This window comes from Lactuca sativa, chromosome 2 (genome assembly GCF_002870075.4).
Source record: "Lactuca sativa cultivar Salinas chromosome 2, Lsat_Salinas_v11, whole genome shotgun sequence".
NCBI lineage: Eukaryota > Viridiplantae > Streptophyta > Magnoliopsida > Asterales > Asteraceae > Lactuca > Lactuca sativa.
In genome coordinates, this window is record NC_056624.2 from 103,974,329 (window position 1) to 104,118,507 (window position 144,179).

Here is a 144,179-nt window from a genome sequence, read left to right on the forward strand (position 1 = left end):
TTTTATAATATTTTTAATTTTGGAGCATATATTTTATTTTATAAGTTTACTGAGTAACAAATCATAAAGCATATGATTTTTCATGAACTAAAATACTTATACTCTAATGATATCATGTGTTGGTTTATAGTTCAAATTTTTTGAAGATAAAATAAATAGTTTAAGAGTATGTTATAAAATGTATGTTCGTGTTTAATTTTCTAAAAAAATAAAATAGTTCCTGGTGAAAGCCAATGATTTCTTTAGGCTTAACAAGTAATCAATTGATTACTAGTTAGACTTTATGGGGCCACTTTTCTCTTATTTTAGACCAACTCCAACGTTAACACTGTAAATCATACTATTTTTGTGTAAAAATCCCACAAAAATCATTTTTAACTCAAACAACGCACTATACATTAATACTAAAAATATTTTTTAATATTATAATTATAAAAGTAATGCTTTCTTATTATTAATTAAATGATAAAATTAAATATATTTAATATTATAATATGTATATATGTTTAGTGGTGATGAATACTTTCACACAAAATTGATGACTTACTGTAACACTACACAAAAATGTTGTCAAATATAGAGATCCGTCGAAGGAATTTAGGCTTGCAAAACACAAATTTACAGGTCTATTGGAATTGCTCTAATTATATGAATCATGAATCTTTTTTATACATAGTCTCTTATTTTAAAACCTATATTAGGTGTGTTATTTGTGTAGAATATATATTTCTTTTTTGAAGAAATAAGATTTTATCGAAGAGATTGCAATTTGAAGGACTGGAAATGAAGAAAATTACAAATTTTTGATACGTATGGTTATTTGAAACTATATCAAATGAATTAAAATGTAAATTAAACGATGGATGAAAATACTGTTTACTAGCTTATTGTCATTTATAAGGTATACTAGTTTATAACCCGTGAAATCACGGCTACAAAATTAATTAAATTTTAATAGTTAGAACACAAAATTATTAATCAATTATAATCGTTAATTTAAATAAATATGTAATATTATATCACCTTATAATTTGTATTAATTTTATTTTAATTTTTATTGCATTGTTATTAATTTATTGTAATTAAAGTGAAAATTTTAAAATTTGAAATAGATAATTAATAGGTTGACAAGTGGCATGCATTAATTAAGAGGTTTAATAGGGTGACACATGGCAAAAAAAGAATAAAATGTATATTGATTAGAAGGCCTAATATGATGACACATGTCAAAAGAATATTAAAACTATTCTTTTATTAGAATAGAGATTTGACGAGTCACACAACTAGCTGATAAACTAATTTTGTTCTTTGATCTTTTTTAAATTGACTTGTTTTAAAGACAGAAAGTAATATATAAGCTAGCTTTTAAAAAACTATTTAAACTATTTTTTTCGAAGCTTTTTAAAAGTATTTCGAATATGTCTTTAATTAATTATAGAAACATATTATTTTAAATGTCATTTTATATAATTTTATATCTTCCAACTACCTTATCAATTAATTTTTACCAAATACCATTTTTTGTGAGATAGCTAAGAAGCTATTAACTAGCATTTCAACTATTAGTCAGTTTTTCAAATACCAGATAAATTTTTAGTTAGTCTGCCAAACATATAAAAAATATTTTGTAAACATTTTAAAAAAATTCCACTGGATTTCATTTTAAGGGAATTTGATGAGATTAAATTCCACTATCAACCAACACGTTATCAAAATGAATCTTACATTCCAATTTGTTCGGATTCCTCCGGAATTCACAATCTAAACACACCATACTGACATACTCCTTTGGATTTGATGAGAATTTAAGTCTTTGACGTTGGAATCGGAATTTTTAAGAATTTCACATACACTTCGGCTGAATATGATCCGGCTGCCGAAGCCTATTTATAGGCATATTTCAATCTCATAATTTAGCTCGCGTTATAGTAATGTATAGAATTAAATTCCCATCATTTCCTAGGTGTTAAAAAACACTACAATACACATTTAACCCTAAAGTTTCACAATAAACGTCTTTTACGAATTACATTAATAAATTCAAATAATTTATGTTCCAAATCCTTGAAATTCCGATTCCTTCCAAAATTTTTGCAAACTAAACTCCATCTCTAATGAACAAAAAGAAACTTTATAAAGCCATTCACCTCTTCTAATCCGTTGGAACCAGGTTATGCTTTGTGGCCACACATCGACCACAAACGATCTTAGCGATGAACACCACACATGAATACCAACACATGCTTGTATGCATTTCATGATGTCTTCATCAATAATCCTTCACCTAATTGGTATTTAACACAATATTAATTGATTGATTGATGGGCCTAATTAAGAGGCAAATTGAAAAAAGAAAATTTCCACTATAGTAGCTGAGAATATTGAATGGAAATGGGCCAAATACGTTTTACTTAGTGGTTATTCTCAATAACCATTGGCCATTTAGGTGAACCTCTCCTAAAACGACATTGACATGACTATGCCAAATCAGCAAATCTATAGAAATGAAAGCCAAAGATATGAGAAGTTCCCTTGAAGTGTATACACATGCTAAGATAAATTTGGAAGAAAAACGACAATTTCTTGTGGTTGGCGAACTGTCGTCTTCATTACCGGGACTGAAATAATTCAATATGCATTTAATAGTTGTGTTCTAGACATTATAGGAGGTGACAGGATATGGCCAAATATGTATATGCTTGCCCACTTTCCATAATTTAATATCACAATTAACACGCCCTTTATATATATATATATACTTTACAGTTGAAAAACATGGTGTTGTATAGCTCTAATGCAAACACATGTTATCTGTCCTTTGTATCAGCGTTATGCATAGTAAGACAGACTGTTGAAATGCCCATTGATTTGAGAAATTGTTCAATTCAATTAAGCTACGTAAACTTTATTAAACTGGACCATACCCATCTAGAATCATTGAGATTTGACAAGCTTTTTATGATTATTTTGGATTATAAAGATGTGTAGGATATATATATATATATATATATATATATATATATATATATATATATATATATATATATATATATATATATATATATATATATATATATATATATATATATATATATATATATATATATATGCACGTGTTTTTCACAGACAAGAGATCAAGATCGAGTCGTTGCCTCACTCTTTTTTGTAGGATAAAAAAAAAGTTTCTTCCATAGGCATAGGTTGGAGTCACAACATAACAAATAAGGCTTTATGGAAAAGAAATATGAAAAACCATATTAGAAAGTTCTTCAAACTACTAAATGGATAAAGTTAAAAGCGGCATGACTAGTTATAGTAAAGATGATGACAAACACGTCTGGCCATAGAACTTCTTTGTTTCGGCATTATTTGGATGTTTGGAATCTTGATTTTTGTTTCCCATCGATTTACAAAATCCTATCGACATTCTTATGTTTTGTTCTCTAGTGAGGAATTTAACTCTTTTACGTATGGTTTTGATTTTTATATTTTCAAAAATATGCATGCCTATGATGATTTTTTATAAAATACCAAATATATATACATAAAGACTAAGTTTGTTATATTTTTCACTCAAGTTGTATATTTTTATTTTTTATTTGAAGACTATGTGACCGCAATATTTATTATAAAATACCACGGTCATGCTTTTAGACCACTCAAAATCAAAATATTAATTTTCAACTCCAATTGGATAATTTTTAATATTTAATAGAGGGCTCGGGACAATGCGATGGAACATGTTTGAGACAGTGGAGTAGTCGGTAAAAGCTGTAGAACTCAGCTTCAACTCATACAAATAAATATTTTAGACTATATATTTCATACTTTCTCCTTGTGTTTTTTTTTTTTTGGTAAGTTATACATTTGATCCAGTTGTTTTATTTTCTGGCATACGTGGTCCCTAAAACATAGTTTTATTTCACTTTTGGTCCATAAAATCATATAACTTTACATACAAACTCTTAAGTCTAAGAAGAATGGTAATTTTGTGTTTGTGATTCTAACAAGTGAGTTCTTATTAACAAAGTATTCTTGCTAAAATCGTTAAAAATCATTTGTTTAACTGGTTACTCTAATAAGTTGGTTTTGATTGTTAGCATAATAAATCTATTAGGTCTTACATACAAAGTGTTAAATACTTAAATCTAAGAAGAATGGTAATTTTGGCCTTGTGATTCTAACAAGTGAGTTCTGATTAACAAAGTATTCTTGCAAAATTTGTTAAAAATCATTTGTTTAACTAGTCACTCTAATAAGTTAGTTTTGATTGTTAGCTTAAGAATGGTAATTATGTTAACAAGTGAGTTCTGATTAACAAAGTATTCTTGCAAAATTTGTTAAAAATCATTTGTTTAACTAGTCACTCTAATAAGTTAGTTTTGATTGTTAGCTTAAGAATGGTAATTATGTTTGAACCTTTTATCCATTTAATTAGGTTTAAACTAATTAACTGTCCTATTTATATTGTATTTTCATTTCATTGTAATTGTAGTTTTATATTTCAATAACGAAACCCTAGTAATATTTTAACGATTTTGGGTATGTCTTTCAGGTTTGTTTTCGTATTTGGTTTGGTTTCATTTGTTTAGATTTCTCTAGGCTTTTGTGAAAGGTCCCAGAATTTTAGACAAAAAAAGAAGATTTTTGTTTTTATAATAACTAAGCCATCATCCGAAACATTTTCATAAAAACCATAAATAAATCATAGTATGTCAAAATCATCCAATTACATCAGAGTCAAATAAAATGCGGAACAATCACGGTGTGTGTGATGTGATCACCCCGAACTCTTTCATTTCAATTCGAAAGTACGTGGAACATAAACTAAAAACCGTAAGCACAAAACTTAGTGAATTCCCCAAAATACCACATACCATACATAGACAACACATAATAGGTTTGAGTTGAGTTAAGGCCACTAAATAGGGTCAAAGACCCTAAATTAGGGTTTGCACCTAACTGGAGTACGCCATGCGTACTCCCTAAGGCATCCACGATCCTTTTGTTCTGTCTAGTATGCCCAACGTACTCCTATGTACGCCCTGCGTACTAGGCTTAACCGTAATACCACCAAACATCTGAAGGCCATAACTTCTGTGTTCTAAGTTCGTTTTTGACGATCCTTATATCCCCGGAAAGGTAACAAGAAGCTCTACACTTCTATCAACTCTCCCTTCCATTAAACTTTACGAATAAAAACCCAAATTCATAAAAGGCCTGAGATGTCACTCTACCGATATACCCTTGGGCTCCTAAAACACAAACCAGACTCTTAGGTCATCCAATCTACATTTCTACACTTAAAGGGGTCTAATTCTCTCTTCCCAAAGGTCGTAAGCCTTATGATAACTGAACGCCGGGTCCCGACCCCAAATTAAGAAACGATTCGAAACAGGGTGCTACAACTCTCCACCACTTAAATTAGATTTCATCCTCGAAATCACTCCTCACCACCCTCCTGGAAACCAAACAGTCCAAACAAAACATCCAAATGAAGACCAAATCATTGATCCTTTACCTGACGAACCCAAAACTTACTGTTATAATTCCAAAGCCTCACAACTTGCCTGACCTCCACACAGATAGAACCATTCTGAAATACAATCACGAGGACCTCCTTCTGCAATCTGAACTAAGAAACATCCTCTTGATCCTCAACCATCCAACTAATTTCCTAGACAGGCAGATTCCTTAACCATAACTCGCAGATGAAAGAGTGTTATATATATATATATATATATATATATATATATATATATATATATATATATAATGACTCTCAATGTGACTCTCGACTATTTGCCAACCTGGTGCAAAACCCATATCCCGAGATCAAAGAATTTATACTTACACCCCCCCCCCCCCCCGAAATATTCTGATTACAGTGCAACCTTCCAGTAAATTGACATATATGATCCGCCAATCCCCCATTGAGACTGACAGCCTCACACATAATCCCACCACCAACCTCCTACTGAGGATCAAACTGATAAGGTTACCCTAGCCTATGCATCATACTTATGCAATCACTGGCCATAGAGTCATCCCGCTCTAACCATAAACCAATACTCGATCCAACCAATTTCCACAGGGTCTCACTGACACTATCATAACCATACGGGCCTCGCCCACGGGTCCGACACAAACACGGATCTCACCTAATCGAGTGCTACACATGCCTAACCTCACCTCGGAGCCCTATGGTCATCCTCCCATAACAAGGAGAAATCCTCCGACAATACTGCCCACCTCTCCCCAAGCATGTGTTGGTCCCCTTTCAGCCTAACGACCAATCCTACCATGGCTTAACTTAATTTGGTGAATGCTACGATTAGATTGCAGACTTACAACACTTCCCTGATAGACCATCATCCTTGTATATGCTATGGCCACCGTGTAGTCTTACAACACTTCCATACTACGATGGATCCAACCGATGGTTTTACCTTTCATCTACCATACAAATCATAATCATCAAGAGTCAAACCCACGTCTGAATTTTCCCAAATCAGGTGTTTGGGTCATGCTTCGAACCCCCAAATCCTTAATCAGACAAGAACAGGTAAAGAAACTTTTACACAACCCTCAACCTAAATCCATTCACGTGTTTGTCATACATTACAATGAATGCGCCAACTAGATGTTGGGGATTTCCTGAACTCCCAACCTTACATAACCTCTCACCAGACTGCTACATAAGTTGTCTTTCCTCCCAACTTGGATGGGGTACTTTTCATGGTTCGCACCTAATCCAATCCTTGTAAATCTGAACAATTCTTCCCTAGTTAGATACGAATGCGATCTTCCAATCCACAAAATCTGATGGATTTCCAACCCATCTCACATCCTTACAATTCAAACCTTTGACAACATGAGCTTATAATGACCGGTGTTCCACTACTAGCCGATCTCGATCGCACAAAAAATTAAAATGTAGTTGAACACTCCTCAAATCACAAAAAATTAAAAATCTAGTTGATCACTGCTCAATGTTACGGATGGTAGAAGTTGGCAACTGGATCTTATAAACACCTAATTTTCCTTAACCAGCCAAACCTAACGTTTATACATTCCAAGACTGAATGATCATTCCCAATACTTCACGAATTTCAAGATCTAAAGTCACTTTTGACTAAATCCACCACAAGTCATTGGCGACTGACCGGTAGATGAGGAACAATATCTCAACATCGCATAAGTACGTTATCTGTTTAACCACTTAGTTATGCTTAGAGAAATTCTCATGAAATTTGCAACTGACCTCGCTTCTAATGTGTGAACTTTAAAACTATCGATCTTACACCCATGACCAAACCAAATCTTAAATACCCAGAGACAATGAACACAACTAAACATCCTACATTCAAACCCGACATGCCTACCTTGCGAATTCCTTGAAATCTCGCTTATAACACTAAGAATCTTACCGTGGTTGGTCTCCCATGCAGAATGCTCACACCTATTCTAAACATGTCCCACAGTATGCAAAATGGAATATGAAAATTCTTTTAATGATTACTTAGTCAATCATAAAGGATCCCTGAACCTTAGATGGGGTAATTGGAAGCTTCCAAATGTCACAACTTCAAACCTAGCAAGAGTGATCCATACTCCTCTGAAATATGTAGTGCCTAGGACTGAACCCCATCCTGAAGAAATTGTAGAAATTCCATTATGGTTCTAACAATTCTATCGTACAAAAGATTTCTAGTCCAATGATACAACACTAGACAGGAACATACTTATGCTAGGTATAAATATCATTACAGAACTAAGGATTAACATACATACCAATGATTTCCTGAAACTCAATCTTGACCTCTTGTGGGATGATGGGTGTTGGGGCCAGCACCCCCACTGCTACCTATGCTAAACAACTGGACTTGAAATGACCCTGCTGGTGGCAATGAAAACATATCTGATCCTTCTTGCAATCTTAGTGCACATGCCTTCTTTCTCCACATTTGAAACACTTGAACTTGTGACAAGCAAACATGTGAGTTCCCCCATACTTTCCATATTTCTCATAGTTCCCCTGACTTCCTATACCCAGGTCAGCTACATCAAACCCTCCACCCTCTTGTGATTGTTCTGAATCGTATGTTCACCTTCTCTTTCTTGGTTGTTCCTCCATATCAAGACTACCTTCTTTAGTAGCCTCAAAAAGTTGTCTTGTAACATGCAAGATTGTGGTTCTCTCCTCTAATTCCACAATCAAACTATCAGTGATTTGACCAATGATACCGAGCAAATCCTCCAGCAAAATCTATGAAATCTCTGTGGCAATCCAGTCACGAAACGTGGCGTCATCCGTACCCATCTTAGAAGACTTTTCTCCCCATCCATACATTGACATCCTCTACAATAAGACCAAATTTTTATCTCATAACCAAAATGTTATCATCAATCCATCACACTTTAGTCACTTCTTAAAATTTATGCACATCATCCCTCTACCGAATTCTTAGATTTCTCATGATTCTCCTTGAGTCGAGTATGGATGCTGTGCTTTTAGTAGTACGGGCCCAATACTACCTTCCACACATATCCATACTTTCCTCAAGAATTATCTCGAATCCACCAAGTCACCTTCTCAATCTGATACGCCAAATATTTTCTACACAGTGCAACCAACTCAATACAGCACATCCTAGGCTCCCCTTGGTTCCCGACCTCACCTTGTCATCAGCTGCTGAAAAGCTCCCAATAATGTCAGTTAGCTACTTTATGAATAAAATCACATGTTACAAAGCTTAGATAATCCTTCGAGTAAAAGACTCATCCCTACAACGATTAGACTTAGACAAGAGTTGTGCAATAGGGTCAAATAGATCACTCTAAGATTATTTAACCTTTGAAACATGTGACTTAACATATTCACTTAAAATTTAACTCACATCACTAAGAGTTCCACAAATAGGGATGTCAACGGGACCAAACGTGAGCGGAAATAGCTGCCTCGCCCTCGCTCCCGAAATCAGTTGTTGCCCCCACCTCCGGTCCCGCCCCGGATCCCCCGTTTACATAGCCCCTGGTCTCGCCCCCAATCACCTCCATCACCCCCAGTCCCTCCTCCGTTCCCTCGGTTCCCCCGATTTATAGGCTTAAAATTTGAATTTTTTTTTTGCTAAAAACTGCTTTGTTTTAGGCTAAAAAACTAATTTTAATAACTTTAAAAGCTAAAAACCTAATCTTTTATAAACTAAAAAAATTAAAAATCCAACATTACAAAACGACAATTCCAACAATCTTATAGATATAAAATATGACAAATCCAACATTACAAATATAAAATAATTACATGTCCAAAACTATATGATCAATTCGCTACATCTTCAACATCCATTAACTGGAAACGGGAAAGTGAAACCTACACTAAAACTAAAATTAGAAAATCTATTATGTATATGTATTTTATATTAAATATATATTTTACATAAATATACAACAGGGGCCCACGGGGGTTTTTGACATCCCTATCCACAAAGCACAAAGCAAGCAGCATTCGAGCAATAACACTCCAAACCACTAGCCAAACTGTCACACCCCAAAACCACGAACGACGGAAACGTTCAGGGGTGGAGGACGTCATGTACAGTATCACAACGGTGTAATATAATAAACAAGCAACAACATCATCCATTGCATTATAAGTAAAGTTTTAATACATGTATTTTCTTTCATTGTAATAAGACACCAAAAATATACAATCAAAATAAAAGACGAGACTTGTCTGCTCCGTCTTCTCAAAACCTGGCCACCGTACCTGTCTACTGATGACCTGAGAATACAAGTTATTTTGAAAGAGAGTATCAGCTTTAAAGTTGGTGAATTCATAAGTAATTAAGTGTCATTGTCTTGGTTATGAAATTCTGTTATGAAGGTCATGTAAACCTTTAAATGAAAATGTTGATGTAAGTATTAAAACCCTAGAAAATCACTTATTTTCTATCAGTTCGAGATGTAGTCTTCTACCAATACCCGAATGTTTTGTTATGACAATGTAGTCTTCTACCAAGACCCGAATGTTTTGTTATGACAATGTAGTCTTCTACCAAGACCCGAATGTTTTGTAAGTAAATGATAGTTTTTCCTTTAATTGTTTAGTACTAAAGTACTTAGTCTAACTCAACGTTCATGTGAAAGTATCACAAAATAAAGTAAACAGGAAAATGTACTACTGTAAGTGTTGTCACTGGGTACCAGGACTAACACAACATCGCATTAAGCGAAAAACATAACCTAATGAACATCCGAAGATTGTCCAGAAAAAGTATTAATGTAAGTGTCATCGCTGGGTACTAGGAGTAACACAACATCGCAATAAGCGAAAGGTATAACCTTATGAACAATCGAAGATTGTCCACTTGTCCTTTGTAGCAGCACCAGGTGGGTGGAGGGGTTAGCCCCGGTTATCGATCTACCTAGTATATGTAGTAACCTTAGACCTCCGTAGATGGTCATCGACCACTGGTGCTAATCAGTGGGGTTCGGAATGGTAAATCCCGCTGATATATCCCATTGAACCTTGATAGGAAAGATAATTTACACAGAAAGTACTAATAAATCATCCTCGTAGTTCTAAGTACAAGTATCCAGGTAAGTGAATATAGGATAACGCACCTATGTAAAAGTGTTCCTGTATGGTATTCATGTATGTGTGTTCATGTAACAGGTAAGTATATGTAAACATATTCATGTATCAGGTAAGCATTTGTGTATGTACTCATGTATCAGGTAATGTACTAGTTATAGACTCATGAATGAACTGACTCTTGTGTGATTCCTTGTAATAGGAATAATGTTTGATATCTTCAAATTATCCTAATGATAATTTGCTGAATGGTAATTAGTTGTTCAAGTAGGTTTATACACTCTTACTACTCAAGGGTGTGAGAAACTAAATGAAAGATTTAAACTATAACCACAATACATATATAAGAATATAAGTGTATATACATAGTTTAGTTCAAGAATGTAAAATGGTTTTGTAAGACATCTTATGGGTTTTGAACAATAATTAACAATGACTTGATGTCATTTTAATTAAACATTTCAAAAGTAAAACATTTGATAACAAATTATTTTTAAGATTTTAAAACCATTTCATGCATCACATTTTGTAGTATGTGAAATCTATTAAATGACAAACACAGTTATAAAATACATATCAATGATTTAATAACATGTTTGTTTCTACTTGTATTCCCCCCATTTAAGCATTTAAAATCATTTAAAACATTGATTAGGGGTATGAACTCACCTGTAGTTGGTGGTTCGGATGAACTGGACGGTGTGGGATTGTTAGGTGTCAAGTGAGGACTTGTACACACACTACGATCCTAAAGAACATATAATCACACATATATGCACTCAATTAGTCTCAAATTACTAATTGATAATGTTAAGACATCCTAGACATAATAAACACTTTATATAAGTGTTTTAAGCCCTAAGGATTGCATCTAAGCTATTGTGGGACAAGGCACTTGTGTTTAGGGTTCCAAAGGACCCCATATATGAGTTTACTCCGCATATACCATCACACATGGAGTTTATGGTTGTAAACTCTTGAGTTTACGGCCGTAAACTCCCAACCATGGGTGTATTGTGTCTTTTGAAGTTCCAAATGATTCCTAGAATTATTCCAACTTGGTGGTTAAATTCTTGGAAGGGTTTAAGGCATAGAAACACCCTATTTAGGAGTTTACGGCCCTAAGGCCATTTCCCTTAGAGTTTGCGGCCGTAAACTCTTAAGTATGGGTGTTTTTGATGCTTTCAAGTCTCTTGCACATGTGGTATAGGTTCTAGGCTTTTATTCCAAGCATATGAAGACCCTTGACACACTTTGGTGTCCTTAAATCATGTTTACGGCCCATGAACCATGTCATGGCCGTAAACTCATCTTTAAATGTGTTATTGATGTGATTAAGGCCTTAGATTAAATGGGAACAAGTCTAGTTAAAAGTCTAAGGCTTTAGGTGCCTTAAAAGCACTATTTTGAGCTTAAATTTGGAGTTCACGGCCTAAGATACTCTTGGGCCGTAAACTCCCAAACTTGGGTTATTCTTGCTTGATTTCATGTCCCTAATACACATATAAATGAGTCTAAGGCAGTAGCATAACACAAGGGTCAGTCTCGGCTTTGTTTCGGGAGTTTACCGCCCAAGAACACCTTGGGGAGTAAACTCCTAAATCTAGTTATTTAGCCTTCTAAATCATGTTATAAACACATATTAAGCTTTCTAACACTACTAGAAAGAGGTACTCACGATTTGGGATAAAAACCCGAAGATCCGTGAGAGAGAAAATGGCTTTTTTCTCTAGTTGGAAATGCGAATAATGAATGAATTTGGTTCAGAATTCTATTTATAGTCCTGAGATATTTTTTGGCAGAAAATATTTTTATTCCTTAAATGATCTCTAATATAATAGAGTGTTGGAATAACAGTGTTGCACAAAACCCTAGTGCACCCACTCTCCTAATATTTCCTGAAGTGTAAACCCTGAATTACTTAAACTTACACGAAAAAGTCTGAAAATTAACTGTGACTGATATAACTCCTATTGAAGTGATGTAGTTTGTACAGAATGGAAATTTCGGGTTGCCACACAAATAGAGGAAATTTCAAGCTCACTTACTACAAATTAAGATTTTGAATATAAGACATCATTCAACTCCTCTTAGGCTTGAAGGCATCACATATCAGGCCAATCCATACAATCATCTGAAATCCATACTAGCATACAACTCAAAAGCTCAAAACAATCAAACATATAATGACATCTCTCCTAGCATAAAATCTGGAGCAGATCCTTAACCCTAATATAGGATGCAATTCTTATAACATATGAAATAACAAATATGTATCGGTATTATGGGAATCACTTACTTGAGCTCGTCTGATTGTACACACCACACCTCATTCTGCTTTAGAAAATTCTTTGAAGAAACATTTATTTTATGAAAATCCACCAAACCCTCAGTTTGAGTTCATACACACCGTAGAGTATGCCCAAATCCCTAAAACCAATGCTTTGATACCAACTTGAAATGTCCCAAAATTTAAGACCAAGAAAAAAAGATTTTTGTTTTTATAATAACTAAGCCATCATCCGAAACATTTTCGTAAAAAACATAAATAAATTAGAGTATGCCAAAATCATCCAGTTACATCAAAGTTAAATAAAATACATAAATATCATGGTGTGTGCAATGCGATCACCCCAAGCTCTTTTTTTCAATCTGAAAGTACTTGAAACATAAACTTGAAACCGTAAGCACAAAGCTTAGTGAGTTCCCCAAACTACCACATACCATACATAATAAACACATAATGGGCCCGCCCAACATCGAGCCCCGCTCAGAATAGATCTGTCAGTCATCAGGCCCCGTCTAGGATCAGGCCCCTCCCGGTATACATACAAACACATAAACACATGCAAGAATAAGAAAAAATAGGATACAATATAATCACCAAGCCCCGCTTGGTAAACATATCAGAAAAAAGATACATAGAGAGTCACACAGACAACTAGCATCCTAATCATAATAAACCATGCGCCGACATTGGTGCCTTTGACCTGCCAAACACAGTGAGGAAACTCACCTCAAGCTGCTGAATCTCTCGGATAAAAACTTGGTCTTCTGATCCAAAAAAATCCCCACACTAACACCATCAAATAATATCCAATTAATAATTGGTCCACATGCCATAACTAAAATCCTGGTCTGATATCCAACCCTTAGGGTAAAAGTCAATTTTACCTCTCCCCTCTTGGCCCAAAATCTGAGGCCTAATCCAAAAGCCCAATAAGGCCCAACTTCCTAATTGGGCCTAAAAACCATCATGGGTCTAATATAAGAAGCCTCAAAGCCTTATAAGGCACCAATATCAAAATACTATTGGCCCAACAAGACCCAAACCCTAAAAGTCCAAAATATGGAACAATATTCGAAAGTCAACAAAAGTCAGCGGAAGTCAAAAGACTGAGTACGCCTTGCGTACTTAATCTACACCCAACGTACGCCAATTTGAACCAGTATGTGTTGTGTACAAGCTAGGTACGCCTAGTGTACTCCTCAATTAAGGCCATTAAATAGGGCCCAAGACCCTAAATTAGGGTTTTCACCTAACTGGAGTATGCCCTGCGTACTCTTGGTACGCCCAACGTACTCCCTAAGTCACCCACGATCCTTATTCCTAGTACGCCTAGCATACTCCTATGTACGCCATGTGTACTAGGATTAACCTTAATACCACCAAACATCTGAAGACCATAACTTCTTCGTTCAAAATCCGTTTTCGACGATCCTTATATCCTCGGAAAGGTAACGAGAAGATCTACACTTCTATTAACTGTCCCTTGCCTTAAAACTTTATGAACTAAAACCCAAATTCATAAAAGGAACAAGATGTCACTTTACCGATATACCCTTGGGCTCCTAAAACACAAACCGAATTCTCGGTTCATCCAATCTACATTTCTACACTTAAAGGGTCTAATTCTCTCTTCCCAAAGGCCCTAAGCCTTATGATAACCGATCTTTGGGTCCCGATCCTGAATTATAAAACGATTCAAAATAGGGATTTACATTTTGATTATTGCTAGTACTTGTTTGATTTTGTTTTTTCGTTGCTCTTTTTTTCCATGATTTTCGATTTTTTTTCGCGTCGCAATTTGGGTGCCACTGTCGCGAAAATAACCTTTTCTTCGATATCTTGCCATGATTCTATATTCGCATCACGATTTTTGTTAGTATAAATTTTGATAAAACATATGTTTGTTATTGTCAATATTTCTCCGAAAGATGACTATCTTCAGTCCATAAGTATCCAACTTGATGGCAAGAACTATGCCTACTAAAGTTATGTTGTCACACCCCACAACCACGAATGGCGGAAACGTTCAGGGGTGGAGGACGTCATGTACAGTATCACAACAGTGTAATATAATAAACAAGCAACAACATCATCCATTGCATTATAAGTAAAGTTTTAATACATGTGTTTTCTTTCATTGTAATAAGACACCAAAAATATACAATCAAAATAAAAGACGAGACTTGTCTGCTCCGTCTTCTCAAAACCTGGCCACCGTACCTGTCTACTGATGACCTGAGAATACAAGTTATTTTGAAAGAGAGTATCAGCTTTAAAGCTGGTGAATTCATAAGTAATTAAGTGTCATTGTCTTGCTTATGAAATTCTATTATGAAGGCCATGTAAACCTTTAAATGAAAATGTTGATGTAAGTATGAAAACCCTAGAAAATCCCTTATTTTCTATCAGTTCGAGATGTAGTCTTCTACCAAGACCCGAATGTTTTGTTATGACAATGTAGTCTTCTACCAAGACCCGAATGTTTTGTTATGACAATGTAGTCTTCTACCAAGACCCGAATGTTTTGTAAGTAAATGATAGTTTTTCCTTTAATTGTTTAGTACTAAAGTACTTAGTCTAACTCATTGTTCATGTGAAAGTATCAAAAAATAAAGTAAACAGGAAAATGTACTACTGTAAGTGTTGTCACTGGGTACCAGGACTAACACAACATCGCATTAAGCGAAAAACATAACCTAATGAACATCCGAAGATTGTCCAGAAAAAGTATTAATGTAAGTGTCATCGCTGGGTACTAGGAGTAACACAACATCGCAATAAGCGAAAGGTATAACCTTATGAACAATCGAAGATTGTCCACTTGTCCTTTGTAGCAGCACCAGGTGGGTGGAGGGGTTAGCCCCGGTTATCGATCTACCTAGTATATGTAGTAACCTTAGACCTCCGTAGATGGTCATCGACCACTGGTGCTAATCAGTGGGGTTCGGAATGGTAAATCCCGCTGATATATCCCATTGAACCTTGATAGGAAAGATAATTTACACAGAAAGTACTAATAAATCATCCTCGTAGTTCTAAGTACAAGTATCCAGGTAAGTGAATATAGGATAACGCACCTATGTAAAAGTGTTCCTGTATGGTATTCATGTATGTGTGTTCATGTAACAGGTAAGTATATGTAAACATATTCATGTATCAGGTAAGCATTTGTGTATGTACTCATGTATCAGGTAATGTACTAGTTATAGACTCATGAATGAACTGACTCTTGTGTGATTCCTTGTAATAGGAATAATGTTTGATATCTTCAAATTATCCTAATGATAATTTGCTGAATGGTAATTAGTTGTTCAAGTAGGTTTATACACTCTTACTACTCAAGGGTGTGAGAAACTAAATGAAAGATTTAAACTATAACCACAATACATATATAAGAATATAAGTGTATATACATAGTTTAGTTCAAGAATGTAAAATGGTTTTGTAAGACATCTTATGGGTTTTGAACAATAATTAACAATGACTTGATGTCATTTTAATTAAACATTTCAAAAGTAAAACATTTGATAACAAATTATTTTTAAGATTTTAAAACCATTTCATGCATCACATTTTGTAGTATGTGAAATCTATTAAATGACAAACACAGTTATAAAATACATATCAATGATTTAATAACATGTTTGTTTCTACTTGTATTCCCCCCATTTAAGCATTTAAAATCATTTAAAACATTGATTAGGGGTATGAACTCAACTATAGTTGGTGGTTCGGATAAACTGGACGGTGTAGGATTGTTAGGTGTCAAGTGAGGACTTGTACACACACTGCGATCCTAAAGAACATATAATCACACATATATGCACTCAATTAGTCTCAAATTACTAATTGATAATGTTAAGACATCCTAGACATAATAAACACTTTATATAAGTGTTTTAAGCCCTAAGGATTGCATCTAAGCTATTGTCGGACAAGGCACTTGTGTTTAGGGTTCCAAAGGACCCCATATATGAGTTTACTCCCCATATACCATCACACATGGAGTTTACGGTTGTAAAATCTTGAGTTGACGGCCGTAAACTCCCAACCATGGTTGTATTGTGTGTTTTGAAGTTCCAAATGATTCCTAGAATTATTCCAACTTGGTGGTTAAATTCTTGGAAGGGTTTAAGGCATAGAAACACTCCATTTAGGAGTTTACGGCCCTAAGGCCATTTCCATTAGAGTTTGCGGCCATAAACTCTTAAGTATGGGTGTTTTTGATGCTTTCAAGTCTTTTGCACATGTGGTATAGGTTCTAGGCTTTTATTCCAAGCATATGAAGACCCTTGACACACTTTGGTGTCCTTAAATCATGTTTACGGCCCATGAACCATGTCATGGCCGTAAACTCATCTTTAAATGTGTTATTGATGTGATTAAGGCCTTATATTAAATGGGAACAAGTCTAGTTAAAAGTCTAAGGCTTTAGGTGCCTTAAAAGCACCATTTTGAGCTTGAATTTGGAGTTCACGGACTAAGATACTCTTGGGCCGTAAACTCCCAAACTTGGGTGATTCTTGCTTGATTTCATGTCCCTAATACACATATAAATGAGTCTAATTCAGTAGCATAACACAAGGGTCGGTCTCGGCTTTGTTTCGGGAGTTTACCGCCGAAGAACACCTTGGGGAGTAAACTCCTAAATCTAGTGATTTATCCTTCTAAATCATGTTATAAACACATATTAAGCTTTCTAACACTACTAGAAAGAGGTATTCATGATTTGGGATAAAAACCCGAAGATCCGTGAGAGAGAAAATGGCTTTTCTCTAGTTGGAAAGGCGAATAATGAATGAATTTGGTTCAGAATTCTATTTATAGTCCTGAGATATTTTTGGCAGAAAATATTTTTATTCCTGAAATGATCTTTAATATAATAGAGTGTTGGAATAACAGTGTTGCACAAAACCCTAGTGCACCCACTCTCCTGATATTTCCTGAAGTGTAAACCCTGAATTACTCAAACTTACACGAAAAAGTCTGAAAATTAACTGTGACTACTATAACTTCTATTGAAGTGATATAGTTTGTACAGAATGGAAATTTCGGGTTGTCACATCATCCCCCCGTTAGAAAGAATTTCTTCCCGAAATTAGAATTTAAGCAATTAGGAAGTTACAAATAACTAAGCGAAAAGGTGAGGGTATTTCAGTTTCATCTGATCCTCACGTTCCCAAGTGAATTCCGGTCCATGCTTTGCGTTCTAGCGCACCTTCACTATCGGGATACGGCTCTGCTTTATTTGCTTGACCTCTCGGTCCATGATCTCTACTGGTTCCTCCACGAAGTTGAGGCTCTCGTTGATCTCGATCTCGTCGAGTGGAATAACAAGAGTCTCGTCGGACATACACTTTTTCAAGTTCGAGACGTGGAAGGTAGGATGTACGTTACTGAGTTCGTGCGGTAGATTGAGTTTGTAAGCTATAGGGCCGATTCTCGCGAGAATCTCGAAAGGCCCTATGTATCTTGGGTTGAGCTTCCCACGCTTCCTAAAGCGTATCAAGCCCTTCCAAGGTGAGACCTTCAGTAGGACTCGGTCGCCCACCTGGAACTCCAATGGTTTCCTACGCTGGTCAGCATAGCTTTTCTGTCGGTCTCTAGAGGCTTTCTATCGTTCATGAATTTGAACGATCTTCTCTGTCGTTTCCCGAATGATCTCCGGACCCGTGAGAGTGCTTTCAGGAACTCGTCCCTTAGCTAACTGGGTATCACCCACTTCAGCGCAGCACAGAGGGGATCTGCACTTTCGGCCATAGAGAGCCTCGAATGGAGCTGCCTTTATGCTCGTATGATAACTGTTGTTGTAGGAAAATTCAACAAGGGGTAAATGGGTATCCCATGCTTTCCCAAAGTCAATCACGCAAGCACGCAACATGTCTTCCAAGGTTTGGATAGTTCTCTCACATTGTCCGTCGGTCTGTGGATGGTAGGTTGTACTCATGTCCAGCCTAATTCCTAGGGAACTTTGTAATGACTGCTAGAACCTCGAAATGAATCTACTATCTCGGTCCGAGATGATAGATAAAGGAACACCGTGCAGCCTTACAATCTCCCTAATGTAAGTTCTGGTAAGTTTCTCCATCTTGTCTGTTTCTTTGATCGGTAGGAAGTGTGCAGACTTGGTCAGTCTATCGACGATGACCCATATGGAATCAAGTCCACCCGTCGTCTTGGGCAACTTGGTTATGAAGTCCATAGTGATCCGCTCCCACTTCCATTCTGGTATTTTCGGTTGTTGTAGAAGACCGGAGGGTTTCTGGTATTCGACCTTGACCTTTGCGCAAGTAAGGCATATACTCACGAAGGTAGCAATGTCTGCTTTCATGTTAGGCCACCAGTATAACTTTTTAAGATCCAGATACATCTTATCTGAACCCGGGTGGACGGAATAACGAGTGTTGTGAGCTTCCGTCATGACCAAGTCTTTGAAGCCACCGTGTTTCAGTGTCCAGATCCGATCCATGAGGTACAAGGCTCCGCCACCCTTGACTTCCAAGTTCTTGTCCATCCTTCTAAGGGATTCACCAGCCACGTTTTCAGGTTTCAAAGCGTCAAGCTGAGCCTCCTTTATTTGCGTGGACAAGTGTGAATGGATGGTTAGAGTCAAAGACTTGACCCTACGACCAGCATATTCTTTCCGACTTAGGGCGTCGGCTACTACATTGGCTTTACCTGGATGATAACGAATATCGCACTCGTAATCACTGAGTAGCTCGACCCACCGTCGTTGTCTCATGTTGAGCTCCTTCTGGTCGAAAATGTGTTGCAGACTCTTATGGTCTGTAATGATCGTGCTTTTTGTACCGTACAGGTAATGTCGCCAAATCTTCAGAGCAAACACAACTGCTCCTCGTTCCAGATTGTGGGTGGTGTAGTTAACCTCATGTGTCTTTAGCTGTCTTGAGGCATAGGCTATGACTTTACCTCGCTGCATCAGAACACATCCGAGCCCTTGGTTTGATGCGTCGCAATAGACCACGAAGTCTTCTATCCCTTTGGGGAGGGATAGTATTGGTGCGGTGCACAAGGCTCGTTTGAGCGTTTGGAACGCTCTTTCTTGTTTCTCTTCCCAGTCAAAGGTCACGCCCTTCTGGGTAAGTGTTGTAAGAGGTTTTGCTATGTGGGAGAAGTTCTGAATGAACCTGCGATAGTAGCCAGCTAGACCTAGAAATTGACGAATTTCAGTAGGTGTCTTTGGTGCTGGCCAGTTCTCGATGGCCTTAATTTTGGAAGGGTCCACGTGTATACCTTCTTCGCTAACAACATGGCCCAAAAATTCAACTCGCCGAATCCAAAATTCGCACTTGGAGAACTTTGCATAGAGCTTCTCCGATCGCAATGTTTCTAAGATTTTACGGAGATGTTGGCTATGTTCCTCTTTACTTCGAGAGTAGATGAGTATGTCATCAATGAAGACGATGACGAACTGATCCAAGTAAGGACGACACACCCTATTCATCAGATCCATGAATATTGTGGGCGCGTTAGTTAATCCGAACGGCATCACTACAAACTCGTAGTGCCCATAACGAGTTCGGAAGGCTGTCTTGGGAGCATCCTCCTCTAACACTCGTAGTTGGTGATATCCGGATCGTAGATCTATCTTCGAGAAGTAGTTGGCTCCTTGAAGTTGATCAAATAAATCGTCAATGCTGGGCAAGGGATAACGATTTTTAATGGTAAGTTTGTTGAGTTCTCTATAGTCGATGCACATGCGAAACGATCCATTCTTCTTCTTGACGAACAAGACTGGTGCTCCCCATGGTGAGAAGCTTGGTCGAATGAATCCCTTCTTGAGAAGTTCGTTAAGTTGACTGGAAAGTTCCTGCATTTCAGCCAGTGTCAGACGATAAGGAGATTTGGCTACGGGGGTAGCCCCTGGCACTAAGTCGATTCCGAACTCGACTTGGCGTTGCGGTGGTAAACCGAGAAGTTCTTCTGGGAATATATCAGGGAAGTCGCGCACTTCTGGGATGTTCTAAATGTTTTTCGTTTCTTGACTTGTATCAAAGACGTGTGCGAGGAATGCATGGTACTCCTTTCGCAAACACTTATGGGCTTGAATGCACGAAATGATGCGAAGGCTCGTACTAGGTTTGTCGCCATAGATAACTAAAGTTTCATTGTTAGGAAGGTTAAGACGGACTGCTTTTTCAAAGCACATGATGTTGGCGCGAAGAAGACTCAACCAATCCATACCGATGATAACGTCGAAACATTTAATAGGGACTGGCATGAGATCTATCTTGAAAGTATGGCCATCTAAAGTTAAGGTACAACCTACGTATATGCAGTTTGTACTCTCTGTTTTCCCATTAGCCATTTCTACCGTGAATGAACTATCTAATGCACATGGTTTTTGTTTAAGCAGGTGTGCAAATTTGTGACTTACAAAACTTCTCTCTGCTCCACTGTCGAAAAGATGCAAGCATATGAGTTATCGAGGAGAAACATACCAGTAACTATCGTAGGATCCGCTACCGCTTCCTCATGGCCTAGGGCCATAACTCTTCCTACCCCTCCAGCCATTCCTGCTTTAGGGCAGTTCCTCTTGTAGTGGCCCACTTCGCCACAACCGTAGCAAGCTTGGCCCATACCGGCGTTAGGAACCTGGGCGACCTGAGTTGTTGGAGCCTGGCAGAAACGGGCTGTGTGCCCCTTCCTGTTGCAGTTGGTGCATTGCATCTCCCTGCAAGGCCCACGGTGGTGGAAGTTGCATTTGTTGCACTTCGGGAGAGACCCAACATAAGTTTTTGCTGGTAAGGGGTTCGCAGGGACAACGGGAGTCACTGTGGCAGCATTGGTTGCCACAAGCTGTTGTCTCTTGGAGGATCCTTGCGAAGCCCTCCTTTTCCTCTTAGACCACCCTTTCTTGTTGTTGTCGGGTTTGGACTTTTGGGGTACGGGTGTAGGGATTGTTGCGTTCTGAGGTTTCCGGTGATCGATGAGAGACTGTGCTAGTTCCTTGGCACTATCAAAGGTAATAGGCCTGGAAGCTATCACGCTTGACTGGATCTGGGGCGATAGTCCCCAGATATATCTCTCTATCTTTTTGCTCTGGAGAGCAACCATGTCAGGGCATAAGTTCGCCAGATCACAGAACCTATTTGTGTAGGTCGTGATGTCAGATCCAACCATTTGAAGACCCCAAAATTCATGCTCGAGTTTCTGTACTTCACCTTGAGCACAATATTCTTTCATTAGCATGTCTTTCAACTTTTCCCAGCTGATGGAATACGCCACCACCAAGGTCAGATAGTTAACATGGCTGTTCCACCATGTTAATGCTCTGTTAGAGAAGGTACAAGCTGCAAACTTGACCTTGTTGCCCTCCTAGCAAGCACAGATTTCAAAGACGGACTCCATCTTTTCAATCCATTGTCTCAACACCATAACACCCCCAGTCCCATTGAAGTTGCGGGGTTTGGCGTTCGTGAAGTCCTTGTAGGTGCATCCCCGAGGATGTCCATCGCTTTCGCCGTGGTTCGAGGGAGGTGCACCTGTTCCTGATCCAATAGGGGCATGAGCGTTGATTGCTGACACAACAGCTGCAACTACTGCTATGAAAGCTTCCTGGAACATGTTGGCATCAAAAGGATTTGGTGGTTGAAGAGGTTCAGGTGGTGGTGGAGGTGGTGGTATCGGTGCATCGTTGCTTGGGTTATGTCTTGTACTTCTGCGTGGCGACATCTTTAACTATACGATTAAAAGATGACGACATGGATAAGAATAAATGAACAATAAATGTGTTTCATGGACTAACTCCCCATAGCCCAACAACAGAATGAATAGAATGACTAATGAAGAAGATAGCATTTGGATAATAATTTCCATAAGATTAGATATCTGTCAATAATACTGGAATTACAGATGTAACAAGTTCGGGAATAATGGCCTAGAAGTAGGCCTTACATCAACCAAGATGGAAAATTTTGACAAAATTAAGATTAGATCAATACCTAACAGATCTAAGATTTATAAAAACATGAAATTAAACCAAAGTTTTACATAAACTAGGTTATATCCAAAAGATGAGTCGAAGAGATTCTATCGGCGACGAGAACTGCTAGCATGAGTTCTTGATCCCGACAGTAGACGTTCCATGTCCCTCATATGCCTGTCAGCTCTCACTTGCTGAGCTCGAAGTTCCCTAACCTCAGCTTGAGTTTCAGCAAGTTCCCTCTGCAGATTTGCATTGCGGACCAGAGTCCTTTCATGAGCAGATTCTAGTTGGCGAATGTGGACAGTGTTAACGCCAGAGTTGGCTTCAATCTCCACGACCCGGTCAATAGTTGCCTGACCTAGTATCGTGTTTTTGGAAATTCTATGAACCATGATGGGTAGGACCCTGTCAGCAGAACCTCCTTCGGTGAGGTTGTAGAAACTTCGATCTCCATTGTAGGGAATGGGCTGACCTTGTTCCTGGCTCCATCTAGCCAAATTAGTGGCCCACAGAGGCGTGGGTCCTTGAAACACAGGGCGGGGGTTCAGGTTTGGGTTTTGAGCAGCTAGGGGTAGGTTGTTGACTTCAGGCTCTGAGTCAGAACTATCGGAAAAACCCTCAGCATGGTGATCATCCAAAGGGATTGGGTGATCATCTTATGGTTCTGCCTCTAGCCAACCAGCATTGCCTTGGTTTGGGAAGTACGGATCGCCATGGTGAAATCCAGCCATTTTAATCTACGCGAGAAAAGGGATATAAGAAATAGCTAAATAGACGAACTGACTAAGACAATTACAGTAAGACCAAATACCCCTATGGTATTTCTATATGGTTGTGTTGGTAAGTTTTTAGACTTGTTGCCATATCACAACCATTCTTGGGTATATGCTAATCACTCCTCGGACCAACATAGTTGATCAGGCTATGCCATTCCCAAGACTAACTATATATCCCCAGGCTTACTTGTGATATTCAACAATCATAATACTTTGTTCTTGTTATTGTGACACTGATTTTAGTATGAATGCAGGCACGTATACTTTGTTAAATATTTTATTATTTAAAAGTATAACTCTTAAACAGAGTGTTTTAATCCCGATGTATTTAAAGTTAGTATATCTTTTATGGGTTGATTACTTTATTCACTATAAACATTGCTCTGATACCAATCTGTCACACCCCAAAACCACGAACGGCGGAAACGTTCAGGGGTGGAGGACGTCATGTACAGTATCACAACAGTGTAATCTGATAAACAAGCAACAACATCATCCATTGCATTATAAGTAAAGTTTTAATACATGTGTTTTCTTTCATTGTAATAAGACACCAAAAATATACAATCAAAATAAAAGACGAGACTTGTCTGCTCCGTCTTCTCAAAACCTGGCCACCGTACCTGTCTACTGATGACCTGAGAATATAAGTTATTTTGAAAGAGAGTATCAGCTTTAAAGCTGGTGAATTCATAAGTAATTAAGGGTCATTGTCTTGCTTATGAAAATCTGTTATGAAGGCCATGTAAACCTTTAAATGAAAATGTTGATGTAAGTATGAAAACCCTAGAAAATCCCTTATTTTCTATCAGTTCGAGATGTAGTCTTCTACCAAGACCCAAATGTTTTGTTATGACAATGTAGTCTTCTACCAAGACCCGAATGTTTTGTAAGTAAATGATAGTTTTTCCTTTAATTGTTTAGTACTAAAGTACTTAGTCTAACTCATCGTTCATGTGAAAGTATCACAAAATAAAGTAAACAGGAAAATATACAATTGTAAGTGTTGTCACTGGGTACTAGGACTAACACAACATCGCATTAAGCGAAAAACGTAACCTAATGAACATCCGAAGATTGTCCAGAAAAAGTATTAATGTAAGTGTCATCGCTGGGTACTAGGAGTAACACAACATCGCAATAAGCGAAAGGTATAACCTTATGAACAATCGAAGATTGTCCACTTGTCCTTTGTAGCAGCAGCAGGTGGGTGGAGGGGTTAGCCCCCGGTTATCGATCTACCTAGTATATGTAGTAACCTTAGACCTCCGTAGATGGTCATCGACCACTGGTGCTAATCAGTGGGGTTCGGAATGGTAAGTCCCGCCGAGATATCCCATTGAACCGGGATAGGAAAGATAATTTACACAGAAAGTACTAATAAATCATCCTCGTAGTTCTAAGTACAAGTATCCAGGTAAGTGAATACAGGATAACGCACCTATGTAAAAGTGTTCCTGTATGGTATTCATGTATGTGTGTTCATGTAACAGGTAAGTATATGTAAACATATTCATGTATCAGGTAAGAATCTGTGTATGTACTCATGTATCAGGTAATGTACTAGTTATAGACTCATGAATGAACTGACTCTTGTGTGATTCCTTGTAATAGGAATAATGTTTGATATCTTCAAATTATCCCTATGATAATTTGCTGAATGGTAATTAGTTGTTCAAGTAGGTTTATACACTCTTACTACTCAAGGGTGTGAGAAACTAAATGAAAGATGTAAACTATAACATCAATACATATATAAGAATATAAGTGTATATGCATAGTTTAGTTCAAGAATGTAAAATGGTTTTGTAAGACATCTTATGGGTTTTGAACAATAATTAACAATGACTTGATGTCATTTTAATTAAACATTTCAAAAGTAAAACATTTGATAACAAATTATTTTTAAGATTTTAAAACCATTTCATGCATCACATTTTGTAGTATGTGAAATCTGTTAAATGACAAACACAGTTATAAAATACCTATCAATGATTTAATAACATGTTTGTTTCTACTTGTATTCCCCCCTCCCCCCATTTAAGCATTTAAAATCATTTAAAACATTGATTAGGGGTATGAACTCACCTGTAGTTGGTGGTTCGGATGAACTGGACGGTGTAGGATTGTTAGGTGTCAAGTGAGGACTTGTACACACACTATGATCCTAAAGAACTGTAATCACACATATATGCACTCAATTAGTCTCAAATTACTAATTGATAATGTTAAGACATCCTAGACATAATAAACACTTTATATAAGTGTTTTAAGCCCTAAGGATTGCATCTAAGCTATTGTGGGACAAGGCACTTGTGTTTAGGGTTCCAAAGGACCCCATATATGAGTTTACTCCCCATATACCATCACACATGGAGTTTACGGTTGTAAACTCTTGAGTTTACGGCCGTAAACTCCCAACCATGGGTGTATTGTGTGTTTTGAAGTTCCAAATGATTCCTAGAATTATTCCAACTTGGTGGTTAAATTCTTGGAAGGGTTTAAGGCATAGAAACACTCCATTTAGGAGTTTACGGCCCTAAGGCCATTTCCCTTAGAGTTTGCGGCCATAAACTCTTAAGTATGGGTGTTTTTGATGCTTTCAAGTCTCTTGCACATGTGGTATAGGTTCTAGGCTTTTATTCCAAGCATATGAAGACCCTTGACACACTTTGGTGTCCTTAAATCATGTTTACGGCCCATGAACCATGTCATGGCCGTAAACTCATCTTTAAATGTGTTATTGATGTGATTAAGGCCTTATATTAAATGGGAACAAGTCTAGTTAAAAGTCTAAGGCTTTAGGTGCCTTAAAAGCACCATTTTGAGCTTGAATTTGGAGTTCACGGACTAAGATACTCTTGGGCCGTAAACTCCCAAACTTGGGTGATTCTTGCTTGATTTCATGTCCCTAATACACATATAAATGAGTCTAATTCAGTAGCATAACACAAGGGTCGGTCTCGGCTTTGTTTCGGGAGTTTACCGCCCAAGAACACCTTGGGGAGTAAACTCCTAAATCTAGTGATTTAGCCTTCTAAATCATGTTATAAACACATATTAAGCTTTCTAACACTACTAGAAAGAGGTACTCACGATTTGGGATAAAAACCCGAAGTTCCGTGAGAGAGAAGATGGCTTTTCTCTAGTTGGAAATGCGAATAATGAATGAATTTGGTTCAGAATTCTATTTATAGTCCTGAGATATTTTTGGCAGAAAATATTTTTATTCCTGAAATGATCTCTAATATAATAGAGTGTTGTAATAACATTGTTGCACAAAACCCTAGTGCACCCACTCTCCTGATATTTCCTGAAGTGTAAACCCTGAATTACTCAAAATTACACGAAAAAGTCTGAAAATTAATTGTGATTGCTATAACTTCTATTGAAGTGATATAGTTTTTACAGAATGGAAATTTCGGGTTGTCACATATGTTGTGAAGAATTTCTTCTAGTGAAAGAACGTGTAGGAATTATGGCAGGTACATAAAACAAAGCAACAGATGAGAAGGCTGCAAATTATGCAACCTTATTGGCATCATAGGAGACTAATAACTCGAAGATTATCACTTGGATTAACAATTCTATAATTCAGCCTATTGGCACATAGTTGGGAAAGTATGATACTACAAAGGAAGTTTGGGATCACTTGGATAGACTGTACACACATTTTAACTTTTCAAAACAGTATCAAATTAGATTTTTATATTTGAGCCCTCCAACTGAACAGTTTGAGTACTCAAGATATTTATGATTCTATGTAAGATTTATGGGATCGGTTGGTTTTTACTGAACCGGATGACCTGAACACCTTCCAACTTTACATTACAAAAAAGGTTAAGCCTCGTTTGGTACAGTTTTTAATGGCTTTATGTTCTGATTTCGAAGGTCTACATAGATCTATCTTGCATCGTACATGTAACACCCAACTTTTTAACACAAGGTACAACTAAAATTTTGACTTGTTATTTATAAAAATAATGGGTGTACGGTTGCATTAAAAATCTAACACAATTAGTTATCAGCAAGATCAGTTCAAAGAAATTAAATCCTAGTCGGGTATCACCATCTCTCTTCTTCAATCCTTACTTCTTTAATAAATTTACGTGCAAAACATACATCACAAAAAGGATAAACTACAAAAAGCTTAGTGAGTATGCCTTATTACAAGACACATAATAATCATAACTCATAAATATACCAATCATTAAGGGTATAATTTTTTAAAATGCATTTATCAATTAAAGTTTTACAACTCAACCATTTTCTCTACTAATAATAGTAATGGTCTTACAACTACTGAAGCTGCCATTAGACTCTCACAAGATACTCATTCTCATTCCTTACTTTCTTTATACTTTTCCCATTTTCTCTTTCTACTCTTTCTTTCTCTCTCTCTCTCTCTCTCTCTCTCTGTCTCTGTATAAACATTCTCTTTCCTTTTTATTCTCTTATTCTCTCTGCTCATTTCTATACTCGTTGTTCTTCTTTCTCTCTACTCTTTCCATCTCAATTTATATACTCATACTCTATCCTTCTCTATCTATATGCTCATTCTCTATATCTCTTTATCTCTATACTCATACTTTATGCTCTTTCTCTATATACACTTACTCTCTTTTTATGGATCAATGCTCGTACTCTATCTCTCGCTATATCTCTATCTCTACCTATTCTCATATCCCTATCTTTATCTCTACCTCTATTTCTCTCCATATCTATATCTGTATCTATATGTATTTTTATATCTATCTCTATCTCTCTTTATATCTTTATCTCTATCTCTATATTCATAATTTCTTTTTCTCTCTTTTTACTCACGGTCGTTCTATCTCTATACTCATATTCTCTCTTTATACTCACACTCACTCTATCTTTATACTTATATTCTCTCTCTATACTGACGCTCGCTCTATCTCTATACTCATACTCTCTGTCTGTCAGTCAGTCTGTCTGTCTGTCTGTCTTTCTGTCTCTCTCTCTCTCTCTCTCTCTCTATATATATATATATATATATATATATATATATATGTGTGTGTGTGTGTGTATGTATGTATGTATGTATACTCGCACTCTTTCTATCTCTTTAAATCTCAATCATGCTAGGTCATCAACTCATATAACAATACTCTATTTTGTATCTCGGTAACACTCGCACCTTAATTTTTATAGTAATATATATATATATATATATATATATATATATATATATATATATATATATATATAGGTAGGTAGATTCAAATGTTTTTCACAACTATTGTGTGCTAGAATGCACCAATAGGAATTTAGTATTAATTATATGTATATTAAATGTTATCCATACTTATAACTCATTTTATGGATACTAATTAAATTCGTCATTAATGTCAACAATAATATTCTTTCAGAATAAATTCATATCTAGAAGAATGAGAGTGTATTGAAGCAGAATGAGAGTGTATTCATACAACTTTATTGTATTTTAAGTGATTGTGTCACACCCCAAAACCGGAACGGCGGAAACATTCTGGGGTGGATGACGTCATGTCGAGTATCACAACACATGCATTATAGTAATCAAAGTACAACAAAACATTGCATTAATAGTAATAATTTTACATGGTTTACATTTCAATGTATCAAGTAATACAAACAAATATAATAAGTACAACAAGATACTAAGCCATCTTCATCAACAGCTCCGGGAGTGTACCTGTCTAATTGCTGACCTGAGAATACAAGTTATTTGAAAAGCGAGTATCAGCATTTTTACAAATGCTGGTGAGTTCATAAGCATTTACTGACATTTCATTCAGATAACTTTATAAAGTAGTAGTTTAAGTGTTTACTGTGTATTAGAGTTCTTTCCAGAAAATCCTATATTTTCTGTAATAAAAGCAGCCTTCTACCAAGACTGGTCAGTGTTATGTGGTAAAAAGTAGTTTTCCCTTAATTGCTATCATTATCAAAATACTGAATTTGATTATTAAAGAAAGCAAGAGACCTTAGGGAAATACATATGCCTCAGCAGTGAGGACTGCTGACTAAGGCAAAGGAATCATAGACTCCAGGAAAGTATCGAACAAACGACACGCCTGGTTCAATCTAACAAATGGAGACACAGACCCCAGAAGGCACCAAATGAAAGGTACAACTGGTAAGGTCTAAAACAGTGAATACAGACCCCAGACAGTATCAAATGAAAGATGCGTCTTGTAAGGTCAAAACAGTGAATACAGACCCTAGACAGTATCAAATGAAAGATACGTCTTGTAAGGTCAAAACAGAGAATACAGACCCCAGACAGTATCAAATGAAAGATATGTCTTGTAAGGTCAAAACAGTGAATACAGACCCCAGACAGTATCAAATGAATGATACGCCTTGTAAGGTCAAAACAGTGACTCTGAAAATGAGATACCAGCATACAGTGTAAATTGCCAGCGAAATACCGTTACCTTAAGGCCAATGAATTATAAGGTAACCCGGGATACTCATAACCATACTGACTAGAGTACCAGACGCCCTACAAGCGTCTAAAATATGACATTTGTCACCCGTTGGCTTGGTAGGCGGGGACTGTAGCTAGCAGTCTGGGTGCGGGGTTGTCAATCCCGTATAGATCTATACACACAATGTCTGCTCTCCCTACAGGAGATTCTGGTTACCAACTAGACGACGGAGAAGGTCGTGTCCTGAAGATGCATCCCAAATAGTGGGCAGAGACTTCCAAATAGTAGGTAGTGTGTAAGTGCTGAACTAGAGGTAGAGACTTCCAAATAGTGGGTAGTGTGAGAGTGCTGAACTAGAGGTAGAGACTCTTAACTGAATTGACTAGAGCATTCCTGTATGTACATACTCATATACATAATATATAACTAATGAATCAAACGACCTTCGGACGGCCATCCGATCCCACCAGACCACATCTCAACGAAGAAAAGGAAATAGGGCGGACGAGCCTTCCTAAGTCTTTCAAATCATTATTTATATGTACCTATACAAGCATAGAGATACATCTATCTACGACTGAGTGTGTATCAAGTAGAAGTGATTCTTGTGAAGTAGGAGTGTCTAATGAGTGAAGTAAGAGCGGTCACATGGGAAGTAAGAGTGTCGAACAAGTATAAGCGTATCACGAAGTAGAGACAACAATAAGTAAAGTAAGAGCGTCTATCAGGTATAAGTGACTACAAGTATAAGTGAAATAGAGACAATAACAGGTATAAGCGTTTCAAGAAGTGAAAGCGTTACCAAGTGGGAGTATAAAATAAGTATAAGCGAAGCAGCAGTAACTAACAAGTAAAAGTATACGTTGTGAAAGAGAACTTTGATTAAAATCTTGTAAAACCTTTATAAAGTAGTTTAAAGTGAGTTTTAAATAAAGCAGTATAAATAAGAGTCTTGAAACAAACGAAAAACCTTTTTGAAAACCATTATAATGTCCTACTCGGTAAAACAGTATACAGTGTGGTAAAATCTTGTGCATGCGAGTTATCAATCACATGTGATTGATATGATAACTGGCATGTTTAACTTGTATTCCCCCCCTATAAAACATGTGAAAACATTTAAAAGGTTCATTCAGGGGTATGAACTCACCTGGTGTAAGTAGGTCCGACGAAGGTGCCGTTTGGGCGTTCGGTGTCACGTAAGGACTCGAACACACACAATGACCTATTTAATATATGATAACATATCTTCACATACAATTAGTATATTTAATACTAATTAAACAAGTATACGCGCTCAAAGGAGCGGAAAACACTTTGGTTAAGTGTTTGGGGTGTCCCGGGTAGTGTCTAAAGGTGTGTATGGCTTAGGAATGGAGTTTACTATCCGAGAGTAAACTCCCAAAGCTATGTTTGCGGCCCAGGGACTACTCACCATGAGTTTATGGCCGTAAACTCATGGTGAGGGGTTCTAGTGTGTTTTAAGGCTTCTAACTTGTTCATGGAATTATTCTAGGTCCAAAACTATATAGTATGAGTGAGTTTAAGGTCTTTAAGGGCATTAAAATGGAGTTTACGGCCCATGGACAACTCCTAAGGGAGTTTACGGCCGTAAACTCTTATTCTTTGAGTTCATTGAAGTTTCAAGCCCCTAATACCTTGCTAGTAATTTATAATGATAGTCTAAGGCCATTTGGGGGGTAAAAACTAACATTTTGGCTTGGTTTGGGGAGTTTACGGCCTTGACACATGTCTGGGCCGTAAACTCCTTTTAATCCTCCAAATCCTTATGTTTAAATGATCTAAACCCAAGAGGATAAGCCCCTAATTTATGTATGAAGTCCAAGGGTGGTTTGGGAGTGTTTTTGGGGCTTTTTGCAAGGTTTAGAGGTGTTTACGGCCTTGGCATATGCCTGGGCCGTAAACTCCATTTTACACCCTAAATCCTTGTGATTTAATGTTTAAACACTCCTAGGCTAATCCCTTCATTTATTTCCAAGCCTTTAGAGACATTTTGGGGTCATTTTGGCCTCATTTAAGGTGTTTACGGCCTAAGGAGGAGCTTAGGCCGTAAACTCCATTCTAACAGCTTCTAAGTCCGATTTTTGGGCTATAAATACAAATCATAATGTTTAGAATAAGCTAGGGTAAGCGGACTTACGATTTGGAAGCGTTTGGTTGCGGATTCGGGGCGAAAACGAGTCTAGAGAGAGAGTATAGAGAGAGAGAGGGTAAAAAGTCTCCAAATGGAGTTTACTCCCCTTTATATATGGGTGGGAGTTGGAGCTCAGTGGAATTCTACCCAATATTGCCGTTAAACGGGGCTTTTGGTCGCGCCCGATTTAGTGGTCGTAATAATAAAAACTAACTTTTCCAATTAAATGGAAATATGTATTATGTGTTTTTATTTCCTTTTATCACGACTTAACGGCATATTAAATGTAAACAAATGGAATGTTTATTAAATTGACAAACTCTAATTAACGGAACTTTTATAAACTGGAATATTCCGTTAACAGTAACGGGGAAATGTAACGGAACAACTTGGGTTGTCACAGATTGAGTCTTGAAACAAAGTACGAACTCATATATAAAAGCCTAGATGCAAATTCATTCTGAAAAAATGTTATTGTTAGCATTAACGACATATTTAATTAGTTTCCATAAAAAGAGAATTATAATTATGGATATCATATAATATACATATAATTATTGAAATCATTTAATATCTATAATTATTTAATTAAATAATTATTTAATTTACTAAATTTCTATTGGTGTATTCTAGCACACAATAAATATAAAAAACAAAATAACCTAGCCCTATATATATATATATATATATATATATATATATATATATATTCCACTCAAAGTCACTTATCAATGCATCATTTAATACTGTATTTTATATCTCAACTGTACTCACTAAAAGTATAATGCTTTGCTATACATCTTATTTACTTTGTCTATTTACTCAAATAGAAATAAAGTACTACATTTCTTATTTCTCCACTTAATGTCTCGTATGACATTAGATAGTTATAATTATAAATTAAAACATTTACTCAACTCATATGATAATAATAAATAAAAATTCAGATATTATACTCTACTATGAACATACCCAATAATTATCACATATCTATGATAACAATTATTTAAATAAAGATAAGGTTACTCACTTTGTTAGTTACTGAAGACTAACTATTATTCTGGCCTCCGCTTTAACACTGCTTTCAAATAATCACTTGTCTAACCCTATTTAAACAGTATATCAAGTTCATTAGAACTTGTCTAATCTCATCACTATATCCATTATAATGACCAATTATCTGATAACTAACTAGAATCGGTAACCATTTGTCACCAAGCTAGTCATGTTTTCAAATACAATCACCTAACGGCTTAACCCCGCAAGCCGTTAACTCAATCGACAAATCTTGGAAAAATAGAGTATTTAACCTAAAATGACCATATTAACATTTAAGAAATCACAGGGTTCGTAATAGCATCATATCATGAAATACCGTAACACACACTCGAGTTTATCAACCCTTTATGAAATATCATAATAACGTACTTATGTAATAACAGGATAAAAGATACCTCATATAATCCCGTAACAAACCCTTGCATCCCTCGTACTCTCGTATATTGCTCTGATTATAAGCCTACAGGAACACCTCTCGATCTATTCCCCCGACCACATGTTCCAAAATTTCTAAAATGTCGGAAATGGCTCATATTTATATGATTGACGCGTCGCACCATGGTGATGAGGAGAATTCGGTCTTTGCCACGTGCTTATTGCCTAAGTACATGTCGTTCTATAATCGTTACATGTCCTCGTGACTTACTACCTTTCCATGTCGTGGTGAGGACTACACTATGCGACAAAGAGTCTCCATTGACCGTTTGAATTTGACTTTCGTTAAAATAGCAAAATACTTTCATCGCAATTTCGAACGAACATAACTTCCTCATATGAACCCCTTTTTGATAAACTTTATATCCACATAATCATCTCAGAGTGAACTATAACTTTCTTTTACTAACTATTATTCATTATCATTCGTTAACAACTATTATAAAAATAGGAGTCATAGTACACCTTTACCAACTGTTGATTCAGTTGTTCACGAGTTAATTGCTAAAGAAACTCGTACAAAGTCACATGTGTAACAAATCTAATTCTGCTACTACTCTAGGTGTCTTTGATGTTCCTCAACGACCTTAGAACTCTAATCAAAATTGTCATAGAGTTGTATCTGATGAGCGTGACTTCTACAAAAAGAAAAACTTTTGGAAATATTTGGGCTCCTTGCTATTGAGCAAGGTAAATCAGTTGCAACAACAAATTAGACCATCTGCACAGTTTCAACCTCCACAACAAAATTGACCTTCTGGACAGTTTTCACCACACCATCTTTTATACCTTTTTGTCTAACATAGTTCATTATTGTCATTTCACCTTCAGTAGAGCCTGAAACTATTGTTATATCGCCATCAACTTTGGATCCTCGGGTTGCTGAAAAGTTCAGACAGTTCCTTGCCTCCAATCCTACTACCATGGTAGCATCCACATCTCACTTACATTTATCAACATCTAATACTTCATGTATTCCTTCATCATTATGGATATCAAATTCTAGTGCATCTCAACATATGTCACCACATTTTTCATCTTTTATTTCGTTATCTTCTGGTTCGCCTGTTTTTGTTATGCCTACTACTGTTACACCTATGTCAGTAGAAGATGTTGGGTTTTTTTATTCCTTATATATCTTTGACTGATGTCTATTATATTTCCACGCTTTCATGCCTCAGTCAATCAGATGTGTAAGTATGGCTAGTGGGTCTTCTTCTTTGATTCACTATGTTGTGTATAAGATCAACAATCTCAAATGGTGATTGGGATTGGCCGTAGACTTGGGGGGCTTTATGTTTTAGAGCAACTACTAGTGCTTAATGTTGTAGCTTCTAGTGTTGATTTTTCATCTTTTTGTTTAAATAAATCGTCCTCAGAATTTTATCTTTAGCATTCTTGTCTAGGTCATGTGTTTGCATCTCATTTATAGTTTTTATCTTTTACTAGTATGTTAGGTCTTTTTAACAGTCATGATATTTTTTATTGGTGTGTTTGTAAACTACGAAAATTTTATGCTCTTCTATTTAATCAAAGTGTCACCAATTTTTTTGCTCCTTTTGATCTTGTACATTTTGATGTGTGGGGTCCCTCATCGATTTCCTTTAAAGGAGGATCCTTTTACTATGTTTCCTTTATAAATGATTACATTCGTTATATGTGGGTTTATCTTATGAAGCGTATATCTAATTTTCTTCACAATATATAGCCAATTTAGAGTTCATGTTAAGACTCAATACTCTGCTTTCATAAAATGCATCCATTGTGATTGAGAGTGTAATATACTTTAAATGGTTTTACTCAATTACTTGAATATGATGGTACTATGCACGAATTATCACGTATAGATACCCTTAGCAATGTTGTATTATATAAAGAAAACATTGTCACGTTGTTGAAATTGCACCATTCTTGCTTTATCCACTTAGGTGCTTAGTATCTTTAGGGGAGAATCTGTTCTTACTGCTACATATGTCCTTAATTTCATTCCCACTGCACACAATTATGGGATGTCTCCCTATGAAAAAATGTATGGAAAACTTCTTGATTATTCTTTATATCATGTATTTATGTGTACATGTTTCTTACAACCTCACGTTGAGCGAACCAAGTGGTCTCCAAAATCTACTCTATGTTTGTTCATGGGATATGGTATTGGTAAAAAAGGATATTGATATTACGACCTGACAAGTCAAAATTTGTATATTTCTCGACATGTCACATTTTTGGAACACGTTCCTTTCCATAACATTACTATTCAGTCACACAACGTGACTTAGTCAGAAGTTCAGGCTATTGATCCAGTTAGCTTTAACAATGATGATGTTTCTTCTAATGCTTCTGCTACTTCAGATATCCTTCCAAATTCTTATCACACACCCGCTATTGTTTAGGATACCCTACTTGCTTAGGATCCCCATCATACTCAAGATCCCCCACCATCAAGACGTACTCGTACTCAAAAGTCCACCAAGCTTCTAGAATTTATATACTTCTTTTACTCGACAACCTTTTCCTCCTTTATTGGGAATATACCTCGTCTCTATAAACCAACATCCTACAAAGAGGCCGTCTCTAACCCTCTTTGGCAAAACGCTATGGTTAAGGAACATACATTTGTTTATCAAATTCATACATTGGATTTGGTTCTGCTCCCACTTGCAAAACACATAACTAGTTGTAGTTGAGTATATAAGATCAAAACGAGGTATGATGCGTGTATTGAATGTCATAAAGGAAAAATTGTTGCAAAAGGACACTTGCAAGAATATGGTATGGATTATGAAGATACTTTTGATCTAGATGAAAAAAATGACAACTCTTTGCACTCTAATTGTTGTTTCTTCTATTCGATAGTGGAAGATCTATTAGATGAATGTCAAGAATGCAGTTTTGAATGGTGATCTTCATCAAGAGTTATACATGTCTGCTCCACAAGGTATTACTCACCGTCCAGGTGAAGTTTGTCGGCTTCGGAAAGCATTGTATGGTTTAAAACAAGCCCTCGTGCTTGGTTTGAGAAATTTTCTACAATAATTACTTCCCTTGGTTTTCAATCTCGTTGTCATGATGTTGCTTTGTTTCATAGATGTACAATTTCATGTCAGATCCTTCTTTCCTTCTATGTTGATGATATGATTATTACTAGCGATGATCATGATGGTATAGAGTCCTTGAATTGTGATTTGGCTAACCATTTTGATATGAAAGACTTGAGATTACTATGTTATTTCTTGGTGATTGGAGTTGCACAATCTCCAAAAGGTTATCTTTTATCTCAGATGAAGTATATCTCGGATTTGTTTAAACACACACGACTTTCGGATAGCAAAACAATTAATACCTGTCTAAAGTGTAATGCAAGTATTCTCTAACTAACGATTTTCCTTTCTCATATCCGAGTCTTTATCATACCATTGTTGGGATTTTTGTCTATCTTACCATCATTAGACCAAATATTGTTCATGCAGTTCATGTGGTTAGCTACTTTTTCACTACTCCTTCCATGGTTCATTGGGGAGTTATTCTTCGTATTTTGAGATATCTTCTGGTACTCAGTTTCGCAGTGTGGTGTTTTTTTCCAATTCATATCTTGAGTTGCATGCCTATAGTGATGGTGAATGGGATAACAATGTTTATGATTATAAGTCTACTACTTGGTATTATATGTTTCTTGGAGATTCATTGATTTCATGGAATTGTAAGAAACAAGATGCTGTGTCTCGATCTTCTACAAAAACTGAGTATCTAGCTATAGTGTTGCTACTTGCGGGATTGTGTGGCTGCGATGGTTTCTTGCAGACATGGGTATCCATATTTCTTAGCCAACCCTGAGAGTGAGGTAATGATTGTTAAAAATTATGTGTTTCATGAGCGTACAAAACATATTGAGAAAGATTTTCATTTCACTCATCACCACTTTCAGCTTGGGACTATTTTTCTTCCTTATGTTCCATCCATATTACAGATTGTTGATATATTTACAAAAGCCTTGACTGTTCATCGGTTTCTTTTTTTGTTTGACAAAATATCAATGCTTATTGTTGTCGTATTATGAGTTTGAGGGAGATGTTGTTAGCCTAATAAATCTATTAGGCATTTTTTTGGTTTGGCCCCTTTAGTTTTTTTTAGCTAGGTTTAACCTAATTAAACTTTCCTATTTATATAGTATTTTCATTTCATTGTAATTTGACTACTTATTTCAATAAATAAACCCTAATAATATTTTGTTTATAGTTTACATTGATTTTGATTATTTACAATCAATTTATAATCATTTGTTTAATTAGTCAAAATTTAATATATTTTATAGAATCTTGTTTAAATTGAAACTTCTTGAATTCGAATAACAATGAAGAATATGTGAAGGTAGAAAGTAGAAACACATGAAGTAGATGGTTAAAGATAAGCCTGAAAATGCTTTGTTAAATTCGTGGTTGTCAAAATCGCGATCCTGATACGATCGTACGATCCTACGATCCTAGGTATGAAAAACAATCCGGATCGTAAAAGGATCGTATTTGGGGTAGGATCGTAAGATCGTAGATAGGATCGTAGGATCGAGATCCGATCCGATCCTACCTTCCTTTGATTTTTTTATTTTTATTTATTTATTTTGCAAATGAAATTTTTTTACCATTTTATGTCTTTTACCTTTTACCAATTTATCATTTATCATTTGTATTGTGACTTATGACTAATATTTTGAAGTTTTTATAACTTTTGAACAAAAAATTGATTGTTTGAAATATTTTTCATGATTAAAAATTATAAATTAAAATTCTATTTTATTTTGTGGGATCTTACAATCCCGATCTTACAAACCCAAAAACGATCCTATATAGGATCCCGATCTTGATAACCTTGGTTAAATTAGAAGTTTTAGGAACCAAAAGTGCAAGAAGACATTGTTTTAGGGTCACCCTGCAAAATATCATACATATGTACCGAATCAAAACTTTTCAAATAATACATGGAGAAAATTTTAAATTTGGACAATATTTATTTTATACCAAAGACAGCGGCTACTTTTGGGTATTAATAAAAATAGTTTTACGTACTACCGGTTAAACAATTGGCTTTTAGTTTTGAAATAGAGACACTTTCCATATTTCAACGCCTCGAATTTGTATATAAATTAACATATGCGATACCCATCATACCACACGATATACAGTTATAGTCTTATAGACCCTCAATTCCATCTGAAATCAACATAACATAGAGAAAGAGAGATGTATGATGACAGTGAGAGAAAGTGTCACCCTCTGTTACAAGGTGAGAGAGATGAATACTACAAAAACGGAAGCTTTTCTTCATCAGAAATGGCGACTCTGAGCAGCATATGTGACGTCATCGTGCAACCACTCCCGTTGAATTCTCTTGATGATCATGGCAACAAAGTGGAAGAAAGCATCCGTTCATTCGCGACTGCTTCTGGTTCTCTATACCCGATACCTAATAAGGTAACATCAACCTAACTCTTCAACATATCATCAAATTCGATTCCCTTTGTTTTTTTTTAATCAAATTGAAATTGATCAAAGTGATGGAATTGGAAACAGGTAGTTCATCTTTTGAAGACGAAGGCGTTTCTTGAAGCAATGATGGTGGTGAAATTGGTGTTAACACTTCTTTCCACAAGACTGGGTACCCTTTTACTTTCTGGAACTCTTTGTCTTTCTCATAAATGGCCATACGTACACAACTTCTCAGAAATTCCGCTAGACAAGAGGGAGAAGATTGTTCAGAAATGGTTTGAGCATAGGTTTCTAACGCCTATCAGACTCGGATTTGTGTTCATCAAGACACTCTGCCTTTTGGTGTTCTTCACTCAGGTGATCTCTTCTTCCTTTTTTCTGTTTTGTTAATTGTTTTCTTGTTAATCCCAGATTTTAAAAGTAGATAATTCTTATCGTAATCTTGCAAAAGATACATAGTACACACTTTTAATGCAAAACAATATGAGATAAGTATGACCCACATATTTGATGGGTCAAAATCAATAATTTGGAGTATGAAAAGACTGTCTAAGTTGTTTTTAATTAGATTAAGTTTTTTGCTATAAAATACGTACACAACTAGTACCTTGAACAATTATGATTTTATTTCAATACACGGCAAGAGAATTGTTAAAATTCCATACGATACTCCAAGGACCACTTTCGTTGTCATCTTCATCAATACCCTAAGCATTCGTAGAGGCCTTGTCAACATGTAAACGAAAATATAAAACATCATTTGATCAAGATTTATAAAAAATGGTTATTCTTCAAACAAGAGTTGGCCTACACCAGCTACAGGTAAGAATAAACTGGGTACATAAATAATATCTATACTTAAAACACACCGTTCAAGTCTAATTATTGATATGTAACAAAAATTTAGTAAAGATTTAACATTTTCAAATAGTTTCTTCACTTCGAAAAGGAATTAACATATGATTTTTCATCTAACATGATATATTCCTGAAATTTCTTAACAGGTTGGTAAGAAAGCAGATAATCCTGCATGGGAAGCCATCGGCTACCACGTAGACATTAACGAAGAACACCCAAAAAAGGAGCAAAACAAGCGCCCTTTGCAGAAAGGAATGGTGGAGATCATGAAAGAAACCGATCAAACCCTCGTGCATTCTCTCCTTCAAAAAGGCCTGGATGTGACCGAAGAACTTAAAGAGAACATTTGCAAAATAAAATGCGATGTTGTAATTATTGGCTCTGGTTGTGGTGGTGGCGTTGCAGCTGCCATACTTGCAAAATCCGGGAAGAAAGTTGTGATTCTTGAAAAAGGAAACTACTTTACTCAAAAAGATTATTCAAAACTGGAAGGACCTTCTTTGGATCAACTCTATGAATCAGGAGGAATACTTCCTACACTCGATGGGAAAGTAATGATCCAAGCTGGATCAACAGTTGGAGGTGGTTCAGCCGTGAATTGGTCAGCTTGCATTAAGACACCACAATCCTTGCGAAAAGAATGGGCTGAAGAACACAACATTAAGTTATACGAGAGCCATGAGTACACTTCTGCAATGAACAAAGTGTGTGAAAGAATCGGTGTTACTGAAAAATGCACAAAAGAAGGGTTCCAGAATCAAGTTCTTCGTAAAGGGTGTCAGAATCTTGGCCTAAAAGTCGATTCTGTCCCACAAAACGCATCAGAGAATCATCACTGTGGGACTTGTTGTTATGGCTGTAGATCAGGAGACAAAAAGGGAACCGACTCGACTTGGTTGGTTGACGCAGTCGATCATGGAGCTGTGATCATAACCGGATGTAAAGCCAAGAAATTTATGCTAACAAGAAACCAAAACGGGAAGAAAAGAAGAAAGAAATGTTTAGGAGTAATTGCTCAAGTTTTAAACGATAAAATCTTGAAAAGATTACACATCGAGGCAAAGGTGACAATTTCTGCATGTGGGTCTCTTTTAACGCCGCCTCTAATGATATCAAGTGGTCTGAAAAACCCTAATATTGGCAAGAATCTTCATCTCCATCCTGTTGCAATGGCATGGGGATACTTTCCCGAAGGTGAAACCGATCTTACTGGAAAAAGCTACGAAGGGGGGATACTGACATCTGTTCATAAACCAGGGTCCGAAGAGACATACATCTTGGAAGTCCCAGCTTTAGGGCCTGGATGTTTCGCTGGTTTAACTCCATGGGTTTCAGGGCAAGACTTAAAGGAAAGGATGCTGAAATACTCTCGAACTGCTCATGTGTTTTCATTGGTGAAAGACCGTGGATCCGGTGAAGTGACGTCAGCAGGAAGAATAAGTTATAAATTTAGCAAATTCGACAATGAAAACATCAAGAAAGGGTTGAGACAAGCGTTAAGGGTGTTGATTGCAGCTGGGGCTGTTGAAGTGGGTACCCAAAGAAGCGATGGACAGAGATTGAAATGCAAAGGGACAAGTGAAGAGGAGATCGAGGAGTTCTTGGAGACAGTAGATGCTGTACCTGGTCCGATGTCAATGGTGAAAGATTGGAATATTTATTGTTCGGCTCATCAAATGGGGAGTTGCAGAATGGGGAAAAGTGCGAAGGAAGGTGCAGTGGATGAGAATGGAGAGAGCTGGGAAGCGGAGGGACTTTATGTTTGTGATGCGAGTATTCTACCGAGTGCTGTTGGTGTGAATCCCATGATCACAATCCAATCAACTGCTTATTGTCTTGCGGAAAGAATTGCAGATATCTTTAGATAAATGGATGTATGAAGTTGATTAATGGAAGAAGTGATGAAAAAAAATGGTTATTTACCACATTGTATAATGGTCATTAGCATTTTAGCTAATGTATTCATACAATGTTTAGTATTACCTAGGGTGAAATGACCATTATACAGTTTGGTGTATATGAAGTAATTGGTTCATGATCATAAAAACATGCTAGAAAATTACCCAAGGTCTTGATATAAAGTATAAACCTATCTTGATGACATGTCCAGTTTTCCCTAATGTGAGCTCCACATGCCATTCATTAATGGTGGAAGTGAACAAGCGCTAACGTCATGGACTAGTGATGCAGCAAATGAAAACTACAAGGACCAGCCATGTCAGAAGTTAAATAGTAGGACCAAATGTGTGAATTTGAGCAAACCACAAGGATCTGAAATTTACTCTTAATTTTATAAAGCAGTTTTAGTATTTTAAAAGAAAATTTTTTTTGAAATATAAATCTCGGTTGAAAGGTTTAAATTTAATTAAAAAAGACAAAACTGCACAAATGGTCCATGTGGTTAACACAAAATTGACACTTTAGTCCAAAAAAGTTTGGACTAGCACCAGAAGTCCAAACTTTTCATTTTGTTGCGATTTTAGTCCATTTTGCTTTGAACTTTTTTATAATGACGATTTGGCCCTTGTTTTTTTATTAATTTAAATATTTTTATGATTGAAAAAAAATAAAAAAATAAATTAAAAAGATCTCTCTCTCTCATCGTCTTCTTCATTCTATCTTTTTCCTCTAACTCAAACCACAAACACTATTCATATACAGATACACACTGAAATTTAAAAAAAAAACACATTATTGTGGATCGATACATATAAATCAAACTCATACTCTCTAAAATTAAAAAAAAAAAAAATAACCAACAATCGATCTGAAGTTTAAAAATTTAGAACCACAAACTTTGTTAACCCCTTTCTTCTCTTATATCATTTGCGTGTTTGCTTTCCCTCCTTCCATCTCGTGAATCGCAGTTAAACCTTTTCCTATCTAAGATCGATCATATCTCTCAAGGATCCTCGTATTTCCTTTAATTAAGGTGCATATGTGTAAATTATAGCTAGAATGTGTTGGTGGTTCCAATTCACGTCAAAAATCAGAAATCAAACAAGCACTCGTTCATGATGAAATCAAAGACATATCCATACCTAATTAAATCAATGGAGGAAATCGCCTAGCCTTGTTCTCCACCACGACACCACCAGAAAACCGCAAATGGGAGCACTCGATTAAATTCCCCCCGGGAATCTATGACCATCGGAGTTCACCGAATCTAGGGTTTGTTCGTCACCAGAGCTAGGATTTTCTAGAGTTCGTTTAGGCGGCGGCGGCTTGGCTATCTCCGACTAGGACATCCATCGGGGTTCATATCATCATAATGGAGACGCCGATGAAGTTGGTGGCCCGATCTCTGTTTGTGAAGGGGACCAATATCGGAGGAGAGGGATAGTCGATTTTGCAAGATCTGACCATCTCCGTAGATCCAATAGGCGATTTCTTCTAGAAGCAGTATGTGCAAATGATGGCTGAATGCAAAGGTTTCTTGAATAAATGGTGGCCAAAGGAGGAAGCAAATTGTGGGAGGAGGCGACTATTTGTTAGAGGCAAAGGGATGTTTTTTGAAACTGTACGGAAAGAGAGAGAGAGAGAGAGAGAGAGAGAGAGGAATTTTATTTTTGTATTATTTTTAATTGTTTTTAATAAATGTAATAAAAGAAAAATAAAAAAATAAAATAATAAGGGGCAAATTCGTCATTATAAAAAGTTTCAAAATTTTTGGACCAAACTTGCAAGAAAATGAAAAGTTTGGACCTCTGGTGCTAGTCCAAACCTTTTTGGACCAAAGTAGCAATTTTGAGCTAACCACAGGGACCATTTGTGCAGTTTAGTCATTAAAAAACTACGATCCTAGCTAAATTTAATCATTTAGCTAAAAAATGGTTACTAGTCAACGTTAATGAAGGTTTTGTCGCTATCGTGAACTTGTTTCCAACGATCGACAAGTCAATACAGAACAACGTAAGATTCTTGTTACAATATTTAAACAAAATCCTATCCTTAAATTCTAGGTTCATATGATGAACAAGATTTGAAGATCAGTTTCTTTTCTTTTTCCTAACGATCTTTTAGGATGAGTTATGAGATTTGATTCATCTTCTAATTTATAGATGGCGTTTGTACTTTTGATATAACAAATATAAAGGAGAACAAGTTGGTTAACATGGAGGTTCCTAATCATTAATGAGACTAGAACGTAAAACCACATAGTTCAATATTTTAATAAAACTGATAGAAACTAAAAAAATCAAAATACTAATTGTGGGTTTGGATCAGGTCAAAATGTAGCAAAACAATTCCTACAATTGTACTCAACGATGTCTTATATTTTGATATATTTTCACATTTATAGCAAAATTATTGAAATCGTCCCTATAGTTTGATTAAAATTGCATGTTTGGTCCCTAACTTTTATTTTGCACTCGGATCATCCGTATGGTTTGACTTTATTTCATTTTTAGTCCCTCTTGTTTGGTCAAAATTGCACATTTGGTCCCTAACTTTATGTATGCAAGGGACGAAAAACTCAACAAAATAAAACCATAGGGACGATCCGAGTGCAAAAGAAAAGTTAGGGACCAAACGTGCAATTTTGACCAAACCATAGGGACGATTTTAGTAATTTACTCTATCATTATTAATACTTTATAATACTGAGAGTTTGAAACAATAAAAAAACTTATCGTGGAATCACGAAACAATCAAAAAAGTGAAAATTTTCACTCTTAAATATTAACAAACATTCAATAGCTTTGATGATCATGAAATAAGTATTAACAAACAATAATTAAAAAAATAGCAATGATCGAATGCAATTTAACCTATGGTCTACATTGAACTAAATTACTATCATATCAATACGGTGACTTTAATGCTCATAAAATTGAAAATATAACTTCCACATATTTTTAGTGCTCACAAAGTTAACAAAGTAAAATAACTTATCGGCGGTTGCAACAACCAATAGACAAAATTAGATCGACAACTGTGAAGGGTTGAAACGTCATGTACTGTGAAACGGCCTTGATGAATTATTATTCAGGTCTCTTATTATTATTATTATTATTTTGTTTAACTTGTATTGGACTATGAATAATATTAGATTATATATTAAAAACATTGAGATATTGAAACATAGCATCTGTGCTTTAAAAATCTAATTTATACATCTTTTTGTCAAAAATATTAATTTGTTCATTTAAATTTTTTTAGATAGGTCACGAACTTTAATGTTATATAACTTATTATAAATAAAATACAAAAAAGGTGGGTCAAGTGACCCACCATGGTATCAGATAGTTTCATTACCTTTTATATATATATATATATATATATATATATATATATATATATATATATATATATATATATATATATATATATAAAAGTGTCGTTAGAAAAACCTATGAACTCGTGATCACGTGACCACATGACCTTTAGGTTGATCAGAAGTACATTCCTATAAGGATTTTTTTTATTAAATTTACACCTAATAACTACCTATGGTGACTATTCACGAATATTGTCGTCGCTACAAGTAGGGTATGCGGACGACATGTCGTCGCAGTAGCTTCTACAAACTTTGACCAAATTTGTTTGACCTGAATAATTATGCCAATGATATGTCGTCGCCACTGATTTGCTGGTAACGATGAATTTTTTTGTGGTCTTCAAAAAACCTATGCCAACAACAAATCGTCGATATTAATTACCACAAATGTAATTTCCATATATTTTTATTCTATGGTGTAGAAAATAAAAACAATCTAGATTTTGGACAGCTATTACCACGACTTGTCATCGACTTCCCACATGACAACCCGTGTGAAATATCAATCCCGACGACTTGTTATAGGTACAAGTTTTATATATATATATATATATATATATATATATATATATATATATATATATATATATATATATATATATATATATATATTAAGATTGTGAAAAATTTTAACACTAAAATGGAGGTAATTTGTCTCTTTTGGTCCCTGTAGTTTCATTTGTTATTGGCCTCTTTCTTTTAGGGGTATATTTTGCTATTTTTTATAATCTTGATGGAGACGTGTTGTTTCTGCTTAGGTTCACCGCTTCTCGACCCAATCAGATTATGATTAGTGCCTCTTCACGTGTTCTTATCTGGGGTTAATTTGTACACCGATCAACCGCCTCAGATGCTTCTCCATTCCTATCCCCTCTTCTCATGTTTCTCATTCGACTTTCGCTTTCTTCGATCACAATTGTAGTACACGATGCCAAGGAGCTTCTTCTCCACTTTCTGGCTTACCTGTTACGATCGAGACACCTCCATCAAGTTTTACCATTAATTGAAAAAGATTCAATCATTTCCAATCATTCAGCAACCGACGACGACTTCATAATTTTCAGATTTTTGGCTTCAATTTTGAAGGTATGTGAAGTTCTACAGCCACGATTTTCATCTTTTTGAGATCGATTTTTGTCTGCAACTCCTCCACCATGTCGCCACCGTCGACGATGCAACATCGGAAGCTTCTCTCAACAAAAACATTGCTACCAAAAAAACCTAAAAGTCAGGAACGAGGATGTCTGCCACCAATCGAGCCATCTTCAGAACAACCGGTAACCACAATATCCATTAAATCCTAAATCGCTTCTCTTCCTACTTTGCTTCACTAAGGCCACTCTTCCATTTAAATATTAGTGGTTTATATAGGAGTTTAAAAAGTCAAACAATGAAGAAGCTGCAGTTCTATCTGCATCTCGACCTGCCTCTACAGTTGTTCATGCAGCTAATGCTACTGAAGTTTCCAGGTTTGTAATTTCTCATATCTAATTTTTTCAACTTTGCTGACTTATTTTGGGGGTGTCTGAAGTAATCTGTTAAAGCTTTTTGAGCCACGACCTCCTCTGGAGTATAGACCACCTCCTGAGAAGAGAAAATGTCCACGATACACAGGTATGTCATACATGTTATACTATTTAAATTCTAATTCATACATTGTAGGTTGAAAAATCTAATTGATTTGCTTCTATTTTCATTTGAAAAGGCATGGCCCAATTTGTTAGCCACTTTGCTGAACCCACTGATCCTGAATATGCTCCACCAGTAGTAAAGGGTGAAACACCTGTAAGATTCTTCATTTAGCAAACTGTACACATGTAAATCATCCATTGTATGTTACTTATCTTTTGTTTCATCCTTGATGTATGTGTGTGAATCAGGGCCAAAGGAGGGTTAGGATTCACTGGTTACGTACAAATTTTGAGTTTATAACCTTAACACTGTCATTGTGGTTGACATTTGTTCATTTCAATGACAGGTGATGTTTCTTATGGTTAATTGCAGGGAATGTTTGCTAACGTGGTTAAATAATAGATATTTTGCTGTATAATTTATTGTGAGTATTGTCGGTATAATTTATTCACATTTGAATGAAAAATGAGTATTTGATTTGTTGTGTGAAAAGATGTTATATATATGTGTGTATATATATATATATATATATATATATATATATATATATATATATATATATATATATATATATATATATTAGTTATGAAATGGTTAAATAAAAGATATTTTATTGTATTTTTATTGTATATAAAACAGGGATCTTTCATACAATTTCTGTAATGGATCCATTCCTGAAAGCCTTGGAGGTTTAACATCAGTTCGAATATTGTAAGATTCTTTTCTCTAACAATAAATACAAATATATAATTATATAAAACATATGAATTATTGTTTTAACAAATTTGGTTTAATTAGGAATCTGAATGGGAACTCCCTATCACGAAGAGTCCCAGCTGCAGTGGGAGGGAGGCTTTTACGCAGATCAAGTTTCAAGTAGATTTTTATTTTTTTAATCATAAATAACTTAAATAAAAAAGAAAGATACATAATTATTTATTTACTAATTGTGGGTAATATTAATATATTGTGCAGTTTTACTGATAATAAAGGTCTTTGTGGATTACAACATTTTCTCTCCCCTTTTGTCAGACAATAGAAGGATCGGGAAGAAGTGAATAAAATTGTCTGTAATTCAAAAGCGACAACGACATGGTAAGGGGGTGAAAATTCTTGAGTTGATGTTTTGATTGTAGAATCAGGAATGGAAGTTATCTTAACAAAGTTAACAGTTCTTATCCTCCTGCTGCTAAGTAAGTGCAATCCAAATACAGAAACTCCATTTGAATGAAATCACTAAAATACCCCTATTGATAACTTTTTTTACAGGGCACAAGTGGTGGGTTGGCCTCCAGTTACATCTTTTTACAAGAACATTTTGGCTACAAATTCAAATAACAATGATGAGGTGGATGGGAAGCCTGGACCCGGTGCTTTAGAGTCAACCTACAGACAAAATCATTAATTCTGTGGAATGAAGGGACGATGGGAATGGAGCTTCAAGCAGTGGAAGTAAGCATAAAAAATCTTATTTTTTCACATTCATTAATCTCGATTCTTGATTTTGTGATGTTTTTTAAAGACACCCGTATTGAGTAATTTGCCAAAAAAAAAAAGGATAAAAGATAAAGGTTGTCATTTAAAAAAGATTGGTTTTGTTTAATTTGTTAATAATTTTCAACTTTTGAAAGCTCGATTTCTAATCCTAATTTTCTTATTTTGTTTTTTCTTTTTTTTTTGTTACATTGACCAACAAAAACAAGTGCATACATATTGTTTTGTAAATACCTATAATTCGATTCAGTTTTCATCTTCGTGAGAATCATATTCAATGACATTTTTCATACTAAATGGTGAAAAGAAGCTAAACTGTGAAGACTGATGTATGTATTTTTTTGTTTTTTTTTTTTTTATTTCTTATTACTAGATAAAAGAATAATAGCAAGTTTAACAAATGACACACTTGCTGAAATGAGAACTTAAATAAAAAAAACAAATGTAATCAAAAGCAAATAAAAAAATCCAAAAATAATTACAAGATTACCCCTTGGTTATTTCCATTTTCAATCCGGCCCTTTTTCCACATAAGCTGGCTCCTGCATCTTTGGCAAATCAATTTCTTTTCATTGATGGTGAGAATGCGTAAGTTACAGGTTGTTAATATCATTTTTGTTCATCATTGGTTTTCAAATGTTCGTATGATCTCATAAAAAGTTATTTAGTAATTGATTCCATAATTTATTGTCTTCAATTCTTTTTTCAGTTTCTTTTAATTATTTGATGCGTGTATGAAGGTTCTTAGGTTGATGTTAATGGACTGTAATAGAAATTACTTATTATTTCTTACATAGATTCAACCATTGTAGTATTGTTTTTTATAAAAAAAAAATTAGGTATTAAGACCCTGATGTTTTTTGGAAGGTGTTATATGTTGGATCAACATAACAGAACAAGCCATGAATTCAATCAAAATTGTTAATTTGAGAGTTTGTTCCAGTTACATTATTCGTATTGTTATTATTAGTGATACCAGTATAAGATGGTTGTTTATGGAATTCCAGGAGTTCCCTGGACAAAGGAAGAACATATGGCGTTTCTACTGGGGTAAAAGGAGCTTATGCAAGTTGATTGGTAAATTGGTCAAAAGATGATTTTTTTTCGCATCAATAGAATGTTCTTTCTACATTTGTTGTAGATTATATTGTACTTTCATTTAAAACTACTCGAATACAAAACTGTGTTTTCATTGTTTTTGAAAATCTATTCAAATATAGCATTGTGCTTCTTTTACTATCATGACTTACATTGCATTTCTGCTCATCGATAGATGGCGGTTTATACATTATAGCAATGTATTTTACTATGGATATCAATGCAAGCAACATATTTCATTTGACAAAACGAACACCTTCTGTCGCGTGCAACGCACGGGAGACCACTCTAGTTATTATTATTATTATTATTATTATTATTATTATTATTATTATTTTAATTTCTCCAGAAAAACAAACGAACACTATAAGGGATTGAGCTAAGAAAGCTAACTAAATCGGGTTCGAATGAGAGTCTGGCATCCTTAGGGATCTGGCACTACCTTCCAGGTTTGGTTGGCACACAAGATATTCCTTGAACGATAGGAATCTGGGAGAAGTCAATTCCTTTTTTCAATGCTTTGGGGATCGATCACCACAAGAAGGAGCTACACATGAAGAATGGCAAGACAGAGAAAGAAGGGGTTCTGCACGAATGCCCTGTTGAGGAAGAGAAGGGATTTGAGAAGAAGGCCTTCTTGTTAGCTTTCAATTTGCCTACTTACTTCTCAGCTTTTCTGCACATCGTTTATTTAAACCTTATATTTACGACAAGTCATCAGGATAGGGTTTTACCATCCAAGTCATACACGACCTCCATTGTAGCAGCGCAACTTTTCATTTTCTCTCTTGATTCTGTCCGATGATTTCGCTCTTTCAGTCATTCATATCACCGATGATATCGGGTAACACCTCCTCGTTTCCTATTCAATTTTCGATATTTCCTTTTTTTTTTTTTTTTTTTTTTTTCTTTTCTGATTTGACTAATTCCGATGACCACGATTCACATTTTCCACCACCAGCAACCACAAACTCCATCAGTGACCACCTCTTCCCCTATTTTCGTCGTTTTTCCGTCGTTGCAAGTACGAAAGTTCCACTGTTTGGGCGTTTTTTTCTGAGATGTTGCTTTTTTTGTTTTCCGGTGACAACAACCACCACTAGTGAGCTCTTCTTCCCTTCCATCCGTGTTACATGTAAGAAAGTTTCACTATTTAGGCATTTTTTTCCTGAAATGCCGAGTGATATGTTTTCCGGTGACAATAGCCACCAAGAGACCACAACCTTTATCGATGACCATGATCTTCATTTCCGTCATTGCAGGTAAATAATTTTCAACTTTTTTTTTTCTTTTTTTTTTTGATAATTTGAAGAATATTAAGTCATTAAGTGATTAATCATACATCAATCATATCATCATCATCATCATACTTATAAAGCTAGCATTTTTTCTTGAATCTCATGTATTTGAAACCCCCTTTTTTAACTTCCTTTCACCACATTCATTTGAAACTCCCATGACTTTTCAATTTCTTTATAATAATATTATAAATAAGTTAAATAATGTTCTATAAACAAGAAATGGTGTTTTATTACAATGTATTCATCCCTCATCGATGGTAAGAGTAAACAAGAGAATGTTTCCTCTTCTATAAATAGGAAAGGTTGTGAAATGTTTCAAAGGGACCAAACCGTAAGAACTTCCTCATGCCCACCTTTGCAGTATTTTGAAGGTATTATTTGGTGAGATTGTCTATATTGGCAAGTATCCAGTTAACTTTTAGAATTCCAAAAATGGTTTTAAGCCGAATTTTTTCAAGTTTAAACCGTGTTTTAGTTAGAAAAAAAATTATGTAGTTTGGTATATTGAGTTGAACCGGAGCTGGATCTATTTGGACCGATAAATGAATCATTTTCCTTTCACATCAAATATTTGAAACTCGCATGATTTTCCAAATTTTTTCTAATAATATTATAAATAAGTTACATAATTTTATATAAATATAAAAAAACATCTACCTAATCCTAAAATTAAAACTGTTTGAAAAATCACTTTGATTCAAAAGCACGAAATATATACAAACCGGGTTTCACTAGAAAAAAAAATATGCAGTTTGGTATATTTAGTTGAATCGGTCCGAGTGTAATTTATTTGGACCATAAAAGAAGCATTTTCCTTTCACTACATACATTTGAAACTCCCATGATTTTTCAAATTGATTCCTATGATATTTTTAAAAAGTTACATAGTGTTATATAAATATAAAAAAAACATCTACATAAACATAAAATTATAATTGTTTGAAAATTCAATTTGATCAAAAGCACGAAATATATACACAAATTATATTTTATTAATGAATTCTTTTTATAACGAACTTTTGAATCTTGAAAATACATATAAACAAACTTTCTATATTAAGTGCCTAGCTGAATTTATGATTTTAGAATTGAACAAAAAGTCATTCAATAAAAACTTACTTTTTTGGAGAGCAACTTATGAGATTATAGAAAAATGAAACTATTGAACAATAAAGAAAGGGTAAACAAGAGAAATGATGTTTTATTAACTAAGTTGAATAATGTTTTATTAACAAGAAAACATGTTTTATTACAATGTCTTCATCCCACATTGATGGTGAGAGTAAACAAGAGAACGTTTCCTCTTCTATAAATAGGAAAGGTTGTGAAATGTTTAAAGGGACCAAATCATGAGAACTTCCTTATGCCTACCTTTTTAGGATGTTGAGGGTATTCTTTGGTGAAATTGTCTTTATTGGAAACTGTCCATTTAAGTTTTAGAATCCCGAAAATGGTTTTGAACAAGATTTTTTTAGGTTCAAACAGAGTTTTAGTTAAAAAAACCGTTATGTAGTTTTGTATATTGAGTTGAATCAGTCTAAGTTTGATCAATTTGGACCGATAAAGGAAACATTTTCCTTTCAACACATACATTTGAAACTTCCATGATTTTTCAAATTGTTTCTAATAATATTATAAATAAGTTACCTAAACATAAAATTATAATTCTTTGACAAATAAATTTGATTCAAAAACACAAAATATATACAAACCAGGTTTCAATAGAAAAAACGTTATTTAGTTTGGTATATTAAGTTGAATCGGTCCGAGTTTGATCAATTCGGACCAATAAATGAAGCATTTCCCTTTCACCACATACATTTGAAACTCCCATGATTATTCAAATTGTTTATAATAATATTATAAATAAGTTAAATAATGTTCTATAAACAAGAAAGGGTGTTTTATTACAATGTTTTCATCCCTCATCGATGGTAAGAGTAAACAAGAGAATGTTTCCTCTTCTATAAATAGGAAAGGTTGTGAAATGTTTCAAAGGGACCAAACCGTAAGAACTTCCTCATGCCCACCTTTGTAGTATTTTGAAGGTATTATTTGGTGAGATTGTCTATATTGGCAAGTATCCAGTTAACTTTTAGAATTCCAAAAATGGTTTTGAGCCGAATTTTTTCAGGTTTAAACCGTGTTTTAGTTAGAAAAAAAATTATGTAGTTGAGTATATTGAGTTGAACCGGAGCTGGATCTATTTGGACCGATAAATGAATCATTTTCCTTTCACATCAAACATTTGAAACTCGCATGATTTTCCAAATTTTTTCTAATAATATTATAAATAAGTTACATAATTTTATATAAATATAAAAAAACATCTACCTAATCCTAAAATTAGAACTGTTTGAAAAATCACTTTGATTCAAAAGCACGAAATATATACAAACCAGGTTTCACTAGAAAAAAAAAATATGCAGTTTGGTATATTTAGTTGAATCGGTCCGAGTGTAATTTATTTGGATCATAAAAGAAGCATTTTCCTTTCACTACATACATTTGAAACTCCCATGATTTTTCAAATTGATTCCTATGATATTTTTAAAAAGTTACATAGTGTTATATAAATATAAAAAAAACATCTACATAAACATAAAATTATAATTGTTTGAAAATTCAATTTGATCAAAAGCACGAAATATATACACAAATTATATTTTATAAATGAATTGTTTTTATAACGAACTTTTGAATCTTGAAAATACATATAAACAAACTTTCTATATTAAGTACCTAGCTGAATTTATGATTTTAGAATTGAACAAAAAGTTATTCAATAAAAACTTACTTTTTTGGATAGCAACTTACGAGTTATAGAAAAATGGAACTATTGAACAATAAAGAAAGGGTAAACAAGAGAAATGATGTTTTATTAACTAAGTTGAATAATGTTTTATTAACAAGAAAGCGTGTTTTATTATAATGTCTTCATCCCACATCGATGGTGAGAGTAAACAAGAGAACGTTTCATCTTCTATAAATAGGAAAGGTTGTGAAATGTTTTAAAGGGACCAAACTATGAGAACTTCCTTATGCTTACATTTCTAGGATGTTGAGGGTATTCTTTGGTGAGATTGTCTTTATGCAACTGTCCATTTAAGTTTTAGAATCCTGAAAATGGTTTTAAACAAGATTTTTTTTTAGGTTTAAACAGAGTTTCAGTTGAAAAACTGTTATGTAGTTTGGTATATTGAGTTGAATCGGTCTAAGTTTGATCAATTTGGACCGATAAAGGAAGCAGTTTTCTTTCAGCACATACATTTGAAACTCCCATGATTTTTCAAATTGTTTCTAATAATATTATAAATAAGTTACCTAAACATAAAATTATAATTGTTTGAAAAATAAATTTGATTCAAAAACACAAAATATATACAAACCGGGTTTTAATAGAAAAAACGTTATTTAGTTTGGTATATTAAGTTGAATCGGTTCGAGTTTGATCAATTTCGACCAATAAATGAAACATTTTCCTTTCACCACATACATTTGAAACTCCCATGATTATTCAAATTCTTTATAATAATATTATAAGTTACATAATGTTTTATAAATATAAAAAAATCTACCTAAACATAAAATTATAATTGTTTGAAAAATCACTTTGATTCAAAAGCACGAAATATATACTCGATTATATTTTATAAATGAATTCATTTTATAATGACATTTTGAATTATTAAAATATATATAAACAAACTTTCTATATTAAGTACCTAATTGATTTTATGATTTTAGGATTTAACAAAAAGTTATTCAATAAAAACTTAATTTTTTATAGCAACTTACGAGATTACTGAAAAATGGAACTATTGAACAATAATTTTTTGGATAACGTTTTATTTTTAGTATTTAATATTTTATTTAACAAAATGAAATTCTTGGCAAATAAAGAAATGAGCTCAATTAAAATGTTTTCATCCCACATTTATCGTGAGAGTAAACAAGAGAATGTATTCTCCTCTATAAATAGGAAATGTTGTGAAATATTTTAAAGGGACTAAGCCATGAGATCTTCCTTGCATCTAACTTTGTAGGACGTTGAGTGTATTCTTTGGTGAGATTGTTTTTGTCGACAAGTGACCAATTAAATTTCAGAATTTCGAAAATGATTTTTGACCGTATCTTTTAGATTTGGATCGAGTTTAATAAGGATCCGAGTGTCTTCTGGCTGAGTTAGGCAAACTCGTTTCCATTAGAGGCCGATTTTAAGTAACATGTCGAGTATTTGGTTGTGTTAGCCAAGTTTTACAACCCTGTATGCAATACAATTTAAAGTTTTAAACTTATAAAAAACGTCACTATTATCATATGTTCTACATAATTATGGTAATATTTATGATACAAAACATTTTTTTACTATTTAAGATAAAAAGTTATCTCTATCATCATATGTTGTACATAATGATAAAATTTAAGATAGATAAAAAGATGTCTCTATTATCATATTTTCTACATAATGATAATATTTAATATAAACGTTTTAATTAAATATGAAATTATTATTTAATAGATAACAATAACGATTTATTTATTTTTAAAAATTAATTTTTTCTATTTTAATCATATAACTTTGTATATGCAAAACAACTTCAAGTTCCAACTTTTTCTCTTATAATATAGTTCAACATAATGCCAATACTAAAAATTATTTTTTATATTTTTTATGAAATTATTATTTAATTGTTAATAACAATGATTTAGTTATTTTTAATATAAAATACTTTTTTAATATCCCACGTAACGCGCGGACATTCGCCTAGTTAAGTTATAATGTTTTCAATTGTGTATGTATGTTAGTGTAGTTATCATATGTATACGAAGATAAATATGGAAGTAAGTAGTTATCATTTGTTTGTGTTAATTGTATACTTATGTTAGTCATTAAGCGATAAATTTTTAAATTGATATATGTTTTTAGTGATTAAGTGATAAAGTGCTTAAACTGTTTGTATTTATATGTATTATATGCATGATTTTTTTTTCCTGGTTTTAGAATTGGTTTTATAAAGTGTATAATATGTATGATTTTGGTATTAAGATGTTTAGAATGTATAATATGTATAATTTTGTTATTTTTTAGGTTTACTAGTTTAAGTACATATAATATGTTTGTTAGTTGGATGTACAAAATCTATATGTATGATTATCTTAGTTGTTTAGGTTTTTTAGTTTGGATGTATAAAATATGTAATTGTCTTAGCTATTAACAGTACGATGCTATAATAGAAAAAATAAACAAAATAATATTCAAACAACAATGCTATAGTTGAAAATTAACAAAAATAAGACGATATACATACTTTAAATATGAAAAAGATGTGAAAATAATATGATTTAATAAAAAAAAAGTAATACAAGTACATTTCTATTAACATAACTACAAAGGTTATTAATAGCAACATAATTTTATTAGTTTGTTTATTAAAACATTCTATTTTTTTCTTCTTTATATTTATAATGGAAAACAAACTAATAAAAGTACGTTGCTATTAAAAGTATGATGCTATAATAGAAAAAAAATACTATTTGATGTATATTGTTATAATTGAAAAAAACCAAAAATAACATGCTATAATTACTATAGATAAGAAAAAGAAGTGACATATGAGATAAGGTATATATTTAATTATATATTTGGGAGCTAAGGGGAAATGTTGCCGAATTTTTATCAAACAAGCAATCATGCAATAGACATTGACATATGAGATAAGGTATTAAAAATGGGTTTAAAAGTCTATCCTTGTGAATACTTTATACATTCCGTCCGATTTTTACTTCTCAGGTATATATTTATTTATATATGGTGAATATTGTATCAATTCCATCTGATTTTTACTCCTTGTAGAGTGAACTTTAAACTCTAACTTGTGCACCTATAGCCAATATACAATCTAAGTTTCAATAACTATGTATACAATGTTAAATTTAATAATGAAACAATAATGACAATCGATAAGAGTTGGATTGGTGAGAACGAAACGTCTCCAAAATTCTTGGAAGCTCTGAAAAACTTTATAGAGATTGCTGGGAAACATGTCGACTCTGAAGGAAATGTGTGTTGCCCGTGCATATAGTGTGTAGATATGTATTGATAGTTGTTGAGTACGATTTATGCCCACATATACAATTGTGGGTTTCTACAATCGTATACTATATGACATCATCATGGTGAAAAACATCCTGATTCGGATTTAGGCTACAATTTGACTCCAAGAATAAACACCCCAACAACTAATGAGATGTTTGATGTAATTGATGATGCTATGGTGAAAAAATTACAAATAAAGAAAATACTGATGAGGAGGGATGAGGCATAGACCCAAAATTTGATGCTTTGTTTGAGGAGCTCAATACCGAGTTATACCTTGATTGTGAGATATCTTCCTTAAACTTTATAGAAAAGTTGTTGCATATTAAAGTGATCAATAAATGGATAGATAGTTTGTTTTTCCAGCTTGTAGAGTTACTAAGAGTTGTTTTCTCGAAAATCAAGATTCTAACCTTACACTATGAAGCTATGCAGTAGTTAAGAAAGATAGGATTAGGATATCAATCAATCTATGCTTGAAAATATAATTGTGCTTTGTTTGGGAAGGATAATGATTCCATGCAGAATTGCCCGATTTGTAATGAGAGTAGATGGATGGACACAACCGCAAAGGGGAAGAGAGTACCAAAAAAAGTGTCGCAGTACTTTCCTTTGACTCAAAGGCTTCAATGAACGTATAGTTCCAAATTTACAGCTAAAGATACCTAGTTGGCATAATATTGGACAGTCAATGGATGGTATGATGCATCATCCGGTTAATTGGAAGTCATGTCAATAATTTTATAAGAGATATCCAAAGTTAGGTAAAGAACCTAGAAATGCTCGTCTAGGTTTAGTTGTTGATGGATTGAATCTGTTCGGAAACTTTAATATAATTTATAGTATTTGGCCAGTTGTAGGCCGAAGGAGTCCAAACGAGAGATACATCAATTAACACGCTATTCAATATGCATGCGATGTTGTTATGAATTATCAATGAATTCCCACATGTGTCAGTTTGTCTGGATGGAGTGGTCCAGGTTATTTAGCATGCCCTACTTGTAACGAAGCCACATCTTCCATTTATGTGACCAACAAGATGTCTTGTGTTGGTCACATACGATTCTTGAATATGAACTGTAGCTAGAGGGAGAGTCTACTGTTTGGTGGTCAACTTGAGACAACACCGCATCCTAGACGATTCAGTAATGCACTATTTTAAAGCAAGTAGCTTGTCTCTTTAATTGTATTCCAGGGAAACATCCTAATCACGAGGGTGAACAAAGAAAGAACGAAGATGAAATAAAAAAGAGAGAGTTGACTTGGATGAAACAAAGTATCTTCTTTGAACTTAAGTATTGGCCTCTCCTCGACTTAAAACACAATTTAGATGTTATGCATGTTTTGAAAAATGTGAATTAGACTATGTTGAATACTACACTGATGAACGATAAAAGCAAACACAGAGAAAAGCAAGGATTGACTTGAAAAATATGGACATTGGACTAGATCAATGGCCAAAAGAGATAGTCAAGAAGAAGAAGAATGACAACAACAACAACAAAAACAACAAACAAGAAGGAAGAAAACAAGAAGGAAGAAATACCCTCACATGCTTCTTACTGATTAAAACCAATTAATCGATAATGTTTCTATTAATCATTAAAGGAGTGAGACTACCTGATGGTTTTGGATCAAATTTAAGAAGGTTAATGATACTGAATCAAATTTGGTTGGGTTGAAGTGTCACGATCATCAGTGAATTTAAATCAGAATCGTTATGTCGAAAAATGGCTAATATACTGAGAAAAACTTGAAAATTATGTCAGAAATAAAGCCAGGCCATAAGGTTCAATAGTAGAGGGTTATGTTGTAGATGGAGATTTGACATTTTGCTCTATGTATCTTGAGGGTATGCAAACCAAATTCAAACTTGTTGATAGAAACGATGATCCTGGTGTTCCAAAAAGGCAATTTTCTATGTTCTCATCACAATGTCGAACAACGTCAGATAAGAAAATTGCCGAACTTTGTAAAGAGGCCAAAAAAATATTACATTGTTTTGTACTAAACAACTATGATAATGATGAGATAAGATGTTACAAATAGTAAGTTTCTGATCTATTAACTACAGTTTCGATAGTCCTATAATACATTTTAACTCATTTAATTGTTTTGCCCCACATCTAGTGAATTTAAATGAGAATCACTTGAAAGTGATTTCAAAATGGAATTTCCTTCATGGTTCCAAAGGAAAGGAAGATATGTTATATACTTATAAAGTAAGACTAATGTAAAAGTAATTCATTACTTAAACATACAATCCTATATTTCCTTACAAATTTACCATCTCCAAAAAGATATGCATTCAGACTGTAATGACCAATTAAAAGAGTTGACATATGCTCCGTTGAATGCATATTCTTACACTGTGTGCATAGTAAATGGTGTTCGATTTGTCGCGAGTAGCTGTGATCTCTAACACACTACTCAAAATAGTGGTGTTGTTACATTTGGAGAAGACTGTACATTCTATGGTCAATTAGAGGAGATCATAGAGTTGCATTATTTATAAGGTAACTCAATTGTAGTCTTTCATGGTAAATGGATTAATGTGTCATTACGTCACAACATTTAAAGAGTATAAATGACATGGTTGTTATCGATACCAGTCGTGAATGGTATATCGGTAAAACATCATATGATAATCAACAATACATCTTAGCCACACAAGCTAAGCAATTGTTTTATCTATAAGATCCTACTCAAAACAATAACTGGAGTGTTATTGAAGAGATTCATCATCGAAAACTTTGGGATCATCCATGTATTAGTGTTGTTAATGAGATAGATGTCGCGAATGATACTTGATTAACTGATTTTACCTTGGTTATCGACTTAGGCACCTTGTTTATGAAGACGATTTTAGGTGAATTTGGGGAATCAAGTGTGGTTGCTAGGAGGAATGTTGCTCCTTCTATAAATGATGACAATTTCATAAACGATAACAATGCAGGTGGTGATACGTACTCTTCAGATGAAGAAATAAATAACATAAACTTTGACATCAATGATGATGTTGTACATGTATATTGTTCTAGTGATGATTCTGATTGATAGTATGTTATAGTTATTATATATCCTTATTGATGGACAATAGTGCCCATGGCGATAAAAAGCCCGATAATATTACTATAAATGGTAGTGTCCTTTTAGGTTACACGTAAGAACAAAATTAAGCAGAACTGAAAAGATATTTATTTAAGGGACTTCTTTTGTTAAATAATTAATAGTAAATAAAAGAATATGGAATATTACAAAGTGATTTGAATACCATAGATAATGATTATTATATTTGGTGATTATCTATAGAGTTTCAACTTACCTCCGCATAAATAGAAGGCTCCAAAACCGGTTTTGATATTTGAGAAAAATGCCTTTCTACTACCAAAGTTCGGAATCCTTGAGAAAACCCTAGAAAAACCGAAGTCTTGATATCACGTTGTGACACCTCATATGCCACGACGTGGTGATGATCAGATTCATCGTTTTGAATCGGTTTTGTGTTGGTTCTCGGTGGTACTTTCAAATATGCTTGTTTTTTACTTCTTGGGTGCGATTAGAAGAGGGGAACTCTATGTTGGGTTCTCTAGTCCTTTCAATTGGCTCGTGAATAAAAGAAACTTATGAAGAAAGAAAATGTAGGTTTTTGATCTATTGAGTTCTAATAAGTTGCATAAATTAGTTGAGTTTAGATCCATAGGTTTCGAGTTTTAGATCAAATTGTTTGTTGTTTCTGTTGTTATTTTGTTTGATCTAGTAAGGCTCGAAGTCCATCACTGATTGCTTATAATATTTGTTTAATTTTCAAATGTTGCTTATTTATAAGTAGCTTTATTATATATTTTGAATGTTTATACTATTTGTTAAACAAATCGCAGAAGACGCGATGGGACATGGAGGAGACGGTGGGGATAAACCTCCACACAAGGGCGCACACGGTTTACCATCGGGTTACCAATCTTGTAGGTTACATGAAATTCTTAAGTATTGGGAATATTTTTGAAGTTTTAAATTTCTAAATTTCCGATTTTATGTTTGAATGTAGCAAAAGAGAAAAATGTGTACGTACATGGCAAATGAATAAACTTAAATTTGTACAATTAGTATGAACAGAATAGTAGGAATCCTTTGGTCGTGGGCCTTGATACATCTGGGTGGACGTATCGATTCGTGGGGGACAACAAACAATTGTTTTTTTAGATTGATCTAAAACCTAGTGGGATAAGAGGTAGGTTGCATTATCATTCTTGGCGTCGTGTTCCTACTGAGTACAAATATAGTTTATATCATGAGCTAGAAGTAAGTATACAATATATTTTATATATATATATATTGAATTTTACACTTATTAAATATTTCTTTTACTAATCAAATATGTTTTTTTGCAAAGCTATTTTAATCTTCATATGTATCGAGGTACAAATTTGTGGGAACCCGTTCAAGCGGGGATCCAAGTCGATATGCAAAGAGCATATCGAAATTGCAATCATGAAGTGAAAAAACATTTTGACGTCGGTGGATACGCGGATGTGGAAAGGGTCAAGAAGACATCCACCGACTGATTAGTCCCCCGATGCATAGAATAAGATGATTGATTTGTTGATATTTACCTTGAAATAATATACACACATTAGACAAAAATAAAGTTACTAGCGCGAACTTCCGCACACAAGTGCTCATGGATCTAGATCATATGCTCAACGACGCCATTTAGAGGTAATGAAAATATTAGTATTATTATTCTTATATATATATATATATATATATATATATATATATATATATATATATATATATATATATATATATATATATATATATATTGTTTTTGACTTATTATAGGAAAAAACTAGGACTGAAGCCGAAACATATTGAGAGTTGGACAAATGCTTCAGGTTGGCGTATGGAAAGGGTCAAGAAGACATCCACCGACTGATTAGTCCCCCGATGCATGGAATAAGATGATTGATTTGTTGATATTTACCTTGAAATAATATACACACATTAGACAAAAATAAAGTTACTAGCGCGAACTTCCGCACACAAGTGCTCATGGATCTAGATCATATGCTCAACGACGCCATTTAGAGGTAATGAAAATATTAGTATTATTATTCTTATTAACACTTATATATATATATATATATATATATATATATATATATATATATATATATATATATATATATATATATATATATATATATATATATATATATATATATATTGTTTTTGACTTATTATAGGAAAAAACTAGGACTGAAGCCGAAACATATTGAGAGTTGGACAAATGCTTCAGGTTGGCGTACAAGTCGAGCACAAGAAGATTGGGTACGTGATAAACGAAATCAATACATTTTTTAAATATGTTATTACTATTATTAATTATAATTTTTTTTGGGTAATTATTATTATTATTATTATTATTATTATTATTATTATTATTATTATTATGTTTAAATTTAGTTGTTTGTTTAATTGCAGTGGCGACGCTAGAACGTAAAAGTACGTGGTTCACTATTTAAATGCAACCGATAGAAAAGTAAAAAAAAAATCAAACAATACGAGTTGCAGGTTTTGATCGGCCCGAATCTTATAAGCCAAAAAAGATTTAAAATTTTTACAATTGTATCCGACGAGGTGTTATATCTTAATATATTTTTACAATTGTATCATTACTAATGGCAGAGGGGCGAGTCGACTGCCGGCGATGGCACCGTCACACCTGAGAGTGATGTCGATTCGCAACTGAGATGGCGTATGGGCTGTTGAGTGGTGACTGATGTTGATCGCTCGATAATTCTCAGACTTGGAGAGGAAATGTTGTTTTGCTTTCATACGATTATTGTTTTTTTTTTTCTTTTTTTAACTTAAGTTGTATTAGGCTATTTATATTGGATTGGGATGTTAAAATATAAAATATGGGCTAGAAAAATACATGTATTTTAATTGTCTAAAATATTAAGGTAGTTCATTTAAAATTATTTAAGGTGGGTCAATACTTTTTATTGTATATACATTGTTATAAAATTAAAAAATAGATGGGTCAAGTGACCCACCAAAGTTCAACATAACCTCGCCACTATTTAATTGTAGTGTGCTTATTACTTTCCTTATTTTAGTAGAAAATTCAAGACGAATATGAGAAAATGCAAAGTGAGGTCGGGGAAGGCGGTGAAGTAGATAAGGAACAATGTCTTCCATGTGCCCTTGGGACGACACGAGTGCATGCTCACGGAGTGAGTAGGAGACCAACCACCAACTTCCGTCTAATTCCAAATGAACGGAATTCCACTTCTACATCTCTCCTCAATCTCAATCCCAATTTGATGCACAACAAATGTAAGAATACTTGCAACAATAGCATCTATTGTATTGTCTATCTTAATTTGCTTAAAGCCTTACTTGCATCATTGGCGGCATGAATTCCTAACTTCAAACCACCACCATTTCCAAGATTTCTATTCAATTCAAACACATAAGGAAGCACCTTACAGGGAAATACCTCTCAAGATGATGCGAATGCAAAAGGTAATTTGAGTGAAAAAGGTGATTTTAATGGAAAAGGCGATGTTAATGAAAAGGTCGATGGATGTGAGAAGGGTGAGTGCGAAAGTGGAATCGAACGCAAAAAGGGTTCACGTTGCGACTGGGTGTGACGGGATGCGATCGATCGCAATCCATCGCAACCTAGAGTTTTTGGATGCGAACAAGGATGCGAACCATTTCGGAGTGCGATTAACAACGATGCGTTGTGACTGTTGCAAATTGTCAGAACGCCTTGGAACTCCTGGTGACCAGTTGTGATCCTCAGTCAATGCGAACAACGTCGGAGTGAGGTTAGATGCAAACGTTGGAAAAGTGGTTGTGATTCTCAGAATTCTAAGGGCTTTTTGGGAGGAACTTGCATGGCTATTGATGTCGGCTAGAGCGAGAAGATTCTAGAGACGTGTTACTTACTTTTAGCCTTTATTTAATAGTTTCTTTTTTATTTATTACTTTCCTTTTATCTATTAGTTTCCTTTTATTTTGTAATCGTTGCTACACTATAAATAACCCTTTTTGTTGAACATTTGAGAATAGTTGAATGAATTGAATTTTGAAAAACTTTGTTTTGTTGAGTTACGCACTCGCCCCTTTGTCAATTCTAGGACGCGTATTCTAGGTTGATTCAAATTTAAATCAGTAGGTGTTGATTTGTTTTCATCGATACTCAATCTATAGGTCAAGGTTGTTTATCGCATCTATGTTTTTTTGTTTCTTGTCGAGCAAGTTACCATTGTTCTTGTTTTCTTATCGTTAATCTTATTTTCTGTTGCGTTCATAAAACCCAAAAAGAAACCTCCCCGTATTCGCATCACAAGAAAATGTCGAGCCCGAGAGGATGGGGGAAGAAGAAGAATATGATAATGATGGTTGATATTTTGTATTATTTTTTTGTGTTATTTTGAACTATGTTAGCTATTTATTGTATCTAATTTGACTTGTAATATTAAACTTGAATTTGATGTTTTGAATTTGAGCAATGGTAACTAGCTATTGTATCTCATTTGATATATACTGCAAAATGTTTGGATTTGTTAAAAATGCACGATTGGTAAATTTACACAATCTATAAAACTAAAAAAAAAAACATCAGGTGGCTATCCCGACGACTTGTCGTCTTTATAGCTATTCGATTGACAATCGGACCCATGGCGATGGCATGCCGTTGCTATATGTGGTCTCTATATCGTCAACATGTTGTTGCTATAGGTGGTACCTATCCCGACGACATGTCCTCGCCACATGTAATTAATAAAACTTTTTTTTTTTAGAAATCATTCCCACATAATTGGTGACATGTCGTCGGTACAGGGGAACCTATCCCAATGACACCTATGTCGACGACTTTTTTGATCTATCCCGACAGGTTGGTGCCAACGACTCTATGCCAAAGACTCTATGCCGGCGACTTTTTGGTAGGTATACTCCATCTCAACGACTTGTCATCGGTACACGTTCAGAAAATGTCATGGCCACATGGTGTTAATGTTGTAGTGTTACTCCCATTTTACCCTGGCACCCCGATGGGATAACTGATTTTCGTGTATGGCTGAGGGCCTAACGACCCAAAGCGCGTTCAAAACACTTATCTTTTCGAAATTGTCATTCACATTTTAATTTGTTCACCCTGTTTTAGCTCAGGTTCCAAGGAATACATTAACAATTTCCACCTTGAGTTTATTTATCTTAACCATCAAGGATTTCCAAAAGTCATCCCTATGTTACTTTGCCCCGAAGGAACTTACCACCGGCCAACATCTACCATGTTCAAGTCAATAGTGAGTGTTTGCTGTTACAATATTTATACAAAAACCCATCTACAAATTTGAGGGTTATAACCAACATTTGAAGATCAGTTTCTTTTCTTTTTCTTTCTATCTCTTAAGACGAGTTTTGATTTTTTATTCATTTTTTAATTACTATATGCCATTTAAAGTTCTGCTTTGTTGAATGTCAAGAAGATGATAAATAGACAAAAAGTGTCTTACAAAAACTTAAAAACCTATAAGCCCTTCATAATCAGGTTGATCAGTAGTACATCCCCAAAATGGCAATGTTTGTGTTGGTTTCCACCAATCACAGTTCGGTAATTTCATGCTCGTGTTTCACCAACCATGCACTTCACCAACAATGGAAGATCTTTTTATTCAGTAGCGAAGTAACATACACAAGCTACTACATCAACTTCACAAACCATTTAGTTGACAGTATACTCTATAATACAGTTGACAGTATACTCTATAATACACTTCCATTATTAATTAACTTCAAATCTTACATACATCTTTTCATCCGAAAGTGTCTGCAATTCTTTCAGCAAGGCAATAAGCAGTCGACTGAATTGTGATCATGGGATTGACACCAACAGCACTCGGTAGAATACTCCCATCACAAACATAAAGTCCCTCCGCTTCCCAGCTCTCCCCATTCTCATCCACTGCACCTTCCTTCTCACTTTTCCCCATTCTGCAACTCCCCATTTGATGAGCCGAACAATAAATATTCCAATCTTTCACCATTGACATCGGACCCCCAACAGCATCTACTGTCTCCAAGAACTCCTCTATCTCCTTTTCACTTGTCCCTTTGCATTTCAATCTCTGTCCATCGCTTCTTTGAGTACCCACTTCAACAGCTCCTGCTGCAATCAACACCCTTAACGCCTGTCTCAACCCTTTCTTGATGCTTGCATTGTCAAATTTGCTAAATTTATAACCTATCCTTCCTGCTGATGTCACTTTTCCAGATCCTCGGTCTCTCACCAATGAAAATACATGAGCTGTTCGTGAGAATTTCAGCATTCTTTCTTTTAAGTCTTTCCCAGAAATCCATGGACATAAAGCAGCAAAAGATCCAGGCCCTAGTGCTGGGACTTCCAAGATGTACGTCTCATCTGACCCTGGATTATGAACAGATGTCAATATTCCCCCCTCCTGGTTTTTTCCTGTAAGATCCGAGTCATCGCTTTCTGGAAAGTATCCCCATGCCATTGCAACGGGATGCATATGAAGATTCCGGCCAATGTTAGGGTTTTTGAGACCGCTGGATATCATTAAAGGTGGTGTTAAAAGAGACCCACATGCAGAAACTGTGACTTTTGCTTCGATGTGTAATCTTTTAGAGATTTCTTGGTTTAAAACTTGAGCAATTACTCCTACACACTTCTTTCTTCTTTTCTTTCCTTTGTTACTTGTTAAGATAAATTTCTTTGCATTACATCCGGTTATGATCACAGCCCCATGATCAACTGCATCAACCAACCATGTGGAATCGGTTCCCTTTTTATCCCCTGATCTGCAACCATAACAACAAGAACCACAATAATGATTCTTTGATGTGTTTTGTGGGACATCTTCAACTTTTAGACCAAGATTCTGACACCCTTTACGAAGAACTTGATTCTGGAACCCTTCTCTTGTGCATTTTTTAGTAACACCGATTCTTTCACACACTTTGTTCATTGCAGACATATACTCGTGGCTTTCGTATAACTTCATGTTTTCTTCTTCAGCCCATTCTTGAAGCACGGGTTGTGGTGTTCTAATGCAAGCTGACCAGTTGACTGCTGAGCCACCACCTACTGTGGCTCCTGCTTGAATCATTATTTTACCATCAAGGGTAGGAAGTATTCCTCCTGATTCATAGAGTTGATCCAGAGAAGGTCCTTCGAGTTTTGAATAATCTTTTTGAGTAAAGTAGTTTCCTTTTTCAAGAACCACAACTTTCTTGCCGGATTTTGCGAGAATGGCAGCTGCAACACCACCACCACAACCAGAGCCGACTATTACAACATCGCATTTGATTTTGCAAATGTTTTCTTTGAATTCTTCGGTTACATCCAGGCCTTTTTGAAGAAGAGAATGTACAAGAGTTTGATCGTTTTCTTTCATGATTTCCACCATTCCTTTCTGTAAAGGGCGCTCGTTGTGGTCCTCTTTGGGATGTTCTTCGGTGATGTCTATGTGGTAGCCGATGGCTTTCCATGCAGGATTATCTGCTTTCTCACCCACCTATTGGGAACATTCCAAAATTTCCATCAGTTGAAAATTTGTATATTAACTCTTGCTTAGAGTGAAGAGACTTCTTAAATATGTTTAGTCCTAAATAAGTTTTATTTTGTTATCCAGTGATTTCAATATTAGATGGATTAAAATCTTGATTCAGTGGCACAGGATTGGTTCCGGTATTCTGGTATGGTATACTTGTAGAAATAGTGAAGGGTTTAAGAATCACCATGCCGTAGAGTTGGGAGTATCTATTCCGGTATATATGCATGGATTGGGTTTATTGTGGGCATTGGGTTGTTATTCCAGCCAGAGAACACGTTAGAGATAAGAAAAATAAAGAATAATGGAAAAATCACTTTGAACAACACTATATTAGTCTCCATAATCTTGAAAGATTACTTGGCTTAATTGTTTCGTGTAAGTCGAAAAAAAAAGAGAAATAAAAAATTTATCTATGGTCCTTATATAATACTAATAACAACAATAATAATAATAATAATAATAATAATAATAATAATAATAATAATAATAATAATAATAATAATAATAATTAACTTGATGGGCAAGGAAAGAACGCAAAAGATAAATATGACACTAATTTCAAAGATTTCTTTAGAATCAAAGTGATTAATTAAATTACCTTATTTTCGAAGTTTATGTAGTGTTGCCTAAGATGCATCTTACTATTAAGATCTTTCTTCATGCAAAATGATTCGAGTTTTGACCAAACTACAACCACGTGATTCTTTTATCTTGTACTTATTTGAGAATGTTATTATGGGGGTGTAATAAGATTCACGCCATGGGTCTTGCATCTTCACGTGCTAAGGTAAAAATCGGGTGCAACAATTAATCGAAAAGTGAAAGGTCGTATTTTACAGTAGCCATGGAATAATCTATTGTTTTTCATGGATTAATAAAAAAACAATTAAAGTGGATGATATTTGGTTTTAATATAATCAATAAAGAGATTGGAATAAGACCATAAAAAAATGATTAATATGTATGAAAAGTTCTTTAAGAAAAGATTGATAAATGCGAAGACATTAATTAAGGCTAAAGTAATTGATTATGTAGGCTATTTTTTGATCTAGACTTTGGGCTTGGTTTTTGGTTTATAATAATCTTAGAGAGAAGTGGACTAAGAGGCTGATTTTCCTAATTGAAATGATCGTTTCATTCACGATTGAATAATATCTTTCTGTAGGCTTATATATATGATTATTCTTGGAAAAAAATAATAAAACATTGGATGGGCCGAGAATTTTTCTATGATTAAAGTGATGTCTGGTGACGTAAGGTTGGGAAACTAATCGACTAAAATAAAAAATTTATCAAAATTTAATAAGGAACTAGAACGTATGCTAGTTTTCTTTATCTGGTATAGATGGGGAAGAACATTAAGAGAGTTTACAAGGATTTTCTCACCATAATTCTTCAAAGGAATATATTAATGGATATTAAGGGATGGAAAAAGCCCATATGTGTGTCTAGCTAGCTTCGCCGATGATGTGAGACATGAAAAATTCCCGGCCCATGCACTATAATTTTTTCAAGGATTAAAGTGTTATCTATCTGAAAAATTCCCGACCCATACAATACATTGCTCTCTAAGTAACTTATAGAAGCATTGTTGGAATCAGATAGATAACACGTTGCTTAGAGAGCCAGGTGTCGCAACTAGGGTCTCTCCTATAATCCTATTTTTAGAATGTGTGACACATGACGAGCTATCTTTAGGGCTGTCGACTTTATAATCCACATTTTTTGGAAACCTCTTAGGGTCACTACAACTATAAATACATCTCCATTGAGTCGTATTCCACACCTAAAAATCAAGAATCTCCTTTGGTTTCTATGATTTCTCTGACCCTCTGCATTCTTCAAGTTTCCGAGTATTTTTGTTGCGTTAATGATGACCATGGTATGTTGGGAAGAGTTTTTGTTAGGGAGAGTGAAAGTTTGCTTCTTCTCCAAAGTCCTCTTGGTCATCAATACAACCCGTACTTAATAGAACCTATCTTATTCTTTGAACAATCGAAATTTCATATTTCTATTGGATCATCCCTATCTCCGGACCGTGTGGGTAGATGTTGTATGGTAGGACCGGTAGTAATACAATGTGTGGGACAGAGTAAGGGCCATTCTCTGCCTTTAGGAATCGTCGATTCTACCATTGAGCAACTTAAAAACATTTAAGGACACGATTTCAGTGTCAATATTTAACGATCTTCATGTTGTGTTTTATGTCGTTTATTTTAATTCTATGACAATCTTTTTCTACCTTTCTTATATTCATACATGATCACAACGGAACAATTTGATTTCTATAATAAACTTATAAGTAGTTAATAATTATTGGATTTATTATTTTTGATAACTTCACATATAATTGGATATATGTCCTCTTCCCTATTTACTTTCTTTATGTTTATTTATTTTCCAAGTTTTAGAATATTTACTTTGCATTTATCGACATTAAAACCTTTAACGACATGAGTATTTTTTTTTACAACTTTTAGCAGTCAAGGTTTAACAATCTTTAGGTTGGTTTTATGTTTTTTTTGTCTTGTTTTTTTATGGGGAGATTTATTTAGAGTAACCAAAATCGTTTCTCCTAACCGCACAATAAAAAAGTGTGTGGAGTTATTAAAACGTCATATAGTTTAAAGCAAGCTCTTAAGAGTGGCATGCAGGATTTGACACCGATGTAACTACTTTTGGTTTCTTAGCAATCGTGTTGAGAAGTGTATATATTCCAAATACAGAACCATATACATAATTATTATTTATCTATATGTTAATCACTGAAACTCACCTAGAAGAAGTAATTGAGATGGACAAATACCTATCCTTGAACTATAAGATAAAAGATCTAGGAGAAATATATACAATTCTTGGTATCAACGTGAAAGTGATATGTAGTGAGACTTCTCTGAGTGGATTTCATTATATAAAGAAAATTACAATGAAATTTCAAAAATTAAATACTAAGAAAGTCAGCGTTCCTTTTGATTCAAGTGTCTGAAACTTGCTCTTTTTAGTTTCTCAACTAGAATATGCTAGTGCAATTGACCACATGATATATTTCATGCATTGTAGTTAACTGAAACTAAATTCACTACAAGCAAACATAGACAATATATTGTCAATCCAAGAATAGATCACTGGAAGGCAATAATATGCATACTAGGGTAGCCGAAAAGGACACACACTCTTGAGTTGATATACATGACATCTAGAAGAATACTAGAATGGTATTATGATTCTAGTTGGATAGATCACACTAATAATTGGAAATCCTTGAGTGGTTGGAATGATACTCTAGATGGACGAGCTTTTTAGCGGGCATGTAAGAAAAAATGTATAGCTCACTCAACGATAGAGACCAAGCTTATTGCCTTAGTAGAAACATGAAATTAAAAACAATAGATTAGACATCTACTTTTGGATATCCAACTCTAGGGTATTCTAAGGCATCTATTTCCACATATAGCGAAAGCCACGTTGTCTAAAGTATGCAATGTTATGCATAAAAAAAGTCAAGATATGTTGGTCTTTGAGACAATTATGTGACACCTAACTGAATACGGTGTTATCTAAAGTTGTTTATGTCATGAAAAGTAGCCAATTGGAAGATCTACTTACCAAACCTTTCTCAAAGTATTTAGTTAGAACCACCATGAGATTCATTGGTCTAAAATAATAATATAATCATTAGTAATAGAAACGCAACTTGAAATTTGTATGTCAAATTCTCATGTTTAATGGTTAATAATGAAGTTGGTAACAATAGAATGTACTATCAGTAATGATTTATCTATGCGAGGTATGATAGTATGTCATTGTTGAGAACAAGATTGAGTTGAAATTCTTAATAAATTTTAGTGACATATAACAAATAGGATGTTATAAAAATATGCTTGTATGATTTAGAGATGGTGTCACCACACTCGGTGCGAATGCAAAGATGAGAGGTGATGTTTGTGGATGAAACAGAATCTATCTCTTTTTATATGTCTACATTAAACAAGGGTTAAATCTTCATGACATCTATGTAACCTTATTTATATGAGTGAATGGAAACTTTCCAACTTGATGAGGATGCGGTGGAGGGGGGGGGGGGTTGAAAGTTATGAAGGAACTAACAAGTGTGCTACTTTCTTTTTCTCCCATATAAGCAGGGAAGACATTAAGAATGTTTATAAGAATTTTCTCATCTTAAGTATTTACATCATCTAGTAACGGGATGGGCGAAGCGAATAGTGCTGAGGAGGCAAGACGCAAGGTATGCAAACTATGGTGATTTGGACGCACTTTGCACTTTGACCGCGACATCAATCAGTTTGACTAACAAGCTTTTAATTTCAGCAGGGTTTGGGTCAGATCAAGTTGGACCAACCCAGTCAGCGTGTTAATCGCATATTTATTTTATAGATAGACTCATAGATGCTTCGAGATTCATCCAGAAAACGTATTTCTAGGAGAGAAACGGGTCACACCTAGGGTTTTTTCCCTAGCAAACAATTTGTGATACATGACCAACCATGAGAGGAGGTTGTCAGCATTACACTTTGCCTTTTTTGGCATCCTCTTCGGGTTTATGGGATTATAAATATAGCTCTCCTACAGTTGTAGTCCATACCCCAAAAATCAATCATCTACTTTGCTCTCACTTCTCTCTCAATGCCACTATAGTCTTTAAGGTTCATAGTATTTGTTATATGTTTATTGGTTCTTCTATAGATGTTGGAGAGAACCATCATTTTCATTAAATCCTAGGATTTTATGCTAAAACTTATAGCCATTGAAGAACATAAAAACCTTGAAGGACATCAGTCATCTCGTGTCGTGTTCATCAGTCAGGATTCAACTATCTTCAACTTGATTTATGTTTTATGTCTTGTATGGTAATTCGTCCGACAACAATCGGATAATCTACTTTTACCATTTCTTTTATTCATATATCATCACGAAAGATCAACATGGTTTTCTAGACGAAATTTGGTAATTAAGTAGTTATAATTGGATTTATTATTTGCAAAGAATTCACATACAATTCTCAATATTATTTCTTGGCTTGTTTGAATTTATTATTTCTAATAATTTGATATCAGTACACAATACTAATCGTTGAGTTGTTAGTTTGTCAGGTGTTAAATACAACAAAATCATCAACGGAAGAAAACTGAAAAGAAAAAACTTTTTATGGTAGATTGCATGGAACGTTTAACACGTTCTCATACCACTTTGACCCTCATTTGGGTTACATGCAAGAGTTACCATACCTGCTATAGGATGACTACTTTGATATTTAATTATCAAGAAAGCATAAGCAACTGCACGACATTATTGAATCTACTTGGTGGTCTATTTACCCTAAGGGAGGAGGGAGTCATTCCCTCCCAACCCACTGAACCCACTCATATCCGTTTTTGTCTCTCTTTTTTCTTCATCTTTTTCAACCCACAATACACATAAATCTTGTATTTCTCAACCCACTCAATAAAAAAATACAAAACAACTAAGGTACAAGTCTTAAAACACATGGTACAAGAGAAAATAAGAGAGTGATAGTAGAAAGAAAGGATGACATGGGTTAGTGAAACCAATTAAACAACACGCTGAAAAAAGAGTGGTACCGACGGTAACTCTATTGTTAATTAAGATTTTACCTTGATTGTTTTGTATTTTTTTTAATTGAATGGGTTGAAAAAGATAGGGTTTCCGTGTGTTGTGGGTTAAGAAAGATGAATAAAAATGAAAGAGAAAAACTGATGTGGTTGTGGTTGAGTGGGTTCGGAGGAATGACACCCTCCTCCCTAATAGGCCCATGCATCGGTTATAAAACGAGATTGGGTGAAGATTCTGAAGGAGTCGATAAACTTGTCTTTGATTTGAGCAGTGTTTGCATTTACTTCCCTTATATGCAACTTTTCTTATTTTCTGTTACATGTTCTTTCTTTTATTATTAACTCTGTAAATATATATCATTTAATATGTATTAGATGATATTAAGGAGTCCTTACTAGTTGGGAAACTATTCTTATTCTTAGTAGTTTTAGTATTGTGTTCTGATTATTATAAAAAGACATTTAAATGTTAACTTTAATCATTCAACTAAATCATCTTTCTCACCTTTCTCTTTTGAGATTTATCAGTGATTTAACCTTCTCAATAGTGCCATTTCATAGAATTTTTTCCTTCCACTCTATATTGTGTTGTTCGATTGTATTTGTTCAATGTTGATCTTTTTATACATTACCATTCGGCTGTATGCCAAATTTACCTCTAATGTAATGCTTGAAGGTGGGACAGTGTAGGCCAACTCGTGGTTATTAGAAAATTAATCCTTCTGCCGAAATCTAGGTCTAATGGTGAAGGATATTTGCGTTTACTTGTTGAAAAGGTCTCTTTGATTGCTTAGATCATTTAACATGATTATGACAGTGGTAGTTGGAGTATTCAATAGAAAGTTGGCATGTTTCATGTGTACTATAAAAATAACTTAGACAATGTCTTCATCGTCAAATTATTGGTTTTGGCCAATCAAATATGTGGGTCATACTTGTCTCATGCACATTGTTTTACACTTTTACTTAAAATTTATACTAGGCATCTATTTTCTAAGATTATGATCAGAACTTTCTGTTTTTTTTTTTTAAGTCGGGAATAATAGGCAAACAAAGACAAAAATGGAAGAAGAGATCACCTGAGAAAAGAATACCAGAAGGCAGAGAGTCTTGAGGAACACAAACCCGAGTCTGATAGGAGTTAGAAATCTATTATTAAACCACTTCTGCAGAACCTTCTCCCTCTTATGTAAGGGAATTTCTGAAAATTTCTTTACGTATGGCCATTTATGAGATAAACAAAGAGATCCAGAAAGTAAAAAGGTACCCAGTCTGGTGGAAAGAAGTGCTACGACCAATCTCACCACCATTACTGCTTCAAGAAACCCCCTCTTCATCAAATGATGAGCTACCTGTTTCCAATTCCATCACTTTGGTAATTAACAACTAACAATACTAGAATTCGAATCGAAAATATTGAACATTTAGATTGATGTTACCTTCGTTGGTACTGAGTATTGAGAGCCAGAAGCAGTTGAGAATGAACGGATTGATTCTTCTACCTTGTTGCCATTATCATCAAGAGAATTCAAAGGGAGTGGTTGCAGGATGACGTCACATAAGCTGCTCAGAGTCTCCATTTCTGATGAAGAAAAGCTTTTTGTTTGGTACTCTTCGGTTCTCCCACCTCGTAACAGAGGGTGACACTCACCCTCACTCTCGTCACACATCTCTCTGTGTTTGTAAATTATACTATGTTGATTTCAAGTGGAATTGAGGTTGTATATGTTTTGGTATCATATACTATGGTAATATTTATATATTAAAGGTTTTGTTAGGTTCCTCGACGTTGAAATATGGAAAGATGGGCCAGGGTCTCTTGCTGTGTGTATAGTGAAGCGAAAAGCACAATTGTTTAACCGGTAGTAACTTTAATACTAACTTTGTTAATACCATGTAGTCACATGCAAACTTTAAGAATGGTAGATTCCAACAAAAAAAATGTAAAACACTTAGCTCTAGTTGTAACCAAATGATATTAATTACCAAATCAATATTGAAGTCGCTGACTAGAATTATAGTAGTTAAAGAAATGATTTAAGTTAATTCCCGAAGGAATACTTGGTTGATGAAAGCACACCAATTAGAATCAGATGGTTAAAATGTCAACTTTTTTATAAAAGAAATTAAATCAAAACCGAGTTCTAAAAAAGTATTTTGATTCGTTTATTTTGTATAAAAAAATAAGTTGATAAGTTATTCGGCAAACTTTTATTTTGTATGTAATAATAAAACAATCTTATAGAAAACTTATTAAATACGTTAGTAACTAAGCAAGAAGTGACTTATAAAAAATCATTATTTAAATTAATAAGTGCTTATGAAATTGTTTTATCCAAACACTAAAATCGTTATTATTGGTATGAAACCTAAATAAATCAATAAGCACTTCAAATAAGCAATCTCAAACACCCAATTATTTTTTCTACCCATTTCACCTACTAGGGGTGAGCATGGTGCGGCTCGGTGCGGTTTTTTGCCAAAACCAAACCGAAAACCGCAACTTCGTTTTTTTGAAATTTAGAAACCACACCGTTCGGTTTTTTATTGCGGTTTTTTTTTTTTTTTTTTTTTTTTTTTTTTTTTTTTTTTTGCGGTATTTTGTTAGCTTTTATTTTCGGTTTTCATTTTAATCAAACTCAAGTAACTCAGCGAGTTAATTTGGTTCAGATGAGGAGTGCTAATCATTAATCGGAGATTAACCGATACCACCACCTCTTGGTTTGAAATCAAATTACATAACCACTCATCCAACATATTTCTAATGCTTCAATATAATACAAATTTAATATAATATTTATTTCACAAGTACATAAAATAATATCAATTAATGTATTCATAAAAGTGATATTATATCACTAATACTCTTCATATTTGAATGTTAAAAAAAATGTCATAAACATTATTTGCTATTGTAAATACTACTAAATGTATGCTTAAAATATACATTCATCCTTCGATAGATAAGATAGATATTTACATTTATAGAAATTTTAATTGTCATAAGTTCTTGGTTTTTATAAATATCAACACTTAATGTGTGTGTGTGTGTGTGTGTGTGTATATATATATATATATATATATATATATATATATATATATATATATATATATATATATATATATATATATATATATATATATATATATATACGGTGCAGTTCGGTTTTTTGCGGTTTTTGGGAGACTAGAAACCGCACCGCACCGAGTATTTTTGGTTTTTGCAAAACTAAAAACCGCACCATCGGTTTTCAGTTCGGTTTCGGTTTTTCGGTTTTGGTTTATGCGGTTTTTTTTTTTGTTTTTTTTGGTTTACGGTTCGGTTTTTGCTCACCCCTACCACCTACCACTCTACGATGATGACAAATAGAATAAAAATTTATTAACTTTATTAAATTTGACAAGTGTCACAATCCAAAGTGTAGAAAGAACTTAAGAGAAAAAAAATAGGATGATATTCGATTTCTCTTTTCATAATAGATTTAATCAAGGGCAGAGTCACCCTAGGACCAGGGTAGGCCTAGGCCCACCCTCACATTTTCAATTTTTTTTGCTTTTCGAAATAAATATAATACTTATTGATATATGTTATTTTTTCTCTGTGACTTGGTATTCTCTGATTTTTCATTAATTAGTGGTTATGTTATATATATATATATATATATATATATATATATATATATATATATATATATATATATATATATGAGTATGATCAATTGAGAACACCAAAAAGGTTTAGAACGCAAGAACACATCTGATCCATATAAATATTCAAATCAAAGGTTATTATCAAACGAGTAATTTATGTTAATTCTAAAACTATTTGTAGTAAAGTGTAACTTTTAAAATGGCATACGGGTATAACAGTAAATGAAATTTAGGTCAATCCTATAATTTCTCATTGCCACTCTTATTTCCAATTACGTATCCCTCTTCATCTCTCTCTCTCTCTCTCTCTCTCTCTCTCTCTCTCTCTCCCTAGGGTTGAATCAGTTCACCGCCTCCATCATTTGCACCTTCGATTTTCGTATATATTAGGAGTCTTAAATCTTAATTCAAAAGAAAAATAACAGTTCACCTGTTCACCAAGCAAACATAATACGATCGTGTACAAACAGATCGCCGAGATAACCAAGTCAACCATGTCTTCTTCGTTTGATGATTCAGTCGCCGATCCAGTTCACCTTTCCGATTATGGTTTCGTAGTTGAAGACTCTCCGGTTTTGGTTACCGAGGAGGAGCAGGTATTTAATTATCCGTCCCCGACGCCGATTTTAGTTTATGGTGGAGGATTATCGCCCGATCAGCCCGAAATTTCATCGTTTAACGAAAATGGAACGCCCTTCGAAGGTGAGTATATGGCATTAGATGGATCGATTCTGCCCCCACTGTCGGAGATGCAGCCTGAGGAGGGTTTTGCACTCAAAGAATGGAGGAGGTTAGGGCTTTATCATTTTTATTAATTATTTATGTTTTTCTTTAATTACACAAGCTTATGGATTAATTTCATCGGTTAATTTTCTCATTCTATTGTCATTTTATGCTTTGATCGGTTATACGCTTTTGAGTTTTAGGCAGGAGAATCAATTAGCTTTTGTAGTATTATTCAGAGAATCAGTTGACATTTAACTCTGATTATATCTGTTACCTATTCTGACTATAATTGATATCAAGTTCATTGAATGATTAGTCTCGATCTGACTCATTGACAACCCTAATCTAACGGTAATCTGATATGTTGTATGAATTTTGAATCGGAACCCTAACATGTTTCTCATGACAGAGAAAATGCATTGCGTTTAGAAGAGAAGGAGAAGATAGAGAAAGAGTTGCTAAACCAAATCATTGATGAAGCAGATGATTAGAACTATGTTTTTAGATAAAAAATCAGTTGTAATCTTATATGAGTTCAATGTTAAATGTCTCATTTGTAGTTAAAATCAATGAATAGAAGTATATTATAAATGCATGATTTCATACCTTAATGATTTATGTTTTGAACAGGTGTAATTTAGAGCTTGATGTTTCTAATAAGGATAATCGTAAACAATGGAAATTGATAGCATGATATAGGGCATCCCTCTTCGTTTCTATATGTATGATAGCAACAAGAAAATATAAAGAAAAAAAACAATGTTGTAGTAATTCATCTATGATTCACATTATATTCTTATATGAATATAACTACTGAAAATATAGAAATTTAGACGTTTTTTGTATTCTTGTAAATGTATTCATGTATGATTAGAGTTGTATTCATTTATGATTGTTATAAAACGCATATTTATTTGCAACGAAATGGTGAATTCTTAAATATTTTTTGATATCAATTCATAAACAAAAAAAAAAGACAAATCGATGACATTTTTAGTTATGAATATGACACTATTTGATAAAATTAAATTACAAAATTAGTTAACTGTTATATATTTTTAATCGATTGTATACTCAATAAATTCGTTTGATATTTATTCCTTTATGGACAATAATCACGTAAAACAATATAAAATCATTTTAAATTGATAACTTTTTTCTCTTTCATTAATGATGTAAAGAAAATGAAAAAAAAATTATTTTCTTGGTAACAGTCAATTAGAATCCCAAAAATTTAGGAAAATATCATTTAATTAAAAGACAAGTTTACCTATATGCCCTTATCTATTGATTGGTTCAGAACTGTTCTCGCGTTCTCAACCTTTTATGTGTTCTCATTTGATCCTTTCCCTCTCTCTCTCTCTCTCTCTCTATATATATATATATATATATATATATATATATATATATATATATATATATATATATATATATATATATATATATATATATATACCCATTAAATCCAAGGGAGAAGCCAAAAATTCTTTTTAGGGTGGTCCTCATAAATTTTAATATATAAGCCAAAAATTCTTTTTAGGGTGGTCCTCATAAATTTTAATATATATATATATTAAAATTTATGAGGACCACCCTAAATTTTTTTTTGGCTTCTCCCTTGGATTTAATGGGTTGGTTGTTAAGCTCGATGAGCCACAGGGACAGAAATTGTTACAAAACTATGTGTTAGGGATCAAAATTGCAACAAAACTACACATTAGGTAGCATCCATGCAGCAAAACTAAAGCTTTTACCCATTCCACCCAGACATGTTCCGTCAAAGCCTTATGATAAACAGTAAAATATATACAATTTGAGTAAAAAAGAGTTTACGTCATTTTTGTCATTTAATTTTTGGTTTTTTACTTATTTAGTCACTTAACTCTTTTTAAGTTTTAAAATGTTTGGTTTAGTTACTTAACTTTTGGATTTGTGCTCATTTAGTCACCTAACTTGTAAAATTGTGTTCATTTAGTCATTAAATTTTAACATAAAGCTATAAATAAGCATAATTTTACAGTTATGTGACTAAATAAACATAATTTTAAAAGTTTGGTAACTAAATGAGCATAAAGTCAAAAGTTCGCTGACCTTTAAAAACTTAAAATGAGTTACGTGGCCAAATGAACACAAACTCAAAAGTTAAGTGACTAAAAATGATATAAACTCAAGAAAAACTTAATAAGTAGTCTTTAAGCATATAGTTGCCATTTGCATTGTATAGGAAGTTCATGAAAAAAACATAAATTAACATCAAAATGATACCTAAAGTAATTAAATTTTTTACTAAGTAAAGAACAAAGCAAAAGAATGTTGATAAGATTTTGTAAATTGATGGGATCACCAAGAATCAAGATCCTAAATGCCAAAATTAGGGCGAACGGAAGTCCTTTGCCCATATGTACTGCTTGTCAACTTTACTATAATTGACTTGGCTGGTTTCTCAAATATACTAGCGTTTCAACCACATGGATGTTGTAAGTTTGTTTAATTTAAAGCCAGAATGCTGAAAAAAAAAGGACAGATAACATTTGCTTTGTATTCGAGCTAAAGTACAACATATACATGTGATGGTAAATTCATTAAAGGTATTCAGAAAGTGGGCAAGTATATATATACACTAATTTATAATCCGTGATAACCACGGTTATAAAATTAATTAAATTTTCGTATTAAAAAATCAAAATTATTAATCAATTATTTTAAATAAATTATTACTTAAGAGATATTTTTTTAGTTATATAAAATTATAATCGTTGATTTAAATAATACGTGGAGTTATATCATTTTATAATTTATATTAATTTAATTTTATTTTTTAATCTAATGTTATTAATTTAATATAATTAAAGGAAGAAGTTTTAAAATTTGAAATTTAAAATAAAGAATCAATTATTAATTTAATAAAATTAGAGTGGGAAATTTAAATTTTGAAATTTAAAATTAATAATTAATAGGTTGATAAATAGCATGATAAATGATATATAACATTAATCAGGGGTTCTAATTGTATCACACTTGTCAATATGAGATTAAACCTATTCTTTTATTAAAATAGGGATATTCAACCATATCCCATCACCTCCTAATGTCTACAAGACATGTATTAAATGCATTTTAATTGCAGGTCCAGTGATAATAAAGATGACATTTCACCAACCAAAACAATTACCGTTTTCCTTCTAGTTTCTCAACCATCTTGCCATCGGTAAATGCTCATATTTGTGGCTTTCATTTAGCATATAGAACTTAAGCATGTCAAAATTGTCCCCAGTAGAGCTATGGACAATGGCCCCTAAGTAAATATGGTCCCATGCCAATTCATATTTCAATTACTCAGAAATTGCTTCTTTTCTTCTTTCGTTTTAACTAACAAACTTAGCATGTCCTATAATTTCTCAAATCGTCGGCATTTCATGGGTGTCTATTGGCATGCATGCAGCATTTGATATTGTTGTAACTTTGCTATATTAAAAGCGAGCATGGTAATAGAAAAGAACTTGCATGTGCTTGCATTAAAACGAAAGGACACCATGCTATATACTGTTAATTAAATATATGCAAGTATTGTATGTTGCGAACTTGCGATATATATAGTAAAATATTGGTGTTCACAAAGTGGCCAAGTGTATACATACTTGTCGTATCCCAATATTCCACCACCTCGTAAATTAAAATGAATTCATTTTCATTTCATGTCAAGTCTTGATCACATTTCACCAACTACAGGCATCAAGTATTTTCTTTTTAATTTCTCAGTATTGGCATTGGCTTTGGAGAATGACCCTTAAGCGAACATGACCCATTCATATTTTCAATTATTACTAAGAAATTGCCACATTTCTACTTTCGTAAGGTAATAATGGCAGGACTAGGCTTATTGATGAAGGTATCGGATGCAAGTGTAAAGTCTTCATTTGTGTGGTAATGAACTGTTGATAGCTACAATCGTGGTTGATACATGGCCACAAAACATCACCTTGCATCAAGCCATATGAAACAAACCAGAAACACCAGTACCCCATCATTTAAATTATGCATCTCTTAAGTACCAAAAAGTTTCTGTTTGTTCATTGCACAGGGAATTAAGAAATGTAGGATTTGGTAGGAAGTTAATTGTTTCTTTACCAGCTCAGAGCGAGCCACTGCACCATGGAAAGAGGGAATTTCCTTGTGAATAAGCAGACTACCCATTAATCTACTAGCAGCAAACGTAAAGATGATTGGTTTGATGAGTATTTTGTAGTTTTGGGAATTGGAATATATTTTTGCCTTTTGATGTAAAAATTAATGAAAAAAATGGTGTTGAATTGGACATAAAATACTATTTATTGTGTAGGTCCCTTAAAACACACACACTAAAAGCTCACCTAATGTAGATAGTGTATTACGCGCTTGAACCACTTTCATTGATCTCACAATTTACATTAATTAAGAAATAAATAAACAAATTAGCTACTAAATAGGACATTAACAAAAGAATAGGTAAGCATCGAAAACCACGTTCAGCTCCTACTTTTCTGGTCAAGCAAGACTTTTATGTTGATCTGAATCTACCCATGACCCGTGATCCACGACCCGCTCACCCACCGCCCGTTGACCCGTTAAACAAACTGATTAAAGCGACAATCACCCTTTAATCGGTTGTTCACACCATTCACTCACAACAACACTCAATTACAATCAAAATAGCCCGCACTACGAACCATCTTGACCTTTCCCGGACACCTCCACCTTGGTCACATTTGTTCTATGTTTCTTTATGCCATCTAGAAATCGTCATGTTTTGTCCAATTCTTGTTCTTTCTTGAGGACAAGAAAGGTCTAAGCGAGAGGATATTTGTTAGGTGCATTTTGTGCACCTTTTGCACACCTTCTAGTCCCTTTGTGCATCCATTAGCGTAGTTGTCTTTCATTTTTCTTGCATTTCATCAAAGTCATGTTAATCTCTAGAACAACCTTATCTGCATGCTTGTATGGTCTTTTCAGGTAAACCAGAGGTTGAAACGCGCTTCGGTAGGTGTCGGGAAGCATGGGTGAAGATTTCGGGAAGATTGGATGCAAAACGGAAAAGTTGAAAAATCAAGATTGGACCTGGAAGTAGGAGCGACGGGTGTGTTGGATTTGCACTGAAAAATGCACATGGGTCGTGTTTGACCAAGAAGAAGCTGTTGACCATGCTGAACACGACCCGTGTCAGTTTAGCCTATTTTGACACGGGCCGTGTTGACCATGCTGAACACGGCCCGTGTCAGTTTAGCCTATTTCGACAGGTTCCGTGTTCGGCCTAAAAACTGCCTTTTGACAGTTTTTCCTATCTTTCATATTACGGGATTAGGGTCATTTTTACACACACATCATATCAGAGTACTACTGGTGAGGGGATTTCGAAGGCTTTTGCAAGGATTTGATCATTTATCATTTGGAAACATTATTTCTCTTATTTGTAAGTTCTAATTGCACATTATTTTCATCTTTAAACTTGTGATCTTGTTCTAGTCATGTGTTGCTAGAACCCTAGTTTCGCCAACTTCATGTTTTGACTTCTTGGTTGTGATTTCAATCATATGACCTGATGTTTGTTTTTAATTTCTATCTAGTGAATTTGATTATGCTTTAATCAAATGTTTGATTCTAATTGTGATTCTTATTGACCTTTTGAATTAAGGTCAGGTCATTTAAATTATCTAATTGCAAAATGCGTAATTGTTTTGTGAATTGGACTAAGTAACAAGCACTCAATTGATTTCCATTTAATGAATTTAGTGTAAATCTTATTCACACACTCTTACACTCCCAAGCTTGTGAGGAGTATTGGGTGTTGTTGGGAACATTCACATAAAGTTTAATCCAGTCTTTGGATCGAATTCTAAGAGCATGTTTAGATTAGGTTAGTAAGGTTAGGTAATCAAAGATCTTGTTTTGGTTAATTAATGTGGTGAATGAGAAGTGTTAGAGCTTGTTAACACTTTCAAGTACCAACTTAGATAAAATAGAACAAATATCCTGTCATCTTTGAATCGCATTGCTAAGTTGTCATACATAGAGTTGGAGTCCTTACAAATTCTGAAATTAATTTACTCCTTTGGTCGATTACTTGTGTCTTAAATTTGTTTGTTTAATCATTGCATTCAAAATCCCCCCTCTTTACTGTTAGTGATCAAAGTGTTGGGTTTAGAGCATTCTAACACTCCTATGGTGTACATGCAACCCTATAAACCTTGGATCTATGTTTTCTCTATTATTCATTTTGATCATTTAATTAATTCTAAATTAAGTCTTCATCAATACTAATTAAATAATATGATTCCATATTAATATATTAGAACTTATAAGATATTAATATTAATCATAAATATACTATTCTCAAAGATTATCCATATAAATTGTGTTGGTTAAGTGGAACCCAAATGGACCATGCCGGGTCGAGTCAAGTACATACCAAATATAGTTATGGACTTAGACATTAATCCAACAGTCTTCCACTTGGATAAGTCTAAAACTATTATTGAGTATGACTTCAAAAACCAACTGGCAATCATAGCTCTTAAAGTCGCTGTCGAACTCTGATCTTTGTCAATGACTGTCCATTAGATAATGGATCATATATTCCTCCATTCTAGATATCATATGGATTATAATCATTCTCTCTGTCCATTTGTTGTTTCCCGATTTCCGATTCATGACGACTGACTGATTGAACAAACCAAATCAGTATTGGCTTGGCCAAGCACTCACATGTATCATCATTAAATCATCGAGGGGCCCACAGATACCACTTTTATCCCGATGGTAAACAGAATGGATAAATTCGAATCATATGGATTGTTCTACTACTTGTTGAATCATACACAAATGCATGTTTTATAACATCGAGTTACTGAATGCGGTTTCGTGCAATCAATTTACAACCAACTCATAGTAACAAATCATATCTCTAGGTTTGAAGAATATAAGATATTATCATCTCATGATCACTCGTGATAAAACCCATGAAGAGATTTAAATGAACGCGGGTTGAATCCAATACTCAGAACTTATGAGCACTCATGAGTGTTGTAGCACAACTTTGTCCACCAACTTGGACCTCTACAAGCCAACCCATGACAGTCTTGATTCATATCTACTTCCAACATATGACTGACTGTGGATGGTTTGAATAACTTAGTCATTTTAAAAGAATAACCTAGTTATTATGGAAGTCAAAACATGCAAAATGAAGCACAAGAATAAATGAATCTAATATGGCATCAAAACCTATGAATATAAATAAAACACTTTCTATTTATCACCATACTGATTACTCATTATTCATTGTTTCGGTTTTATCAACTTTTGTTCTTGAATTAAAAACACTAGGTATCCCATGCTCCAAGCATGTACACTATGTTTTCTAAACAATAGCTTTTCCATACACCAAGTATGAATTCTATGTTTTTCTATGATCTTTTTCTTTGTGAAATAGATCAATTAAACATAATTTCAATGATTCTCTTTTCACACTCCACTACAAGAAAAAGAGCCTTTTACGACGCGCAAACCACGATACTCATTGATTTATGTTACACAAAAGAGAGTGACAGTAACAATGTGTCATCTGTTCAAAAAATTTAAGGATTTAGGTCACGCATTATTGTGTGCCGTTAAATTAGTGTCTCATGTAAAAAAAATAAAAAACACGGAGGGCACTTTATGTAAAATATGCGTCCTCTATGAATGTCGTTTTATATTTTTTAAGAAACGCGCGTCTCTCTTCTGAGAGGGAAAATGAAATCCCCAAAAATATTAAACGCCACTTTCTTCTCCTACGTTTGTTCCAATGATCTGTTCTCTAATATCTCCATTCCTTCGTCTCCACCCCTCACCCACCTCCACTACCTCCAACCCACACCAACTCTTCAGGCCTGCACGACGACGACGTATCGGCCTTATCGACTAACACTTCATCCATCATCACCATTTGCAGCTCTCTCACACTGTCCTCACTGTTAAACCTTACAAAATCCTTATATAACTTTCCGATAACAATCAAATTCCGGCGCTCTGTGACTATCGCCGCGAGCAAAAACCTTATTTCGAGTCCCTGTGTGTATATTTTGGTATAGAACTCGAAAGAGGAAGTACGAGTGGCTCTGGACCAAAAACCTAATTTTGGAAGCAAAAACCTAATTTCGAGTCAATGGCCTCTCGATCTCTGGCTCATTATCGCGGTTAGTTTCGTTCCTAAGTATTACCTAATAGATTTAATTGCCGCTTAAAATTTTATTGTCTTGAACGATTACAACTTTTCTTGAGATATATCGTGTTTATTTCGATTTTGTGTAATATACTGAATCCCAATCTCGATGATTCAAGAGTATTTGATATTTCGAGTAAGGGCTATGCGATTATGGACCTTGTGGAAAACCTGCTCTCTCTTTTTTTGTGATTTAGGTCAAACTTTTGTTAAATTTAGGTTTATTTATTTATTTAGGGGAGCCGGTGAGTACATTTCATCTGATAAATCACATGTCCACCAGATCTCTATGGTTCAGTGGGCTATGAGGCTTCCCACTAGACATTGCTTTGAAATCACAAACTCAGATTCCCAAAATTATGACCAAAATGACGGAATACCAGAAAATGGAGCAATTGTTTGTGTGGGTGATGATGAATTTCAATCTGATCCATCTTCTTCCCCAGATCATGATTCGATTCTTTTACCAAAAGAATTAGAGGGTCTTCATGAAAAATACTCAGCCACTTGTAGATTGTTTTAGTATTGAGAGATTCTATCAGCAACATCAAACTTCAAACCCGGTTTGTGTTCTATTTGTTATCTTGAAATAATATTTATGTGGATTATCATTGCTGATTTACTTTTCTTGAACCTTTTCAGAGAACATGATAGGAAAAGGAGGGAATAGTAAGGTATCCCACCAGACCAACAGAGATTAATTTTTGCTGGAAAGCAATTAGAAGATGGCAGAACTCTTGCTGATTACAACATCCAGAAGGAATCCACGCTTCATTTGGTTCTTAGACTCAGGGGAGGAACTATGATCAAGGTCAAGACTCTGACTGGAAAAGAAATTGAAATTGATATTGAACCAACTGATTCCATTGATCGGATCAAGGAAAGAGTTGAAGAGAAGGAAGGAATTCCTCCAGTTCAACAGAGGTTTGCCACTTTCTTTCATTATCTTCGAATTGTATTGAAGGCAATATGTGTATACATAACTTGTTTTGCTGAAGTAACGAATTAATCATAAAGACATGATATGATGATTTACACCCTTTAACAAGAATCATTTGCTTATTTTTTATACTTTTATACAAATGGCTGATTTAAAATAAGTTGTAACAGATTGGTTGCTGTTTTTATCTTTGTAGTAAATATAAAAAAATCAATAAAAGTAGATTGCTATTTCTTATGATTAGCACTTAATAATATGACATGAAATCTTTTGTAGGCTGATCTATGCTGGGAAACAGCTTGCAGATGATAAGACTGCAAAAGACTACAATATTGAGGGGGGTTCTGTTCTTCATCTTGTTCTTGCACTAAGAGGTGGTGGTAAGTGATAAGTGGTAAGTGGTAAGTGGTAACAATCAAGAAAGACTACATGTTTACCAAAGTTTAGTAATGAAACTATGTATATGGCTGCATACCTTAGTCTCATTTGGCTTTTTTATATTTTTATTTTATGAGCATTTATTTGCACTTGATGTCATTTGAAAACAAATTGAGCTTTTATCCTATATCTTTGCTATATTTTGTTAAATTGTGAAGTTTATTGGTGAGTATATAACTAATGTTGCAAATAATTTTTAATCACATAACTTTTAATATTTTCTAATAATATTTTTTTTGTGATAATAGGATGATTGCTCATGCTACAGAGTTACTGACACCTGGCAATATTCAAGTAGAAATTCTTTTAAAAGAAGAAAGACATAATGTTCAATTACTTTTGTACTGTAAACAGAATATTGAGATATGTCGTTTATATAATCTTGATAGTGTAAGTCCAAATGATATGAAGGTAATTTTATTAAATCAATGTTTTCTATAAATGTTTTATTGAATAATTGATTATAACAGAATGAGATATTACATATTAATTAACAGATTGCTATAATGCATCACTGGAAGCATGGTAGAAAAGGTTCCAGAATCTTCTGGCTACAACAAGCTCATGATGAAGTTCGCCTTAATAGAAATGCTCAGAAGTTGTTTGACTTTGTTGGAAAGTTAATCTCTGATGAATATATCTTTTACAAGGGTAACAATTAAGTGTCATAATATATATTTTCTCATTAAGCTCTCAATGGGATTCTAACGGTTTTTATATCAATTGTTTGTAGGAGGAAAAAACATGTTAGATTTAAATTTTGGTCCCAGCTCTTGGAGACTCTTCCTCTTCCAAATGTGAGCAAACAATTATCATTCAGTCTTTTACATATAAATGATAATTATAATTTATAAATTAAAAACTTGATTATTTAATGTTTTTTTTTTGTTTTTTAGATCAAATGGATATGCCCTACTTCACCTTCTCAACCATTAACCTTATTCGGCGGCTTTCCCACAACTGCATGTATGATTTAAATTTTGACAACACTATTTTTTTTTATTATCATAATGTGAAATTGTATCCCTAAGGGTAAATATGTAAAATGTAATTATGTATGATGGATTTTAGGGTTTGATGTAAGTGACCTATCTGAAGATGCACATCAAGATGTAGAATCAATGGATGCTTCTGCAGCACATGTATTGAGTCTCTTATCTACTAAGCCTCCTAATAGTAAGTTTCAAAATTAATTTACTTTTATCTACTTTGGATAAATTCAAGAAATGTTTGACTTCTTTTTGTAGTCAAACTTGGTGTAGGAGGGTTTAGTATGGGAGCAGCAACTGCTCTATATTCTGCAACATGTTTTTCACATGGAAAATTTGGAAATGGAAACTCATACTCTACTCATTTGGATGCAATTGTTGGCCTTAGTGGTTGGCTTCCATGTGCAAAGTTTGACTCTCTTCACCATTTTACCTTTTTACCCCTCTTACTTAAACCACATTGCTATTTTTAATAACAATTTATCTTTAAAAAATATCTCTAGGGATCTGAGTAACAAGGTGGAAGGGGAGGAAGCTGCAAATCGTGCTTCATCCTTGCCTATTTTACTTTGTCATGGCAAAGGTAAATATTTTAAAAACTTGATTATTTAGTGTTTCTGTGCGTCTCCCCTGTCATTTAAGGGACTCACTGCTTCATGAAATAGAACTCGACATTCTTAAGGTTTTAGAAAATAAAGAGATCGAGAAAATGATTCTCTTAGATATTTTCTGCAGATGTGCTTTTTTGTCAAATTTCCTGTATGGTTCGTATGTTACAAGGTATTTTTATTCTCTAATCTTGGTGATTTTTATTTAAAATATAAAAGGAAATTTTACCAAATCATTTTGTTGCATTAGGTTGAAAGAAGAAAAATTTCTTTCTTCTCCAAAGTTGGTCAGTACATGTTAGAAATGCTGATTCATGCTGTTTCAGTGATTGAAAAACGTTCCAGTGATATTTTTATTTAAAATATAAAAGGAAATTTTACCAAATCATTTACTTTATATTCTTTATTATTGCTTGCAGTGAATGTGTTGGAATTGGAATTGGCTAGCATATTTGGCGGATTGTTGGCGATTAGTCATAATGTAAGTAATAAGTTGCATATTAGTGTATATGTATGTATTTTGCTTTGATGTTGTTTGTTTACAATTACAACTTTGGGACCTGAGAAACGAAGGCAGATGATCTTCTTCTTCAGAAGAGGATCGATACCAACAACTTTTGGGGCGAAGAGAGGATTTCCCGCTTCACATGTTGGTTTCTCTGTTATCGTACCTGGTGTTTGGGTTCCTTCCACCGGTTGTATCTGGGTTTTCATTCCGTGAGAGCAACGACAAAATCAGGGCTACCTCCTAAACATGTTGAAAATCAGGGCTACCTCCTAAACATGTTGAGAGGTATTAATGACCCCCTCAATTTATAATCAAATCAAGTTTCTTTTGAATCATAGTGTGACTTGAGTTGTGTTTTAATTTATGTTTATCATTTAGGTTTGTATTTGCGGTTCAAGTTTTGGTGATTCTCACTAATGTTTCAGGAATTTGCCAAACATTGATGGTATAGAACCATTTAATCATGAATTTTCTCTTGTGTAGTAAGATTTATATGAACATTAAAGTTACATGTTTTGTGCCAAATTTTGAAGTTGAATAGCATTCCTGAAAGATATTGTTATAAAGAAGAGGGAAAAATGCTTCAATCAAGTAAATGTATTCCTGAACAGTTAATATTTGTCATTAAACTGTAGGTAGACTCGTTTGCTTACCTACCTCCTAACTCAAAGCATCACTTTGAGAGTTATGAATCTTCTACACTTGTTGTATTTGAAAAAAGGTATGTTATTCCTTCTCTTTATTTCATCCTGCATCTGTGTGTGTTATCAATTAACCACAAGGGCTAAAAAGTAATTTAACTTTTGTGTAGGTATGCTTACCTAGAAGATCATATTCCCGAGCCAATTGTTGGCTCCACCAATTAGCAGCCACTTCTTGATACTCCTGGAGACGTATGTACTTTTTTAACAATCAACCTAGTAGAATAAGAGTCCACTTTTTTACTATTAATTTTTTTACTGTTTCCATATTAGGTATTCCATATTAATTTTTTTAACAATCAACCTAGAATAAGACATCACTGCCCTTTTGAGTCTCAAGAAAATGCAAAACCCTGCAGTGACACTGTTACCTTTTGGTTTACCAATCCAATCTACATGTCACATTCCTTAGTAACTGATTCACTAGGATCCATCAAAGGCTCTATCTTTCTGCTGAAGAGAACCGTCCCCTTTGATTACTGATAAATTGATGGTCATTCATATTTTCTTTATCTATCCCCTCAAAATGAAATGTATCTCAATTATTGCAGTTTCAAACTGAGAAGAAGCATTCAGATTGTCTGGATGTCTTAAGCGAGACACATAACAGAGCCTCAGATCAAAAGATCCAGATTGGTGCTGATCCGGGTGATGGTTACACAAAGCACATTTTTAGAGGCTAGATGCAAGTAGTCTCTCTCTTTCTCTATCTCCTTTTTTTTTTTAAATAAATTTGGTTCTCATTGTTGGCTTCCGAATAGCTTTTTATTAATCCTTGTAGCTAATTAAACATTAAATTAATTATGCAGGTTTTGAAGTTTTTGATGGAAAAGAATAGTGTTAATGCTCTTCATAGAAAAGTATGTTGGTATTTTAGGAAATTTGGCTAATAATTTAGTTAATTATATAAAAAATATTGAAATCTTACATTTGTCTACTATTGGAATGATTATTTGTAGTATTACATTTGTCTACTATTCGAATGATTATTTGTATAACATTAACTTTTGTGTAATGCATTGTATTATTTGTATATGGTATTTTATTTTCCATTATGTGACATAAAATGCAAATTTAATATGAAAATAAGTAAATCCATAAATAATTTTTTTTAAATTTAAAATTACGATACGCAAAAATGTGTGTCATCTTCATTTATGACATGGCCTTTCTTGACAGGGGCTTTCTTGATACGCATTGCGTGTCATTAACACGCACGTCGTAAGGTTACGACACGCAAATGCGTGTCGTCTTCCTTTATGACAGGGCCTTCCTTGATACGCATTGCGTGTCGTAACCGCGCGTCGTAAATGCGCGTCGTAAATGCGCGTCGTCTATAGACGACGCGCAAAAGCGCGTCGTCTCTCTTTATGACAGGGCCTTCCTTGACACGCATTTGCGCGTCGTCTGAGCGTTTTACGACGCGCAATGAGCGTCGTAAAAGGCCTTTTTTCTTGTAGTGCTCCCAATTCCTTGTCTAAATGTAAGAATTCCAAATTCCTATCATTTATCGAAATCTGTTTAGATTTTAAACTTATATGCACTGTTCCTCTTGTAATGATTATGTACAAAGCCACAAAGGCTTGGCAACAATCATTACAGAGTATCCCAATGGAGAGCAATTCCATGGAAACGATGCCTCAGATTCAAAGCGCATTGCTTTGAACATGCTTCTTGCATTAAGTTTCTTCAACCTTACACAGATTGCTTCCACCTATGAAGACAACTCTATATTCCCATTTTGACTATCACTTCTAAACAAGAGATGCCTCTTTTCAGAATATGTCAATATGGTCCTTCCAAAATTAACAGTATACTTCCAACTGTCCTTGAGCAACCAATCTTTGGTAAACCTTAGATTGTCCTTGACAATTGCTTAATCACATTAGTCATATCCAATTCTAGACATTTTCCTCCTTAATGCCCCAAGGCATTTGGAAAATTCAGAAAGGATAAATATATTAGCACATGTAATCGATCTTTTACCCAAAGTAAATGGGACACGATTCATGATGTTTCACATAAAGACATGGTTCTAGACCAGTCTTTTGGCATAATAATTTTTTTTTGCCATATTCTCAAAATTTGAATATGAAAAGGGATGCCATAATCATAATCGAATTTTGAGAACGCAATATATAGAATTTTCTTAAGTTGAACCGATCCAACATGAAATTCATATATATATATATATATATATATATATATATATATATATATTCTTGACTAAAGGTGATTAAAACCTCAATATAAGCTCTTTAGAATTATTATAAACTCAATCTAAGCTTTTTAGAATTGAAATGAAGTATAGTTTCCTCTCCCTTAATTGTAGCAAAACAACTTTTTCAACCCCTGCAACCTCATGAATTAAAACTTTTGTTTTCTATAATTAACATTGCTAACTTGCAATACTTACCATAATTATCATGCTCCCACTAACATGATGATTATTAACATAACACTTATGCTCCCACTAGCTTTGACATGTACCTAGAAATCAACTGGACTCCTAGAAATCAATACTTTATTGAATTTCTTACCAAAGTTCAGATTTATGATACTAGATTGCCTTGATAAGACTTTATCAAAATCATAAACCTCTCTTAGATAGCTCACAGGCGTGTCTAAACAATTATGAAGAGGGATGTCATAATCATAATGTTTAGACCTTTTGTCATTCCCACAATTGCTATCTACTCAAAATCTACTTAGTGAAAGAGTTTCCTTACCATCATTTTCATGAATCGAAGAGAAATCTTATGACACTTAGATTTTATGGTGTAAGTGTTCCTATCCATGTGAATTTGTCAAAACCATAATCACAAGACTAGGTTAGTGAAAAATCCTAAATCATATGGATTGAACTTGTGCAATCTTAACTTCTTGCCACCTGGCAGCCCAAGGGCATGCCATTGCTTCCAAGTAGCTATGCAAACAATTAAGAACATGTAGAACTCAAATGTATAGCCAACTTAACTGGAATTGGCACATAAATGTCAACACGATAGGTTATAAACCTTTAGTTGTGTGCTAGTGATGAAACACAGGTTTTTATTCTTGATTACTTCTTGAAACCCTTTCAGGATCTTTTAGACTCCCACTGTCTCCTTGACCTATAAGACTTTCTTGCCAAATATTCAAGAGATAGTGTGGATTCTAATCAAGACAGACACTTAACACAATTAGCCTTAGTTGGTCTTTGTTTTATCCAAAACATCACAACTTACCAATTTCAAATGTACAAGAGTAGAAAACTTTTACTCTTACATTTGACAAGTATTTTAAACCTTCTTTAAGACATTTTACTCAAGTTACAATCTTAGAGTATAACTCTATGAATTTTTTTTGGAACGAAGTATGAATCATCTTCTTGATTTAATCACATCAACAATTCATAACTCCTCTTCTTAACTATCATAATGCACTTAGAGGATGAATTGTGATAAGGTCTCAAAATCGTTAAGATGATCTTAAAACATGATACTAAAGTACTCTCCCATCTTTTCAGATTTGAGAAACTTTTATCCTTCTGCCTAATTTGATTCTTCTTATGCGTTTTCTCAAACATTGAAAAATTTCCAATGTTTCAGAATTATATTTAAGCTTGTAAGTATAATCATATTTACTAAACCTTAGTAAATCATGACGAATAGTCTTATCCATCTTTCGTGGTGGACTTTGACAAGTGCACAAGAAAGTGTACTTGATCCCATAGTCCTTCTCTTGAGTCACATATACATGTGAACACGGAACTAGTCTTAATTTTCCGAAGTTGAAAATTCTCATACATCACACTCAACACCTTGTATGATTCCAAGTTTCGGTCCAATTGAAACTTGGGTGATGAGAGTATTTCCTTACTTGGTAAATTTAAACACTACCACAAATGAAAGAATCAAGTTCATTTTTCCAATATTGCTAGAAACATACAGTCATCAAGTTTTCATAAATGCCATTGTAAGGACATATAAAATAAAGTAAAACAAATTTTTATTTATTTTAAAGTGCGGAAAAAAACTTTTTCCTTACAATGTAACTTGAAATAAAAACTATGCTATTACATGTTTCCCAACAATCTATCATAACTCCTAAGAAATAGCTCAAGAATCCGATCTTCAATCAAGCAATAGAAATCCATCTTCACAGTTAGATTCAACATACTCTTTCTTTATGTTTCTTCACTTTTCTTTGATTCTTAAAACATCAACATGTGACCCAGTCACATCATGTATCAAGAATCTCAGAATACAAACTTAACAGAGTTAGATAGTGGTCTTTACCTGAAGTAGAGTCAAACTTACTGACTTTAACATCCTTAGGTAAAAATTTGGCAGCTTCGCAATCAGTGCCCCTTCCTTTGGCAATTTAACATATGGACCCTTTAGGTAATGGTACATGGGACAATATTAGACTTAGTCTTTCTCTTTACCATTTGGTCAACCGAGTTAACTATGGCCAATCCCTTTCAATTGGGAAGAGAAAGCTTTTAGTGGGTATCCAATGTCACCATTGTCAATGTCCATAAAGTTTTGGGAAGTCGATCTTCTAATCAAATTAGCTTTACTAGCATTACAAATCATTGCTGATTCAGCAGAACCAAGCAAATAGATAAGATCATTAAGGGTCTTGTCATAGTCTGTTTCATAGGAGTCCCAAAGGAAGTCACTATGTGACTTAGAAAGTGATCGAACCACTAACTTTCTCAAGACTTTGACACCCAACTCTCCCGGCTTGTCAATATGTGACTTCATCTCCAAGATGCGACCATACATAGACCTTGCTTGCCAATAGGGCTTGAGTGACCTTCAACTTGTGGGTTAGGGAGAATAATTCGAGGAGGTGGAGGAAGTGAAGTTCCAAGAGATTTGGGAAGATCATAGATGTCTGAACTAGACATCTTTCGAGAGATATTCAAGATAGTTGATTTAAAGTCCTTAATAGAACACCCAATATGAAATATTAAGGCTGGGACCCAACAAACTATTTTATAACTTGGAAGAGGGATGCCTTAATCTAAGGGCTAAACTTGGAATTAAAGTATTCATAAGAGAAAACTTTTCAAATTCCAAAACTTGAGGGCAAGTTTTGTAACTTTCAAAACTTTTCTATTCCATAACTTATGTGTTTAAAGTAGTTTTAATTAAAAAACTCTTCAAGTTCCATAACTCGAGGACAAGTTATGGAAGACTTTAAACTAATTAATAAAGTGACTCTTCATAATTCATAACTTATGGAAGATTTATGAGTTTAACTAACGTTACACATATTTTATTTAATGAAGAGACTCTTGAACCTCCATAACTTGAGGACAAGTTCTGGAGTCATAAAACCATTTAATGAGAACAAGACTCTTCATTTTTGTAACCTATGACAATTTTTTTATGAGTTTTAAGAAGCTTAAATATAACTTTTCATATAACTTGAGGACAAGTTACACAAACACATTTTAGAATCAACTTTTATATTAAAATGGATTGAAAACAACTATTCAATTAAATTTTCTATTAATCTAAGCAACTCATATAAACAAAGATAATTCACATCAAACTTTTCCATGTAATTAGCAATACCCTTAAACTAATACAAAACATGAATCTATTGACAATTATCTTTGAAACTGGATTAGCATGAACATTACGACATCAAAAATAACTTTATAAGTTCAAAAACAACTTAGGGTAATGTTCCCAGTCCATTTCTAGCCAAAACAGTCGAATATATGTTGTGTGGGGGTCTAACTCGTCGAGTGCATGAACCAACTCGGCGAGTTGGATCATTTTGAACATTTTTTAGGCATTGACTCATCGAGTCCCCAGATGGACTCGCCGAGTCCGTTGTCCAGACAGCAAAAAACTTCGATTTTTCAGCAGTTTTTGCAAGTGAACAAAAAAACAAGCCTAGGCTCTGATACCATTATTGGGTTTAGAGAATTCTAACACTCCTACGGTGTACATGCAACCCTATAAACCTTGGATCTATGTTTTCTCTATTATACATGCAAATATTAACTATTCCAAGGTTTCATCCTAACTAGCATATTATGAAGCACCTATACTACAAAGTTCTAGTTAGATGACATACCTTTTCATGTAGCTTGATGTCTTCAAGCTTTAAGAGCTTAGCCCCAATAGTGTGAAAGCCTCAAGTGGAATCACAAATCACCAAAACACCTTGGAAAACCTTTAGAGAATATGGATACTTTGGTTCTCTCTAGTGAAATCGGCTAGCCCTCTTAGTGTACCCACACTAGTGACTATTTCACCAACCAAGGACATCTTTATCTGTGGAGATTAGGGTTAAACCTAAGACCTTTCATTTCATATGATATATGGGTTAAACACTCCATGGACTAACCATGAAAGCTTAGCCCAACCTAAATGAACTTGGCCCATTCCATATATATATATATATATATATATATATATATATATATATATATATATATATATATATATATATATATATATAAGAGTCCATATTTAATTAGTTCATTTTGATCACTTAATTAATTCTAAATTAAGTCTTGATCAATACTAATTAAATAATATGATTCCATATTAATATATTAGAACTTATAAGATATTAATATTAATCATAAATATACTATTCTCAAAAGATTATCCATATAAATTGTGTTGGTGAAGTGCAACCCAAATGGACCATGCCGGGTCGGGTCAAGTATATACCAAATATAGTTATGGACTTAGACATTAATCCAACACAAAGTACCTTGTGCAAAGAGGTATAGACTAATTGTCTCGTGTCTCTATGGATCGACCCTGCTTGCCTTGTACTATGTCTTAGTGCAACATAGTAGTGTTCTTTTGGAGTATATCTTACCCCTTCATTTGTTGGGTTTGACACCCTTAACAAATTGGTGTCGTTGTCAGGGGCACGGTGTTACTAATTGTTTATGCCAAGATTTTTGTGACTAGGTCCATCTCTATAAAAAAAAGAAAAAAAAAGCAAAAAGTGTCACTCATAAGTGAATACTCCTTACATTGAAGACCAACTTTCTGAGCTATCTTAGTTAGTTATGATGATTGGAAATGACCAGAGTGCACAACCCACACCTATTCCTTGTGATTTTTGCGCTCAAAATGGACATCATACCGATATGTGTCCATATTTACAAGGAGAATGCGAAGAAGTGCAAGAAACGGGAAGCTACTACTGGCAAAACAAATGGAGTTATGATCAATGGTGGGACAACAACCAAGTTTGGGGAAAAAACCAATACCAAGCTTGTGGATATGACTAATACCAACCAACTCCACAGTTCCAACAACCATATACTCCACTTCCTTAACAAACTGAAATGTTGAGCACGTCCTTGGAAGAAATTGTGAAAAGCATTGCCACTACTACCCAAATCTTTCAGGAAACAACCAAAGCTAGCCTCAAAAGCTTAGAGCAACAAATTACACAACTTACTTAATATGTGAGTATATTGGAAACTCAAGGCAAACTATCCTCGCAGACTGAAGTGGACCCAAGGCATTCTGTTTCTGCCATCACCTTGAACGATGGGAAAAACTTTGATGGCCCAAGACTGTAATTAGAAGATGGGGAAGAGGAGGATGAAGTAGAAATGGAGAAGGTTGTCGAGGAAGAATTAGAAATTAAGAATGTTGACATGGAAGTTGTAGAGGAGGTGTTGGAGGTTGACAAAAAAGAGGCTGGGCCACCCACCACCATTGAGAAACTCTTTTCACCGGTAGACCAACCACAAGAGCCGAAAACAATAATTTTGTTGGACCCTTCAAATGATATGTACCCCAAGAAGGAAGACACCCAACTGGTCATCAAATCGACCACCTTATTAAAGAAGGAAGATTTGACCACCTTATTGGAAAAGTACAAGAAAGGGGTCGTCTGGACGATTGTTGTCATTAGGGGTATAAGTCTAACATAGTTCCCACGCAAAAAGAAAATCAAGTACAAGATAAGTGTTCCATTGAAGGAGGTGGCAAAAAGTTTACTAAGTCGGAGAGCCCCACATATATAGATTGATGCATACTCAGGGGTCATGTCGACCCAACGACTTTTAAAAAAGGGCGGCTAACTGGGAGGCAACCTGGGGGTATTTTTGTCCTTTCTCTTAAAACTTTTTAGTCTTTGGTAAATATCAAAATTTTAATGTCCCAAATGGTTTTAAACCTGATTTTGCCTAGAAAATGACTCTCAGGCTCCAAAAATATTACACGGATAGCTTGCGAAAGATGAAGAAAAGGTTCTCACCACAACTTCTAGGCTCCAACAACGATTTGGTAAATTCTTTTCATATCTTTAGTCGTTCATATTTTGCTTAAAAATCCAATTGGTGTGCATTTGTGACTATTTTGGACCCATTCCCAACCTGGCTACTATCCTCCTCCTGATCAGTAGGTTGTTCCGCTCTCTCCAAGCATCCGGGACGATGCTTATCATTAAGCTTGGGGAGGGGTAGAGTTATACATTAGGTTCATCCATGCATTTTCATGTTCATATTCTTGCATTAAAAAAAAGATTTTGACCTTCTTATTTTCATATTTTTCTTGCATCCTCCATTTTAAAAATCTATAAAACCCAAAAATATTTTTCTCTCTGTTCTAGTTTTAAAGTTTTTACATCCCATTTTCATGCATTGTAAAATAAATAAATAAATAAACAAATAAATTAAAAATTAAAAATAAATTTTATACGAGATGGAGACAGTCTTTACATTTGATAGCTCCGCGAAGTAGGAAAGCAAAAAATCAAAATGAAAAAATCTGAAGTGACCGGATAGTTACCGGAAGCGTAGAATCAGCTGTCATAACTAGGGGACCCAAACACCGTAATTCGAGACCCCCATCCTTAGATAATAAAAAAATTGCATACGAAACATTTTGTAGGCGGTAATAACCGCGTTAGGATGATTTGCTTTTGAATGTTTAAAAAGAATCTTTATCGATAACTCTGGCCCTACATAACACAAACCTTTTTGTTGACACGCGTTACCGCCACGGTAAAAGAGAACTTAAGTATCAGATCCACACAGTCAAGAAAGAATAACGGGTAAAACTGTCATATCCAGCACTCAATCGAAAAAAAATTTAGAAATTCAAAAGTTTATTGAAGAACTTAACCTCAAAACAAAGATATAAATCCAAGTTCAATCAAATCAAAAGCCATCTCAAAGTTCAATCTAGCAAATGAAGAACTGTGTGATATGATACTTGTGGCTCCCAAAAAAGTGAAAGCATAGGAGTTGGGCCCCTTCGGGTGGGCTCACTACTGCAGTGAAAGTTGATTTGTCATGACACGTTCTTAAGGATGCGTCGATTCTTATTCTTTATCATCTAGTCTTAAGGACATGAGATCCTGGACTGTGTTATTTTCGCCCATAAAGCTTATTAAGGTATAAAGTTTAAATAAAACTATGGTGGGATTATTGGGTTACACCATTTTGTGGTCTTCCTCACTTTGGGAGTCTGTGATACATGAAAGGTAGCATGATGGTCGCCTAGGTATTAGTGGAGCCCCATCGATGTAAAGTCTGATCGTATATATATAAAATAAATAAATTTATTTGTTTTTTTGAATTTTTCTTCAGTTCATTTTTCTAAAGCTTCTTTTGTACATATATTTCTTTTTGATGGTTTTCATTGCATGCATCCGTTCTTAGATTTTAGGATCTTTTTGTCCCCATTTGTTCTATGTTTCTTTTTGCCATCTAGAAATCGTCCTGTTTTGTCCGATTCTTGTTTTTTCTTGAGGACAAGAAAGGTCTAAATTTGAGGAGATATGTTAGGTTCATTTTGTGCACCTTTTTGCACACCTTGTATTCCCTTTTGTACATCCATTAGCGTAGTTGTTTTTCATTTTTCTTGAATTTCATCAAAGTCATGTTAGTCTGTAGAATAACCTTATTTGCATGCTTTTATGGTCTTTTAAGGTGCACCGGAAGTTGAAACGCGCTTCGGGAGGTGCCGGGAAGCATGGGTGAATATTTCGAGATGATTGGATGCAAAAAGGAAAAGTTGGAAAAATCAAGATTGGACCTGGAAGCAGGAGTGAACACGGGGCGTGTTGGATTTGCACTAAAAAATGAACACGGGTCATGTTTGACCAAGAAGAAGCTGTTGACCATTCTGAACACGACCTGTGCCAGTTTAGCCTATTTTGACACGGGCCGCCACTACAAGAAAAATGTGATTTTTCTACTGAAGGAATCCGTTGCGAAAAGTTGAAATTCCGTTGCAAAAGATGATTTGCTATTGAATTTGCAATGGCCCATTTCTGTCCCTAAAAAATGCCTTAGCGAGGGTTTGCAACGGAAACGATACTTCCGTCACAAATGTGACAACGGAATGAAATACGTGGTAGATGGTATTACGTCGTGTATTCCGTAGTAGATTCCGTCACACAATCCGTGGTAGTTATTCCATCACAAATTTCGTGGTGGTGATTCCCTAGCAACTTCAGTGGTGGTGAATCCCTAGTAAATTTCGTGGTGGTCATTCCCTAGTAAATTCCGTGGTGGTGATTCCCTAGCAAATTTCATGGTGGTGAATCCCTAGTAAATTCTATGGTGGTCATTCCCTAGTAAATTTTGTGGTGGTCATTCCGTAGCAAATTCCGTGGTGGTGATTCCGTAGCAAATTCTGTCGTGTTGAATCCCCAGCAAATTCCGTTCGATGACTTACTAGCAAATTTCATGGTCATGAATCCCTAGAAATTTCCGTGGTATATTATATACCAGATTCCATATGGACCGATGGATAATTGATTTATAAATTATATCCAAATTATTTTGTAGTAATATATGAAAAACAAAAGTAACAAAAAAATCAAAACCATTATATCATAAAATAATACAATAATTGTTTATTACATGGAAAAAGGAAAGTTGCTAATCTAAAGTAAGTACTCACAATAAACATATATCAAGCTACTATTGTTGTTGTTTTGTGAAGACATTAATAAGATCCAATGTCGTTTGAAGTTGTTTTTCAAGATGTCCGACCCATGCGTTGTTTTCTTTTGTTCGGCGTTCATCATTTCTTTAAGCTCTTTGTTTTTTTTCTTTAGCAACTAGCTCCCTCATTTCTTCTATTCCATCATTTTTTTCTGGAATGTAAGATGCATCCGTTTTACCGATCCTATTGGGAACCGCCTTTGCAAAAGAGCCTAATCCATAAAGTCTTCATTTTTTTACATGACTGCTAACAGCAACATAAAATAGCTTGTCCTACTAAAATTCAACACCTTCAGCTTCCAACTCTTCCAGTTTTTCTGTATACGCCGCCTACAAAAAGAAAATATAAGTTAAAAGATATCAAATTTATGAATGATATTATGGACTAGCTACAATATAAAAGTTTAACACTGAAATGAATATTACATGAATTTGTCTAATTTTTTCATTTGTGAAAGCGACTTGATCATGATTCTTCGTGTGTGTATACAGGAACAATTCACTATGGGGTGGATCACGCCCTAATTTCCTCTTCTGCATAAATACCATATAAATGTCAAATATACAGATAAAAATATATAAACATTGATACGATGTACCGTTTAAAAAATTACTAAATCAGAAGCTATCTTCAAATGACTTGCGGATCCAGTGTTATGTGTAGGTTTTGCTATTCCATCAGCCACACCGTTATGCCTATTTTTCTTGTTCTACTCAAATTTTAGCTTGTATTCTTCTGTATTCCATTTTAATTGCCAGGAGTTCTAGACTTCCTGTGGAATATGAGCTGGTTTAAAGCCATGTTTGTTTGTTTTTGGGCTCCATATGTTGAAGAGATATTGACCACAACTTTCTGCCGCTTTCCTTGTCCAAGCTTGCCTCACTAGCGAGTGTATTGTTTCATCCCAACAACATTTTTTCTACACATTAACAATATAAACATAAGTTTAAGTGTAAATTTTTACCAAAAAACAATTGATCACATATAGTTAATTACCTGAAACTCCACCCAATATAATTCGTGCATTTCTTTGCTTACTTTTCCCCAAGCGTACCCTTCTGTTGGTGATTTGTTGTCATTAATATTATTTAAGTGTAATGGGATTACTTTGTTCACCAAAGGTGATCTTGATAAATATTAAACAAGTAAGGAAGGTGTGGAGTACACACTTGTTTAAGTTTGATCAAGTTTTCAAAGTACATTGTCATTTAGGGGCGAAGCCCCTAAACGAACGGGGGTCCGGGTGTAGCGCCCCTGGGAGCGGGGTCCAAGGGGCAGAGCCCCTGGCTGGGGTCGAGCTGACCATTGTTTGACCCTTATCCAAACTTCCGTTTTGTGTCAGTTTTTATAGTTTATGACAGTTAGAAACTGTCATATGACAGTTTTCAGACAAGGATCATAAATTCGGTTTTGGTCTCATTTTTCTGGTACAGACGAAACTATCATCAAAGCATTCTAAATTCTTGCCTCTCTGAGTCTTATCCGATTAAAGAATATTGGGAGTACCACCCAAATGCTTTAATCGGAAAGTGTTTTACACAATTCTCAGAATTCCAAGCCTTACTATACCCCAATTTCTAACAAAGATTAAAGCAATTCTGTGATCATGACAAGTGGTGATTCTGTGAAGGAAATGACTAGTAAGTTTGAAAAACTGAACAAGTTTGAAGGGCAAGATTTTTGTAGATGGCAGAAGAAGATGAAGTTTCTCCTTACCACTCTGAAAGTGGTGTATGTTATGAGTACACCCATGCCAGTCTTACCAGAATCTGTTGAAGATGAACCTTTGGAGGCAACAAGAAGAAGATCAAAGTGGGAAAATGATGATTACATATGTCGTGGTCATATTCTCAATGGTATGTCTGACTCTCTTTTTGATATCTATCAAAATTTCGAATCTGCAAAAGAACTATGGGATTCTCTTGAATCCAAGTATATGGCTGAAGATGCTTCTAGCAAGAAGTTTCTTGTCAGTAACTTTATGGGTTACAAGATGATTGACTCCAGGCCTGTTATGGAACAATACCATGAAATGTTAAGGATCTTGGGACAGTTTGCTCAACACAATCTGAAAATGGATGAAGCCATTGATGTGGCTGTGATCATTGACAAACTGCCCCCTTCTTGGAAGGATTTTAAACACAATCTGAAACATAACAAAGAGGAATTGACTTTGACTCAACTTGGAAGCCATTTACGGATTGAAGAGTCCTTAAGGACTCAAGAACTTGATAGCAATCCCAAAGGCAAGAACCAAGTTGGTTCCTCTTCTGTGAACATGGTGGATGGAGAAGGATCAAAGAATCAAAAGAAGTCTAATGGAAAAAGGAAGTTTAAAGGAAAGGATGACAAGTCTTCCAACAAGAAGGCTAAAGTGGTGTGTTGGAATTGTAACAAACCGGGTCACTTCAAGAAAGATTGCTGTTTGCGTAAAGTAAACAAGGATGGTGCAGGACCAAGTGGATCCAAGGATCCAGAAAAGTAACAAGGTCAGAATTCTGTTTTCATGCAGAATTTTAATTATATTCAGAATTATATTTCTGTGATTTCTGAAGCATTTTATGTGCATGATGATAATGTTGCATGGTGGGTTGATTCGGGAGCAACAAGTCATGTTTGCAAAGATCTATATTGGTTCAAGGACTTTCAACCAATTGATGATGGATCTGTTGTGAAAATGGGAAATGTTGCAACTGAACCAATCAAGGGCATAGGATCTGTTTTACTTACTTTTACTTCTGGGAAATATTTATGTTTGAACAATGTTTTATATGTTCCAGGGATTCGTAAGAATCCTGTGTCTAAAATTGTATTAAATAATTGTGGTTACAAACAAGTGTTAGAAAGTGACAAGTATATCTTGTCAAGACATGGTTCTTTTATGGGATTTGGCTATATATGTAATGGAATGATTAGGCTTAATATTAATTATCCTTCTATTGATAATTCTATTTGCATGGTTTCTAGTAGTAATAGCAGTAATTTTCATAAATCTGAATTGTGGCATGCTAGACTAGGACACATTCATTACAAGAGATTAAAAGACATGTCTAAAATGAGTTTAATTCCTGCTTTTGATATGCAAAATAATGAAAAATGTAAAACATGCGTACTAACTAAAATCACTAGAAAACCTTTCAAAGATGTTGTTAGGGAAAGCAAGGTGTTGGATCTTATACATAGTGATTTATGTGATTTCCATGCAACACCTTCCCTTGGAAACAAGAAGTATGTTGTTACTTTTATTGATGATGCATCTAGATATTGTTATATCTATTTGCTACATTCTAAGGATGAATCACTTGATAAATTCAAAATTTATAATCAACAAGTTGAGCTTTCATAAAAATGAATTAATAAAAGTATTGCGTACTGATAGAGGTGGTGAGTATTATGATCCACTTTATTTTGAATCAACTGGAATAATACATCAAACCACAGCTCCATATACACCACAACAAAATGGTGTAGCTGAAAGGAAGAATAGGACTTTGAAAGAAATGGTTAATTCCATGTTGTCGTATTCTGGTTTAAGTGAAGGGTTTTGGGGTGAGGCAATGCTAATTGCATGTTACATCTTGAATAGAACTCCAAATAAAAGGAGTAAGCATACTCTTTATGAACTTTGGTGTAAAAAGGTACCAAATTTGAGTTATCTCAAGGTTTGGGGTTGTAGAGCAGTTGTAAGGCTCACTGAACCCAAAAGGAAAACATTGGGTGAGAGAGGTATAGATTGTATCTTTATTGGATATGCTGAGCATTCCAAAGCATATAGATTCTATGTTTTAGAATCTAATGACTCTGTGTCTATAAACACAGTGACAGAGTCAAGAGATGCTATTTTTGATGAAGAAAGATTTACATCTATACCTAGACCAAGGGACATGATTCATCAATCTTCCAGCAAGAGTGCTACTCAAGCTGAAGATGTTTCTGGTGGTGCAAGTTCTGTACCCGAACCTAGGAAAAGCACCAGAACTAGAAAAGGTAAGTCTTTTGGATATGATTTTCAACTATATTTAGTTGAAGGAACAAGGAATGAGACTATTTCTCAACATCAATATTGTTTTAATATTGAAGAGGATCCAAAAACTTTCAGTTAAGCTATGGCTTCTAGGGATGTACATTTCTGGAAAGAGGCAATTCATGATGAGATTGATTCTATCATGCATAACAATACTTGGGTATTGACTGATTTACCTCCTGGTTGCAAGGCATTAGGATGTAAATGGATCCTCAAAAGAAAAATGAAGGTGGATGGCACAATAGATAAGTATAAAGCCAGATTGGTTATCCAAGGCTTTAGACAAAAGGAAGGCATTGATTTCTTTGATACTTATGCTCCTGTTGCTAGAATTTCTACTATTAGATTATTATTAGCTCTTGCAGCTATACATAATCTTGTGATTCACCAAATGGATGTGAAAACTTCATTCTTGAATAGTGACTTGGATGAGGAAATATACATGAAACAACCTGAAGGGTTTGTGATGCCTGGAAATGAACATAAAGTGTGCAACTTGAAGAAATTATTATATGGTTTGAAACAAGCACCAAAACAATGGCATCAAAAGTTTGATGATGTTGTCTTGTCTAATGGTTTTGCATTAAACCAAGCTGAAAAGTGTGTATATAGCAAATTTGATACTTCTGGTAAAGGAGTCATGATTTGCTTATATGTAGATGATATGTTGATTTTTGGTATTGATTTAGAAGAAGTTGATAAAACCAGAAATTCTTATCATCTAGTTTTGATATGAAAGTCATGGGGGAGGCTGAAGTAATTCTTGGTATAAGAATTAGAAAAGGAAACAATGGGATTTCAATTTCTCAATCTCATTATATTGAGAAGATATTGAAAAAGTTTAACTTTGAGAATTGTTCTCCTGTTAACACTCCTATAGATCCTAGTCTTAAGCTTCTACCTAATAAAGGATCTCCAGTGTCTCAACTAGAATACTCAAGGGCTATTGGTTGTCTAATGTATGCCATGATTAGTACTAGGCCTGATATAGCATATGCTGTGGGAAGGCTTAGCAGATATACTAGTAATCCTAGTTCACATCATTGGCAAGTCGTGAGTAGAGTATTCAAGTACTTAAAAGGGACCATGAATTATGGTTTAACTTATAGTGGATATCCTTCTGTTTTAGAAGGTTATTCAGATGCCAGGTGGATTAACAACTTAGAGGATCACTCCTCTACTAGTGGTTGGGTGTTTCTTCTTGGAGGAGGTGTCATTTCTTGGGCATCTAAGAAACAAACTTGTATTACTAACTCAACCATGGAGTCTGAATTTGTTGCTTTGTCTGCTGCTGGTAAAGAAGCTGAGTGGCTAAGGAATTTGATTTATGAAATTCCATTATGGCCTAAACCGATATCTACCATTTCAATCAGATGTGATAGTGCTGCAACATTGGCTAAGGCTTATAGTCAAGTATACAATGGAAAGTCTAGACATTTAGGTGTTAGACATAGCATGATTCGTGAGCTCATCATGACTGGTGTGATATCTGTGGAGTTTGTAAGAACTCAGTTGAATTTAGCCGATCATCTAACCAAAGGGTTAGCAAGAGATCTTGTGCACAAGGCGGCTGTAGGGATGGGTTTAAAGTCCATTTAAAATCTTTTATATTGAGATACCCAATTCCCATCTAATGTGATCTTAGATGTTGAATTCAATGTGGAAAGCTTGATATTTGAAGATTGGAACACATTATTATCATCATCCCAAGGTATGTGTTCAGTACTGCAAGTAAAGGAGGTTGAATTTATATTCTTAATAGTTCTTTTGAAAAATTGCATTTGCAGGTGCAAGAATAAAAGGACTACCTATATAAGCATTAAGTTTAGCTGCTTCAAGAAGTTAGGACTTGGCTTTGATATGCTTATTGAAGGATGGGACACAAGCTAGTAAAATATAGTGTCAAGTTAGAACTTATGAGAATGTAAACTGTTATGTGTATTATCTTCATGTATTCACTATGGATAGAAAGGGTTCAATCCTTAGCGACACCCTGATATTCGAATATTTGGATTGTGTAATATACTAAGGTGAAATTCAATCGTCACGATATTTCATTTATGCATCAGTTTGTTGGTGTTATGTTTCATTTTAAATTAATCAAGATTGCACTTAAATGGGGGAGGTTTGTTGGTGATTTGTTGTCATTAATATTATTTAAGTGTAATGGGATTACTTTGTTGACCAAAGGTGTTCTTGATAAATATTAAACAAGTAAGGAAGGTGTGGAGTACACTCTTTATTTAAAGGACTGACTAATAAAGCGTGCATAAGGGCCTGGTGGCATTAGCCTACAAGTAATCATGTGATATGTTAAGTTATGAATTGATATGTACGTGTAAACCAAAATTTTATACATAGAAAAATTTGTAATTAAGATTTTATTGGTAACTTATGTTTTTTTTTCCAAACATGAACAGTTAAACGTCCATTTGGTCCACAATCTTCAGAGGAATTGTTTTCACCTTCTACACTTTCCACTACAGATCCATTCATGGTTGGTTGTGTTGATGATGGGGTAGATTTTGGGATAGGTGTTGTTGATGGGGTATATTCTAGGGTAGGTGTTGGGATGGATGTATATGTTGAGGATGTGGTAGTTCCTTTACTTAATGAGGGTGTGGTAGTTACTATAGTTATGGAGGATGGTAGTGTAGATGCAGGTTTTGAGGTTGTGGTAATAGATATAGGTGTTGATGATGTGGTAGTGGGTGTCGGTGTTGAGGATGGTTTAGATGATGTAGGTGCTGAAGTTTTGGTTATTGATGTAAGTGTTGAGGATTGTATTGTTCCAGTTTCTGAAGTTTTAGATGTATTTTCTAAGGACGGTGTGGATGTTGTAAGTGATGCCAAGGAAGTGGTAGGAATGGTTGATGTTAATGATTTTGGTACTTGGGTTTTGTTGGTAGATGTTATAGGTGCTTTGGATGTGGTTGTTGGTATTGGGAAGTCAATTTCTTCATCTTGTAATTGTCTGTTTATGAATTTTGCAGCTGAAATCATGTTGCGTGTCATAACCTATGGTGAAATGAATTTAGTTGGCTTCACACCGGATGCTCCTTTAGCTTTCGAGTTTGACATATTTCTTGCTTAAAAATTAACAAAAAACTGTAGTCAATACCAACGTATTAAAGATGATAAACCACTGATGAGAAGAGACAAACAAACAATAAAAATAAGTTATATATGAAGGCATTACTACGCATGCAAACTATTGAATACAATCAAAACCAATTTACTTGTAATTTAAGATGATAATTTACAAGAAGATGATCAGAGAACAAGAAACGATCATCACAATAACAGTAAATTAAATAAAAATAAATTTTAGATGAGTGACAACCTATATCGCCAAAGTCAGTGTACAAACGTATAATGAACAAAGATTTCGATCAATTAGCCGCCCGAGATGATGATTATAGAAAATGTAAACCCTATTTCTAATCAGTTAACTTTCCCTAATATGCAGTGTAATCATGTGTGGGTTGGAGGGAAAGTAATTGCTAAATATTTTGAAGCTCCGCTAATGAAAATTTTGAACTGTGCTAATTACCGCTAAATATTTAGTAATTCAAAATTATTAAAGTAGTTCAAGATTGATAGATAGGGTATATACATCTAGCTTACGTCAAGAAAGAATATAGACTAATGATGTGTTCATAGTATAATTTTAATTTAAATTTATAAACGAGGATTAAACATTAATAAACTGTACATCTTTATGCTTTTATGTTTAAACCAAAATTTATATATAAAAGACGTATGGGTCATGTCAATATATATGGTAGTTGCTTATGGTGTGATGGTATCACCTATGGATGACATATGGGGTCATTGGTTAACATGGTAGTCGCTTATGGTGTCCATGGTATCACCCATGGATGACATATGCGTCATTGGTCAACATGGTAGTTGCTTATGGTGTCCATGGTATCACCCATGGATGGAATATGGGTCATTGGTCAACATGGTAGTTGCTTATGGTGTCCATGGATGACATATGGGTCATTGGTCAACATGGTAGTTGCTTCTGGTGTGATGGTATCACCCATGGATGACATACGGGTCATTATTCAACATGGTAGTTGCTTATGGTGTCCATGGTATCACCCATGGATGACATATGGGTCATTGGTCAACATGGTAGTTTCTTATGGTGTCTATAGATGACATACAGGTCATTGGTCAACATAGTAGTTGCTTATGGTGTCCATGGTAGCACCCATGGATGACATATGGGTCATTGGTCAACATGGTAGTTGCTTATGGTGTCCATGGATGACATATGGTTAATTAGTCAACATGATAGTTGCTTATGGTGTCCATGGATGACATATGGATCATTGGTCAACATGTTAGCTGCTTATGGTGTCCATGGATGACATATGGTTCATTGGTCAACATATATCATTTATGCCGGTTGTGTATTAAAATAGAAATTGATTTTTCTTTTATCTATGACTTTTGACAAAACTAACCTTACTAATTAAATATGAGTCATTGTATGTATTAGGACAATACGATCATTTTATAATGGAACATCTTCTAGGCACTATAATGTTTTCCGACGAAACACGTTGTTTCAGTTCTTCATTCTTATTTCAGTTACTTGCAAACAACCCCAATTTCAAAATTTTGACAATCAAAAACCCGAAAGTCATTTTCGCAGAATCGTTATCTTAGTGAAGGTTTATTATTATGGAAGCCAGTACTTCTTTGAAGATTCAATCAATAAATCAAAGGAAATCGCTAACAGACATGCCATTGGAAGTGGCGGAGAAAATAATTGTCGACTTGAGAAAAATTTCAGATGTCGAGGCTTTCAGGATGAAGAGTATATAATTCTTGTCTTCAATCATTCTATTTCACAAGTGTATTTGAGTTGTCTTTACATTTTGGAGTGAATGTTGTGTTTCTTTTGCAGTTGCAGATTCTTTAACGAGGCAGGAAAAACTGATGAAGTATATAAACATATGGAGGTAGATGGATTACGATTTCGTGGTTGTTTTGACCTGAAACATACAATTGTCAACAAATGCATAGAGATGAGAAACCCAAACATTCTGTTCAGGAATGGATTGGTACGTTGTTATATATATGTTATGTTTTATCCTATGGTGCACATACAATCCTAAATACCTTGGATCTATGTCTTCTCTATTACATATATGCAAATATGAAGTTTCCAAAATATTACCCTATACTAGCATACAAATATCATATACTTGGGTAATAAAATAGATAGAATACATACCTTTTTTATGTAACTTGTCTTCATGAAGCTTCAGTGCCTAGTGCCCCAAGTGCGACACCTCAAATGGTTCTCACAACACCATGAACACTTGGAATAACCTTGAGAATAAGGATACTTTGGTTTTCTCACTAGTGCCCCAAGTGTGGAGATTAGGGTTTGAAAAGGTCCGGATCTGGATCTTTTACTAGTAATCAAACAATCATAAATCGAGAATAACAATAAGATGAATAAGAATTGAGCTTGCACATGTTTATATCAAATAACTGTATGGTACAACTCAAACACTAGCCGTAAACTGACTGGCATCCAACCATACAAATGACCAACTCCTAGCCCTTATATACTCATCTAGACAGCAAACGGAGTTTGCAGCCGTAAACGTGTTTACGGTCGTGAACACGTTCACTACGAACTCAATCATGGCCCACAGGCCTAAAACCCATAGCGTCCAATCTCTACCTCATCAATCATGACTGGATAACCGGAGAACCACAAGCATCATTCACTACGAACCATGGTACTCATCCGATGACATCTCTTCTCAATATGCTCTGGTGTATGGTACCCGAACCATAGCATCTGTCATCCATCTCCTCCGATGTATGGTACTCGAACCATAACATCACTCCTCCATCCGCTCCGACGTATGGTACTCGGACCATAACATCACTCCTCAATCCGCTCCGATGCATGGTACTTGATCCATAACATAACTCCTTAATCCGCTCCGATGTATGGTACTCGAACCATAACATCACTCCTCAATCCGCTCCGATGTATGGTACTCGAACCATAACATAACTCCTCAATCCGTTCCGATGTATGGTACTCGAACCATAACATCACTCCTCAATCCGCTTCGATGTATTGTACTCGAACCATAACATAAATCCTCAATCCGCTCCTTAGAACCTTCGGAATACTCCCTGTATCAGGTATGGGTCCTCTGCTTTCAGTAGTACGTGCCCATACTACCTGCCACATCTACCCATACTTTCCACACAGACTATCCCGAAGCTCCTAAGTAACTGTTTGACCTTCTCGTTCACCAATCCCATCGCGCGTGCTCGCTCCCCAGCGAAATTCTCTACTCTGCCAGCGTACAGTTATCTGGCTAAGGTTACTCCCTAGGCTCTTCCTAGATTCCCACACTTCTCTGCCATCAGCTGCTGAAGAGCTCCTAATGATACCAGCCATCTACCTCCTAAATATCATCATATTCACTTAGTAGCTGACTCCTATCATTGAGAGCTCCAGAAAGCACGAAGCAAGCAGCATTCGGGCATTGAAGCGTCCCCTTCAGCACAAAAAACCTCCTTAGGTTCTTATCCACTCGCTTTCCTCATACGTGATGGATATCACTGAACTCTAACAACTCCACCCCACGTGGGCATCTGGCTACCCTCTCGGCAAGCTCCTCATATGCTCATATAGATACCTCTTCCATATTACTCCCCTACTCGAATCCCCTAAAAAAATTTGCTGCTGGACACTCTCACTCAGCACATACTCGAAAGCACATCACATATAACAACAACCCTAGGCTAAGGCATCACAAATCAGGCCACTCTAGTCCTAAAATATGATTTGCCTAGCCTGTCTCTAGCATGCATAATATCTCATAAAATGTATCACAAATATCTCATAACACAAAATAAGGGTGTTTTGGGAAATCACCGTTCGGGCTCTGGCTGATTGTACACACTGCTCTTTTTGCTTTCTCTTTGGAACTCTTATTCGTTTATAAAAACACATTTCTTTTTGAAAGAAATTGTCTTAAATCCTCAGTTTGAGTCCAGATTTACCCGAAGGTGCATCCGAATCCCTCAAACCAAGGCTCTGATACCAACTTGTAACACCATAAATTTCAAAACAATTTTTCATTTAAAAATAATCATTTAATTCTTAAAACCACTTTTCTTAAAATCTCATTCATAATCGAATTACAAAACATAACTCCATTTTCACTTGCATAATAAACCAGGATCCTCAAAACATGACTCTTTCTCTGGTGTGTACAATCGAGCCGGTGGCGTCCCGTGATCCTAAGAGAAACCTGAAACACATAGCACAAAACACTGTAAGCACGAAGCTTAGTGAGTTCCCCAAAATACCACACATAACACATATTAGCCACTCGAGGCTATAACTATGTGGGTCCGGGGACCATACTCTGTGAACCTTCCGGTTCTAACTCTGCAAACATGCACATCATAAATCACATAGAAATAATGCAGTACAACACATAACATACATAGCATACAAATACTCTGTCACATAACTCTGGTTACCTATTCAAGGTAAAGTATAGTGAAAAGACTCACCCGGTAATTAGAAAGCAATTATCTGCACATGCGAACCTCAGACTCGCCACCGCCTATCACATAAGGCAAATATCTCTAATTAATACTCGAAGTCCCAACTCTAATTAACCGGCGATTACTCTTTCCCTCTCTAGTCAGGTAATGGGTAAAAGACCATTTTACCCCTCCCTGACCTCTATTACCTCTGTTGACCAAAACTCCCAAAGTCAACATAAGACAACACAAGTCAACGGTCAACACCGACCAGACTCGGCGAGTCCATGCGGGTTCTCTAAATCCATTTTAAACCTCTTAGACACGACGAGTTCCCTCTCCACTCTTCGAGTTACTCGGCAACGAATCGTGGGGCAACCCCGACTCGACTCGTCGAGTCTACCTATGGACTCGGCGAGTTGCTCCCATGACAACCCTCATCTGACCTTCTACGGTCAGATCTACTTCACCAAACCATAGATCTAACTCCCTCATAGCCAATAACCACGAAAAGGTCGAACCCTGGGCACTTATGCAAGGATCTACAAGCTCATTTGGGTGAAACCCTTCATTACATAACAACCCTAGCTCAAAACTCCAAATAGAATGCATAAAGCAGGATGGAAGGGACTCTTTGGACCTCTTTGGGTCCAGATCTATGGCTTCACACTCAATGGGACACTATACTCCACAAATCAAGCCATAAAAGAAGCTACAAAACCCTAAAACACCAATCTTACCCAAAACAGAAAAGGGAGAACGAATTGATACCTCTATGGTGAAGATGCAAGCTCAGAAGCTCTGAATCGACACCCCCCCTTGACCTCCCTTTGCTGGAAATGACTACTCCATTGCACAACCACCTCAAGAATGCTCCAAAATGGCTCTTCTTCACTCTCTCAGCTCTCTGGTTCGATAAGAGTCTCTCAAAGGTATAGGTGGCCGCCACTGAAGGCCATAAGGGCCTTTAAATAGGTCCCAAACCCGGACAATTAGGGTTTTCCTTGATAGCGCCGACTTGGCGAGTCCAAATACCCGAATCGTCGAGTCCCTTCATTAAACTGGTCCCCAAAACGCGATCCTACTCGACGATAGCGTGAGCCAGACAGCGTTCTCGTAGTCGGTACATCATTAACATAAAGTCTCTGTGGGCCACCAGTGGATCATCCAATACGATGGCAAGGTTATGCATTTCAGCAACTTTAAGATACACCATTTATCTGCATTAAACGAGTCAAGTAAGAAAACAAAGAATTTAAAAATAAAAGTCTCAAAGTTTTCTTAATTTTTCAAATTAATATTTACTAAATAAAAACACTAATAATAAATCAGCAAGAGTTTACGGTCAAACAAGGTCAAAGACAGTTTACGGTCAAACTTGGTCAACCGACCGTAAACTGGGTTTACGGCCATAAAGCCAAACCCAGTTTACGGTCGTATGGTCACAAGAGGAGTTTACGGTCCATGAATTTACGGTCCAAGAATATACCGAAACCTTAAACTCTGATAAACTGTAAACTCAAATTAATCCTTCGATTTGTAGTCGATTCGAACAACAAAATACAATTTCAGGGTCGGATTTGACTTACCTTCAACGTGTACTAACTGATTTCAAGAAAAATAACATGTGATTTTCAAGGATTTGAGAGAGGGGGGAGGGCAGTTTACGGCTCTGAAGAGAGGAGGCGGTAAAAGAGTTTACAGGAGTCAACTCTTCCTTATATACCACTTGACTTTTCGACTTCCCTTACACAATTAGATTATCAATCCAATTCCCAAATAGAATTTCAACAATAAAACTTTTTGAGGATTATTTAAAGTAAATGTAAAAAATAAAAATTATCCTAATTTCAAAAATTTAAGAAAAATTTGACACTTAAGAATAATAAAAAAAATAAAGAAAAATAAAGATAACCTCAAAAATAAAATAAAAGAAATTTTAAACAAAATAATACGCGTAAGTAAACTTTTGACTTCATCTTGTGATACTGGGATCAAAGTTGTTAGACAATCTTTATCCACTTGTCGGTACCTTTCATATTCACATCTTTGTCTGGTCGATCGTCGGTATTGTGATCCACTTAAAAACGAAAAATTGTGACAATTTTAGGACATACTGATAATTGTAAAACAAAGTGATCCTAAGATCCTAGATATAATATCTGATCCTAATTCCTTAGATACTATACCTTAGGGACCATTCATCTGACGATGACCAGGGATATTGTTGTCCACCTCAATTGAGCAGCGAGATCTATAGACAATCTTTGAGTGTTCAATTTTAATTGTACTAGAACATGTTTCTCGCTTCCTGATATGCCCCAGCCATCATGAACTTCCAGAGCACTCCTTACACCGGGTGAGCAGACAATCATTCAGAGAGAGAACAGATTCAGATTGCTATTACTTATTGTTTCAGAGGGGTTGAGAAGTAGAAGGTTGCATATGCTGTGTACCAGGTCAGATTTGAAGTCGCGGAAAGGAGACAGCATATGGCTAACAGATAAGAGGAATTTCATATATATAACATGCAGAGAATTAGAGTCGCATATGTTGTGTACCAGGTTGGATTGGAAGTCACACAAAGGAGACAACATATGACTAACAAAAAGAAAGAAAGAAAACGATTTTCTACAGACCTAATTTATCGGAATTTACCAGTCACCCCATCCAACTGGAATTAAGGATAGAATCCGCACATCGAGGAAAAGTTAAACCATGGTTCCAAGTACGGGTTCATTTAATGTGACGAGTGGATTCCCATATATATCTCCCTGCTCAACATATCCAAGCGTCGTATTGTCAGGATAAACGTATCTAACTCGGTCAAGATTTGTCAAGTCTATAAATTTCCTAAGTTCAACTCTGCCTAGTCATGTCCATTTAGAATCTTTTGTGCCTACCGACGTATCAAACCAGAGCATAGACCCTTCAACTTTGGGTACGTTACGCAGACTTAGATTGCCTGTTATCACTAGATAATATCACTTCCCATAACATCTCCCTCAAGCACATTTCATAACGAACATGTTTTTTGATTTTCTGATTTTCTAATGTTTTTGGATTTTTTTAAAAATTTTCTAATTTTTTGTTTTGTCTTTATTTCTCCCCCTAAATTTGTTCATAAGAGAGAAACGAAAGTAAATGCGCAAATTCAAACTATCCTAAAAAAATTAGTCTTTAAAGCAAATCAGCTTAAGAAAAACTCAGGAGTATAGAGAAGAAAACTCAAACCGTAAGTCACCGATTGAATTTGCATCCAAAAGGTCTGAGAATAGCACACGTAATCTCAAAACAGATCCGAAAATTCTTCATGTCATTAAGCACTAACCCCGTTTGTGATCTCTTCCTTTCTTCCTTTCTTCCTTTCTTCCTTTCTTCCTTTCCCGCAAAAGGACACATTCTCCCAAACAATGTTATGAGTGTTGTACAGTTGAGAGATGCCTCCTATCATGTGCCTGGAACAGCCACTAGCAACAAACCGAAGTCTGATGATATGCCTCCATAGCTGCTCCGACACAGAGTAGGATTAGTTGGTCTTTGGAACCTAGTCCATTTCGAAACTGGGTCGACCTTTGTCATCCTTGCGCGGTACTCTCTCCCATGACATATCCTGTTTATCACACACAGAAGATGAAGAAATATTAGAGTCATTAGTTGATTTGGGAGAGTGAGCCTTTGGAACCCATTTGTAGTTGGGTTTAACCCATTTCTTTTTCGATCTGATGGGTGGCTCAGTACTTGCATTTGATCTTGATGTCGGTCGTTGAGATGACTTTGATTTTGGCTTCACGGGAGCATCTCTTGGATTTGGCTTCTTGGCCGACATTCCCTTCTTGCCCTTGGGATTTTGATTCTTATCCTTTGAGGTTTGATTCTTGGCCTTGGGAGTTGAATTCTTGGCCTTGGGAGTTGCATTCTTGGCTTGCTTGGCATTCCAGTCGTCAATGTCTGATCGTGATCTCGAGGGGTATCTTTTGGAGTATCTCTCTCTAGGCGCGTTCTGCCAGCCTTGTGCGTAGTAAGGAACGTATGCGCAATTTGGACAATTTCGGGCAATGTGACTAGGTGTTCCATAGTGAAAAAAAGTCTTTTTCTTCACTGGGAAATTGTTCTTCCTGCCCCTGGTGGCGTATCCTTGACTTGTCTCTTGTTGTTCCCACATGCACACTTTCAACAAGAACTCTATTGCAATGGAATTGGTGTCCTATATTTCTCAACGACAGGTTGATCAGAAGCAGTTGAGTTCGAAGCAACAGATTCAAAGTTCAAGGAGATGTTGGTTTGTTCAATGGTGTTCTCCTTGTTCTCATCCTCTGCTAGTTTACCTGCACATAAAGTAGAAGCATTAGTATTTTCAACTTGAATGCCTCCTGACACAAATCCAGCTGGTTTGCCATATCGAAGATGTCCCTCCCTGTCAATTTCTTCCTGTGTCATAGGGATGGATGTGTAGTTATGATTGAAAGGTAGAGGAGCACTATCATACCCTAGACCCTAGTTTTGATTATCTTTGAATTTTAATTGGGTTTCAAATAAGGACTCGACTGTTTGACTTGACGCAGTATAATTTTTGAAACTAACATCTGCTTTTCCACACTTAATTTTCAAGGCATCAAGTTCTTTAGTTATAGCAGGAGGTTGTCTCTTAATATAGTTATAGTTCTCACAATTGTTGCTATACTCTTCCTGAAGTTTCCTAAATTCTTTGGTTTTTGCTTCTAATTCAGCCTTTAGGGGTTTCTGTCCTTTCCTGAGTTGATATCCTTCATATCTCAGGTCCTCAACTTCCCTTTTTAATAAATCAATTTGTTCCCGAAGAAATTTAATTGTATCTTCACTAGATAGCGTACATGAAACTTCACATGATTGAGAACATGAAACTTCATTGACCGGGAGGTTTGTGGAACTCATTGTTTTTCCACACTTCAAAGCATCAATTTCTTCAATTATATCAGCTAGACTAAGACGATTGAGATCTTTTGTCTTCTTGATGATAGACAGGTTCATATCCCACGATTTCGGAAGTGAATTCAATAGCTTTTTGTTTATCTCAGATTTGGAAAAGAAGATCCCAGCTATATTCATCTCAGTAGTGAGTGTGGTAAATCGCTGCAACTGAGCTCCCAGGGTTTCTCCAGGGATATAATCGAACATGTTGAAATTTTGTCTTAACGTCTCCTGACGACTCTCTTTCATGTTTTCAATTTCCTCGTCAACTTCAAAAACTATTAAAAACACAACTAGAAGTCAAAGTTAAATTTAAAAATGCCCTTTGACTATAAACCTCAAAAGTCAACCTTAAAAGTCAAATTTAAAAAATCAAACTCAAAAGTCAAACTTAAAAGTCAAACTTAAAAGTCAAACTTAAAAGTCAAACCGAAAATCTAAATTGGAAATTTTAAAAGTCAAAGGTCAAACTTTACAAGTCAAAATCAAAATTTTAAGTAAAAAGTCAAAAATAAAAATTTAAAATTTAAAAACTAAAATTTTGGTTGAAAATGGAGCTTAAAAATAAAAGAAATTGATTTTTTGGGCAAAAAGTGTAAAATTTGCGAAACTGGTGCGACATGGAGAGGTTAAGTTTAATATTTCGGAAGGAAATCACAAGGGATCTGATGGTGGAGTTGGCAATACGCGCTGACTGATGAATCAAAGGTCGTGGGTTCGATCCCTGCCTCCCTCTATCTTCGCGTCCCTTTTTTATTTGAAGCTGCTGCGAAGCTGACTTCCCTAGCCGCGATCCGAGCTGAGCCAAAATCTGAGCCGAGGCCGCAAACTCCGTCGACACGTTTCCGGCTGTAAACTCCAGCGACCCGTTTCCGGCCGTAAAATCCGGCGACCTATTTTTGGCCGTAAACTCCGGCGACCCGTTTCCGCCGGAGTTTATGGCCGTAAAATCCGGACCGTAAACTCGTTTCTATCCGTAAACTCTGGACCGTAAACCCTTCACAGACCGTAAACTCTTCAGAAATCGCTGTTCTTGACGAAAAACAACGTTTTTTCACCCTTTTTGCTCCAAAACTCGATCAAAAACTCGTTTTTACGAAAAACACGAAGAACAAACCCCCCTAATTTTTCGAGATCTACCCAAAAACGCAAGAATCTTTCCAAAATAAGATCAAATTGAATCCAGATCTGACAAAGATGAGTGATACAAACCAAGCTCTGACACCAATTGTAGGTTCGGATCTGGATATTTTACTAGTAATCAAACAATCACAAATCGAGAATAACAATAAGATGAATAAGAATTGAGCTTGCACACGTTTATATAAAATAACCGTCTGGTACAACTCAAACACTAGCCATACACTGACTGGCATCCAACCATACCAATGACCAACTCCTAGCCCTTATATACTCGTCTAGACAGCAAATGAAGTTTGCGGCCGTAAACGTGTTTACGGTCGTGAACATGATAAAACAGTAAATGACTCTAAATAACTCAAAAGTACTGTTACAGACTCATAACCAAACAAATCACATAGAACGCCTAGCCCAAACCATTTATCAGACCCTTCAGGGTTAAACCCTATTACCCATGACCTTTCATTTCATATGATCCATGGGTTAAACACTCCATGGACTATCCATGAAAGCTTAGCCCAACCTAAATGAACTTGGCCCATCACACACACACACACCCACACACACACACACACATATATATATATATATATATATATATATATATATATATATATATATATATATATATATATATCTAAGAGTCCATATTTAATTAGTCAATTTTTGATCAGTTAATTAATTATAAATTAATTCTTGATCAATACTAATTAAATAATATGATTGTATATTAATATATTAATACTTACAATATATTAATATAAATCACTAGTATCCTTTTTCCTCATCTTGTCAATCCAAATGTCCCGATGCCATGCAACCCAAATGAACCATGCCGGGTCGGGTCAAGTCTTACTAATTATAGTTATGGACTTAGACATTAATCCAACAGTATCCCACTTGGATAAGTCTTAAACTATTATTGCGTATGACTTCAAACCCCGACTAGCAATCGTAGCTCTCAAAAGCTTCTGTCAAAATCTGACCTTTTCGATGATCTCTAACCTTTGTCAACGACTTGTCCATTAGATAAGGGATCATATATTCCTCCATTTTATATATCATATGGACTGAGACATGTAATATAATCATTCTCTCTGTCCATTTGTTGTTTCCCGATTTCTGATTTATGATGACTAACTGATTGAACAAATGAAATCAGTCCTGGCTTGGCCAAGCACTCACATGTGTCACCACGAAATCATCGAGGGGCCCACATATATCGCTTTTATCCCGAAGGTAAAAGGAATGGATAAACTTCGACTCATATGGCTTGTTCTACTACTTGTTGAATCATACACAAAGGCACGTTTTATAATATTGAGTTACCAAAGCGGTTTCGTGCAATCAATGTACAACCAACTCATAGTAATAAGTAATAACTCGTATCTCTAGGTTTGAAGAATATGATATTATCGTCTCATGATCACTCGTGATAAAATCCATGAAGTGATTCTAATGAGTGTGGGTTGAATCCAATACTCAGAAGTTATGAGCACTCATGAGTGTTGTAGCACAACTTTATCCACCAACTTGGAACTCTACAAGCCAACCCATGACAATCTTGATTCATATCTACTTCCAACATATGACCGATTGTGGATGGTTTGAGTAACTTAGTCATTCCAGAAGAATAACCTGGTTATTATGGAAGTCAAAACATGCAAAGTGAAACACAAGAATAAATGAATCAAATATGGTATCATACCCTTTGAATATAAATAGACCACTTTTATTTATCACCATACTGATTACTCATTATTCATTGTTTCGGTTTTATCAACTTTATACTTGAATTAAAAACACTAGTTGTCCCATGCTCCAAGCATGTACACTATGTTTTTCTAGACAATAGCTTTGCCATACACCAACTATGCACTCTATGTTTGTCTATGATCCTTACTTTGTGAGATAAACCAATTGACCAAACTTTCAATGATTCTAATTTGAAAATCCTAAATTGAAATCGTGTTAGGCTTTAAACTTAAATGCACTACCCTCTTGCAATGAATGTGTACAAAGTCACAAAGACTTGTCAACAACCATTACAGGGTATTCCAATGAAGACCTACTTCATTGACACAAAGCCTTATGTTCAAAGTATGCCTTGCTTTGAACATGATTCTTGCACTATGTTTTTTCTAATCTTACACAGATTGCTTCTATCTATGGAGACAACTCTATATTCCCATTTTGACTACCACTTCTGAACAAGAGTTGCCTCTTTTCAGACTATGTCAATATGGCCCTTCCAAAATTCACACTATTGTTAGTCCCAAAAACTATAGATCCAAATCAGTAATCAGTGAAGTAATAACAATCAAAATAAAGTGTAGAAGAAGTAGAAGAGAAATAACATCAAGCATGCACACATCTATAGCTCATAAATGTCAAGTACACCTTGAAAGTACACACAGATATATCAATGTTCATTTGTCACTCACTTCTGACACACTGACACAAACTAAAACTATTTATACCACCTGTGGCAGCACACAAGAGTGCAGCCGCACACGCATGTACGGCCGCACGCATAGTGTGCGGCCGCACACACAGTAACGGCAGCACACACCCACAACCAAGACATAATTACTACAACACTCCCTAACATCCTACCAAGACCTATAAAAAATAATGGCTAGCCCAAACCATAAAATCATAGACCATCAATCTCCCCCCTTGGTTTGTGGCTAGCATGAACTCAGGTCATCATTCTTCAGGAGCTTTGGACAGCTTCATGTCAGCTTTTCCCATTGATCCCATCCATAGCTTTCCATTTGTGATAGAGGCGACCATTCTAGTGAATTCCTTCGCAGCAACCTCCATGACATCTTTTCTGCAAATAATTTGGTGACAAGCTAGGGTTCGAATGTCTCTCTCACTAAATCTCAAAAGATCCTTTCCGCAGACGAGTCTTAGAACAGTGTCCCTATTTTTGAACTTGATAGTTGCAGTTGCTGTTTCGTCAAAGCCCAAAATTCCATATCATCAAGATATCCCTCCTGAAAATGTTGTGGAATGGAAATCTCTTTGACTTGATTGGTAGCAAGCCACAACATGATCTTCATTGGTCGGTTAGTCTCAGGATCAAGAATATCTTTATCCTTTACAATCATGGCTTTTGCCGTCTTCATTGATGGGAAGTTATCCTTAACCTGTCCGATCAGGAACTGATGGAAATTCGTAGTGCTTTGATTATTAGAGGGATTATGGAATGGGGCTCTTGAGAGTTCATAGAGATCGACCTTTGTCCAGGAGTGAAAATCATGGATGTTTTTGTAGTGTTCTGAGTGACCAGAATTCCTCTTATCCACCCATAGCTTAGACTCAGGATCATAACCCCACATTCTAATCCTAGAGCGATCTCCATACTCATCACCAAATTTTCTTTTTTTAAGATCCGTCACTGTCAATTCAGGATCCTTTGACTTCTGATCTTCGTTTGAATCCTTCTTGAAGAGTAACCCTTCACTTTTGTTAGCAGTAACAGTCCTCTTTCCCTATTTGATTGTGATGCGGGCTCTGCTGCCTTCAGGTTCCTTTTCAAATTTGTCGACAATTGTAGTTGTCCTAGGAGGAGGTGGATCAACTGGAAGGTTGCCTAAATTAGATTGTGTGGGGGCCATAGGAGGATCCTCAATTCCGTGCGGCTGCTGAAATAACGCTTTAACTTTATCCCCGAAAGCATCATATATAACGTTCTTCAAATTGAAGTGGAAGCCAATCACAGAGCCAAGATTCGTCTGCAGATCCTTAATCTGTTTTGACTTCTCTTCATCCTTTTATCTAAGCACTTCTATGTGAGAAGTGAGTTGATCCATTTGAATGTTCTCTTCAATCCGTTCTTGCCTGAGAACACCAATCTCTTCTTGAAGTTTTGACACAACAGACTTGTCATCACCTGAATACTCTTCTCTGAAGATATACCTTTGCCACGAGAGGAAGAGGTTGGACTGTGTTGAGCAAGGTGCTTGGCCAATCTGATAGAGGCCTCATCAAGCGATGGTCTTGTTGGGGAATATGCCGGAATACTAGATGGTCTGCCTGTCTCATGCACGGTACTTGGACTTTCATGGGATTGGAGGGGTGGTGTTGCAACAGCTGTGGTGATAACAGTGGCTAAAACAGGTGGTGACTGGTTTTGAGGGAATACTCCCTGCCTCAAATTCTGATCCATTCCTTGTACAGGAGGCAGAGAGGTCTGTGCCTGTGTCGAGATAAATGTAGGAGTAGCAGAGTCTAGGGGAGGAATCCTTCAATCTGTACCCTGTTGACTTGAATTTTCTTCCATTTGGGTAGACGAAGGAGGCATAGGATTGAGAGTCTTCTTTGCAATCCTAGTCTTGGTTGCAGTTTATGCAACTTCATCGACCTTTTCGAAAAACCTGTTAGAGAGGTCCAGATCTGTGTCAAGTTCATTTTCCTGTTCAAAATCAAAGTTGTGGGGAATGGCAACTTTGTCAAGGCCTAAGAAGTCCATATCGTTTAGAAATTCGTCATTTCCTTCATGTTTTTCTCTATCTCCATCAGAATCACTCTCATCTTCCACAATCTGTATCATATCATGTTCTGATGCAACTCTGGCCACATTAGATTTTAAACCTCCTTCAATTTCAAGTTCAGAAGTAGAGATGACCACATCGTCAGTCTTTGTAGGACAAGAAGATTCATTGGGTTCTGATTGATCATTCTCCTCAGCAAAGATACCAAATCTGATTAAAGGAAATTTTCCTTCAAATTTGAGCTTCCCTGATGTCTTTTGCTTCATTAAACCAAAAGCACTTGGGCCAACTGACTTGATATCCAGAGTCTCTCCTTTCCTTTCAATCTCAGGATGCATGACGTTAAGGATCAGTTGGATAAACCTTGATTACATTAGAAACTTGTCCCTTTTGTTTCTTTCGACATTCAAAATCATCTCATGCAAGATAAATTTTGGAAAGTTAAAGTTTACTCCAGAGGCCAAAGCAGTGATGGCACCAGTATTTGCCAGAGATATCTCGTTAGCACCAGATCTGCTTCCTGAAATACACCTCACAAAAACATGAGCCAGATATTTCCAACAAGGTGACAACTGCTTCTTGTGGGTTGGCAGAAAGTTTCCTTCATAGCCCATTTGTCCAAGAATTTCCTTAATCTGATTATCACTAATCTCTCTTAGATATTCATGCTTATCATCGATTTGAAGGGCTTTTCGAATGATGTCTTCCGTGACTATAACTTTCTTTCCTTGTATATATGCCTGAAGATATTCCTCATCGTTATTGTTCTTCTTTACAGAAGCTCTCCCCCAAAATTCTTTAATCAGACATTGATAAATTGCTGGACTGAATGTGAGAGCAGAGACCAAGCAACATCTTCTCAGACCATCAACAATAAATTTGAGATCGAGATGGGCCATAGGAGATCTTCTAGTAAGATGGCCAAGTTGTACACTTTTGTGAACTCAGAGTCTCCCAGGCTTTTCTAAAAATAAAATCAAATAAAAATACATTAGAAAATTAAGAAGTTTCCCATATAAAAATTAAATCAACATTAGATAGACAACCATGTACCTAGATTCAGCCACACACACATGGTGTGCGGCCGCACACGGTGTATTGTTGCATACTAATTTCAAATAGCACACGAGTCCAACTGCACACGGATGGTGCGGTCGTACACAGGTCAACTCCACACGTGGCAACCACACACAGAGCAACCGCACACGGTCAGCCACACACAGCCCGCCGCACACGCATATATGATATCGATTTCAATGTCATTTTTGATCAAGAACATTATTATGGCAGTCGATTTTATGATACAAACGAGTATTAACCTTAAGTTTTAACGAAAATGAGGGGAGATCTTGAAGATAAGAAAGAGAGAGAATTAGAGGAGTGTGTGGTCGAGTAATGGTAAAAAGTGAATTATGACCGCACATTCTTCCTTTTATATGGTCTAAAAATGTTGCCCCGGCCCTTCATCTTTCATCTTTTGCCAATAAAAGCCCAAAACTCAATATATTTCGAAACAAATCATTTTGAGGATTAATTTCAAAATAAAAATAAAAAAGAATAGAATTTTCAAAATATTATTAACCTTAAAAATTTAAAGACTACAAATAAAATAAAAAAAACGTTTTCTAAAAATAAAAATAAAAAATATTAAAATTTTAATTTTAATAGATTTTAATCCTCTATCTTGAAATTGATTAATCTTTCGAGATATGGGATCAAAGTTGTTAGACAATCGTTTTCAATTTATCAGCACCTCCCCTTTCATGAATAGATATGGTCGATCGCTGGTATTGTGGTCCACTTAAGCACGAAAAATTGTGACAAATTTTGGACATGCTATAAGTGACAGGACAGACTGATAATAAGTTACTAGATAAAAATTCCTAAGGACCATTTATCTGACGACTGTCCACCTAAATTGAGCAGCGAGATCTACTGACAATCTACAATTGTTCAACTTTAGATGTACTAGAACATGTTTCCCGGTTCCTGATATACCCCAATAATCAAGAACTTCCGAGATACTCCTTACTTTAGGTGAGCAGACTATTATTCATAGAGACAGAAGAAATTTATAATTTTTATTGTTAATCAGATATTTAGAGGGATTTAGAAGTAGAAGGTTGCATTTGTTGTGTACCAGGTCGAATTATGAATCACGCAAAGGAGATAACATATGGCTAACAGACAGGAAGAATAACATATATAAAATCCATATAGACAGAGTTGCATATGTTGCAGTCCAGGTCGGATCTTTTCCAGTCAGGCAGAGGAGGCAACATATGACTAACAGTAAGAGAGAGAGAGAGAGAAAATAACTTTCTACAGACCTACTTTATCGAATTCCCCAGTCGCTCCGTCAATATCAGAATTAAGGACAGAATCTGTACATCGAGGAAAAGTAAAACCACAGTTCTAGATACGGGTTCTTTAGTGTGACTGGTGAATTCTCATGTATATCTCCCTGCTCAACCTATCCAAGTGTCGTATTGTCAGGCTAAACGGATCTATCTAGGTCAAGATTTATCAAGTCTCTAGATTCCTTAAGTTCATCTGCACCTAGTCAAGTCCGTTAAACTCTTCGTGCCTACCAGCGCATCGAACACAGAGCCTAAACAATTCAACTTTGGTACTTTACACAGATCCAGATTGCCCGTTATCACTTGTGGACATCACTTTCCAAATGATCACTTCACAGAACTATTTTTGATTTTTTTTGATGTTTCTGATGTTTTTGGATTTTATAGATTTTTTTAATTTTTGTTTGATTTTTGTTTATTTCTCCCCCTAAATTTGTGCATGGGTGAAAATGAAATTAAAATGCGCATATTTAAACTAACCTAACAAATATTAATCCTCAAAGAGAATAATTTTCAGAAAATTAACCAGCACATCGAATCGAGCTTTGTTAAATGGCTTGGTGAACAGATCCGCTACATTATTATCAGAGCGGACCTGTTCTAGCCGAATGAGCGAGCGCTTAAAACATTCTCTAATGAAATGAATTTTGATGTCGATGTGCTTGGTTTTGGAATGTTGGACCGGATTTTTGGCAATTTGGATCGCAGCTTAATTATCACAAAATATAGAGGTTTCTTGAAAATTCAAACCGTAGTCTAACAGCTGATGTTGGATCCATATCACTTGAGAACAACAGGCAGACACAGCGACATACTCCGCTTCTGCTGTTGAGGTTGAGACGGTATGTTGCTTCTTGCACTGCCATGAGACCAGCTATCTCCCAGAAATTGGAATCCTCCAGAAGTCGATTTTCTATCAAGCTTACACCCGCCATAGTTGCTGTCTGCAAAAGCATAAAGATCAAATTTTGGATTTTTCGGATACCAAAGACCCAGTTTTGGGCAACCTTTGAGGTACCGAAAAATCCGTTTAACAGCATTTAAATGAGAAAGTTTAGGATTAGCCAGGTAGCGAGTGCATTGACAGACCGCAAACATTACGTTTGGGCGACTATCAGTTAGATACATGAGTGATCCGATCATTGATTGATAGTACATTTGATCTACGGATTCACCTTCAAGATCAGGAGTCAGTAAAGGTCTCTCCGCCATGGGTGAAAGAGCAGGTTTCGCATCTGGGAACCCGAACTTCTCCAGCTCATCATCCACATACTTTGCTTGGTGAATAAGGATTCCGGTTGAAGATTGTTGGACTTGAAGCCCCAAAAACATGGTCATTTCCCCAAGCGAACTCATCTCGAACCGCTTCTTCATCACGACTTCGAACTCTTTGCAAAGCTATTGGCTTGTCGACCCGAAAATTATGTCGTCCACATAGATTTGAACAAGAATTTGATCCGGACCGACATGTTTGATAAATAAGGTTTGATCAATGGTGCCTCGGGAATAGCCGTGTTTAAGCAAATGTTGTGTTAGGGTAGCGTACCAAGCTCAAGGAGCTTGATGCAGCCCATACAAAGCTTTGTCTAATTTGTAGACATGGTTGGGAAGTTTTGAGTTAACGAAACCAGGTGGTTGGTCAACATTAATCTCCTCCTTGACCTTGCCATACAAGAAATCCATCTTGACGTCCATTTGGTATACTGTAAAGTTCATATAGGAAGCATATGCGAGGAAGATACGAATAGCCTCCAATCGCGCCACCGGTGCATAAACCTCCGTATAATCAAGACCCTCAATTTGCCGAAACCCGCGAACCACTAATCTCGCCTTGTTACGCACAATGACACCTGAGTGGCTGAGTCGTCTTGCTTGTTCCGAAAGACCATCTGGTGTCAAGAGATTTCTTTCCTTTTGGCAGCTCCACCAACTTCCAAACCCTAAGCATCTCGAATTGATTAAGTTCTTCATGCATGACGTCAACCCAGCTGGGCTCATTCAGAGCCATTTCGACATTTTTGGGCTCTATCTGAGAAATAAAGCAAGAGTAGAGACATGTATTAACGTCTCCACTCTGACTTCGTGTTTGAACACCGTCGCCCAGCTGGCCAATGACGTTTTCTATTGGATGGTCACGCTGAATTCGTGTAGGGGTCTCGTAGCTGATGTCATTGATAGAGACTGGAAGATTATGGATGTTAACCGCTTCGTCATTTGTTGTATGATCCACGGTAGATGAACTAGGTTTGTTTGTCGGATCTGCTACAAACTCTTTAGCGTTTCTTTCCGGAAAGAGAAGTTCCATCAGATTTGAAGTTACATCGGAAGTCTCTTGGTTCATGAACTCTTTTTCCACTAGAGTTAGAGGAGTAGCAACAGCATCAGGAGATGTTTGTTGAGGAGAGGACTTAGAAGAATCAGTGTGAACAGAGGGCACCATTGGAGGATCAGAAGAAACCAGTGGTGGTCGGTAGACAACTTCCTCCTCTTCATCTTCAGTAATGATCTTCGAACTATACGTAGACCCTGCTTGATTCTCTGACGACAAATTGAAGGATTTGAAAAGAGATGTGTAATCAAATAGCCAGTCTGGACCCACTCTAGCGTCTTTCTCATTTTCCTCAAGCCAACGAACGTTGAAAGACTCCACAATCTGTTTTGTCTTCCAAGTAGAGAATGGTGCAAGGAAATAACAATCATCGGCTCTTGCATTGAATTTCGGGTTGGATTCCAAGTGGAGAAGGGTGCAAGGGTAGCCAAACACTCGGAAATGGCTAACAGATGGCTTATGTACGTATAGAATTTCGTACGGTGTCTTCATTTTGTCTTTGTTGATCAGCACACGATTCTGAACGTAGCATGCCATGTTAATCGCCTCCGCCCGAAAGAACACAAGAAGTTTGGAGTCACAAAGCATCGTCCTTGTGGCGTCTTTAAGAGTTCGATTCCTGCGTTCGAAAACACCGTTTTGTTGTGGTGTGCGAACAGAACTGAATCGACGCACAATCCCTTTCTCAGTGCAAAAATGGTCAAGAATAGCATTCTTGAACTCTGTTCCGTTATCAGTACGCAACGCTTTCACTCGGTTGTTCATCTGATTCTCGATCATTACAATGAACCTTTTGATGAGGTCAACGATCCCAGCTTTGTTGGACAGATAGAAAACCCGGGTGAAGCGAGAGGAGTCGTCTATTACAACGAGGCAGTATGAATTGCGATTGATGCTGAGAACGTTAACCGGACCAAATAAATCCATATGTAACAACTCGAGCACATGAAAAATGGAGTTGATCTGCTTTGGAAGGTGTGGTTTCCGATGATGTTTTCCTTGAGCACAAGAAACACATTTTTCATATGTAATGATATCTCTGACAGGTAAACCTCGGACTAGTTCGTTCTTTGCAAGCCGATTCAGGTTCTTTGCATTAGCATGACCGATACGACGATGCCACAACATTGCATTTTGTTCTGAAACTTTGGAGAATAGGAAAGTGACTTTCACGGGGATATTACTGTTCATGTCTATGATGTAGGCATTCCCATCCTGTTTAGATTTTACAAGAATTCACTCTTCCAAAATGACAACACCCGGCTTTAAGATCAGACATTCTTTATCTGTGAAATGAGTTGAATATCCCTTGTTGCAGATCTGGGACACGCTCAACGGGCTGTGTTTCAATTCAGGGGCATAGTTAACATTCTCAAAATTCAGCACTCCATTTGAAACTGTTCCCTTTTGAGTTATCTTTCGTCCTTCGCCTCCTGCAAAAGAGATATATCCCCCATTAAATGTCTAAATGTCGTGCAATTGGGATATATCTCCGGTCATGTGTCAGGAGCAGCTATTGTCAACATACCAGGGTCTGACGACATTCCTCCGCAACTTTCCTTGCACGATGAGCGAATTATTTAGATTTGGGGACCCAGGTCATCACAGGCCTAGGTTTACCCTTCACTTTCACATATTTTTCATTTGATTTTTCATTTTCATGAGATTTCGAGGTAAATGGTTACTGATCTTAATTCAGTTTAGGTATCCACTGAAAGTTAGGTTTTGAAAATTTTAGTAGTTTGCTTCGAGCCGCTGGATTTTCTACTCGAAGAGTTTGAATATCCGTTCCTACTTTTTGACAAAATCGACTTGGGCTTAGCCTGAGTTGATTTTGGCAAACTATTGTTGAATTTATGAAAAACCTGTTTATTCTTTTGAAAATTGGTCATTTTCTTGTTTGTTTTTGTGTTTAAGTCACCATTTCGAGAACGAGTTCTGGGGAATGTTCTAGTTAAAGATCGTCCCTGAAATTCATTTTCTCCTCTTCTTGATGTGTGAGATACAAACATTCGATTCAAATAGTTTCTTGCAATATGTCCAGCAGTGCCACAGTTAAAACAGGTTTGTTTCTTATCAATGATTTTGGCACTGCTATTGATAGATTTCTTTCGTTTATTGTTGTTTCCAACACTTTTCACATTTGCAAGAAAGATCACAAGATTTTGAAGCAGATGTGGAAGGTGTAGAAACATTTGAATCAAACATAGAAACATTAGCAAGCATATTATTATTAGTTGCAGTCTTATCAAAGTAAACAATACCACCAGACACAAAGTTGTCTAATTTCGAGTTTAATGTGGACTCATTACATAAACTAACACCAAAATTTGACACATCATTATCACTAGACTCAAGAACATCAATTTTTTCATCTCTTTGCTCCCCCTAAGCTATGGACTTATCTGCACTCAAATTGGAAACGTTAGTACCCAAAACCTTATCATTTGACTGTATTGCTTGCTCAGAAGCTGACTTTCCATATACCATGTAAGATTCTCTGTCAATTTCTTCTTGAGACAAGGGAATAGCAGTGTAGTTTTGATTGAAGGGAGGGGGGACACTCTCAAATCCTAATCCTACTTTTATTTGATTTCCGTGAGTGATATCTCTCCAGTGCATTTGCCCCTCAATCATTTTTGCAATTGTTTCACATGACCCATCATATTTTTTAAAATTAAATTTAGCATTTTCATAATGTGTTTTGAATGAGTCAAGTTCAGTGGACACAACTTCAAATTTTCGTTTGAGATGATCATAGTTCTCACATTTGTTGTTGTAGTCTTCTTGCAATTTCCTAAAATCCTTTATTTTATTTTCTAATTGAGTTTTTAAGGGCTTTTGGTTTTTTCTAAGTGTGTATCCCTCATATTTCAAGTCCTCGTTCTCTCTCTTGATTAATTTTATTGATTCTCGCAAATATTTAATAGTTTTAGCGCAAGATGGAGAAAAACCAGATTCACTTACCTCGGGCTTGGATGGCTCAGAAGTAGTTTTCACCATGAAGGCAAACTAGAGATTCATCATTTCTTCTTCGGGATCTGCCTCCGTCTCTTTCTCCTTGCAATCCTCGATCTGGGCCAGAAAGGTATTTTCAGGTCTTGAGATATTCAGGGCTTGAATTTGATCTTCCCAATCAAAGAATTGGGCCACCTTTGCCAAATTTGCAGATTGATCGGTTGATGACGATCCTTTGTTGTTGTTGTTGTGGACGTAGGTAACTGGCACCACGGTTCGATCAGAATTTTCCCTTTTCTCAGGCTTTGGACATTCCCTAGCAAAATGCCCTGGCTCATGGCAGTTGTAGCAGCGAAGTTTGCCTTTGTTAAACCCAACCTTTTTGTCAAAATTCACACTCCAGTTGTTGTTACCAGTTTTCTTGGAGAACTGCTTTGCCCTGAACACAGCCATTGCCATTTTGCCAGGTTATATCCATCTCTTCTATATCTTCAGGATGAATTTGATCAGGAACGGCAAACGAAAGTTGTTGGGAGAGTTCTCCAGCCATGAAAGCATTATATTAGTTTACCAAACCTGTAGCAAGAGCCATATTTTCTTCCTTTTTTTTAATGTTTGACATCTAAGAGCTGAAAACATGAGACTGAGAAGGTACAACTTTAGATGATCCAGCATTGAGATTAACTTGCTGAGGCATGATCTGAGGTTGAGAGACTTGAACTTGTTGAATGGAAAGAGGAACATAGGATGTAGGTTCAATCGATTGATGAGTCATGAAGGCTTAAACTTGTGGAACATGTGTAGTTGGGGTAACTTGAGGAGCTTGTGCAACTGTGAAGCTTGACAAAGCATTGTTGTCTGAGGTTTGGATCCCTAGATTTGTAGTGGAATAAGAATTAACATGATTAATCTCTCTCTGCTTGTCATCAAGATCACAAGCCTTGATGATGGTCATTGTTTCTACCAAACTCAGCCTGTTTAAGTCATTTGTTTTCTTAATCACCGAGACATTCATGTCCCAGGATTTTGGAAGAGTTTAAATTTTTTTTATTGATTTATGATCTTGTTACTGAAACACCTGCATAACTCATTTCTGTAGTGATAGTAATGAACCTTTGGAGCTGATTCTCAAGAGTTTCACCCAGGACATAGTTGAACATGTTGAACTTTTGTCGAAGCATGTCTTGACAACTTTGCTTCATATCCTCACTACCCTCATAGACTTCAACTTGGGCTTCCCAAAGTACCTTCGCAGATGTATACTCACGAAAACCCTGAGCAATTTCTGGAGATAATGCCATTGTAAGCATAGCAAGGGCTTTCTCCTGTTCTTCAACCCTTTCAAAATCCTCATCCGTATAATTTTCAATTCGTTTGTCGACAATGACATCATCCACTACTGTAGTGATTCGAATTGGTCCTCTAAGTATACTGCGCCAAATCTTGAAGTCTTTCATTTTAATATACTTTTCAATTCGGTATTTCCATTCTGGAAAGCCTTCAACATTCAAAAGTCGAGGAATCCGAGAAGTTTTTCCCATGATAGATTCAAGCTCTTGATGTACTGTCATGCTTTGAGATTCCATGTTTAAAACTTTGAACAAATTAAATGATTGAAACCGCACACACAATCTTCACAATCATACACTCATTAACAAACACAACCATACACAAAGCAGCAAACTCAACCGTACACGCAGCAGCAAACACAACCGTACACACAGCAGCAAACTTAACCGTACACGCAACACCAAACTCAACCATACACGAAGCAGCAAACTCAACCGTACACGCAACAACAAACTCAACCGCACACACAACAGCAAAGTCAACCATACATGCAACCGTACTCCTTCAAAGTTCCAACCGCACACCTTCAAAAACTGTAGCCGCACACTCAAAAAACACAACCGCACAGTCAAAAGAACTGGATATTTTGGACAAATTTTAATTCCAAACTAGTAAACACAATGATTTAGTAGCTGTTCTTCAATTCTAAAGTATGAATGTATCTCAAAAACCACAATTTTCTTCAACCGCACAGTCAAAAATACTTCAATTGATACCGAAATGGCTTTGATACCAATTGTTAGTCCTAAAAACTATAGATCCAAATCAGTAATTAGTAAAGTAATAACAATCAAAATAGAGTGTAGAAGAAGTAGAAGAGAAATAACATCAAGCATGCACACATCTATAGCCCATAAATGTCAAGTACACCTTGAAAGTACACACATATAAATCACTGTTCATTCGTCACGCACTTCTGACACACTGAAAAAAACTAAAACTATTTATACCACCTGTGGTAGCACACAATAGTGCAGCTGCACACACGTGTACGACCGCACACACAGTAACGACAACTCACACCCACAACCAAGCTATAATTACTACAACACTCCCCAACATCATACCAAGACCTATACAAAAGAATGCCTTGCCCAAACCATAAAATCATAGACAATCAACTATACTTCCAACTGTCCTTGAGCAACCAATCTTTGGTAAACATTAGATTGTCCTCGACAATTGCTTAATCACTTTAGTCATATCCAATTGTTGACATTTTCCCCTTAATGCCCCATGGCATTTGGAAAAATTCAGAAAGGATAAATATTATAGCACATATAATTGATCTTGTACCCAAAGTAAATGGGACACGATTCATGATGTAAAAATTTTATTTGCCATGTTCTCACAATTCAATCCATGAAGAGGGATGCTGTAATCATAATCGAATTTTGAGAACGCCACATATATAGAATTTCCTTATGTTGAACCATTCCAACATAACATTCACTACAAGAAAAACAGCCTTTTACGATGTGCAATTAATGATACACACTGATAGAGGACGCGCATTTGTGCGTGCCCTAAAAATTAATGTCAGTTTTCAAAAATTTGAAGGATAAAAGACACGCATTTTGGGCGCGCCCTAAAATTAGTGTCCAACAAAAAAAACGGAGGGCACCTATCATAAAAGGCGTGTTGTGTAAATATGTTGTTTTATATTTTTTAGAAAGGCGTGTTCTGCGTTGTTTTAATAATATATGGTGGGAAATGAAATTCCAAAAAATGAAACAGCCGCCGGATTCATCTCCGTCATCTCCTTATTCTCCTTCTAAAATCCTCTAACAAAAAACCCTAATAATCCTTGTTCGTCTGATTCATCTCCTTCTTCTCCTTCTAAAATCCTCAAACAAAAATCCCTAATAATCCTTTTGAAGCAACCCTCTTCCTCTACCTCTACATTCTCTCTCTCTCTCTCTCTCTCTCTCTCTCTCTCTCTCTCCTCTTTCTTTGGAAAACCCTAATCACCCTTTTGGTTTTCTGATCTAGTTTCATCAGCTCTTGCCTTCGCTCCTATCGGACCACCATAGTCCCCCACCGGATCACTAAAACAATAGCCACCAATGCACCACTTCACCCTTCTGCTTCGTTATCCCCCTCCCTTAATGTCTGCGATCGACAATGGAGATGATGGCCACTACTACTACTCCATTACTCACATGTCGATATTTCATATCTGTAAACCCGATATAGAGATTTTTGGGTCCGATTTTTGGGGATTACAATATCACTCATCTCTCCTCTCCGCCACCGTCGCCGACCCACGCGCCTTCTGATTTTGTCTAAAAATTTTTAAAGAGAAATGCATTCAGGTCAACTTTAAGGTTTTTTATGTGACAACCAATCCACATACTGATGTGTGTTCTATGTCCATTTCATCCAGGTATACATCGATCTCCATTGATATCTCCTCCAGGTGCTCTTGTATTTTGATTTCGATTTCATTTGGTCTTTCTTTTCTTTTGCATTTGAATTATTTTGATTTTCTGTTGTCTCGGTCTTCCCTCTTTTCTTTTGATCATCTCCTCTTTGAGATTCCTACCACTCTGCTACCACATCGGAGGAGAGGGCGAGCGCGAGATGGAAAGTGATAGTTGCAGAGACCCTAATGGCATTCCGAACCCGAAAGAAGAAGAAAACCCAAAAAATTCGAATGCCAAGCCAAAAGTAGTAGTGATAATGGGAGCAACAGGTTCTGGAAAATCTCGTCTCGCCATTGACCTAACTTCACAATTCCCTATCGAAATCATTAACGCCGATTCCATGCAAGTTTGAACACAAGCACACAAGTACGAACATATATGTATTGGTATTACCTAATTTGTTCTTGTCTCGTCAACTTTTTTATTAGGTGTACGAAGGATTGGATGTTCTCACTAATAAAGTTCCACTTGACGATCAGAAAGGTCCGATTGATTTCTCGCAAGAAAACAAATTGATTATGCATCCATATCATTTCACAAGTCAATGTCTTCGTTCTTTCTTCCTCAATGTATCATCACTAATCATCTGTCATTCTCTGTCTATGTAGGAGTACCACACCATCTCTTGGGTACAATCAACCCTATCGTCGAGTTCACTGCAAAGGATTTTAGGTATTCCTTGTTCTCCATACTAAGTAAATTCATAAGTAATGTTTTAAAGGAATAAAGCTTTAGATCCTTATGAAGATACTAAGTAAATTCATACATTGCTTGGGATTTCTCCATACTGCAAAGGAAAATAAGCACGATAATCATGAATTTATTTGGATGTTTCAAAATAGTCCTTGGATTTTTTGTAAATTAAGCAACAGTCCCTCTACTTTCATGTACTTTCACTCTTTTCATAATGGGCTCAAACTTTTTTGGAAGTTGTGGAATGACCTATGGATTTTGCATAAAAGTGTCAATTTCTCTTAAGATTAGCAGATGATTATTGACCTTTTGTGTAAATTCTCAAATAGCTCAAATTCTTTAAAACTAAGAAATATTTAAGAAACAGAAGGAAAAAGGTCAAATATTGGGAAAAAATGTCTATTTCTATGGATACGATATGACAATTTAGAAAGTATATCTATCTTGTTATAGGACATTGGGTTTTGTGTGGAGCACACAAGTTCTACTGGACAGAAAACAGTAAGTTCATGTCTTATAATTTTTTATTTTTCTCATTATGTAATGTTTAAATAAATAATGTTTAAAACTTTTTGGAGAAAAGAAACACTTTATATATAATATATAACTTACTGGATTAAGTCATACTTTCTTTGTTTGTTTTCATATAGCTTATCTTGCCCTACAGGTGATACGAGTCTAACCAAGTAAGCAACATCTTCCTGCAAGTTTTATAATTTCCATTTAAACCAAAAGTTAATTCAGAGGGTAAAAATGTCTTTTTGCAGGGTAATTTCTACACAGTCATGGCTGGCAACTACACACTTGTATGGGACAATTCGTATTCAACCTTTTTCAAGATGGTTGGTTGTTTTATTCTTCTGAAAATGACTTCATGGAACATTTTTTTCTCTTGAATGCTCAAAAGACATGAATACCCTTATCATTGTTATCAACTATAATGTAGTTAATTTTGTTGGATGTGTAAAAACAGGATCTTCGCTACAAAGTGGATTGTATTCCACCTATTGTAGAACCAGTGCCCTCAATTGAATTGGAAGATGGAGAGGGGATAATCTGATGTGTCAACTTTCTAACTATGTTATTAAAGATTTATCCTTGTAAAAATTGTTGTTTCATTGCACTAAGTAAATTCATAAGGGATTCCTTGGGTACAAAAAATCCAAGGACTGTTTTAAAACATTACTTAGTATCTTCATAAGGATCTAAAGCTTACAGAAATTTCAATCTCTAAATTTAGTGTAACCTGTAGTTTTATTCCTTGTTCTCCTTGCTGTTTTCAAGCACTTGTGAGTCGATTTATTTTAGATAATTCACCTGTGGATACTAATGAACTCAGCCTAGATGAAACATATGGTAAACAACATTTTTCTACTTCAAAGTCTTATGCACTCTTTTAACAAGTAGACATGACATTTCTGAACAAACCCTTTTTATGAACAGGAGATAAACAACAACCTAATGAACTTATGCAAGAGAGAATTTTAGTTATACTTATGATAATCGAAGTAAAATACTTTTAAGGTTTATTAAGGGTTTTTTTTGGGTTATTCATGTTTATCCATTGTTTCTGCAACATGTCACTAGAGTCAAGCGTTTGAGCAAGCTGGTAGAGATCCAGGGGTAACTTTTCACAAGTAAGGGGATGCATTAGATGATTCAACAAAAAGATGGTAAGTAAGTTCAATACTTGGTTGTTAAATGTTAACATAATAAAGCAAAATCAAACATGGTTCTGTAACTTCTGTTCATATTAACTTTTTTTTAACTATGATTACAACATGGATGCACTATGTGGTCTTGATGGTGAACTTCTAGAGAAGTTAGGAAATTTAGAGCCTCGCCTTATTGAGCACATTAGTAATGAGCCTCTTCTTATTCAGAAGCCTTATGCTACAGTTATTTTACAAGAGCAATGGCCATTTATGTAATTTTATTAGTGCCTAAATATTCTATCAAAATGCAGATTGTACAATTGACAGCATCCGGATATTTGAGGAAGCTTTGGCATTGTTTAAGCTACTTGCACCATAAGATTCAAACCTTCCAGCCTCAAAGTAGCAGTCAATTCATATCAGGTAATATTTATGGACCTGAGAAGTTTTTTGGATATGATTGGTAAAGTTTACTTATCAAGAGCTTCATCTGGTATGTCAGATGACTTGGAAAATTCTTCACCTTCTCATACACTGAAGAGGTTATATCAGATGTTGTTGGATACACCCATGAAAGCAATCGATCCAAAAGATCAAACAAGGTAACAATTTAACATTATTTAGAGTGAAGAGTATTAAAAATTTTGATTTTTTTTTTTAATTTTCATGGGAGAGTCAACATGCCCCTTGACTCAAGTGCTAGAGAGATGGCATCAATATTAGAGAGATGGGATCTCTAGGAATCTTCAAAATGAAATGGTATGTTACTCTTTGATAATGACATCAATATGCTTATACCCTCATTGTATGGAAAATGTGTTTTTTTAAATATTTTTGTGTTTTTTTATATCACTTGGTATGATCAAGCAGTTTAACATCAATACACAAGACAACACTTGGTAAGTACAAGTTTTTATGTCATTGTTTCTCATAATTTGTGTTGTTTTTATGATGGTTGACAATTATGGTTATATTTTCACACAGATCATGCTTGATGATGATGTGATGGTGGTTCCTGATTTGGTGAAAGTTGATTCATTTATCTTAATCCCATTACATGTTCCATTAGGTAGAGAAATTATTTGTATACACTATTTTTTGTATAATGAGATTATTGAATGTCAGTTTAAATGTTAATACATTTATCGTATCAAAACGAATTGTTTTCTTATTATTTGTATATGATTGTATTTTTTGTATATGTTATTTTATTTTCTATTATGAGACATGAAATTCAAATTTAATTTGAAAATTAGTAAATCTATAAATAATTTAAAAAAAAGTAAAAATAAAAATTACGATATGCATAAATGTGTGTCATCTTCATTTATGACATGGCCTTTCTTGACAACGGCTTTAATGATACGCATTGTGTGTCATAAATGCGCGTCATCTCTCGTTATGACAGGGCCTTTCTTGATGCGTATTTGCGCGTCGTCTGAGCATTTTACGACGCGCAATGAGCGTCGTAAAAGGCGTTTTTACTACTAGTGATTCATATATATCCTTAACTAAAGTAGATTATAATCTCAATCTAAGCTAGTAGAATTGGAATGAAGTATAAAATCCTCTCCCTTAATTATAGCAAAACAACTTTTCAAACTCGTATTGAAACTTTTGTTTTTCTATAATAAACACTGCTAACTTGCAACACTTAATATAATAATCATGCTCCCACTAACACGATGATTATTAGCATAAAACCAATGCTCCCACTAGCTTTGACATGTACTCAGAAATTAGCTAGACTTCTAGAAATCAATACTTTACTGAATTTCTTACCAAGGTTCAGATTTCTGATACGATATGCTTTGATAAAACTTTATCAAAACCATACAACTTTCCTTAGATAGCTCACATGGGTGTCTAAACAATTTTAGAACTATGAAAAGGTATGCCGTAATCATAGTCTCAATTGTTTAGACCTTTGCCATTTCTCACAAGTCTATGTTAGTGTGCCAGTTAACCACACGTGCTCCACTAACGACTTTGAGAATGAAAATATTACACTTGCTATCTTCCTAAAATCTACTTAGTGAAAGCGTTTCCTCACCATTATTTTCGTGAATCGGAGAGAAACCTTATGACACTTAGATTTTATGGTGTATGTATTCCTATCCATGTGAATTTGTCATAACCTTAATCAAAACAGTATGTCAACACAATAGGTTACAAACCTCAAGTACTGTGCTAGTGTTAAACTACAGGTTTTTTTTCTTGATTAGATCTTCAAATACTTTTCATGATCTTTAAGACTCCCACTGTTCTCTTGACATATAAGACTATCTTGTCATATATTCTAGAGATAGTTTAGATTCTTTATCAAGACAAACACTTCACACGATTGGTCTTAGTTGGTCATTGTTTTATCCAAAACATTACATGTCACACCCCAAAACCGCGAACGACGGAAACGTTCAGGGGTGGAGGACGTCATGTACAGTATCACAACAGTGTAATAAAATAAACAAGCAACAACATCATCCATTGCATTATAAGTAAAGTTTTAATACATGCGTGTTCTTTCATTGTAGTAAGACACCAAAAATATACAATCAAAATAAAAGACGAGACTTGTCTGCTCCGTCTTCTCAAAACCTGGCCTTCGTACCCGTCTACTGATGACCTGAGAATACAAGTTATTTGAAAGCGAGTATCAGCTTTAAAGCTGGTGAATTCATAAGTATATAAGTGTTGTTTCCTTGTTTGTGAAAATTTGTTATGAAGGCCATGTAAACCTTTAAATGAGAATGTTGAGGTAAGTATGAAATCCCTAGAAAAACCCTTATTTTCTATAAGTATGAAATGTAGTCTTCTACCAAGACCCGAATGTTCTGTACGTATGAAGGGTAGTCTTCTACCAAGACCCGAATGTTTTGTTTGTAAAATGATAGTTTTCCTTTAATTGTTTAGTACTAAAGTACTTAGTCTAACTCATCGTTTATGTGAAAGTATCACAAAATAAAGTAAATAGGAAAATATACTACTGTAAGTGTTGTCATTGGGTACTAGGACCAACACAGCCTAGGTAACTGTTATCCCGAGGTACTAGGGTTAACACTACCTATATAACCTAATGAACATCCAAAGATTGTCCAATTGTCCTCTGTAGCAGCAGTAGGTGGGAGGAAGGGTTAGTCCCTGTAAAGGTACTCCTAGTATAAGTAATAACCATAGGCATGTTTAGATGTTCATTACCCACTGTTGCTAATAGATGGGTTCCTGAATGGTTAGTCCCGTCCATATATCCCGAGGTACTGGGGATAGAGCCCTATTCTAGATATCCCGAGGTACTGGGGATATGCAGGATAATTTACACAGAAGGTACTAATAAATTATCCTCGCAATTTGTGATACAAATATTCAAATAAGTATACACAGGTAAAGGTATCAACGTAAAGGTACTCATGTAATGTGTTCATGTATCAAGTAAACATATGTAAAGGTACTCATGTATCAGGTAAGGTACTAGTAAAGACTCATGAATGAACTGACTCTTGTGTGATTCCTTGTAATATGAATAATGTTTTGTTATCTTCAAATTATCCCTATGATAATTTACTGTAATCTAACTAGTTGATCATGTAAGTTTACACACTCTTACTACTCAAGGGTGTGGGAAACTAAATGAAAGATGCAAACTATAACATCAATACATATATAAGAATATAAGTGTATATGCATAGTTTAGTTCAAGAATGAAAAATGGTTTTTGTAAGACATTTTATGGGTTTTGAACAATAATTAACAATGACTTGATGTCATTTTAATAAACATTTCAAAGATAAAACATTTGGTAACAATGCGCTTTTAAGATGTAAAACCATCTCATGCATCACATTTTGTAGCATGTGAAATCTGTTAAATGACAAACACAGTTATAAAATACATATCAATGATTTAATAACATGTTTGTTTCTACTTGTATCCCCCCCATTAAAGCATTTAAAATCATTTAAAACATTGATTAGGGGTATGAACTCACTTGGAAGTTTGAAGATAGCGAGATGGAAAACCGGGCAGAGTTTCGTCTCGGGAAACGGATTTTTCTCAGGATTCTCGGGAATCTCGGGAGTAAAATCGACCCTCGGAACTTGAGCAAAATGACCAGGGCTTCGGGTATGAACGGGCACGGAAAACAAGGCAAAACGCAAGAAAATAGAGAGAGAATGAGCAAAATTTCCGGAAAGCCTCGCATCCCTTTTATAGGGGCTGAGAGGCCTCGCGTACGCGGGGCGTACGCTTGTACGCAGGGCATACGAGACGTCACTGCTTACCGTATCCTCGGAAGAAACATCGGAGCGATGTGGACAGTTCGGAGCCCTTGATTCGAGTACGCGGGGCGTACGAGGGTACGCAGGGCGTACTCCGGTCTTATCTGCTGACTCCCTTTCGGATATTATCAAGAGTTTTTATTTATTTTTATATTTATTTTAAATAAACTTCTAAAATTCATATCTCCTTCATACGAACTCCGTTTTCGACGTTCTTTATATCCACGCGTAGTTGAGACTAAGATCTACAACTTTCGTTTAGATTCCGTTGGCAAATTATGAAATTATTTTTATTATTTATTTATTTAAATGACGTGATTAAGGAATTTCTTTAAAAATTCATAACTTCTTTATCTGACGTCGGTTTTTGCCAGACTTTTACCGCTGAAATACCATTGACGAGACCTTCGATTCTTGTTTAGGTCATTCCGGCCAAAAGTCGCTCGATCTCTGATTCGAGTTTTTAGTTGTCTGTTGCTAAGCCGAATTTGGAAAAATCATAACTTCAATATACGAAGTCGGATTTGGGCGTTCTTTTTACGTACAATCATGGTTTGATGACATTTAAACATAGAAGAAATTTAAATAGGAACTTTTTGGACTTTTTATTATCGAAGTTAATTTTATTAACTCAAAAGTGGTTACAATACTTGACTTTTTAGGTCATTACAAAGAGTTGAAATATCGGGTTGTCACATCATCCCCCCGTTAGAGGGAATTTCGTCCTGAAATTTAAAGTAAGAAAACACTTGTGGATTAGGGAAATAGATGTGGGTACTTGCGTTTCATCTGATCTTCGCGTTCCCAGGTGAATTCAGGTCCTCGCTTTGCATTCCAGCGGACCTTCACGATAGGGATGCGACTTTGCTTGGTTTTCTTGACCTCTCGATCCATGATTTCTACTGGTTCCTCCACGAAGTTGAGGCTCTCATTGATCTCGATCTCGTCGAGTGGAATAACAAGAGTCTCGTCGGATAGACACCTTTTCAAGTTTGACACGTGGAAGGTAGGATGTATGTTACTGAGTTCTTGTGGTAGATTGAGTTTGTAAGCTACAGGACCGATTCTCGCAAGAATCTCGAAAGGCCCTATGTATCTTGGATTTAGCTTCCCATGCTTTCCAAAGCGTATCAAGCCCTTCCAGGGTGAGACCTTCAGTAGGACTCGGTCCCCTACCTGGAACTCTAATGGTTTCCTACGCTTGTCAGCGTAGCTTTTCTGTCAGTCTCTAGAGGCTTTCAATCGTTCACGAATTTGAACGATCTTCTCTGTCGTTTCCCGAATGATCTCCGGACCTGTGAGAGTGCTTTCGAGAGCTCGTCCCTTAGCTAACTGGGTATCACCCACCTCAACCCAGCACAGAGGGGATCTGCACTTTCGGCCATAGAGGGCCTCGAATGGAGCTGCCTTTATGCTCGTGTGATAACTGTTGTTGTAGGAAAACTCGACAAGAGGTAAATGGGTATCCCAAGCTTTTCCAAAGTCAATCACACATGCACGCAACATATCTTCTAAGGTTTGGATAGTTCTCTCACTTTTCCCGTCGGTCTGTGGATGGTAGGCTGTACTCATGTCCAGCCTAGTTCCTAGGGAATTTTGTAATGACTGCCAGAACCTCGAAGTGAATCTACTATCTCGGTCTGAGATGATAGATAAAGGAACACCGTGCAGCCTTACAATCTCCCTAATGTAAGTTCTGGTAAGTTTCTCCATCTTGTCTGTTTCTTTGATTGGTAGGAAGTGTGTAGACTTGGTCAGTCTATCGACGATGACCCATATGGAATCAAGTCCACCCGTTGTCTTGGGCAACTTGGTTATGAAGTCCATAGTGATCCGCTCCCACTTCCATTCTGGTATCTCCGGTTGTTGTAGAAGACCAAAGGCTTTCTGGTATTCAACCTTGACCTTTGCGCAAGTAAGGCATTTACTCACGAAGGTAGCAATATCTGCCTTCATGTTAGGCCACAAGTATAACCTTTTAAGATCTAGATACATCTTATCTGAACTCGGGTGGACGGAATAACGAGTGTTGTGAGCTTCTGTCATGACCAAGTCTCTGAAGCCACCGTGTTTCGGTGTCCAGATCCGATCCATGAGGTATAAGGCTCCGTCACCCTTGGCTTCTAGGTTCTTATCCATCCCTCTAAGGGATTCACCAGCCACGTTTTCAGGTTTCAAAGCGTCGAGCTGAGCCTCCTTTATTTGCGTGGACAAGTGTGAATGGATAGTTAGAGTCAAAGATTTGACTCTACGACCGGTATATTCTTTCCGACTTAGGGCGTCGGCTACTACATTGGCTTTACCCGGCTGATAACGAATTTCGCACTCGTAATCACTAAGTAGTTCGACCCACCGTTGTTGTCTCATGTTGAGCTCCTTCTGGTCGAAAATGTGTTGCAGACTCTTATGGTCTGTAAAGATCGTGCTTTTTGTACCGTACAGGTAATGTCGCCAGATCTTCAGAGCGAACACAATCGCTCCTAGTTCAAGATCGTGGGTTGTGTAGTTAACCTCATGTGTCTTTAGCTGTCTCGAGGCATAGGCGATGACTTTACCTCACTGCATCAGAACACATCCGAGTCCTTGATTGGATGCATCGCAATAGACAATGAAGTCTTCTATTCCTTCGGGAAGGGATAGTATCGGGGCAGTGCACAAGGCTCGTTTGAGCGTTTGGAATGCTCTTTCCTGTTTCTCTTCCCAGTCAAAGGCCATGGCTTTCTGGGTAAGGGTTGTAAGGGGTTTCGCTATGCTGGAGAAGTTCTGAATGAACCTGCGATAGTAGCCAGCTAGACCTAGAAATTGAAGAATTCCAGTAGGTGTCTTTGGTGCTGACCAGTTCTCAATGGCTTTGATCTTGGAGGGGTCCACGTGTATACCTTCTTCACTAACCACATGGCCCAAAAATTCGACTCGCCGAATCAAAAATTCGCACTTTGAGAACTTCGCGTAGAGCTTCTCCGATCGCAATGTCTCTAAGATTTTACGAAGATGTAGACTATGTTCCTCCTTACTTCGAGAGTAGATGAGTATGTCATCAATGAAGACGATGACAAATTGATCCAAGTAAGGACGACACACCCTATTCATCAGATC

The 144,179-nt window shown here is 35.4% G+C and overlaps 5 protein-coding genes across 7 annotated transcripts; 4 read left to right on the forward strand and 1 right to left on the reverse strand.

The window, feature by feature from the left end:
* Nucleotides 1-38,824: 38,824 nt before the first annotated feature.
* Nucleotides 38,825-42,139, forward strand: LOC111886328 (long-chain-alcohol oxidase FAO1). Its single transcript, XM_023882563.3, has 3 exons — nucleotides 38,825-39,163; nucleotides 39,263-39,535; nucleotides 40,183-42,139. Exons 1-3 carry the CDS (start codon nucleotides 38,933-38,935, stop codon nucleotides 41,902-41,904), a joined length of 2,226 nt encoding a protein of 741 aa, XP_023738331.1. The 5' UTR covers nucleotides 38,825-38,932; the 3' UTR covers nucleotides 41,905-42,139.
* Nucleotides 42,140-46,087: 3,948 nt separating this feature from the next.
* On the forward strand, nucleotides 46,088-49,679 carry LOC111886302 (uncharacterized). Of its 3 annotated transcripts, none has more exons than XM_023882539.2 (10): nucleotides 46,093-46,594; nucleotides 46,689-46,786; nucleotides 46,849-46,931; nucleotides 47,023-47,102; nucleotides 47,198-47,295; nucleotides 47,589-47,660; nucleotides 47,748-47,825; nucleotides 47,925-48,142; nucleotides 48,219-48,401; nucleotides 49,451-49,679. In XM_023882539.2, the coding sequence occupies exons 1-8, from the start codon at nucleotides 46,472-46,474 to the stop codon at nucleotides 47,986-47,988; spliced, it is 696 nt and encodes a 231-aa protein (XP_023738307.1). In that variant the 5' UTR covers nucleotides 46,093-46,471; the 3' UTR covers nucleotides 47,989-48,142; nucleotides 48,219-48,401; nucleotides 49,451-49,679. The 3 variants fall into 3 exon arrangements, 2 of the variants coding, with proteins under 2 accessions (XP_023738307.1, XP_023738308.1); XM_023882540.2 differs by having other exon boundaries at nucleotides 47,925-48,044; XR_002848385.3 differs by lacking the exons at nucleotides 47,925-48,142; nucleotides 48,219-48,401; nucleotides 49,451-49,679 and having other exon boundaries at nucleotides 46,088-46,594; nucleotides 46,677-46,931; nucleotides 47,023-47,373; nucleotides 47,748-47,773.
* Nucleotides 49,680-65,611: 15,932 nt separating this feature from the next.
* On the reverse strand, nucleotides 65,612-74,873 carry LOC111886301 (long-chain-alcohol oxidase FAO1). Its single transcript, XM_023882538.3, has 3 exons — nucleotides 74,571-74,873; nucleotides 74,211-74,483; nucleotides 65,612-67,501 (listed from the first exon to the last, which is right to left on the reverse strand). Exons 1-3 carry the CDS (start codon nucleotides 74,799-74,801, stop codon nucleotides 65,780-65,782), a joined length of 2,226 nt encoding a protein of 741 aa, XP_023738306.1. The 5' UTR covers nucleotides 74,802-74,873; the 3' UTR covers nucleotides 65,612-65,779.
* Nucleotides 74,874-77,276: 2,403 nt separating this feature from the next.
* LOC122196598 (clathrin light chain 2) lies at nucleotides 77,277-77,999 on the forward strand. The gene is made up of 2 exons (XM_042899695.1): nucleotides 77,277-77,572; nucleotides 77,918-77,999. Exons 1-2 carry the CDS (start codon nucleotides 77,277-77,279, stop codon nucleotides 77,997-77,999), a joined length of 378 nt encoding a protein of 125 aa, XP_042755629.1.
* Nucleotides 78,000-86,408: 8,409 nt separating this feature from the next.
* On the forward strand, nucleotides 86,409-87,272 carry LOC111902122 (ubiquitin-NEDD8-like protein RUB2). Its single transcript, XM_023897996.3, has 2 exons — nucleotides 86,409-86,668; nucleotides 86,961-87,272. The coding sequence occupies exons 1-2, from the start codon at nucleotides 86,547-86,549 to the stop codon at nucleotides 87,070-87,072; spliced, it is 234 nt and encodes a 77-aa protein (XP_023753764.3). The 5' UTR covers nucleotides 86,409-86,546; the 3' UTR covers nucleotides 87,073-87,272.
* The last annotated feature ends 56,907 nt before the right edge of the window (nucleotides 87,273-144,179 follow it).

Coding starts and splice junctions, on each gene's coding strand:
- LOC111886328 (XM_023882563.3), top strand. CDS start 38,933: ATGTATGATGACAGTGAGAGAAAGTGTCACCCTCTGTTACAAGGTGAG. Junction 39,164..39,262: donor TATACCCGATACCTAATAAG/GTAACATCAACC, acceptor AATTGGAAACAG/GTAGTTCATCTTTTGAAGAC. Junction 39,536..40,182: donor TTTTGGTGTTCTTCACTCAG/GTGATCTCTTCT, acceptor ATTTCTTAACAG/GTTGGTAAGAAAGCAGATAA.
- LOC111886302 (XM_023882539.2), top strand. CDS start 46,472: ATGTCGCCACCGTCGACGATGCAACATCGGAAGCTTCTCTCAACAAAA. Junction 47,661..47,747: donor TTAACATCAGTTCGAATATT/GTAAGATTCTTT, acceptor TGGTTTAATTAG/GAATCTGAATGGGAACTCCC. Junction 47,826..47,924: donor TTACGCAGATCAAGTTTCAA/GTAGATTTTTAT, acceptor TATATTGTGCAG/TTTTACTGATAATAAAGGTC.
- LOC111902122 (XM_023897996.3), top strand. CDS start 86,547: ATGATCAAGGTCAAGACTCTGACTGGAAAAGAAATTGAAATTGATATT. Junction 86,669..86,960: donor ATTCCTCCAGTTCAACAGAG/GTTTGCCACTTT, acceptor AATCTTTTGTAG/GCTGATCTATGCTGGGAAAC.
- LOC111886301 (XM_023882538.3), bottom strand. CDS start 74,801: ATGTGTGACGAGAGTGAGGGTGAGTGTCACCCTCTGTTACGAGGTGGG. Junction 74,484..74,570: donor AATACTCAGTACCAACGAAG/GTAACATCAATC, acceptor AATTGGAAACAG/GTAGCTCATCATTTGATGAA. Junction 67,502..74,210: donor TTCTGGTATTCTTTTCTCAG/GTGATCTCTTCT, acceptor TGTTCCCAATAG/GTGGGTGAGAAAGCAGATAA.
- LOC122196598 (XM_042899695.1), top strand. CDS start 77,277: ATGTCTTCTTCGTTTGATGATTCAGTCGCCGATCCAGTTCACCTTTCC. Junction 77,573..77,917: donor GCACTCAAAGAATGGAGGAG/GTTAGGGCTTTA, acceptor TTCTCATGACAG/AGAAAATGCATTGCGTTTAG.